This window comes from Hyperolius riggenbachi, chromosome 2 (genome assembly GCF_040937935.1).
Source record: "Hyperolius riggenbachi isolate aHypRig1 chromosome 2, aHypRig1.pri, whole genome shotgun sequence".
Taxonomy (NCBI): domain Eukaryota; kingdom Metazoa; phylum Chordata; class Amphibia; order Anura; family Hyperoliidae; genus Hyperolius; species Hyperolius riggenbachi.
Genome location: NC_090647.1, coordinates 370,624,938 through 370,769,116, shown reverse-complemented (window position 1 = coordinate 370,769,116; position 144,179 = coordinate 370,624,938).

The window sequence follows — 144,179 nt, the reverse complement described above, 5'->3', positions numbered from 1 at the left end:
AGATATATATGGAGGAGAATTGGTGATCTGCATGCCTGAGAAAATTACTGTCAGTAAAATGCTTATTTGACATCACACTTAACTTTACTCTGCATAACAGAGGAATGGAAAAATGAGTTGTCAATGGCTCAGTGGAGATAAGGTTTTCATTCAGATTGCGGGTGTGTGTAGTGTATGTATATTCACTCATGCATCTCATATTTATTTCTAAATAATGCCATTTCTCTCAAACATCTCTAAAGCCTTCATTATTCATACTTCCATAGATATAGTGTGTGCTTTTGTTCTGTGCATTGACATGACCTAGGCTTACCTGTAGTATGCAATTTAAGGAGCCCCGTAGTACCAGGGCACTCTGCAAATAGTGATAGACTAGTAACCATAGTAGTTGTCAGATTTTTAGCTGCCGAGGACTCCAACCCCTGGTTCTGCCCTACTGACAACTGGGTGGACCAGATGACTCTGCAGTAGGACATACACTAGCTGAGGCATGAAGAACAGACTAGAATAAATAGAAGAAGAGTCAGCCAATGGGTGAATTTTTAATGTCGGCAGTCGGCAGATTTGAAGGGTAGACAGGTGAGAAGTGAAAGGCAACAAGCAGTCTTAATCAGTGAGACTAGCAGACGTTCATGAAGGGCTAAAGGCATATGTGTAAAATTATCAGTAATTTACATTACCAATATTTTGCTACTGACTAACCTAGCCTTCATTCTCACATAAACCCTCTGTTCCTAGTGCCTAACACTAAAAGTCCGTACCCACAACTAGTGTAAGTCCTCAGAATGGCATCTCAGAGTTGAGCTCCATATTCCAGCATCTTCATGATGCCTGTATGGAGGGGAGAGATGGACATGTGGATGGAGCACTATTTTGTCCAACTCTTCCCTTCATACAGGCATGTCACATGGACAAAGGATAGAAGATCTCTTTAGAAACATAGCTGCTGAGGGGACCATACATAATCCCCCAAAATATAAATAAATAGAATGCATGACCCCTAAGCATAATTAGGCAGTGTGTCCTTAAAATATAATTAGGCCATTTGCATCCCAAACATAATTAGACTGTGTACGAGTTCAGTGCTGTGGTGCCTATAAAAAAAATAAAATAAAAAACACTATACTCACATTGGGTAGACTCCACATCTTTTTGCCACGTGAATCTCCTGCATGCCACTCTGGACTATAATGAAGTATCAGATGAGACTCGCATATGCTGCCTCCTCCCTGGCCCACATATGAGATCCTAAAGCAGGTCTATTTAGTCCCATGGGAGGATTGGGGCACTTTTGCTAAGAATTCAGGGTGCGGGCACAGAATACCTATCCCTATCAACACCACAGCTTCTTAGCTGACTAAAGGCACATATTTTGCAAGTACATGCTACAAAAAACAGCAGGTACTGAAGATAAGCTTATTATTTTACTCTGCTTCCATAAAATGTTTGCTGTATTGGAATACTAAAGGCTATCTGTCAGAAAAAAAAGATATCAAGACTGCCATTAGTAATTTGGTGTAGGCTCCAGAGATCTAACTCGCTTTCTTTCTATACAGCTTGTACATGCAGAGTGTATTACCATAGATACTAAATGCACACCGTATTTTTCACCTTATAAGACACACTTTTTTTGCCCCCAAAAGTGGGGGAAAAAGTCCTTGCGATGTATTGATTGATTGCAAAAAAATTTGCATAAGCGCCCGCATTGTCGCGTACGCGATTGTGTACACGTTACGCAATTGCCACATGAAAATGCATAGAAAAGGGGCGTTTTTTGGTGCGTCTTATAAGGCGAAAAATACGGTAATTGTCCCAGAGATTTCACCACCTTGTACAGCCTACACAACAAATGTAAATATAATAGTTATTTCACAGTGTGCTATCTGATCATAGGGGGTGTGGATGTATTGCAACCTATTTGTTCTTAACGGCATCATGACAAAAAAAACAACAACAAAAAAACCCTCAGTTCAACCAAATATGACACTAGTTATTGGAGAGGGAGCAAACCACAGGACTAGACTACCTTATAACTTTGGTTTCAAAACTTTATTATAAGTGCCTATTGATATAATTGTAAATAAATTGTATTGTAAGTATTGTATTGAAAGTAAATTAACCACTTCAACCTCATGGTTATTTGTACCTTAAAGCGGACCTGAACACAGAATATCTTTAAACAAAAAAACATTCCTTTGTTGCAGCTAATACAAATCCTAAAATAAAACTGCACTGTTTCTACTTCCTGATAGAGATGGCCAGAATCTCCGATTTTCGGTTCGCGAACCGGGACTGGTGCGCACCATGGCGAGAGTGCAGGCCATGTCGGTTTTCAAACCCATATGGTCGCCGGGCTGAGGTAGCTAAATGACAGAACAGTGACTGTCCAGCTGATCAAATTCGGTCTGTCCACAATGAAGCAGTGACCTTATTATCAAGGGAGTGCCCCCCCCACGATGCACTCATATAGCCGTCGGTTATTGCTTCATTGTGATACGTGAGCCCCTTCACCGCGGCAAGGTAATGATCACGAAGGGGAATGGGCACATGTACATGCCTTTTGTTTTGTTGTTGCAGCCGCAGTGCAGCCAGAAAAATTAGGCAGGCATGTACACGCACCAGAAAACTTATTATAGCGGCCGCTGCTAGCTGCTAATTAAAAATTCAGGAATCCACCTGGAGTCCTGGACACTGTTGGTGGTGCCGGAGAAGGCAGTCAATCGGCCTGCGGGCAGAGATGCTGTGTGGGGACTGACTTAGTCTTGGGGCAGGCAGTCACACGGCGTGCAGGCAGAGATGCTGTGTGTGGGGACTGACTTAGTCTTCGGGCAGGCCTGAGCGTGCTTTGCAGACCAGGCATCCGTTGTCAGATGGACCCTTGACCCAACACTGTGTGCCAGAGATGTCACCACTTGCCTTTCAACATCACGGTACAGTTTAGGTATCGCCTTTTTTGAGAAAAAATTGCGGCCTGCCGCCTGTTATCTTCCACTGCGGTGTGTGACTTTGCTTTTGTGTGCTGCTTTTCCTCAGGTGGTCATCCCATTGCAGTTTGTGCTTTGTAATCATGTGCCTTCGTAAGGTAGTTGTCCCTACGCGGGTCTTGGTCTTTCCATGGCTCAATTTTCGGTGGCAGAGAGTACAGATGGCATTGCTCTCATCTGAAGCAGACACAAAAAAAAAACTTTCCACACAGCTGAGCCCTGGGGTGATGGCACTTTGGTGGTGGTGGCCGAATGAGTGTTAAGTGGGGTTCCAGAATCAGAGCAGGAGGAGGAAGATATGAGGTGTTCTGTGTTAAATAGTCAACTATGTCCTGACAATATTGGGGGTTGATGGCACGTGCCTTCTTCTGAACACTGTACTATGGTCGAGGGCCGCACGAAATTCCGACAGTGCGACCTCGAACAGACCTGCCAGGTGGCCTGCCTCTGCCTTTTGTTTTGTCCATATTGGGGGGGATGAAGTGAAAGGTATGCACTGACTTGACTAATACAGTGTGCAGTCAGTCACACAGGTGCAGTTAACAGGTATGCACGGTAGATCACACTGCGTGCACTCATGTAGGTAGGTGGGTGCACTGAATACAACAGGTAGGTATATGCAGTGATGGGTATTACAAATGTGCACCTGTCACACACTGACAAGTAGCGGACAGGCACAGTGACACTGCGTGTACTCAGCTCACGTAGTTAGGTGGGTGCACTGTGAACAACAGGTAGGTAGGTATATGCAGTAATGGGTATTACAATGTGCACCGGTCACACACAGAAAGGTAGCGGACAAGCACAATGACACTGCGTGTGCTCACGTGGGTGGGTGCACAGTGAAAAACAGGTAGGTATATGCAGTGATGGGTAATGTGCACCTGTCACACACACAGGTAGTCACTGAATGTGCTGGGCCTGGCAGTGGCACACACAGTATGAATTATCAAGGCTGTCTATAAAACACAAGTGGGACACACAGAAAAAGAAAAATAGATCACAAGAACAAGATTAGCTCTCAAAAGAGCTGTTGTGGGGTGCTATTTTGGCACTAAGAATCAGCAAGGAGCGAGCTAAGAGCCTAAGAAGCCTACAAGAGCCTAACTAATCTTTCCCTATGAGAGAGTCTGCAGCAGCTGTCCCTACTCTATTTACTGCAGGCACACAAGTGAGTAAAATGGCCGGCGATGCCTTCCTTTTATAAGGGGGGGGGGGAGTGGCTCCAGGAGGGAGTGTAGCCTGATTGGCTACAATGTGCCTGCTGACTGTGATGTAAAGGGTCAAAGTTCACCCTAATGGTGCACTATGGGGTGAACCAAACTTCCGGAAAAGTTTGTGGTTCTCCGTGATCGCGAACCCCTGGAAGTTCGCCAGGAATCGTTCGCCGGCAAACCGTTCGGGCCATCTCTACTTCCTGATTCATGGAAGCAGACATATTGTTAACAGACTGTGCGTTCAAATGAGCTTATCTTCCATCTCTGCCATGGCAGTCATGTGATACAGGGGAGAGATCAAATTACAACTTTTTGGCCACTGGGAAGTAACCAGGAAGTGCTCAATCTTTTTTTTTTTTTTTTTGTACCTAATTTGTACTTTCAGTTTTAGAACTCAACATGTCTCTGGATTGTAGGCATTATCACATGCCCCCCAGTGGCCGGACCAATCAATGCCTTCCAATGTATTTCAACCCACAGACCGTCCAACCTGGTGGACCCAATCGATGAGCTGAAACCGCTGGGATTGGGCAGCAGACAGGCTAAAAGAGAACTTGTGGGCTACAGAAACACAATACTACACACTATTTAAAGGTACACTGTACTACTTTCACTGATTCTAAAACCTGTGGACAAAACGGTTAGAACACACTATTCTGGCTATATAGCAATACAGTTCGTATTGTATCTTCAGAAGCTAGTATTCGTTCTGGTTGGTTGAATAGCAGGGTGCAGCTGAGACAAAATGATTTAGAAGTCTTTTTATTATAGATGCAATATAAATGATTAATATATACAGAAAATCATTAAAAGTAACAATTATGGAGAAGAGTAACCCAGTGTAAAATAAAAGGGAATAAAAATAAACGGATACTTAAGTTTGGAAGAAATATGTCTCTTTGTGTGAAGGCCCAAGCACATGGATAGTTCTTTGTTTCCGGATCAGAGTTCAGACAAAATGGCAGGTAGCTCTGTCCTTATGCTAGCTGTATGCAATCCTTTTGATGGTAAAAGGGAGGACTGCCCCTCCCTGTATGCATCCTGGTTTTATTGAAGCTAGTTTTGAGGTGGGACAAAGCCTGCCCCTCTCCGGTTTACAAACCAATCACAGTCTCATCTCATTTTAGGTTTAAACTGCAGAACACTGTAATTCAAGAACGACAAATGCCATATTTGCGCTGATAACAGATTGATACACAGTGGTTTTAGGTAATTTTATCGAGACCAAGGACCAATTGTATAGCCCAATTAGTTGCTTCAAAATTAATATCTCGATGTCTGGGGATGTCAATGGCATACGATTCATATTGAAATACTCAAGAGATTCTGACAAACACAATTATATACTTTTCATATCTATCATATGTACAGTATCTTTTAAACAGGTAAAAATCATACAACACATCCATTTTCAATCTGCTTCCAGCGGTGCCTGCCTGTCTCCAGTCAGCCGACTCCCTGCTGGGTTTGCTGCTGCTGGCTTCCTTTACTGACAGGTAACCATTTGGTACTGGTTACAACTAGCTGTTATCTGTCAATGAAGGGAAACTCCTTTTGTTCTAGTTAATTGTATACAAACTGTAACAAACCTACCTGTTAATGTTGATGTTTCTGCCAAGACCCAGGTGGAATTCCGCTGCTTCCAGATCTTGGCTTTTGTTCCCCCTGATGATGTGCAGGTCTTCCTGATAGGCGGAGGGCGCATTCTCAGTATGCCCTCCGCAAAGGTAAACAATAGTCAGCTGACTGTGGTCAGCTGACAGCTCTAGCATCAGCTGACCATGTGGCTGACACTTGGCAGGTGTGTCTGCTGTGATTGGATGTGCAGAGTGTGGCCGGCCACTGATTGGATGAAAGTTGTATTTAACCACTTAAGGACCTAGGGCTTTCTACCCCTTAAGGATCGGCCACTTTTTTTCCATTCAGACCACTGCAGCTTTCATGGTTTATTGCTCGCTCATACAACCTACCACCTAAATGAATTTTGGCTCCTTTTCTTGTCACTAATAAAGCTTTCTTTTGGTGCTATTTGATTGCTCCTGCGATTTTTACTTTTTATTATATTCAGCAAAAAAGACATGAATTTTGGCAAAAAAATGATTTTTTTAACTTTCTGTGCTGACAGTTTTCAAATAAAGTAAAATTTCTGTATACATGCAGCGCGAAAAATGTGGACAAACATGTTTTTGATAAAAAAAAAACCATTCAGCGTATATTTATTGGTTTGGGTAAAAGTTATAGCGTTTACAAACTATGGTGCAAAAAGTGAATTTTCCCATTTTCAAGCATCTATGACTTTTCTGACCCCCTGTCATGTTTCATGAGGGGCTAGAATTCCAGGATAGTATAAATACCCCCCAAATGACCCCATTTTGGAAAGAAGACATCCCGAAGTATTCACTGAGAGGCATGGTGAGTTCATAGAAGATATTATTTTTTGTCACAAGTAAGCGGAAAATGACACTTTGTGACAAAAAAAAAAAAAAAAAAAAGTTTCCATTTCTTCTAACTTGCGACAAAAAAAAAATGAAATCTGCCACGGACTCACCATGCCCCTCTCTGAATACCTTGAAGGGTCTACTTTCCAAAATGGGGTCATTTGTGGGGTGTGTTTACTGTCCTGACATTTTGGGGGGTGCTAAATTGTAAGCACCCCTGTAAAGCCTAAAGGTGCTCATTGGACTTTGGACCCCTTTAGCGCAGTTAGGCTGCAAAAAAGTGCCACACATGTGGTATTGCCGTACTCAGGAGAAGTAGTATAATGTGTTTTGGGGTGTGTTTTTACACATACCCATGCTGGGTGGGAGAAATATCTCTGTAAATGACAATTTTTTAATTTTTTTTACACACAATTGTCCATTTACAGAGTTATTTCTCCCACCCAGCATGGGTATGTGTAAAAATACACCTCAAAACACATTATACTACTTCTCCCGAGTACGGCGATACCACATGTGTGGCACTTTTTTGCACCCTAACTGTGCTAAAGGGCCCAAAGTCCAATGAGTACCTTTAGGATGTCACAGGTCATTTTGCGGAATTTGATTTCCAGACTACTCCTCACGGTTTAGGGCCCCTAAAATGCCAGGGCAGTATAGGAACCCCACAAATGACCCCATTTTAGAAAGAAGACACCCCAAGGTATTCCGTTAGGAGTATGGTGAGTTCATAGAAGATTTTATTTTTTGTCAAAAGTTAGCGGAAAATTGATTTTTATTGTTTTTTTCACAAAGTGTCATTTTCCACTAACTTGTGACAAAAAATAAAATCTTCTGTGAACTCACCATACTCCTAACGGAATACCTTGGGGTGTCTTCTTTCTAAAATGGGGTCATTTGTGGGCTTCCTATACTGCCCTGGCATTTTAGGGGCCCTAAACCGTGAGGAGTAGTCTGGAAATCAAATTCCGCAAAATGACCTGTGAAATCCTAAAGGTACTCATTGGACTTTGGGCCCTTTAGCGCAGTTAGGGTGCAAAAAAGTGCCACACATGTGGTATCGCCGTACTCGGGAGAAGTAGTACAATGTGTTTTGGGGTGTATTTTTACACATACCCATGCTGGGTGGGAGAAATAACTCTGTAAATGGACAATTGTGTGTAAAAAAATCAAAAGATTGTCATTTACAGAGGCATTTCTCCCACCCAGCATGGGTATGTGTAAAAATACACCTCAAAACACATTGTACTACTTCTCCTGAGTACGGCAATACCACATGTGTGGCACTTTTTTGCACCCTAACTGCGCTAAGGGGCCCAAAGTCCAATGAGTACCTTTAGGATTTCACAGGTCATTTTTGTTTCAAGACTACTCCTCACGGTTTAGGGCCCCTAAAATGCCAGGGCAGTATAGGAACCCCACTAATGACCCCATTTTAGAAAGAAGACACCCCAAGGTATTCCGTTAGGAGTATGGTGAGTTCATAGAAGATTTTATTTTTTGTCACAAGTTAGCGGAAAGTTTTTTTTCACAAAGTGTCATTTTCCGCTAACTTGTGACAAAAAATAAAATCTTCTATGAACTCACCATACTCCTAACGGAATACCTTTGGGTGTCTTCTTTCTAGAATGGGGTCATTTGTGGGGTTCCTATACTGCCCTGGCATTTTAGGGGCCCTAAACCGTGAGGAGTAGTCTTGAAACCAAATGTCGCAAAATGACCTGTGAAATCCTAAAGGTACTCATTGGACTTTGGGCCCCTTAGCGTACTTAGGGTGTAAAAAAGTGCCACACATGTGGTACCGCCGTACTCAGGAGAAGTAGTATAATGTGTTTTGGGGTGTATTTTTACACATACCCATGCTAAGTGGGAGAAATATCTCTGTAAATGACAATTGTTTGATTTTTTTTACACACAATTGTCCATTTACATAGAAATTTCTCCCACCCAGCATAGGTATGTGTAAAAATACACCCCAAAACACATTATACTACTTTTCCTGAGTACGGCGGTACCACATGTGTGACACTTTTTTGCAGCCTAGGTGCGCTAAGGGGCCCAACTTCCTATTCACAGGTCATTTTGAGGCATTTGTTTTCTAGACTACTCCTTGCGGTTTAGGACCCCTAAAATGCCAGGGCAGTATAGGAACCCCACAAGTGACCCCATTTTAGAAAGAAGACACCCCAAGGTATTCCGTTAGGTGTATGGCGAGTTCATAGAAGATTTTATTTTTTGTCACAAGTTAGTGGTAAAATGACACTTTGTGAAAAAAAACCCAATAAAAATCAATTTCCGCTAACTTTTGACAAAAAATAAAATCTTCTATGAACTCGTCATACACCTAACAGAATACCTTGGGGTGTCTTTTTTTCTAAAATGGGGTCACTTGTGGGGTTCCTATACCGCCCTGGCATTTTACGGGCCCAAAACCGTGAGTAGTCTGGAAACCAAATGTCTCAAAATGACTGGTCAGGGGTATAAGCATCTGCAAATTTTGATGACAGGTGGTCTATGAGGGGGCGAATTTTGTGGAACCGGTCATAAGCAGGGTGGCCTTTTAGATGACAGGTTGTATTGGGCCTGATCTGATGGATAGGAGTGCTAGGGGGGTGACAGGAGGTGATTGATGGGTGTCTCAGGGGGTGGTTAGAGGGGAAAATAGATGCAATCAATGCACTGGGGAGGTGAACGGAAGGGGGTCTGAGGGGGATCTGAGGGTTTGGCCGAGTGATCAGGAGCCCACACGGGGCAAATTAGGGCCTGATCTGATGGGTAGGTGTGCTAGGGGGTGACAGGTGGTGATTGATGGGTGTCTCAAGGTGTGATTAGAGGGGGGAATAGATGCAAGCAATGCACTGGCGAGGTGATCAGGGCTGGGGTCTGAGGGCATTCTGAGGGTGTGGGCGGGTGATTGAGTGCCCTAGGGGCAGATAGGGGTCTAATCTGATAGGTAGCAGTGACAGGGGGTGATTGATGGGTAATTAGTGGGTGTTTAGGGTAGAGAACAGATGTGAACACTGCACTTGGGAGGTGATCGGACGTCGGATCTGCGGGCGATCTATTGGTGTGGGTGGGTGATCAGATTGCCCGCAAGGGGCAGGTTAGGGGCTGATTGATGGGTGGCAGTGACAGGGGGTGATTGATGGGTGGCAGTGACAGGGGGTGATTGATGGGTGGCAGTGACAGGGGGTGATTAATGGGTGATTGATAGGTGATTGACAGGTAATCAGTGGGTTATTACAGGGGAGAACAGATGTAAATATTGCACTGGCGAATTGATAAGGGGGGGTCTGAGGGCAATCTGAGCGTGTAGGCGGGTGATTGGGTGCCCGCAAGGGGCAGATTAGGGTCTGATCTGATGGGTAACAGTGACAGGTGGTGATAGGGGGTGATTGATGGGTGATTGATGGGTAATTAGTGGGTGTTTAGAGGAGAGAATAGATGTAAACGCTGCGCTTGGGTGGTGATCTGATGTCGGATCTGCGGGCGATCTATTGGTGTGGGTGGGTGATCAGATTGCCCGCAAGGGGCAGGTTAGGGGCTGATTGTTGGGTGGCAGTGACAGGGGGTGACAGGGGGTGATTGATGGGTGATAGGTGATTGGCAGGTGATTGACAGGTGATCAGTGGGTTATTACAGGGAAGGACAGATGTAATTAATGCACTGGCGAATTGATAAGGGGGGGGGGGGTCTGAGGGCAATCTGAGCGTGTGGGCGGGTGATTGGGTGCCCGCAAGGGGCAGATTAGGGTCTGATCTGATAGGTAACAGTGACAGGTGGTGATAGGGGGTGATTGATGGGTGATTGATGGGTAATTAGTGGGTGTTTAGAGAAGATAACATGTAAACAATACATTTGGGAGGTAATCTGACGGCGGGTTTGCGGGCGATCTATTGGTGTGGGTGGGTGATCAGATTGCCCGCAAGGGGCAGGTTAGGGGCTGATTGATGGGTGGCAGTGACAGGGGGTGATTGATGGGTGATAGGTGATTGGCAGGTGATTGACAGGTGATCAGTGGGTTATTACAGGGAAGAACAGATGTAATTAATGCACTGGCGAATTGATAAGGGGGGGGGGGGTCTGAGGGCAATCTGAGCGTGTGGGCGGGTGATTGGGTGCCCGCAAGGGGCAGATTAGGGTCTGATCTGATAGGTAACAGTGACAGGTGGTGATAGGGGGTGATTGATGGGTGATTGATGGGTGATTAGTGGATGTTTACACCAGATAACATGCAAACAATACATTTGGGAGGTAATCTGACGGCGGGTTTGCGGGCGATCTAATGGTGTGGGTGGGTGATCAGATTGCCCGCAAGAGGCAGGTTAGGGGCTGATTGATGGGTGGCAGTGACAGGGGGTGACAGGGGGTGATTGGTGATTGGCAGGTGATTGACAGGTGATCAGTGGGTTATTACAGGGAAGAACAGATGTAATTAATGCACTGGCGAATTGATAAGAGGGGGTCAGAGAGCAATCTGAGCGTGTGGGCGGGTGATTGGGTGCCCGCAAGGGGCAGATTAGGGTCTGATCTGATAGGTAAAAGTGACAGGTGGTGATAGGGGGTGATTGATGGGTGATTGATGGGTAATTAGTGGGTGTTTAGAGGAGAGAATAGATGTAAACAATGGATTTGGGAGGTGATCTGATGTCGGATCTGCGGGCGATCTATTGGTGTGGGGGGGTGATCAGATTGCCCGCAAGGGGCAGGTTAGGGGCTGATTGATGGGTGGCAGTGACAGGGGGTGATTGACGGGTGATTGACGGGTGATTGACAAGTGATTGACAGGTGATTGACAGGTGATCAGGGGGGATAGATACATACAGTACATGGGGGGGGGGGGGTCTGGGGGGGGGGGGTCTGGGAAGAATCTGAGGGGTGGGGGGGTGATCAGGAGGGAGCAGGGGGCAGGGGGGGATAAAAAAAAATTGCGTTGACAGTTAGTGACAGGGAGTGATTGATGGGTGATTAGGGGGGTGATTGGGTGCAAACATGGGTCTGGGGAGTGGGCAGGGGGGGGTCTGATGGGTGCTGTGGGCGATCTGGGGCGGGGGGGAAATCAGTGTGCTTGGTGCGACATAGGGTGGCTGCAGCCTGCCCTGGTGGTCCCTCGGACACTGGGACCACCAGGGCAGGAGGCAGCCTGTATAATACACTTTGTAAACATTACAAAGTGTATTATACACTTTGTATGCGGCGATCGTCGGGTTAACATCCCGCCGGCGCTTCCGTATGGCCGGCGGGATGTTGCGGCGGGTGAGCGGCGCCAGGCGGAGGCGGAGGATCGCGTCACGGATGACGCGATCGCTCCGCCCATGCCCCTACAAGGACCGCCGCCATTTGTCTATACGGCGGTCCTTGCGGGGTGCACTTCCCGGCCGCCAATTGTACATACGGCGGTCGGGAAGTGGTTAAACGCGCAGAGTGCTCCCAGTCATCGCCTGTGATAAGCATAGCTGTGGGTAGTTACTGGGTTTGCCCTCACATCGTCAGAACTATTGGAATTTGACCTTGGCTTGTATTTGACCATTCTTGTCTGCTTTTACTAACCTTTGCTTGATACCTGGATACCCTTGCCTGCTGCCTGGACTGACCTCTGCTTGTTACCTGGATACTCTTGCCTGCTGCCTGGACCGACCTCTGCTTGTTACCTGGATACTCTTGCCTGCTGCCTGGACTGACCCTTGCTTGTTTACTGGATACTCTTGCATATACCTGGATTTACCCTTGCCTGTTGCTTGGATAATCTTGCATGCTGACCTTGCATGAACTCTCTCACTTGCTGCTTGGATCATCCACTGCCTGTTTCCTGAACCATCTGTCATTTCTGGCAATCAATGCTGAGGGCCTCATCCTCATAATCAAGGTACAAGTCCTGTGTGATACTTATGAACTGTTGGTGAACTGTTGAACTGTGCTATACTTGCCTCAGTGGGGTTCTGGCAGGTTACTGTCCTCTCTACTGCAGTTTGTATGCTTGCACGTTAAGACCTGGGGGTAACCATAGTCAGGAGACAAATAAAGTGTCCTGTTCATGCGGGGGCTTGTCTATAAGTGAAGACCGCAGGCCGGGCTCAGAGCCATGGCACTAGATTGGGGCATAGAGACTGATTGGGGACATAATCTGTCAAGCCTTACACAAACATTGGCCTGATCAGAGAACAAAAGTAATCACATGAAAAGAGTTCTGCTATCTGCTACCACAGACAGACCCCAAGTTATCTACATTCTGCTGTAACTATAAATACAATTGGAATTGTACCATTAATCACAATCAGTGCAGAAAACCGATTGCGTCTTTTCACAGCTCATCCGTGACAGGCATGTTGATTCATTTACAGGGGCTTTGGTTGGCTCAGGTAACACATGTTCCCCTCCACCAATCGATCCTCAGTAAGTTCCACCAGGAAGGATCGGCAGGAGCGTGCGCATGCATGCGCACCCACTGCAATATCTCTGGAGGTAGATGCATCCAGGTAGATTAGCATGGCTCCTATAGTCATCCAGATAGGATTAACCACTTGAGAACCACAGTCTTTTCGCCCCTTAAAGGAGTTTTCCGGGCTTTCAAAAGAAAATAAAGGCTACTTACCGGGAGCTTCCTCCAACCCCAAGCTCCCAGGACCTCCCTCGCCGCACCTCTGCATGCAGCCGTTCGCCGGAGCTCCGTCCCGGTCCCCGGCGATGACGTCAGAGCGACCTGGAGGTCGCTCTGTACTGCACCTGCGTGAGCGGCGCTGTCAATCACCGCCACGTGGGCCGGAGCGGACTGCGCAGGCGCAGTAGTTCTGCTATTGGTGTGGGTGGGTAATCAGATTGCCCGCAAGGGGCAGGTTAGGGGCTGATTGATGGGTGGCAGTGACAGGGGGTGATTGATGGGTGATTGATGGGTGATTGACAGGTGATCAGTGGGTTATTACAGGGAATAACAGATGTAAATAATGCACTGGCGAATTGATAAGGGGGGGTCTGAGGGCAATCAGAGCCTGTGGGTGTGTGATTGGGTGCCCGCAAGGGGCAGATTAGGGTCTAATCTGATGGGTAACAGTGAAAGGTGGTGATAGGGGGTGATTGATGGGTGATTAGTGGGTGTTTAGAGTAGAGAACAGATGTAAACACTGCACTTGGGAGGTGGTCTGATGTCGGATCTGCGGGCGATCTATTGGTGTGGGTGGGTGATCAGATTGCCCGCAAGGGGCAGGTTAGGGGCTGATTGATGGGTGGCAGTGACTGGGGGTGATTGATGGGTGGCAGTGACAGTGGGTGATTGATAGGTGATTGACAGGTGATCAGTGGGTTATTACAGGGAAGAACAGATGTAAATATTGCACTGGCGAATTGATAAGGGGGGGGTCTGAGGGCAATCTGAGCGTGTGGGCGGGTGATTGGGTGCCCGCAAGGGGCAGATTAGGGTCTAATCTGATGGGTAACAGTGACAGGTGGTGATAGGGGGTGATTGATGGGTAATTAGTGGGTGTTTAGAGTAGAGAACAGATGTAAACACTGCACTTGGGAGGTGATCTGATGTCGGATCTGCGGGCGATCTATTGGTGTGGGTGGGTGATCAGATTGCCCGCAAGGGGCAGGTTAGGGGCTGATTGATGGGTGGCAGTGATAGGGGGTGATTGATGGGTGATTGACAGGTGATTGACACGTGATTGACAGGTGACCAGTGGGTTATTACAGGGGGGATAGGCATACAGTACACAGGGGGGGGGTCTGGGGAGAACCCGAGGGGGGGGGGTGATCAGGAGGGAGCAGGGGGCAGTTGAGGGTAAAAAAAAAATAGCGTTGACAGATAGTGACAGGGAGTGATTGATGGGTGATTAGGGGGGTGACTAGATGCAAACAGTGGTCTGGGGGGGTGGGCAGGGGGGGGGGTCTGAGGGGTGCTGTGGGCGATCAGGGGGTAGGGGGGGAGATCAGTGTGCTTGGGTGCAGACTAGGGTGGCTGCAGCCTGCCCTGGTGGACACTGGGACCACCAGGGCAGGAGGCAGCCTGTATAATAGGCTTTGTATACATTACAAAGCCTATTATACAATGTACATGCGGCGATCCGGGTGCTAGTAACCCGCCGGCGCTTCCGAATGGCCGGCGGGTTACAGCGCGAGGGGGGCGGAGCCAGTCGCCGGCGGCTGATCGCGTCACAAATGACGCGATCGCCGCATAACCACGCCCGCAGCCGCCCCCGCCGATGGGCGTATTGCGGTCGTTTGGGCCCGGTCTTTGCCGCCGCTTATCGACTGGGGGAGGTCCTTAAGTGGTTAAGAGGTTAAATATCAGAATTTATTTCATAAGTAAGTAGCGTTTAAAGAAAGAAAACATTATTGGACATATAAAACTCTTCAGAACAGACCAATGAATATTTAAATTCATGTTCTAAGCTAGCTCCAGGAAATTACCAATTACACATTACATATTTATACAATTTCTTCATTTTGCTGCTACAGAAGGAACTCTCCAAAAATTGGTAAAAATTATGAAGATAAATCATCTCTATCTCTCTTTGCAGCCAATAATTAGTAAAATAAATAGGGCCATATTTTGCAAAGATTGCATCCGTTTCCAGTTTTGGAAGCAGCTTTTTTTCATTTAATAAAACCTGTTTTATAGCTTGATCCAGTCAGTATTTTCTTTCAGGATCTGCCAAATAGGTATGTATCAAGAGTTAAAGTGTTGATGAAAAAAAAGTACCAAAGTGCAGATAACTAAATGGAGATCGCTCGGCATGTGGTTGCAACTTCCAGTAGAGCAAAATTTCAGGAACAAAGTAAAATCAATTATTTTTAATAGTGTTCATTCCCATTAACCTGCTGTGTTGCAGTATACAGTATTTAAAAATGTCCCACATGCTCCATTTTTGTGTGTCGTGCTGCCTTTTTCACTGGAGTCAGTTCTTTGAAAAATGCAACAAATCATTGTCCAAGCTCTCCAACACAGGACACTTAGGTTCCAATTAAATTACAAAAGAAAGAGGGCACCTTGTGTGAGTAAAATTATCAGCACACATTGCACACTCTCTAGCAGTGATTCTTATACCAGCAAAGCACTTTCTATGACAAACAAATATACAAAATTTCCTGGGTGGTTAGTACAATACCCTTAAACAATAACACATGTCATCCATTGCATTAGGATGCAGTTTTTAAGTATACTGAAGGGTACCTGTGGCATGTATCCTGGGCCGGCCCTAGACTTTTTGCCGCCTGAGGCAAAATTAGAAAAAATGCCCCCCCTCCCCCAGCCGTGGGGGGGGGGGGCAAGCTGGAGGGGTAGCTAGCAGAAAGGGGGAATTGGGCCTAGCGGCGGGGAGGGGGGGTCGGACCCCCCCTCCCTCGCCTGGGTCCCCCGATCTGCGCTCCTCCTTCAGCGTAAAGTACCAGCCAGCGCACATATGTTGAAGAGGCAACGGGCGGAGGAATCACTCACCTTTTCCGCGTTCCATCGTGCGCTCCACTGACGTCACTTCCTGCAAGGCCGTCCACTTACAATACAGTGGGCGGCATTGCCGGAAGTGACGTCAGTGGAGCACGCGATGGAACGCGGAAACGGTGAGTGATTCCCCCGCCCGTTGCCTCTTCGTCATATGCACGCTGGCTGGTACTTTACGCTGGAGGAGGAGCACAGATCGGGGGACCCAGGCGAGGGAGGGGGGGTCCGACCCCCCCTCCCCGCCGCTAGGCCCAATTCCCCCTTTCTGCTAGCTACCCCTCCAGCTTGCCCCCCCCCCCACGGCTGGGGGGGGGGGGCATTTTTTCTAATTTTGCCTCAGGCGGCAAAAAGTCTAGGGCCGGCCCAGGATACATGCCGACCCCCCTCTCCGCCGCTAGGCCCAATACCCCCTTTCTGCCCGCTACCCCTCCAGCTCAGCGGGCGGCCCCAGCGTCCATGGAGAGGCGGGTGCCGCCCCCCCCAGATTTGCCGCCTGAGGCAAATGTTTCACCCCGCCTCATGAGCGGGCCGGCCCTGCATGTATCCTAATATATAACAGCAGCTTCCCATGAAATACACATACTCTGCCAGCCAGCAGCTTCCCACAAAATGCAGTTAGATTGGCAGCAGTTTCCCACAAAATGCAATTAGATTGCCACCTCTTGTGCCCCTCTGTTCCCCCTGTGCCACCTATTGTGCCCCTCTGTTCCCTCTGTGCCTCCTCTTGTGTCCCTCTGTTCCCTCTTGTGTTCCTCTGCTCTCCTGTGCCCCTCTGTTCCCCCTGTGCAACCATTTGTCCTCCTGTGTCCCCTAGGTTTCCCCTGTGCCACCTCTTGTGCCCCTATAGAGGGACACAAGATGGAGAAGGGGGGCATAACAAGGCAGAAGGGGGGGCACGAGGTATAAGGGGGACACAGGTGGGGCATAAGGCACAAACAGGGCACAAGAGGTTCAAGGGGGGCATAATGAGGCACAAGGGGAGCACAAGAGAGACATAACAAAGTACACAAAGGGAGGTTGGCACCGCATTCCTAAAGAGCATGATGAGGGGGAAGCAGTGGAAATAATCACTTCATAAAGCAATTACAGCATGCTCTGCCATCAAGGTGCCTGTATGGTAAAGTAGAAATGAGAACTTCGGCACTGCTGAATTATGCTTTATTCCATCAGTGACAAACAATGCTTAGCATACATGCTTGATAAATATGTGTAAAGATAAACACATACCATTGTGTAGAGAGTAGAGGTAAAATTATTGGTGGTGGGTAGGGATGCTCATTACGACCTCGTAATTACAAATATGCTGTAATTATTATTTTTTTTAAATTCTTTTTATTAATTTTCAAAACAGACAAACACGTTACAAACATTAACATAATATCCCTGAGTTCCAACACACGCAGGTGAGGAGACAGGGGGGTAAAAACCACAAGAAAAGATAATCAAACATTATACATATTAGCCACAATTTCCATAAATATCATGTTTTTGAAAGGCAGGAGAGATATGTGAGGAGCCGATATCCAGCCTGATACGCCATTTAAATAATGTCAGGAGCCAAACAATCTATATATATATAATAGGCTAAGTGCCTCAACCTTCAAGTAAGAAGAAGAAATAGCGCCCTGCCCCCAGGGCCGGTCCAAGCAAGAAGAAGGGGCCGGTCCAAGCAAGAAGAAGAAGTAGCGCCCTGCCCCCAGGGGCGGCCCTACATTTGCCACCGAGCTGGAGGGGGTAGCGGGCAGGAAGGGGGTATTGGGCACAGTGGCGGGGAGGGGGGTCAGACCCCCCTACCCTCACCTAGGTCCCCCATATGCGCTCCCCCTCTAGCTTAAGTTCAGCTGCAGCCGCTATTAGTAAGAGGCAGTGGGCGGGGATGACTCATCACTTCCGCGTTCCAGCGTGCGTTCCACTGCCGTCAGTTCCTGCAATGCCGTCCACTTACAATACAGTGGGCGGCATTGCAGGAAGTGACGACAGTGGAACGCACGCTGGAACGCGTAAGAGATGAGTCATCCCCACCCGCTGCCTCTTACTAACAGCGGCGGCGGCTGCTGCTGAGCTTAAGCTGGAGGGGGAGCGCAGATGGGGGACCCAGGTGAGGGAGGGGTGTCCGACCCCCCCTCCCCGCCGCTGTGCCCAATACCCCCTTCCTGCCCGCTACCCTCTTATGCGGCGTATGCTATGCCGTGGGTCCGCTAGTACTTCATATTACAGAGAAAAGCGTATTAGCAAATAACTGGTGTTTGTGTGATCTTGAGGAGGAGAACAACATTAAAGTGAACCTCCGAACTAAAAATGTACTCAGCAGAACTAAAAAGGCTTGGTGTTTCTTTAACAGTTTCACAGCATCAGAACTTTGTTTTTCTTACCAAAGCATCATTTTTAGCTGCATTTTTAGCTAAGCTCCACCCATCAAAGAAAACTGCCCGGGCTTTTTTTCCCTGATGCTGTGCAAAGCATGATGGGATTTCCTATGTTGTTGTTCACGTTGCCTAGCAGCTGGGAGGGGTGATCAGCACACAGGACAGTTGGAACTGTGTCTCATGCTCCCTGTCACCTCCTTTCAACCAAAAAAATGGCTGCCCTCATGAAATCAAACATTTGCCTGTTCTTTTAAAACAGGGTGGGTAAGAGATTATATTACCTATCTATTTTAATTAACATAACTAATGTAACTTAATGACAGTATGTTTGTTTAGGCTGAAGTTCCTCTTTAAGATCAAAATGCTGATGCAAAAGAGGGAGTTCCTTCAAATCAATCAAAGGTCCACAATATGTAACTCAATACAATTATGTAGTTTCCTTATTAGATGTCCACAACCCCGACACCTTTTGACATTTAGATGGACATCCCCTTGCTATATATGCAGCTTTATAGAGATGGAGGGAGTTATTGATTAACTTTTTTCCAATAGAGGCAAGTCGGAGGAGCAGATTGTTTCCAGTGTAACACAATCGCTTTTCTAAAATAAAATAGTAGTAAACCTATTAGGTATCTCTGAGATCTAGTTGAAGCAAGGGTGTGTACATTGCCCAACAGCATGTCAATGGTTCAGGTGTAACATGGATCTTTGTGATAGATTTAATAACGTCACAGAATTCTTTCCAAGCATCGGCAATCAAGTGACATTCCCAAAGAATATGCTTAAAGTCAGCTTTGGCAGCACCACAGCGCCAGCATGAGCCAGAGCCCTCTTTATCAAATTTGCTTAGCTTGTATGGAGACAAGTTAGCTTGATGAATAATTTTGAATTGTATTAGTTTATCTCTAGTTGAGATTAAAGGGACTCTGAGCTCTAAATAAAAATGAAATTGGGACTCACCTGGGGCTTTCTGCAGCCCAGTGTAGGTCAGGAGGTCCCACGGCATCCATCTGGCTCTTCTCCCAGGGCCTGGCCAGAAATGGCTCCCCGGCAGCTCCCGGCGACACTGGGCCCGAGTGTCGGGCTCCTTCTTCCTGAAACGTCACATCTGTCATCACCACGCCGGCTGCCTCGCGTCATCACGGCAGCCGGCGTAACAGTACTGCGCATGTGCGATTTAATCACGCGTGCGCAGTACTGTCACGCCGGCCGCCATGATGATGACGCGAGGCGGCCGGCGTGGTGACGACAGATGTGGCGTTTCTGGAATTTCCGCATGTTTCAAACCTTTAAATCGTTATTCGTAATTGTCCTTGATCATGAATGACAATTTTGAATGCACGCATAATTAAATTCGCTTGTAATTTCAAATATATATTAATTACCAGTTAATAGCAAATAGCAAAGCCCCGATTTGTGCTAGAAACACCAGAAATTAACAAATATCACAATTTTTTTTTCAATAAGAGAAAATCGATGTTAACCACTTGCCGACCTCCCCCAGCCGATGGGCGGCGGCAAGGGCTGGGCCCAAACGACCGCAATACGCCCATCGGCGGTGGCAGCGGCGGGCGTGGTTATGCAGCGATCGCGTCATTTGTGACGCGATCAGCCGCTGGTGACAGGCTCCGCCCCCTCGGCCGTTCGGAAGCGCCGGCGGGTTACTAGCTGCCCGGTCGCCGCTGACAAAGCTTATAATAGGCTTTGTAATGTATACAAAGCCTATTATACAGGCTGGCAACTTCCATAGGTCTCACACCTTGGGTTCCTTTTAAAGCCTGTATGATGTTAAGTGTTATTATGAAGGTATGCTATTATCAAATAAACAGATTACAATTTTATTTTTCATGTTTATAGTAAAAAGATAAAATAAATGTTATTATGTCATTTAGTGTCATAAGTGACATACAGTATAGTACAATTCAGTAAATGATTCAGGGTATTCACTTTTACATTAATTATCCTGGTGTCAGCATCCAAAACACTTCCTTTATCTACATACTGCCCTCCTAGTGGTGTCACTGCCTAGGCAGTTTAGTTATGACGATAATTCTCCTCTCAGAGCATTCGGGGAGACCAAGCATTTTTTCTACTGCCTTTGGGACACTGAGTACACAAACATTTCTCATAGCTGCACAAGACAGCATTAAATATATCACCGCCCATGATACATTTCATAATATAAAATGGGGGGGCGGGGGGGGGATGTTTGAGGAAGGATTTTACAGAGGACAAACACTGAATAAACACTTTATAAAGTAATATTGTTAAAAATAAGCATGGGAACAGCAAATGATTTCTCCCCTGCGAAATACTGTGCCAATTGCTGTGACACCTTGCAATGTGTATACATAGCCAGAACTCAAAGAAAGAAGAAGAACACGTGCCTCATAAATTAAGCTGGATGAAGCCTGTAACAAAGTTAAGATTACTACACTAGAGGGTGACACTCTACTTTCAAGATGACAGTAGACTTTATTCAAGCTGCTTGACCAAATTGGGAATACTTTAAAAAGAACTCACTTTCACTATGGCCAATGACTTTAGGAGTCTAAGTCCCCTCACCCATTGGCCTTCAAAGTATAGTACAGGAGTACATCAATTGTCACTTGTTGGAATGTCCAGCTAGCACCTCCAAAGGGCAAGGGTCCTAATAGCTCTATCAGAAATCGGTTTGTTGGTTTGTGGTGGGGAACTTTTGAGAGTGATTTCTACATGACTATACTGACATGGAAAAACTAATCATGTTCCTCTGAACATGACTGTCACAGCTCGGGGTGACCCAAAACCACTAGGAAAGTATACGGGACCAAAAGAGACTGAAAAGCCCTCCTACTGAAAAAGCAAAGCTTAGTGTCAGGGTTGCCAACCGTCTGTCAAAGAACGAGCAGTCCGTACTTAAGACATGAAATTTCACCGGTCCGTAGTTGCCCGTACTTTTTATTAGGCGCCCATCTAAAAAGTAAACAATACAGTCGTGATCTTGTGTGCGCACATGGCTACAGGCAGCCTGGTGGTCCCTGAGTGAGCGGGCACGCCGGGCAGCTCTGTAAGAATCCACAGGCTTCTCTTTCCTTCTTCCTTCCAGCCCTCCAGTTAGCAGTGCTCTTTCTGCTGCTTCTGCCTCTCTCTAGACAATGAGAGAGATCGAGAGAAGCAGCCAAGAGAGCACTCCCCCCACAACTCCTGTCGAGGAACTGGAAGCTGCAGCAGCTGTGTAGGGAGCCGACCGAGGAAGCCCCTGAGGGGACGAGAGGAGAGCAGACAAAGTTCATCAGCACAATAGGAAGATCCTGGGATGTGTGGGCTTGTTTATCCAAGTCATGTTATTGCAAAACTCCTCTACGCAGAAATGTGCCTGATAAGGGGGGTAGCTAGGTACCACAGTGTACTGCCAGCTGACAGCCTGCTCTCAGAGACTTACGAAAGCCTTCACCTCTTCCTGTTGATATAAACATTGTGGTGAAGAGGGGAAGAATGAAAAATGGTTGTATTGTCTTACAACCTTTCTATTTGGCTCCTTGGAAATAACTGGCTGCTTGGATTACATGGCTCTTGGACATGTGGTCATGATCTCGGAATCAACAGATCTGTGTAGATATTTCCTTATGCCTTGTACACACAAGATTTTTGCATGTAGGAGAGTTGCCTGCTTACATGCTAGACAGAGTCAGTGTGCTGGCATCAGGTCAGTGCCTAAAAAGCCTGCTACTGACTCCATCTCCTGTCCGTCCAAACCTTGGGGTGTCCAGATGTTTTGACCATTTTGTCCAGGAAAAATAAGAAATTGGGTTGCCAACCCGGCTTAGTGTGGTTTTCCTTCTTACAACAGAAGGTATTTGCAAAATATGTTTTAGGAAGGCAAACCAGGGCTTGTTCACACTACAAGAGCTTTTATAAGCGCTTTGTGATTTTAAAAGCTCTTGCTAATGTTGTCCTATGTGTGTGCTCACACTGGAGTGATGTGATTTTGTAAAAGTCCTCCATAGCATTGCATTAGCAAGAGCTTTTAAAATCTCTAACATTTAAAAAGCTCTTGTAGTGTGAATCAGCCCTTAAAAACACAAGTTTGCCAAACTACAGCTAATCTTTGAAATGCTATAGTACAGTTTACTAGGCAGGCAACTTGGAGAACATCCACAAGTACTAAAATGTTTAAAAGATGGTTTTCAATATATTAGAGATTTTTCACCATTTTTGGTATTTCATCAAGCAATATTTTATGGCGTTGTTTTTTCTCTTTCATATTATTGGTTTTCAACAGATCAGTTGTTGGTCTAGATTGGTCTGTTTAGCCCCGGGCCACTCAAGAGGCGGGGTGAGGCAGTTTCCTGAGGTGGCAGAAGTGGGGGAGGGCGGCACCCACTGGGGCCCCAAGCTGGAGGGGGAAGCAGGCAGGAAGGGGGCAACGGGCAAAGCAGTGGGGAGGTGAGTCGGACCCCCCCTCCCTCACCTAGGTTCCCCTGTCTGCTCTGCCCCTCCAGCTATTACCGCAGTGTATGAAGTAGTACCCTACTGTACAGTGGACAACATTGTAGAAAGTGACGTAAGGGGGAACGCACGCTGGAATGCGGAAAGAGGTGAGTCATCGGTTCCCCGCCGGCTACCTACTTAAAGAACCACTATTGTGAAAAAAGTAGGCAGTTCAAATCTGACAGAACCGACAGGATTTGGGCTAGCCCCTCTCCTCATGGGGTATTCTCAGGGTTTTCTTTGCTTTCAACAGCATTTTTCTGAACAGCAGTTTAACCTCGTTGGCAGTATGGACGAGCTCAGCTGGGCCGATTTTCACAATTTTTTTTAAAAACACGCAGCAAGCACTTTGCTTGCTGCGTGTTGGTCCCGATCGCCGCCGCTCACCGCCAATGCGCCGCTACCCGCCGCGTAACGACCCGCCCCCCACCGAGACGCCTACGCAGCCTGGCCAATCAGTGCCAGGCAGCGCTGAGAAGTGGATAAGGACTCCATCGATGACGTCATCGTGATCGTCGTCATGGCAACGGGGGAAGCCCTTAAGGAAAACTCGTTCAGAACAGGATTTCCTAACGTGGGTACGAGCCGGCGGTGATCGAGCGTTACGGGCGGATGCCGCAGGGAGGGGGGTATCATGTAGCTAGTGCTAGGCTAGCTACATGATTTTAAAAAGAAAATTTTTTTAAAAAACTGCTGCGCCGCCACCCTGGCACAGGTAATAGAACGCCAGGGTGGTTAACTGTCAAAATAGTAAGATTCCAACCAGCCTTTTCACTTGTACAATATTTTGTCATTTAGACTTTGCAACTGCTGTTAAAGTGAACCTCCGGACTAAAAATCTACTCAGCAGAACTGAAAAGGCTTGGGGCCTGTTTCCACTACACGCAGATTTGATGCAGATTGAATGCAGAATGGATGCAGAAAAACTGACTCCAATGAATGCCTATGGGCCTGTTTCCACTAAACGCGATTTTTCTGATGCAGATTTTCCCATAGGTATTCATTGGAGTCTGTAAGGGCCTGTTTCCACTACACGCTGATTTGATGCAGATTGGATGCAAAATGGATGCAGAAAAACTGACTCCAATGAAAGCCTATGGGAAAATCTGCATCAGAATAATCGCGTTTAGTGGAAACAGGCCCATAGGAATTCATTGGAGTCAATTTTTCTGCATCCATTCTGCATCCAATCTGCATCAGATCTGCGTGTAGTGGAAACAGGACCTTAGTGGTTCTTTAACAGTTTCACAGCATCAGAACTTTGTTTTTCTTACCAAAGCATCATTTTTAGCTGCATTTTTACCTAAGCTCCACCCATCAAAGAAAAAAAGCCCGGGCTTTTTTTCCCTGATGCTGTGCAGAGCATGATGGGATTTCCTATGTTGTTATTCACATTGCCTAGCAACTGGGAGAGGTGATCAGCACACAGGGCAGTTGGAACTGTGTCTCATGCTCCCTGTCACCTCCTTTCAACCAAAAAGATGGCTGCCATCATGAAATCAAACATTTGCCTGTTTTTTTAAAACAGGATGGGTAAGAGATTATATTACCTATCCATTTTAATTAACATAACTAATGTAACTTAATGACAGTATGTTTGTTTAGGCTGAAGTTCCCCTTTAAGGAAATGCTGTTGAAAACAAAGAAAATCCTGAGAATAGTGGTCCTTTAATACCCTGCAGGGAGAGTAGACCCCCGGTCCGACCCCCCCTCCCCACCACTATGCCCCCTGCCCTCTTTCCTGCCTGCTACCCACTCCAGGCTACCTATACTGGGGCAATTATACTACCTATGGGGGGGGGGGGGGGGTTGGTATCTTCACAAGTTTGCCTCAGGCGGCAAAAAGTCTAGGACCGGCCCCTAGGTCTTTTGTCAGCCTGGAAGACAAGTCGGATTATCTCTCTGTACAGTTGCTATTCTGTAATAATAATCTACTGAAACACATTTCACTGCATAGGAAAGGAAACATATAACAAACTGACATACAATGAGTTCTGACAGAGAAAGCGGCCTTAGGGCTCTGTGCATTGTGACTTTTCGTCTTGAAGAATTGTTGATGGACACAAAATGAGCTTGCAATAATTCTAAAGATCGGTGTGTTCTAATTTAATTCATAAATGATACAATGACAGTTATCATGGAACTGATACATTTAGCTGTCATTTTTTTTAAAGCTGAAAGGCTGCTAGGAGTGTCAGTATTCCGTATTCTGCTGAAAAATGTCATTTAAAAAAACCATACAAAATACAGAATCCAATAATAATTGCTCACAAACCTCTTCCACAATTCTTGCAGTAAAGGTGGAATTTGAGCTCCATATGCTACTAAATGTTACTATTATATGTACAACAGCATTCATTTTAGCACATCTTTACTTTACGTGTCAATCCATATTGATGGAGATAGAAGAACACCACCTACACTACCCTGATCACCCAGACACTGAAATAAACATTGTTTTTATAATAACACTTTATATATAGCCAGTTGCATAGCTTAGGAGCTATGGGCCCCGGTGCAAGTTTTACATGGGGCCCCCCAAGCACTCTATACATAACAATTAATACGGCACACCGAAACCTGTCAAAGATTTCCGCAGTGTCAGAGGTGCAAGAAGGGGATGGGGAACAGCTTGTTAATGATCACTACTATACAAAGCATCTATAGAAGTGATTATTATCAGCACAGCACCAATAGAGAGCTAATATAGTGTTTGAGGGAGGGCCCCTCGGGACCCTCCGACCCAAGGGCCCCGATGCGGTTGCTATCTCTGCAACCCCTATTGCTACGCCACTGTATATAGCCTTACAGGAAATGTTTAGGGTAAAACTTTCCACCAGAATGCAATTAATGTAACAACTAGAAAAGACTACATGTCCAGATAGATATTCAATTAATACTTACCATTATTATTAATAATAAGTATTTATATAGCGCCGACATCGTCCACAGCGCTGCACAGAGTATATTGTCTTGTGACTAACTATCCCTCAGAGGAGCTCACATTCTAATCCCTAACATAGTCATAATGTATGTAGTGTATCGTCTAGTGTAAGTAACGTAGTCTAGGGCCAATTTTAGGGGAAAGCTAACTTGCTGCAAATAGAATGACATGGATTAAGGTAGCCACACTTTTAATAGATATACAGCTGGGGCCACCATTAATTGTGGAAAGGTATTGTGTGGAATATAGGAAGGGGACCCCATGCTGTTTATGCATGATTTGTAGTTATGGCCTAGGGATTGAGGTATCAGTTTACTGTAATTATCACTATCAAATAATGTATTGGTTTTATACACATTACAAATGGTTCTCTGTCCCTTAGATGAGGAACAGGTATGAGTATTGCATAACCATCCAATCAAATTAACACACAAAACATAGCAGAACCTTAGAAAAATAGATATTTTTAATTATACGTTAGAGAAAAATGTTAGAGAAAAACAAACAAGTAGTTTGATGGAAACAGTATTGAAATATGTGAGGAATGTAATTATAATTACACACATAAGATTCTTCATTGCTGAAGAGCCAATCCATGCCATAAAAAAATCCTATTTGTGGACCATGTGTCAGTGTTTACCCACAAATACAATTCCAGATGAAACCCCACCCTTTGGATCTCTACATGGGTGGTGCACATTGTGGATTGGGGTTTAACTCCATGGAGGAATAGGGGCAGACTCACAGATCTCCATGCATACAGTTCCTTACTTATTCCCTATGAAGTCATCAACAAAACGATTGGGTGTGTGACACCATATAAGAGAATCCAGGATTTTACTTGAAGCTAATATGAAAGCTTAAACAAGACTATACCAGGACATGTATATTTTGACATTGTGACTCACATGTGGAGATGGTCAGGAATATTGATTCTCCATGCAAGTTTAATGCAAATTGTATAAAGGCAAAGGGAATTTTATTGGCTCATTTTCAGGTTGCATTCAGAACAACTGTCTGGAAAAAAATTAAAAATGTAAAATACGTACATATAATAATAATTTCAACATTTGTATAATGCTTTTCTCCTCTTGGACTCAAAGTGCTTGAAAACTGCAGCCACTAAGGGCGCGCTTATTAGCCACCCTACAGTGTTACGCCTGGAATCCGCTAGGATCGCTTTTCTGGGCGCTTTGTGATTTGAAAAGCTCTTACTAATGTAATGCTATCAGTGTGATCCTACTGGAGCAATATGATTTTATAAAAATCCCCCATAGCAGCCTACGTGCATTCAGACGCGGAGCTAGGGGGGTCGGGGTAGAACAGGTGCCCCCGGGCGCTAGGTACCCGAGGGCGCCCAGCAGAGCTGCAGGTTTTGGTTTTTTTTGGGAGGGGAGCAGCGCAGAGAAGAGGGAGAGCTGTGAGCAGCGGTGGAGAAGGGGGGCCATCTCCCCCCCCTTCCCTCACCTTAGGGGGCTCTCCCTCCCTCGCTGTCCCCTCCACAACTAATGTCCGGGTGGCTGGTGCAGCGGGCGGGACTTACCTCCGTCTCGCTCCAGCGCCGGAAGTTCGGGTCCTGCAGCTGCTGCTCTGGTCTGGACTAGACCAGAGTAGCGGCAAATCCATCCGGCGCTGCGACGAGACGCAGGTAAGTCCCGCCCGCCGCTGCCAGCCACCCGGACATTAGTTGTGGAGGGGAGAGTGAGGGAGGGAGAGCCCCCTAAGGTGAGGGAAGGGGCCGGGAGATGTCCGCCCCTCCCCACTGTGCCCATAGCTCTCCCTCCACTGCGCTGCTCCCCTCCTGATGGGGGACACACCTGCCTACATATACTGGGCACATATACCCCCTGACTACATATACTGGGCACATATACCCCCTGACTACATATACTGGGCGCATATATACCCCCTGCCTACATATACTGGGCACATATACCCCCTGACTACATATACTGGGCGCATATATACCCCCTGACTACATATACTGGGCGCATATACCCCCTGACTACATATCAGTGTTCTCCCCAGGACTGATTAGGTGGGCGGGCCGCCCGGGTGTTTTAAAACCCCGCCCGCCTGGCAAAAGTCCGTTCTATAAACATTAAACTGCAGGCAGTAGCACTCCATAGTCTGCTAGCAATTAGCGGCGTTCAGCTCTCCCATAAAGCTGACACTGTACACAATAGTTGCAGGAACGCTCCCTCTGCCTGTGTGACCTCACGCTTCCTGGTGATACTGTGATTGGCTGTGCGTGTTGGAGGGGGCGGGAACATCACGCAACAGAAGTCGGGATGAACACGCAGACACTAGTGCTGGAGAAAGAGCCTGAAGCTTAGGCAGACTCTTCTCCCCCAGTGAATCCGGACAGTGTGCCTTCTCTGTCCTCCTGTGCTGGCTGCATGAATGTCAGCAGCCAGTCCCATCCTTTCCAAGCAGCTCCGAGGCCGACTGACATGTAATCACGCAGTGAGTGCACGAGTTCTGCCGCCCCGCCCCCTCTTTCCCGGCTGCTTGTTTCTTTTGATGCCGGGAGAACTCTGCACATGACCTGTGATCCTCTGGTAGGAGATCTCTACTAATGTCTTGTAACCAGCAGGAGCACTTTTAATCTGATAAAGTGCAGAGTATACCATGCAGAGTCTCCAAAGGACTTGTAATGCAGGCTAGGTGACCTGAACAAACAAACAATGATTGCAGTCAGCTGCAATTTAGATAAGATGACTTGCTGGGGATGGAGACTGCTGCTGAATGCTGTCTGTCTTAACCCCCATAATATTATTTGGTATAGCGCTGCAGCTCTGTACAGAGTATATTGTCTTGTCATACAACTGCCCCTCAGAGGTGCTCACACTCTAATTCCCACCATAGTCATGTCTATGTATGTATGATGTAGTGTATATATGTCTAGGGCCAATTTAGGGGAAGTCAATCATCTGTATGTTTTGGGATGTGAGGAAACCCACACAGACACAGGGAGAACATGCAAACTCCTGCAGCTCGTGCCCTAGCTGGGATTTGAACCAATGACTCAGCTCTGCAAGGCAAGAGTGCTATTCACTACAGCACTGTGCTGCCCATATGCAACCATGCTGCCCAAACACTTCCTCAGTTTAAAGGACAACTGAAGCCAGAGTGATATAGAGGTTGTCATATGTATTTCCTTTTAATACCAGTTGCCTGGCTATCCTGTTGAGCCCTTGTCTCTAATACTTTTAGGCCCCCTGAACAAGCATGCAGTAGATCAGGTGTTTTTGACATTGCCAGATCTGACAAGATTAGCTGCATGCTTGTCTTTGGTGTGATTCAGAAACTACTGCAGCCAATAGATCAGCAGGACTGACAGGACACTAGTATTGGTTAAAAGGAAATAAATATGGCAGCCTCTATATTCTTCTTACTTCAGTTGTCCTTTAACCACTCTCAATGCAATAATCACCCCAGTGTGAAATTAAACTATAACACCCATATTCAGTGTTCTTCCCAGGCTCTTTTAGACGGGTGCTTCACCCAGCTAATTTTGGTGAGCACCCGACTGTCATCGGCTTGCCTCCTTATCCTATGTTGTAAGCAGAGTCCTGGTCCTGCATCCCCCCCTCGCACTCCACCCGGCTTCTTTTTCGTGCCACCCGGCTGGAAAAAAATCCTGGGGAGAACACTGCATATACTGGGCGCATATACCCACTGACTACATATACTGGGCGCATATATACCCCCTGACTACATATACTGGGCACATATACCCCCTGACTACATATACTGGGCACATATACCCCCTGACTACATATACTGGGCGCATATACCCCCTGATTACATATACTGGGCGCATATATACCCCCTGCCTACATATACTGGGCACATATACCCCCTGACTACATATACTGGGCGCATATATACCCCCTGACTACATATACTGGGCGCATATACCCCCTGACTACATATACTGGGCGCATATATACCCCCTGACTACATATACTGGGCGCATATATACCCCCTGCCTACATATACTGGGCACATATACCCCCTGCCTACATATACTGGGCACATATACCCCCTGACCACATATACTGGGCGCATATATACCCCCTGACTACATATACTGGCCGCATATATACCCCCTGACTACATATACTGGGCGCATATACCCCCTGCCTACATATACTGGGCGCATATACCCCCTGACTACATATACTGGGCACATATACCCCCTGACTACATATACTGGGCACATATACCCCCTGACTACATATACTGGGGACATATACCCCTGGCTACATATACTGGGGACATATACCCCCTGCCTACATATACTGGGCACATATACCCCCTGACTACATATACTGGGCACATATATCACCTGGCTACATATACTGGGCACATATACTCCCTGACTACATATACTGGGCACATATACCCCCTGACTGCATATACTGGGCACATATACCCCCTGACTACATATACTGGGGACATATATCCCTGACTACATATACTGGGCACATATACCCCTGGCTACATATACTGGGGACATATACCCCTGATTACATATACTGGGCACATATATCCCTGACTACATATACTGGGCACATATACCCCTGGCTACATATACTGGGCCCATATACCCCTGGCTACATATACTGGGCACATATACCTCTGGCTACATATACTGGGCACATATAACCCTGGCTACATATACTGGGCACATATACCCCTGGCTACCTGTTCCGTGGACATCTCTACCCCTGGCTACCTGTTCCGTGGACATCTCTACCCCTGGCTACCTGTTCTGTGGACATCTCTACCCCTGGCTACCTGTTCTGTGGACATCTATACCGCTGGCCACCTATTCTGGGGACATCTATACTGCTGGCCACCTATTCTGGGGACACCTATAGACCTGGGGCTACCTATTTTTGGGGAACCACTGCTGTTGGATTGAGTGTATTTTGGGGAACTGCTGCCAGGTGAGAGGTGTCTACCATATTAAGGGGGCATTCTGCCTATTTATGTGAAATGCTGTCTATTTATGTGCCTCATGACTGCTGAATTTGTCTTGTTGGGGGCCTCATGATTTGTTGGGGGCCTCAAGATTGCTGAATTTGTCTTGTTGGGGGCCTCAAGATCGCTGAATTTGTCTTGTTGGGGGCCTCATGATTGCTGAATTTGTCTTGTTGGGGGCCTCATGATTGCTAAATTTGTCTTGTTGGGGGCCTCATGATTGCTGAATTGGTCTTGATGGGGGGGGGGGGCTCATGATTGCTGAATTGGTCTTGATGGGGGGTGCTCATGATTGCTGAATTTGTCTTGGAACATGCTGGAAGGTACATACTGAGGAAGGGTGGGTGAGCGTGAGCCTGCTAACTTCCTGTACATTTGGCTCCACCCATAACCACGCCCACATTTATTATATGGTCACGTCCCTTTTTTGGCACGGCGCGCGCCTTCACCTTAGGGGGCACATTAATAGTCTTTGTCCCAGGGCGCTGAAAGCCCTAGCTACGCCTCTGCGTGCATTGCTCGGGTCACAGCTCCGATATTTTCGCAATCAAAAGGGGCACAAGACAGGGCTGTTTCTTGTCCCCTTTACTCTTTATAATGGCACTGGAACCCTTTGCTTGCCTACTCAGAGAGAATTCAAGCATAAAGGAATAGAGCGAGCGGGGATCCATCCTAAGCTCTTAATGTTCGCAGATGACACTCTGCTGTTCCTTACTCAGCCCCACATCTCGATACCAAATGCCCTTCAAGCATTTAACCAGTTTTCTAAAATATCCGGTCTCTGTATCAACGTCGCTAGGTCCAAGGCTATGAGTATATCTCTAGATCAACAACGTCTGGACACTCTCAAAGACACAAGCCCTTTTCAATGGGTCCAGGCTCTTCCTTACCTAGGCATCACCCTCACCCTCTCCTACGCTTCCCTCTTCTCAGCCAATTACACTCCTCTTTTAAAATCACTATAATCACTGACTGATAAATGGTCCACGCTCCCTTTATCATGGTTGGGCAAAATTAACTCAATCAAAATGACGTACTTGCCTAAACTTCTTCCGCACCTTACCGATCAAGGTTCCAGATCACTACCTGCGCATTTTTCAAAACAGGATAATGACCTTCATCTGGGGTCGTAAAGGTCCCAGAGTACAGAAATCAACTATGTTCGCCCACAAATTAGATGGAGGTCTGAGTGTGCCGCGTATTCTCTCTTATTATCAAGCAGCTTCCATTTGCCAACTGACACGCCTCTTTCAACTCCAAAATACCCCCCTCTGGGTTTTCCTTGAAATTCCTGATAGCGCTCCCATGCTCCCTTGTACTCTGCTACAGTCGCCTCATCTTCCCTTACTGCCCTTAATTGGCAACCCGCTTTTTAAGCCGGGCTTGGAAGCTCCTGGGTCCTTCTCTTGCCGAGCCGCCCACAATTTAACCTATTTGACCCACCTCCTCCCCCCCAGAAGCTTCTATGCTTAGTCAGAGCTTCAAGATAAACACAACATCCCCAAGTCAGAATTTTTATCGCTTTCTTCAACTTAGACATTGGATTAGCACTCTTCTTAAGGACTGACCCACCCCTGGGACCTTACCCCGTTTGAAAACATCTGTCTCCGCCGCCCTGGCTCCCGAAGGCCTTATCTCCTCAATTTACTCCTTTCTTACACGTCCACTACAACCAATCCAACATGCTTATTTCGCCAGATGGAAATCTGACCTTGGGGGAACCAAACACAGCAAAGACTGGTTAAATATTTGGAGTAGAGTAACCTACTGCTCTAATAACTTACATACCGTTGAAGCGGCCTACAAACTCATGACCAGATGGTACTTAGTCCCGGCCTGGATAGTTTTTCCTTCTGCCAACCTCTTTTGTTTTAGGGGATGCAGAGTCAAAGGCGACATGCTCCTCCTTAGATTCTGGAGCCAGGTCTACAGACTACTGGCAGCCCTATTCCATAAATTAATCCCCAAGAATCCCTGGCAGTTCCTCATGCATGAGAAAATTGACTCTCTCAATACTCACTAAAACAAGTTGGCCTCCCTAGTCTTCTCTGGAGCTACTATGCCTATAGCTAAAAATTAAAAAAAAACCCTCAGTAAACTTTGAAGAAGTTAAAACACGATTGAACAGGTATATGATAAACGAAAAGCTAACCAGCATCCTGCGTGACTCCCATAAAACATTTGAATGGATCTGGGACCCCTGGATTCAGTTAGAACATCCCACCATGGAGGATACCTTAATTAGCTTAATTAGCAGGCTATGAGATGCATCCCGTTCCTCTTCCTTTTCCCTTCCTTTTTCTCCTTTCCCTCTCTCTTTTACTATCTCCTCTCATCTCTCTGACTCCCTATCCATCTTCTACTACTTTTCCTTTTTCTACTCCCTCCTCGCTACAATAGCAGGGGTTCCGCACACTTTATAGTGCGGGCCCTCAAGACATTAATTTTGGCCAAACACCCACATCCTGGCCAAATCCCCCTTCCCATCCCATTTCAAAGCATGTTCCAGATAGCTGGTGTTACACCTCTGGATCACACCTGAGACTCTCATTATACACTGTGATGCGGCGCGACCAGAGGGCGGAGAGTTCCGTCCTTGGGGAATCAGTCTCCTGTCAGGTCCGCTCGCTAGACGGGCGGAGCCTGACATGATGTCACTCTTGACTGTTCCCTCATTGGTCGGCGCCTGCACGTGGCGGCAGATTGAGTCCGTCCTCGCTCTATGCGTCATAGCCGCTCCCCCTGCTCCTCTATTGGTAGGCACAGCGCGAATATGTAAAATAGAAGTTCCCCATCAGGTCCGCTAGGCGGACGTAAGGGGATTGGTCGCCATAGAGCGACATATTGCACTGATTGGTCAGTTTTTGAACAAGGAGGTATATAAGAAATGTTTGTGATACTATTTATCAGATACTGGCTGTTACTTGACAAAGGAGGTCTGCCCTCCGAAACGTTGTTGGAGATGTCGGTGATCTGACAATAAAGATAAAAGAGCATTAAGAGGATGGTGCCGGACTCATCTTTATCTACCATGGAGGATACCTTAATTAGCTTAATTAGCAGGCTATGAGATGCATCCCGTTCCTCTTCCTTTTCCCTTCCTTTGGCTCCTTTTCCTCTCTCTTTTACTATCTCCTCTCATCTCTCTGACTCCCTATCCATCTTCTACTACTTTTCCTTTTTCTACTCCCTCCTCGCTACAATAGCAGGGGTTCCGCACACTTTATAGTGCGGGCCCTCAAGACATTAATTTTGGCCAAACACCCACATCCTGGCCAAATCCCTCTTCCCATCCCATTTCAAAGCATGTTCCAGATAGCTGGTGTTACACCTCTGGATCACACCTGAGACTCTCATTATAGTATCCCCTCCCTTTATTTCCCATCCGATAAACACAATTAGGCTTAATACCCCCTACACGAACTTGGTACACTTGTGCCATGCACGAGATTGAAATATTCGGTTGTTTAATATTCTCTTTTTCTCTTCTCTCTCGTTTATGAACCGTTTGCCTAGTCTTGGCTCCCTTGCTTGCTAGGTATCGTATATTAACGCAATATTACCTTGTTGTAATGTTTATTCTTGGATGTGTTATTGGAACCCCATGTTTGTTACCCATTTTATAAAAAAGAAAACTTCAATAAAAACTTTGAAAACAAAAATCCCCCATAGCTTTGCATTAGCAAGAGCTTTGTCAAATCACTAGCGCTTAGAAAAGGCTTCTAGTGGGTTTGAGCCCTTAGGGCTTAGCCACACTATAAGCGCTTTTCTGAGTGCTTGTGATTGATTAGCGCTTGTTATTTTCACGTATGCGATTGCACGATCGCTGCGATTTTTACTGCAAATTTTATGAAAGTGAATGGGAGTGATTTTTAAAAATTGCTCAGAAAGAGCTAATCAATCACAAAGCACTCAGAAAAGCGCTTATAGTGTGGCTGAGCCCTTAGTGAGTCTTGCCTAAAGGACTGAATAGGTGCTAGCTTACTGAATAGGAAGAGATGAGATTTGAACCCTGGTCTCCTATGTCAGAGGTGGTGCCCTTAAAGGGACTCCGAGCAGTGCAGAAACTATGGAAAGATGCATATCATTTTAAAGCTCTCTTTCTCCACTTTCCAATGATATATAAAACGCTGCCCTACGCCTTTTAGTTTTCGCTATTTTCGCGATTGAAATTGCCGCGGCCGTAATTTCAATCGCGAAAATAGAGAAAACTAAAAGGCGTAGGGCGACGATTTAGGTGTCGCCAGAAAGAGGAGAAAGAGAGCTTTAAAATGATATCCATCTTTCCATAGTTACTTGTATTACACAGGACGACACTTTCCCCAGTGTCAGCAGCTCCATTCAGCAGAATGAAGCTGCTGACTTTAGGAAAAAGTCGCCCTGTGTAATACAATGTACCTATGAAAAGATGGATATCATTGTAAAGCTCTCTTTCTCCTCTTTCTGGCGACACCTAAATCGTCGCCCTATGCCTTTTAGTTTTCTCTATTTTCGCAATTGAAATCGCAGCCGCGGCAATTTCAATTGCGAAAATAGCAAAAACTAAAAGGCGTACGGCGGTGGTTTATATATCATTGGAAAGAGGAGAAAGAGAGCTTTAAAATGATATACATCTTTCCATAGTTTCTGAACTGCTCGGAGTCCCTTTAACCATTACATTTCTCCCTCAGTAAAATGCTCTATAAATTACTGTTGTTCTAAGTCACGCTAATAGTAGCAAAAATATTACAGATCTGTCAGGTTTTGGACTAGTCCATTTCCTCATTGTGGATTCTCAGTATTTTCTTTATTTACAAAAGTACGTACTGAATGGCAGCTGCTCAGTCCAACTGGCAAAATAGTGTGCATATGAGTAGGGAAGCTGGCTGGTGTCTTTGTATAGATCATTTCCAGAGAGACCTCCGTGTGCTGTGTTTCGGAAGAGACTCCGCAACCCTCCGAACTCGGAGTCATGTTGTTCAAAGAAGAAGTTCTGTCAGCACCACGTAAATGTAAAAATGCTCTGTTTTTTTAAGCAAACATGAGAGGAAAATCCGTCAGTGACAGACGCTGTTTCAGAGTTACACCTCCTCTATCAAGCTGTGTTGGCTCTTTCTCATAACAAACATCACAAGAATTGCTGGTTCTAGCCTTTTTTCTGCCAGAGGCAAATTTGTGAGGTTGCTCCCCTCCATTTGGAATGATCACACAGCACCTGACAATTTGCACCGAGTGTTATAGATGCAGTGCGACCAAAAAAAAAACACCCTCAGTATAGGTAGGTAGCCAGGTATAGGTGCCCCCAGTATAGATAGCCTAGTGTAGGTGTCCCTAGTATTGGTAGCCTAGTCTAGGTACTCCCAGCATAGGCAGCCAGGTATAGGTGCCGCCAGTATAGGTAGCCAAGCATAGATGCCCCTAGTATAAGGGAGCCAGGCATAGGTGCCCCCAGTATAGGTAGCCAGGTATAGGTGCCCACAGAATATATATTTGACAGTTTGGCTGGAAGAAATAAACAGTAATGCATTAAACCATGTGCTGCTTTGACATTGTTACAGTTGGGCAAATATAAAATATACTACCTATACTGGGGGCAACTATACTGACTACCTATACAGGGGGCAGCAATATTGGTTACCTATACTGGGGGCAACTATACTAGCTACATATACTGGGGCAACTATACTGGCTATCTATACTGGGGGAACCTATACTTGGCTACCTACCTATACTGAGGGTGAAAATTTTCGGGCGCTGTGCGATAATTCCAAATAAGGCGCATCTTCACAAATTTGCCTCAGGCAGTAAAAAGTCTAGAACCAGCCCTGCTTCGCACTGAATTGGCCCTAGTCTATGGTAGGGACTAGATTGTGAGCTCCTCTGAGAGACAGTTAAGTGATAAGACTATACACTCTGTACAGCGCTGCAAATGGCACTATATAATTGCTGAATAATACTGAATAATAATAATAATAAGTTCAATCAAAATACAAAGTATGTGTTCCACACAAAGATACTATAAATTTCCACAGTGATACCAAAGGGCTACTGAAAAATTATCTTACATGATGCTAAATTGCATGCAAATAGTTTGAATGCTACTGCATGTGCAAAATCATTACAAAAAGTTAATCGCACAAATAATGAGGTAGATAAAAAAGGGGGAATAATGCCAATTGATAGCAAACAAAGTGCATGTGGATCATTATGAAAAAAAATCATATATACAAAGATTAGGTACAAGGTATGTGGAGGCTCTCCATAAAAATGTGTAAAGGGGTCCATACACTGGTCGATTTCAGCGATCGATATATAAATTCTATGGAATCAATTGATTGATCGGAAATCTATTCTATCAAATAGATCGATTTGTAGCCAATTTCGATCCATTTGATCTATCTGACAGGATGGAAAATCTAGGTCGATCTGCTGGCAGCAGATCGATGGCCAATAGAGTTGCATTGGATCTGATGGTCCAATAATGCATTTAGATTGATTTCCAATAGATTTAATTCTGAAATCTATTGGAAATCTGTTCCTAGTGTGTGGCACACACCAGATTCCTATCAGATTCGACTTGACAGGCATCTGACAGGTATCTATCTGATGGTCGAATCTGCTGCAAATCTATAAGTGTATTGCCACCTTAACAGTTCACTGACTTATACTGCTATAACTGACAGACTTATTCTCCGGCGACCATACAACTAGGCGGGAAGGGGGCACCCCTAGAATGGTAAAACCATTTAAAAACAATAGGAAGGTAGCATAACCAAGCTTACCTCAAAGTAACACTAAAGGTAATATTTATTAATATACAAATAACAATGCATTTCACAGGTTAGATGCACTTCATCAGGTCAATGCTGTGCTGAAAGTAGAGCTAAATCTGGCTCAGGAGTAGCTCAAAGATAGAGGCTCTCCTGAGTCACATTTAGCACAACTGTGGATACAGTACTTACCTGATGAAGCTGGTATAATCTGTGAAACACATTGGCTTCAATTCACTAAGCATTATTGCATTTGGTAATGCAGAAAACAGCTGATTTTACTGAACACCCTACCAAATGTCAATTCACTAAGGTGGTTACTACACTGAAAAGTAAAATGACCTACTAGTGAGGTAAATGATTGACTTGTGCCCAGTGGCATAGCTAAGGAGCTGCGGACCCCAATGCAAGTTTTACAATGGGGCCCCCCAAGCACATAACTGATATGGCGCACCAAAACCTGCCAATGGCAACTACAGTTAGAGGTGTCAGAAGGGGATTGGGAACAGTTTGTTAATGATTACCACTATCAAAGTATCTATAGAAGTGATTATTATGAACACAGGACCAATAGAGAGCTAATACTGTAGTTGAGGGAGGGCCCCTTTGGCCAAAGGGCCCCAATGCGGTCGCAACTTCTGCAAACCCTATTGCTATGCCCCTGCTTGTGCCGTAGATACCTGAATTAATGTAAATTCACAAAGATTAGAGCATGATAAAAATGTTTGGCATATAAGACCAGCCTGGACCTGCCAGTAACTAGCACTGTACATTTGTTAAACTGGACAAATAGGAAACAGCCAATAGGAAGAACCACCTCATCCCATTTGATCCAATGGGCAGGACATCACATGAAAGATGCACAAGAGCAGGAGCAGGAGAAATTCAAAGAAACTTTTCTGTATCACTTTAGACGTGCAGATCTATGTACTGATACACAGAAGAGGGCCCTCTAGCGGCATGTATGCACATCTGAAGGGATGCAGGAAGCCTTTTACTCACAAGACTGAAGCAGGAAGGGCTCATTCAGACCACCTTTCAGAGAAGAATCACAGCTTGTTGCAGAGACCTACTCCACAACTGGTGAAACATTACCAAGCAGGTCTTAGTGAATTAAAGCAACATTTTGGTATATTACTGAACTAGTGCAGCATGTGTGTAAATCTTGGTGAATTCGAAAAAAGTCTAAAATACCGAATGCAGTATTTTATCAACCTCATTTTTCTTTACTAAACAGCCTTAGTGAACTGAAGCCATTGTCGTTTGTGTCTTTTTAGTGCTACTAAATACCGGTAATATATATAACTAGCTGAAGACCTGGCATTTGGGTATGTATTTGTTGGTTGTTAGCTCTGCCCACTTTTTCTAACCTTAACACACAGTCACTCAATGACCAAGTTTGTGAGCTTTGGGGTGAGCCGGGACAAGGTCCTCCAGCACCCAAGGCTGAGACACCAAAGTGCGCGCCTCCATCCCTCCACCCCAGCCGTTACACACTGATTGCTATTAGACTAAGAGGCACCTCAAGGCCCCCAACACCTTAATCTCTAGTTATCTGGCTTGTAGTCACGCCCATGTATCTCCTTTTCTTATTTCTTTCTGCTTCAAACACAATTAGGAATGACAGCTGAATGAATTATGTGCCCCCTCCTACACTGCGCCCTGAAGCTGGAGCCTCTCCAGCCTATGCCTCGGCCCGGCCCTGCTTTGGGGTCCTTGACATAAAAAATGTGAGAATGGAAGCAGTTAAAATTTTCCCATTGAGATAAACAAACAAATCTGATTTACTGTTTGTGGGTCCGCCCTCTTTTCTAAATTTGAACTCCAGTCACCCAATGTACCAGGTTTGAAGGCTTTGTCATTAACAGAGAAAGAATGGCAGCGATTCAAATTTTCACAAGTAAAAATGTTGTTTAAATATTCCCTTTGAAAATCAACAGGTGAATTATAATTCGCTGTTGTAGGCTCCACCCACTTTATTGAATATTAATCCAAGTGACCAACTGTGCCAAGTTTGAGAACTCTGCCATTAACAGTGAAGCATTGAGGATGTATGGTAGTCAGCACAATATTGGGTAAGGATACAAAAATTGCTTTATTCAATCAGGCATTAGACAAGCTAAAACACCAAAGACACAAATCTGATTGGCGGCTTGTGACTCTGCCTCTTTTCTGAATTTAAACCCCAGTCACCCAATGACTGACTGTACCAGGTTTAACCTCTTGATGACAACAGGTTTATACCCCACTAGTGACCAGGCCATTTTTCACAATTCAGCACTTCACAGCTTTAATGGTATATTGCTCAGTCATACAACTTAGCACCCAAATTAATTTTACTACCTTTTCTTCCCACTAATATTTGATTTTTTCTTTTAATTTCAGCTTAGCAAAAATTACTAAGGGAAACATCTACAATCAGATATCAAAAAAATGTTTATTAGCAGGAACCACATGAACAACCACATAGAAAACCCTTATCCCCCTTTAATATACACGGCCGTGTATGTAAGCCTTTTCAGCTGACTCCACACACCAATTCACACACTCTGGCAATCTGACTGATATATTCAGGATCCACTAGACAATGGGTGAACAAGGTAAATGGTGGGTACACCACACAAAAACAGCCATAAAGTTCCAGGGTTCACTGATCAAAAAGACTTCAGTAAATAGGCCAGAAGGGCAAAAGTATCTTCAGAGTGAGTTCATATTGCCACTTGATGTATCAAACTCACATAAACGTCATCCACTATTGAACTGATGCACAGTCTTTGGGAGCAATGCGCAAACAATCTGCTGTTTCACCATGCGATTATGCACAAAACACAGTGCTGCTATCGTGGGACAAACAGCCCAAACATTATACACAGTCCCAGGTGTTTGCCACAATTCTTTAGCAGAGTATGTGTAGCTTAGCTTGCATAGCTTAAGAAATAGCACATGCTGCCCAGACAGGCTCTCACCACCACTGGGCTTCGCTCGGCAAGAAGATGTCCCCAGTTCTTGTGTGATTGATGGCATGAAGGTGCACGCTTAATGCTCCCCCGGGATAGCCAGTACATTGAGAAGACCTCACAACCGGCGGCACGCAGGAGCAGGCAACTCCGGATCAGCGTGTGAGTAGCAGCATGGACGTGTCAGCTGACCGTCAGGCCGTGTCACATGACATTTTTCGCCCAGCCCCCTCCAGGCTTTCTCAAATGTTAAGGGGGGAAAATGGTTTTCTATGTGGTTGTTCATGTGGTTCCTGCTAATAACATTTTTTTGATATCTGATTGTAGCCGTTTCCCTTAGTAATTTTTTGCTAAGTTCTCCGTGTAATGGGAAATGGCTCCCCTTTGAGTAGGGTTACAGATACATATCTTCTTCTAGCGCTTCCCAATACCTATATTTTTGTTTAATTTCAGCTTGCCAGCTCCAGTCGCGTCTGGCAGGCTGATCGCGGCAGCCCTGCTTTGTTTACTGCAGGAAACGCGTGCTTGGGCGAGCGCTTGCTCCCTGAAAATCTTGGCTCTTGTGAGGTCATGCCACATGACGTGACTGAGGGACGAGAGATCCTGCATTATGCAGTCACAGAGTGGTTAAGACCTCTGCCATTAACAATGGAAGGATGACAGCAATGTATATATTCCCCTTGAAAATCAATAGGTAAATTTTGATTGGCTGCTCTAAGCTCCACCCACTTTCCTGAATATTAATCCCAGTCACCCAGTGGGCAAGTGTGCCAAGTTTGAGAACGCTACCATTAACCATGTTAGAATAGGTGCAGTTTACAGTTTTCCATCTAAAATGATTGGCTCAAATTTGATTGGCTGTTTTATGCTCCACCCACTTTTCCTGAATTTTTAACCTTGGTCAGCAAGTGACCAACCGTGCCAAGTTTGGGGACTCTGGCTTTATTAGTGTGAGAATTGCAGCCTTTCAAATTTTTCCCATTGATGTGAATGGGTGAAATCTGATTGGCTGTCTGTGGTTCTGCCCAGGTGTGCAGAGGGGCATGAGACCGGAGTAGTCCTTTTCAGCGCAGGAAGATTTGGGCGCAGCCGGTGCCACAATAGAATATAAAGGGGATTACCTCTATAGCGCGCTCAGTAAGTAACGTCGGTTCTGTCAGAAGAGCCGAAGTTGCTTAAAAAACACAAAAATTCGGTCTCCAGCAATTGCTGGAAGCCGAATTATATCATTCCCCCACTATATATGGCGGCCTAGAGAGGGAATAGTAATTAACACGGCCCGGACTTGTGCAGAAGCAGGATCAGCCATATACAGGCTGTATCCTGCGCCCAAGTCTACCGGCGCCGATTTCATATGTATGCCATGAGACCTCCAGAACATATCTTCCCAGGTAGTAAGGGATCTGTATATAAAATTTTGTTGAAATTGGTTGAGGCGTTTTCAAGTGATGGTGATACATACACACACATGTCCTAATAGATAGATACTGTAGATAGATAGATAGATAGATAGATAGATAGATAGATAGATAGATAGATAGATAGATAGATAGATAATTTACACACAGCCTTGATAATACTTATGCACATATGTATAAGTAAAAATAAAATTGCTGGTAAACAAAATAAGCTTGATTTGAAGTGTTATTGTTAGAAGCATATCAATGTGCGACTTGAAATCCATTGTTTTGCTGTTTTGTGAGTCACAATGCACAATAAGTGCCTTTTCGAATAATCAAAATTAACCATGTAAAGAAAATAGACAGGAACATGACAGGGTTTGCAAACTGCTGTCAGGATGAACATACCCAAATATGACGTTTATTGCTGCCAAAAGCCCCTCTCCATTAAAATAACTTCTGTGGAAGATTGGATCTATTCCCAAACGAGACCTTCTTTTTCTCCTGAATAAATTGAAATATTTCTGGAACATTTCCCCTGTAGAGTCTGATAAAATGGATTGGGTCTCAAACTTGTTGTTTATTTGGTTTTTCATTACGACAAATCTCAGAGCATTTCACATGTTAGCTTAAAGTGCCATTACTGATTTAACCCGTTGTAGTCTTGAAGCTAGAGTTATATGATTTTGTTTCTGTATGTTATCATGCTTACAGGTGCTTTGCGTGCCAGAGGCGGCTCCACTCCCTCTCCAGATATCTGGCTCGCAATTGCAGTGTTGATGCGGCGGAGCGCTATGTCACTCACAGCCGCTGTGCAATGACGACCAGTGTCCTGGGCGGCCATATTCATTCACTCCAGTTGCGTAGTGTGTGTATCCATCGTGAGTGGCGCGCGCAGACTTCTATTTATTTTTTCCTGCTGGACCAGGGAAGAGGGAGTTTTACCATAAGGGGCTGTGAAAAGGGCGAGGCAGGGCTTCTTAGCGCACGTAGCATCTGAATTTGGCACAACTCTAGCTGCAATGCTATAGTCCGAGCCTGCGCGTGGGTAATCCCAGGGATCTGGCGATTGGCAGACTCCAAATGAATTGCTACAAGTTGGAGGGAGAATGGTAATTAATGCTGCCTGTAATTTCAGCAACATCAGCTCACCCTGTGCCAAAGTGACGGGGCAGTGAAAGCAAATGTACAAGAACAGCGGCGGGGAGCAGGGCCAGGCTTACAATGCAAAAAAACTTGTATGATGTAGGTCAGTCTAGCGCCGATTCAGCCAAAGAGGGCAGTAACAGGCGGGGGTGCAGTGCAAAACACTGTAATAAGTTGCCTATGGGATATTTGTAGGCTACAGCACTGCCACCCACCATGTGTTTGTTGGTGCAGCCAGAGCCCAGCTCTCTGCCAGACACATTGGTGCCATTTCTACTCCTGCCAGGTCTGCTGTCAGACATTGTAGGTAAGCCTCCAGCCCTCTCTACCCCAGAGTTCAATGACAGCCATTTAGTCAGCCTAACTCACTTTCCCCCTCCCCACAAAATCCCTCTATTAAGTCTCTACTATTTTAAAATATTAATTTGCATTTGAATTGCTTTAAGGGTAAGGGAAGCGTGTGTCCATGCAGTGTGTGGTTGTGTATGTAGTGTGTGTATATAGCATGTGGATTTAGTGTGTGTATGTAGCGTGTGTGTTGTGTGTGATGAGTGTATGTAGTATGTGTAGCGATGCTGGCTAAGAGGATGGGACAAAAGGATTGCTATGAAAGCAGGCAGCAGCCTAATTTGCAGCTGTACAAATCAGCTGATCATTGGGTATGCAGCTCAGCTTCAGTGCTCCCCGATTCCTCATGTTCAGCAAAGCGGGGGACCAAAAGCTGTAGTGATTATTGAATGAAGGGTGGCGTGTGCCATGTGCACACTGACAGCTCCCCCAACCAGTGACTTAGCAATAGGATATGCAGAGGTTTGTGACCGCACCGGGCCCTTGGACCTGAGGTGCCCACTAGGGGCCTTTCCTTAACTGCAATCAATGGTACTATGCTGGTAATGACTTCTAATAATGATCACTAATAATAATCACTTCTATATATGCTATGAATAGTGGTAATCATTAACAAACTGTTCCCCTCTCATGCTTACACCCAGGGGCAAACCAAGGATTTTAAACAGGGGGATTCTTGGAAGGTCTCCCTCAGCCACGCACAATACAGTATAATAATATGGTAGGACATCATGCCGGGTACACACAATGCAATGACAGGATCTGACAATTTTTTCCTAAATCAGGAGCAGTTAATCAGTTGATCAGGAGCAGTTGAGCAGTTGATCAGGAGCAGTTTGGATACAGATAATAATGTGGACAGCCGACATTGCTAATGAAGAAGAAAGTGAAGCAATCACCAAACAGGGCACCCGGCTGTGCTCATACCAGACTCTAAGTTCCCCAGAGCTGCTGCTCTATGCTCTATACACACGCTGCTGCCCCATGCTTTGTAGGCACGCCGCTGCCCCATGCTCTGCATGCAAGCCATTGCCCCATGCTCTGCATGCAAGCCACTGCCCCATGCTCTGTACGCACGCTGCTGCCCCATGCTCTGTATGCAAGCCACTGCCCCATGTTCTGTACGCACGCCGCTGCCCCATGCTCTGTACGCAAGCCGCTGCCCCATGCTCTGTACGCACGCCGCTGCCCCATGCTGTGTACACACGCCGCTGCCCCATGCTGTGTACGCACGCCGCTGCCCCATGCTGTGTACGCACGCCGCTGCCCCATGCTGTGTACGCACGCCGCTGTCCCATGCTCTGTACGCACGCCGCTGATCCATGCTCTGCACGCACGCCGCTGCCCCATGCTCTGTACACACGCCGCTGCCCCATGCTCTGTACACACGCCGATGCCCCATGCTGTGTATGCACGCCGCTGCCCCATGCTCTGTACACACGCCGCTGCCCGATGCTGTGTACGCACGCCGCTGCCCCATGCTGTGTACGCACGCCGCTGCCCCATGCTGTGTACGCACGCCGCTGCCCCATGCTGTGTACGCACACTGCTGATCCATGCTGTGTACGCACGCCGTTGATCCATGCTGTGTACGCACGCCGTTGAACCATGCTCTGCACGCACACCGCTGATCCATGCTCTGCACGCACGCTGCTGCTCCATCCAAAGTCAACTGTAGCAGGGAAAAAAAGGGGGCAGTGCTGTGAACGGCCAGATGGCTGCAGATATTCTGGTGTCACAACTTGTGCGTGTCCCCAGACACTGCATTAGCCCTGGTCTGAGGGGGGATTCTGGGCAGCTGTAATAGTTCACATTTTAACCAAAGGCATTTTCGCTTTTAAGATTTTTCCACAAAAATGCACCAACATTTTACCGTTTTTGGCCAAATATCAATTTCTGAAAATGGCGATATTTGAAATGTGCTTTTAGCGAAAATGAATAGGAAGTAATTTCTTCTCTCCCCATATTAGGCCTCCCATGATTCCATGCAGCACTATTGACCCAGGAACCAGCTAACCAATCAACCAACCAACCAACCAACCAACCAACCAACCAACCAGACAACTGACATCCCCCTGAGTATAAGACTAGGTCTCTGACACATCGGCCTCTGTTAGGAAGAGTTAAGGTAGCCATACAGCTAGCGATGAGGGGCATAGTCGACCAAGAGACAAATCTCTCTCTAATCGAATCTGATTAGAAATCTATCGGCTGTCCATACACCGCAGGCTGATTCCTGATCGATTTCAACATGAAATCTCTCGGGAATCACCCGAGCCCCCCACATTTGCCGCCTAGCTGCTGTTCCCTTAATGTATAATTGTGCTGTAAGTGAGCATTTATACATTACCGGTCTTGTGTCGCGGTGCCCATCTGTCTTCTGCCACTCTTATATATAGGACATTTATACATTAGGGGTACAGCAGCGAGGCTCTAGAAATGTCTAGACACTTCTGAAAGCTTCTAGAACCTTGTGGAAACCTTCAGGAACGTTCCAGAATGTTGTAGAGCAGAGCCTTCTGGAACCTTCTAGAAGGTTCTACAAGCTTCCGAAAGTGTCCAGAAGGTCCTGGAAGTGTCTGGAAGGTTCCAAAAGGCTCTAGTAGTTACTGGAAGGTTCTACAGGGGTTGGACAAAATAACAGAAACACCTTGAAAATCAACAAAATTTATTTTAATATGTGTAAGACCACCTTTTGCGGCAAAAACAGCCTCAATTCTCCGAGGTATTGATTCATACAAATTGTGAATTGTTTCCAAAGGAATTTTAGCCCATTCTTCAGTTAAAACACCCCCCAGTTCTTTTAGAGACGATAGCAGCGGAAATCGACTTCTTACTTGAATCTCTAATAATGACCATAAATGCGCAATAATGTTGAGGTCTGGGGATTGTGGTGGCCAGATGAGATGCTCAACTTCATTACAATGTACCTTGTGCCATTCTTTAACAATTCTAACTGTATCGATAGGGGCATTATCATCTTGAAAAGATGGCATTCCTCTCCAGAAACAGTTCTTGAACCATAGGATGAACTTGGTTGCCCAACATTCCTAAATAGTTTTGGCTGTTAATTCTTCCATGAAGGCAAATCATTGGCCCGGCGGATTTTCAAGAAATGGCACCCCAGATCATCACAGAACCTCCGCCATGTTTTATGGGTGGGAGAAGGCAGTCTGGATGAAATGCTTCTTTCGGTTGTCTCCAAACGTACACTCGGCCGGAGGATTCGTCAGAGAAAATCGCATTTTTCCGCTGCTCGAGGAACCAATTCTGGTTGTTTCTACACCACTCTAAACACTTTGAAACATTTGTCTTTGAGAGCAGATGATTTCTAATTGCAGTTCTTCCGTGGAATCCAGATTTGTGCAGCTCCCGACTAACAGGTTTTGTGGAAACTGGGTTCTGTAGGTGTTCATTCAGCTCTGCAGTGATTTTAGGAGCCGTGGTCTAGCGAGCTTTTCTAACAATTTGATTTAGAGTCCGACGGTCTCTCTCAGACTACTTCGACTTTTGGCCATAACTGTGCTTTGCTGGGGACATTTTTCCTTCTCTTTCAAAGGCAGTCATTATTTTTGTGACAGTACCTCTTGAAATGCCAAGCATTCGGGCAGTTTCTGTTACAGTAGCGCCTGCCATACGGGCACCAACAATTTGGCCTCTTTGAAAGTCTAAGCGATCTGCAATTTTTATAAATTATAACCAACTTTTGTTTAAATACAGTATCTGTAAAAACAATTATTTTAATTAAACATATCAAATAACAAAAATAATAAACACATTTTTTTTTAGCATATGTCAAGTTCTGAATGCATAAAACATGTTCAAAGATTATGATGCCAAAATGTTAGGTGTTTCTATTATTTTGTCCAACCCCTGTAGTAGCTTCTGGAAGGTTCCAGAAGGTTCTAGGAGCTTCTGGAATGTTCCAGAAGCTTCTGGAACATCCAAAAGTTTCCACAACCTCCCAAAACTTTCTAGAACCTTTGAGAACCTTACAGAACCTTCTTGAACATTCCAGAACCTTCTAGAACATAACAGAACCGTCCAAGAACCTTTTAGAACAGAACTTTCTATAACCACGTGTGGAAAGGTAGCTTCTGGCCAGAGGTGGACATAGGCCTGTGCAGCCGTGTCCTCTAGGGCCCATGAAATTGCACCAGTTAAGGCCTGATTATCCTCTAGGCTTTTCTCCATGTATTTCTCTCTGAAACTCAAGAGAAACAGTGATAATAACTTGTACCCCAGTTATGTACAAGTTTAAAATGTGTGCTACATTAATAGTTTCCACACTATTGATCTTCCCTTTCATTTGCCAATAACTTTTTCAATACTTATCACAACAAAATTATCTATACCTTGTTTTTTGCAACAAATTAGACTTTTTGGGGTGATATTTGTTTTCATTAATTCTTTACTTTCTAAGCATTTTAAAGGGAAAAACAAGGAGAAAATGAAAAAAATACACTATTTCTCCAATTCCACACCCTACAGTTTTAAAATAAACAATTCTACCGTACATAAAACCCACACATTTTATCGGTCTATTTGTTCTGGTTATCACAAGATTTAAATTATGTCCCTAGTACAAAGTATGGTGACAATATAGTATTTGGAAATAAAGGAGTATTTTTTCTATGTTGTGGTTTTCGTTTGCTCATTGCACACTACCAAAGATTACAAGCCTTTCTTAGAAAAAATAAAAGTAATGCACCCTCATGGCACCCATATTTGAAAAGTGCTTAAGGTAACGATTTATATATTCTCTTTTTCATTCTGTCACTTTTGGTGTTTTTTTTTTTTTTATTTTTTTTTTTTAACAAGTGTTTTATTTTGGTACAGAGTGTCTGATAATAACATTTTTATTGCTTATCATTCAGTTTGCCGCCAAAAAAATTTAAATTACATAGGCCTTAGATCTCAAAAAAACCCAAATTCTATTTTCTTACTTGTCATGATTAAAATGATACCCTATATACATAATCAGATAGCTTTTTGGCCACGCAATACACTGTTAACCATAAACGGCACCAACTGATTTTTCAAGGCCATTTTTTGCAAAAGTAATAGTCATTCTTTCTTGGCAAAACCCATGGAGCAGCTAAACAGTCAATAAAAGCCATAAATGTCACCATTCTGAAAACTAGAGACCCAGGCCTACTCAAATATACACATTTTGTAATATTTGTACTTTTTGCTGAAATTGTACCATAACTTAGACAGCTTTTTTTCACTTTGGCACAAAAATAAAATCAACTTACATAAGTCTCACCTCTTAAACACCCTAAATTCTTTTCTTTCGCTTATCACGGCTAAAAACAAAACCTATAAACATAATACAGTTAGCTAGTTGGACACACAGGAGAATTATAACTGCCGGTAGCACTAAAGGAATTTCTCCTACTGCGCGGGAGCATGATCAAGGACATGCGCGGACAGGGCCATGCAGGCACAGTGGCTGGCGACTGGCTCTGTCACCGGAATCGAAGCTAAGCCACAGCGGGGGATCAGAGGACCGTTCCTGGACGTCGCAGGTACAGGTTGACTGCAGGCAACAGGATGTGTGGATCGGGGGGCTGGCCCTGGAGCTGCGCAGCCGCACTAGCGGCAATGCGGAGTGTGCAGCCGCGGCCAGGGCCGGCGGCCATCTTGATACAGGCAGAGAGCCCGACCCTGGCCGTGGGGTCGGGAGCCATCCGGGGGGGCTGTGAGCGGCGGGGACCCGGCGGAACGGCACGGAGGGCGCGGACGGCGTCCTCCGTGTCCTACAAAGTTACACAGGTATATAACTTTTTTATGTTTTTTTTAAACATTTGGCCTCGGAAGTCCTTTAAAGAGGAACTCCAGTGAAAAAAATGTAATAAAAAAAGTGCTTCATTTTTACCATAATTATGTATAAATGATTTAGTCAGTGTTTGCTCATTGTAAAATCTTTCCTCTCCCAGATTTACATTCTGACTTTTATCACATGGTGACATTTTTACTGTGGGCAGGTTATGTAGCTGCTCCTACCTGTTTTGTCTGTTACAGACAGCTGTAAACAGCCATTTCCTGTCTGTGAACATTGTTACATTGTGGCAGTTTGCCCAGAGTACTGCGGTTTCAGAGCTTCTTGTGGGAGGGGTTTCATCACAAAATCAGTCATACAGCGCCACCTGATGGTCTGTTTGTGAAATGCAATAGATTTGTCATGTAAAAGGGGGTATCAGCTACTGATTGGGATAAAGTTCAATTCTTGGTCGGAGTTTCTCTTTAAGGTTCCCTTTAGGCAGGGAACACGATAGACGCATTTGTGCGAGTTTTGCCATGGATGGAAAGTGCAAACTATTCTACAGTGCAGGCGAATGCGCACCTGCGATTCCCAGGTCTCCGGTGCTGTGTGATTTTAAAAACACACGGAAGTTAAGGTTCCCTTTAGGCAGGGAACACATTAGATGCGTTTGTGCGCATTTTGCCATGGACGTCAAAACGTGCATGATTCTTCAGGCTTTTGAAGTCAATAGCCTTGTGTGGGAAATGCACCTCAAAACTGTTCACGTTTTGCATTTGCGGTTTTCCGGTAGTTTTTCTGTTTTTATTTTTCCACATGATGTGCACATTTGAATACTGTACATCCCACTGCAAATGCAAATGGGATCAGCACACCAATGGTAAGTATAAGGCCCAGTATAGAGTAACAAGCTAAAGGTGCCCCAGTATAGGTAAGCCAGCTACAGTTTCCACGGTATAGGTAAGGCAGCTATAGGTTCCACAGCCAGCTATAGGTTCCATAGTATAGGTAAGCCGGCTATAGGTTTCACAGTATAGGTAATCCAGGTGTAAGTGTCCCCAGTATAGGTAAGGCAGCTATAAGTGCCAAAGTGTATAGGTAAGACAGCTATAGGTTCCACAGTATAGGTAAGCCACTTATAGGTTCCACAGCCAGCTATAGGTTTCACAGTATAGGTAAGCCAGGTATGAGTGTCCCCAGTATAGGTAAGGCAGCTATAGGTGCCACCACTATAGTTAGCCAGCCACAGGTGCAACCCACACTACAGATCCCCAGGCGGGGCTGTGAGATGAGCGGGGGAGGGGGGGACATGTTGCTGCACTGCTCTGCCCGGCCTGCTCCATGTGGGCTTCCCTGGGACTGATGGATGCAGGTTGGCACACTGTGTGTCGCACAGATCGCTATCCACAGTGTGCTGACTGGCTCAATCATTCCTAGGGAAGCAAAAAAGTGGTGCCAGTGGTGCAGAGCAGCTATAAGTCTCCCTGGCAACATGGACGAGCCTGACTTGTCCTTAGCGATAACAGCAACTTTTAGCAGGGTGAGTCAGGCTTGTCCTTAACACTAAGGAGGTAATACTACTGGCAGTCCAGTAGTGGTTAAGGGCATATAGTGTGAGCATAATTGAAATCAGATCCTATATTGTAACCACAAACATTTCTATGGTAAAGCTGATATAAACATGATATAGCTTATGTGAAATAACGGGAGCCATTTTCACTGCTTATAGCCAGTCATTATTGGAAAAATAACATTGAAGTGTATGGTGGAGCCTTATTTATACTGACTGCTCTGGAACCCTTTTCAACTGATACTGTATAGGCACTTTAAAGGATTCCAGAGCTCAAACATAGATGACAAACGGGGGAACAGGCATGAATGGTGAGGTGTCCTGATGCTCACCACTCCCCCAGTTCTCCTTTCTGCTGCCTCCTGTAGCTGCAATTGCCTCGTGGCCCCATCTTCTGGACGGCTGGGTGGGGAGCATTGCGGCTTTCTAGCCGCAGCTGAACGTGTGCTATAGCACGCAACCTCTGCCGGCATGTTTACATCAGTATGTGAACCCCTGGCTGGGAGTGCTCTGCGCTTGCTTGTGATGTTGGATGGAATTACAGTATGCTATGTATTTTTATGTTTTTACTCTGAGCTGGATTAAAATCTTTTTTTATGAAGAAAATGTTTGCTGCTTCTACTGTGGTGCCATTTGACCAAAGGATAGATCCACCTGGTCTGTGAAGTGGCTGCAATCTGGTGGTGAGTGTTATAATTTAAGTAGGCCTCAGTTACTTGGCCTGAGTTTTATGTAAAAGGCTTGTCCGCAGTGTATGCCTTTAAAATAAATAGAGGTTTTGTGATGCAGGCAGAGGCATCTCAGGGTATGCGTGTAGCAAAGGATACACGCAGATACTGAGAACATGTTCCTAAAAGAAGGCCATCGGCCTACTCTGACCTCCACGTACACCACAGGAACAGTAAACATTGGCCATATTTACTAAACATCCACATTCCTGCATTTAGGTCAAATGCCTCATTGATTATTAATCAAGTAGGTGTGTATGATGACACCACGAGTGGGTCCACCAATAATCTGATCTAGGGGGTGGCGAAGATGATGTCATATTTAACTCTTTCCTAGTCGGTATTAAACCCGGAGTGAGCGATGGAGAGAGCATTCTGCTTCTTCCTTCCGCACTAGCTCGCAAGGCCGACTGGGACCTCTAAGCATGTTCTTCCTTTCTGTAATAATAATAATAATAATAATGGCAGTATTTGTATAGCGCTTTTCTCCTGTCGGACTCAAAGCGCTTGCGAGGCAGCCACTAGAGCACACTCAGTAGGCAGTAGCAGTGTTAGGGAGTCTTGCCCAATGAACTCCTTACTGAATTACTGGCTTACTGAACAGGCAGAGCCAAGATTCGAACCCTGGTCTCCCGTGTCAGAGGCAGAGCCCTTAACCAGTACACCATCCAGCCACCACTGATCTGATATAATGTATGCTGTACATAGGTAGTTTAGTGTAACGTAGTTAGGAAGAAGGTACCTGATTGACTTCAGCAGGGAGTCTAATCACGAGCTTGTAACGCAACATGAAGATTGGCATGGCTAGGATATGATGAATGTATCTATCTGTATTCCTGTTTCCTGAATAAATAACGTAAACATTGAAGAAGCCTGAGAAAGTCTATCTCCTGTTTGCTGTGTGGAGAGTCAAGTGATCTCACAGTCTGTGAGACGGTGGTGTCGAAGCAAGGTGATATAAGAACAGTTTATAACAGTGGTGCCGAAACTACTTCGGCCCCGGCCCCGTCTGCCTAGCAAAACAGGCAGACGGGGCCGGGGCCGAAGTAGTTTTCAAGATATTCCACAGCAAAACAAGCGGAATAGACGCGGACTGTTAAGCTTATCAAGCTGAGACTGATAAGCTGGTGTGAGTGTGTGGGAGCCGAGCACACGGGCTGCAATTCGAGGAAACCAGCGGCGAAACTCGTGGATGTTAAACTTTGACTGTAAGTGCACGCAGTCATAGCCTAAACCGGATCGCAGGTGACTGGAAGGCTCTGAGGCCGGCTGGCAGCTGCCGCTGGAGATCGATCCGCTGAGCCAGTGTGGGTACACAGAGATGACGCTCAGTAGTTCCAGGGATCCACTCAGTTTCGTGGAGTTGCCACAAGCTGGTCGAATTGGCAGGCGTACGAAGTCCTCTGCTCAGGCAAGTATGATTTACGTTGTTATATGGCGTTATCTGTGTTGTATTTGGTGTTATAACAAGGAGAGGATAATGTGTTAATGTGTACATTCTGTGTTATTTGCAGTCTGGAGTCTGCGTATTTCGGTAGTGCTGGAGGCTGCGGGCTTCTCATCTCTCCCGTGCGTGGTGGGAGGGGTGAGGATAGCAGCAGCTCCGTTGTAAATACGTAGTGCGGTGTTCAGAGTTTAGGTGCTTTGATTTTTTCTTAGGATTTAACGTTCCTGTGTGGCAGATGTTTTTTTTCTCTGTCTCTCTCTTCCGTCTGAGTATGTCACGGTCTGCCTAGTGTACTGATTATGATTCTGGGAGTGATGCCAGCTGAGAGGGGATAGAGGGAGAGAAGAGGAAAGCGAGTGTCGTTCTGTTTGTGAGATGTTCTGCAAGTTTCTCGCATTTCCAGTCGGTGCTGCTGCTAACATGTTTTTCAATGTCTGTATTGTGTTGTTGGGTGTGTGGAGAGCTCCGGCTGATAACGGTCTCAGAAGAAGTTCTAGCTGGGATGTTAACAGTTAAAACAGTTAAAGTGGTTTGGAGTCGTATAGCTCGCTCGGGCGGTTCTTAGTTATGTCTGTGATAGAGTGAGAAAGATTCCTACGTCTCTGGGGATCCGTATGTCTGATTGCAGTTCGGATTACAGCTGAGACGTGAAGGAATGCTGAGGCTGATCTTTGTGCACTGTGGATAGATGCTGTGTAACTATGCATAAAAAATGTTTGTTCTATTTGAATTTGTTTTCTCTCCTAAGGTATAGGAATGAGAGGCTGCTATGGGAGCAGCCATCTTAGCTGGCAGTCCAGGGCTCAAAATGGCGGCAGTGGAGAGAGCCCGCCCCCGAGAGTCATGGCCCCCACACGTCATGGCAGGGGGGAGGAGGGGCTGGGGGATCCACGTCACGTCAGGCTGTGCTCGCGGCTCCAGGCAGAGCAGCTGAAAGGGAGGGGGGTAGAAATACAGAGACATGCTACTGTGTGTCTCGGTTCTCGAAGTATTTCCCCAGAGTTTTCCCCTGAGTCCATGGAAAGGAATGCCAGGATACGTGCACCAAGCTATTACTGTCAGATTAGCAGGAGCACGGATAGGAAGTGTGTCCCAGCTAGGTGCAGGGACACACGTAGCAGTGCAGGTCAGGAAAGTGTCTGTACTGAGTTGCTTACGGGATTATTCCTGTAAGTGGGGCACCTTAATGGGTGGTGCAGCATGAGTTCCCAATAGAGTATAAGGGGGGGACAGTGCATCAGGGGGGTGCCGGAGTTGGAAAAAAGGGAGTTAACCAATCCGGGTTTCCGTCGCCGCTGCTGCAGAGCGGTCACGTTTTTTTCCGGTTTTTGTCGTGGACAGGGCCAGAGCTTGACTAAGAGGTCTATGCTGGGCTGGGGCTGTTTTTTGTGCGTTTTTTTTTCGTCCACTGATTGGTCAAATATGTTTTTTTCCAGCTCCTATCAATTGTAGCACAAAGAACAAGAACTGACAGCAGTTTATGGGGCAATTATACAAATGAAAGAATTGCCATGTGCAGAGTGACAGTGTATCAGTACGGTGTTTGCCATGTGACTACCTACCACGTGGGCAGTCAGGGATCTGCATACAGGCATGCGACGCTGGTATGCTTAGCCCTGCACTCGGTGTAGTTTAAGTGTTAAATGCTCCTTCCTACAGGGAGGCAGCCATTTTTTTTTTTTTTTGCAGTTTAGATAGTGGCACGGCAAACATTGATCAGAGGGTACAACACACAGAATTTCTAGCAGAGCTGGTATCGCGATGAAGTTCTAGATAAGTTAATGCGAAAATGAGTAAGAGCATTGCAGGCTCACCTGCAAAGCAGCAACAGGTGTGGCATCCGTAATCTGTGCATGCGACGGCCGCGCATGGACAGATAGGGGGGGATGTGGAGTGAGCTGCAATGAGGTGAGAGCTTCCAGAGGTGAAGTCCGCGGGAGCATATTTTAAACAGGTAAGTACTGAGGATAGTACTGAGGTAGGGGGGTGAAGTTTAACTCCAATCTACCAATAAGAGTAAACAGAGTTCATGAGAACCATAAAGCAACGAGATCAATTATGGTATATATTGATCAATTTAAAGTGTAAAGAGTACAAGCCGCAGGGCGAATCCCAAATCATTAATAAGAATTGATTTGTTTGTATTTTGATTTCAGGAGTTGGGCAATATGGACTCGAGACAGCTGCAGTGCTGGCAGCAAAGATGGAGATGTCAGTCGGATAAGCGAAAGGTTCCAGATGCCAATCTAAGTTTGGAGAAACACGAGATTCCTGAAATTGGAAAGAGACTAAAACACGAGATTTCTGAAATTGGGAAGAGACTAAAAACCGAGGTTCCTGAGATCGGAAAACGTCTAAAAAAACTGACTGAGCAAAGCATAGTGCAAATTAGTAATGTTTTTCTTTCCCAAGGTGGTGCTTTTATAATGAAGAGTACCGTGCTGATGGTGATCCTAGGTTGCCATTCCGTCCTAGGAGAACGAAGAGAGGACATTCTCATGTATAATAAGGGGTTAATGAGAATGCAAGGCCCAAGCATGTTAATGTTGGGTGACAAAGGTACTAATCCTTTCACACCTCCCTCCGCTTGGCACAGATGGACCATGCAGGGACGGAGGAAAAGAGCACTTGTGCCAGGAGAAAACAAATTTCAGGGCACAAGGGGGGTGAAAGGTCTGAAGGGTCAGGTGTGCGGGCAGTGGGAATTGAATGGCAGTATAAATCTGCTATTGAGTACCACACTCCCAGAATCGACGCACCGATCCAAAGGTTTGTTAAAAGGTACATTGCAGTACAATGGGTACGTGCAAAAGGTGGAGTGTGTGATTCAGGGGTACCTTGTCTTGGTTATGCAGAGTGAGATGGTTCCAGATTGGAGAGGAACGAGTAGGAGGCGTCAATTCTCCTGCCGGAGAGACGCGGGGGACAACATCACACTCTGGAGCTACCAACAGAGATTGCCTCTGAAACAACTATACACACGTAAAGGCTGGAAAGCCGAGGGTGGGTGGTTCTCGAAACAAGAAGTAAAAATCGAGATCAAGCCACATTTCCAGGTGACAAAGAGGGTGGGGAGAGCGGTCCCGGGGGAGGGAACGCCAACACAGGGAACCCCATTCACACCACACGGGTCACAACAGGGGACGATATTACACAGTCCATATGCAGCAGCTTATCCTCATGATAGTTGGGTAAGTGAAGAGGTACTCTTAATTGAAAAATTGCAGAGAGTACAGTCTTCCCGACCTCAGGTACATATTGTGCCTTGGGACATAAGGGGGGAAGAGGTCCAATCAGGACAGTTGGGGACATATGTTGTCAGGGAGATGCTAAAAGATCCTGTCCAACTGAGATTGGACAAGGGGAGGTATAGCGATTTTTCTGGAGAAGGATCTTTTGCATGGCAGCTTCGAGATGTTTGGGTGAACAAAGGGAAACGGTGCAACATTCCTTTAGGCACCGCCACTTCCTTAGTTCCCACCTCAACCCGTGTCTCACACCAGGACCTGAGAGGTCAACCTTTTTTGGTGCTAGACGGGGAGGTGAAGCAAGTAGAGTTGTCCTCATGCGGGCAATTCTTGCAGAAGTACCTGCGTTGGCCGGGGCAAGTAAAAATTTAGTGAAGAAGCCTGCAGGCTCAAGAACGCAGAATGCGAGGATACCATTCAAAAGATCCACCCTGAAGCCCAACCGATAGTTCCGGTGGCTGAAGGAAAGGTTTGGTTTTTTAACATAAGGTCTAATGATACATTCAAGGTATATTCTCATAATTGTTCCGATAAGGGAGATTTTCCAAGGGGAACATATTGTGGGAGCGGAGATCCCATATGGATCCAGTCATCCAGGTTGGATGACGTTGTTTCTCAAATTGTTAAGAGAACTCTAAAGTGCAAAGTTTCACGGGTAGTTCCCTTCCTGAAAGAGAACACGACATGGGACAAAGGGGAACAGGGTTTGATCCAAGACGACCACATTTTGTTACAAAGGTTAAACAAACAGTACACTAAGTTAGAGGTAAGATTTCACCATGATACAGGTGATCTTAACGAGGTAGAACACAAAAATGAGCAGGTGAGTGCCAGTCTGACCTGGTGGACAAAGGTTCCGGTGATGTTCCAGGGACACTCGGACTGGGCCTCTGCAGTTCCGAAGTTTTTTCTACACCCACTGGTCGTCTGGATGGGGATGACAACGTTAGGCATCATTATCCAGGTGAGGTTGCGTGTTAAAATTACGTAAAACAAATTAACCTGGTCCAGAGATTGGTGCCTCATAAACAATCTCATGAACCAATATTTTCAAATTAAGAGATATACAGGGTTACGGGTATAGGTTTAGTAGTACCTGTGATGGAGCTGATTGTATAAAGGCGTTCTTTTAGAAGGCACCTTGCACTGCTCCCTTGAGTAACAACCAAACGAGTTTCACTTTTCTGTGGTCATGCAAGTTTGTGAGTGATACGCAAGTGACGCAAATGCTGAGCATGTGGTATAGAGGGATTTAGAAGTAGGGCCTCCCCAGAGAGCCTGGTTACAGGAAGACCAAGAGGTCGTGCTCTCTCTCTTCGAGGGGTAACCACCGAGAGCAGAGAAGTTGTGTGAGCACGAACATCGAAAAGTGAAACATAAAAGAAAGAAACCAGGTACTGGGAGGTTCAGACACTGGGATCTGTGGGTCAAGCCGTTTTAGGGGGGATTGTTATAATTTAAGTAGGCCTCAGTTACTTGGCCTTAGTTTTATGTAAAAGGCTTGTCCGCAGTGTATGCCTTTAAAATAAATAGAGGTTTTGTGATGCAGGCAGAGGCATCTCAGGGTCTGCGTGTAGCAAAGGATACACGCAGATACTGAGAACATGTTCCTAAAAGAAGGCCATCGGCCTACTCTGACCTCCACGTACACCACAGGAACAGTAAACATCGGCCATATTTACTAAACATCCACATTCCTGCATTTAGGTCAAATGCCTCATTGATTAATAATCAAGTAGGTGTGTATGATGACACCACGAGTGGGTCCACCAATAATCTGATCTAGGGGGTGGCGAAGATGATGTCATATTTAACTCTTTCCTAGTCGGTATTAAACCCGGAGTGAGCGATGGAGAGAGCATTCTGCTTCTTCCTTCCGCACTAGCTCGCAAGGCCGACTGGGACCTCTAAGCATGTTCTTCCTTTCTGTAATCTGATATAATGTATGCTGTACATAGGTAGTTTAGTGTAACGTAGTTAGGAAGAAGGTACCTGATTGACTTCAGCAGGGAGTCTAATCACGAGCTTGTAACGCAACATGAAGATTGGCATGGCTAGGATATGATGAATGTATCTATCTGTATTCCTGTTCCCTGAATAAATAACGTAAACATTGAAGAAGCCTGAGAAAGTCTATCTCCTGTTTGCTGTGTGGAGAGTCAAGTGATCTCACAGTCTGTGAGACGGTGGTATCGAAGCAAGGTGATATAAGAACAGTTTATAACAGTGAGCGCCTCAAGGTCATTCATTCATTCATCTACAATAACTGAGCTCCTGATGTTCCTTACCCTTCGTTGGTTCTCTTCTTCTTTCTGGGAGCCACGTTGTATGCTGCCATCCTCTGTCTGCTGATCACATCACATGACATGATTGGGAGCTGAGGCAGGGGCGTAACAACAGCCATAGCAGCTGCTATGGGGTCCTTGAGCAGGGGGCGGGGGGCCCAGTTGGAACTTGATGTATTCACTATTAACTTTCTTGTGTACCTCCACCCTCTGACTTTGTCTCAGTGCCCATGGACTATATGCAGTGTAAATTGCAGAATTTAATTTGCTTGATAGGGTTGGGGTAAATGACATTGCTCAAGATTGCCTACATCTGATGGCCCCATGAAAGTTTTGCTATGGGGCCCCATACTATCTAGCTATGCCACGGAGCTGGAGGATGTTATCATACTGCACTGCTCCCGGAAGGAATTTGAGACCCGATGAAGCTTACTCAGACAACACATTTTTGTCTCGCATTTGATTTTAATGGTTCAAACATGTTCATTAATGTAAGATTCATATAAGTACAATTAAGTACAAATTTGTATAATGTTTTGTATGTGCACTATGCTTTGTAAACTAGTGTAGAAAATTACCAACCCTAGATAAATCTTTAATATGTAAAAATGTATAAATCTAGAACTCTCTGAGCATGTCTTTCCAAATGGACTGCAAACCAATTGATTTTATGTTTTCTGTATTCAAGTGTCTTAACTCATAAAGGAAAGATTAAAGAAACAACTTAAATATCAGTTACCATGGAAACAATGTCCATTCAAAGTAATGTAAAATACTACTATAAAGGTCTAAGCAGCATTCTTTTAACACATTAGTTTATGCTTCTGCTTAATGGCATACAAAACAGGATTAAAAGCATGCAATGTAATAGCAAGTACTAAGTGACAGATTGCCCCCTTTTTTTTACTATTTCATCACTAAAAGTAGCCATATATTGTGCACTTTTCTCTTTATTTTTGATAAATCAATATTAGAGATGGTCTGAACTGTTTGCCAGGGGACAGTTCCCAGCAAACAATGCGTGTTCACGTCGGCAAGGAAACACATGGCGTGTTCGACCCGTCCCCCATACATCATCATGGAGCCAAAATATGATTCCTCACCCCAGAGTCAGCAGGCACATGGCAGCCAATCAGCTATCCCTCCCTCCTGGATCACACCAGCACAGCAGCCTTTTTACAGCCTGCATTTGTCTGCATTTACATTCTGCTAGGCAGAATAGAGAGAGAGCTGTGCTGCAGGGACAGCGTTAGCGAGGTCTGTGTTCTGTTTGCAGCGTAGTTTCTTGCTGCCTGCAAACCACATCCTGATCAACTACCAGTAGCCCTTAATGGCTGGTTTATTGTTTTTCTTACTATTGTTATATTGCAGTTCTGTGTGTCCACTGTCCAGTGCACATTAGCTGTTGGACACAGGTGTGCACAGTGCTGTTAGTGCTAAAGTACCTTGTATAATAGCCCTCATAAGGGCTGGTTTATTGTTTTTCTTGCTATTGTTATATTGCAGTTCTGTGTGCCCAGTGCACACGTTAGCCGTTGGAGACTGGTCTGCTGGTCATAGTAGTGCACCGACTAGCTATCCCAATAATCCTTCTCCACCACTGCTGGCATCATCGAGTATCCACTACTTCCCCCTTTATAAGGCCTCACAGGCAGGGTCTATATTTTGAAGTGATTGTTGCAGATAGTATTAACCCATCTGTCACCTGATCTGCGTGAAGTGACATTCAGTTTCCAAAAAAAGCAACACCTGAGTGTCTAGAAACAGTACTGGCATCTAGTATCCACTACTGCCCTGCATAAGGCCTCACTGTGGCAGGGCCTACAGTTTGAAATGATTGTTGCACATAGATAAACCTGTCTGTCCCCTGAGTTAAGTGACAATCAGCTCCCAGTTCCTCACTGGCAGGGTATTTATTTTTGCTATTTTTAATATTGTGCAATAAAAAATGACAGGCAGAGGCTGGGGTCATAGGGATTGTGCTGCTTTGATTTCCTGTGGCCCTAGAATAATGCCCAGTGTTCAGAGAGCCCGTACCCAGAACTCACAAAATGCTGATTACGTAGTTGATTGGCTTACACAGCACACCCCATCTTCTACCGCTTTTGCTCGGAAATTTGCCACACCATCCTCCTCCTGCTCCATATACACTTCACTTGATGTCAGAGGAGTTATTTACACATCAGTTTGTGGAGATTAGTGATGCACAAGGATTATTGGCAGAAGATGGAGGCACCTGATATGTCTGTCAGGTGACATTAAATAGATGGACATAAGGTTTAATGATGTCACCACTGCTGCTGCCCTTTGTGAGTTGTCAGATACAAGTGAAACAGCTGATGCTGATGATGTGTTGATGCATATGACGTGGGTGCCCACAAGGAGAGATCAAGAGGACAGTTCAGATGTGGAGACAGAGTGAGCAGAGGAGTCCAAAGCAGGGAGAGCTTGCACGGATCTGGGGGCAAACAGCATGTATTGGCACCTGGGGTCAACCAGCCAACACGCCTGCCAACTTCTGCTGTTACCACCACCAGAATGCCATCATCGCATCACATTGTTTTTGTGTCTGTCTTCGCGAAGGCAATTGATCTTCCATTACAAACGACAATGGGATCAACACGTGAACATAAGCAGCAAACAAAGTTAAAGCCACCCTCCATTCCTTTTACTGCACCTGTGTGACAGCACATTGTTCTACCAGCAGTCACTGCATATCTTTGACTGCACCTGTCTGTGTGACTGCACATTGTTCTACCAGCAGTAACTGCATATCTTTGACTGCACCTGTCTGTGTGACTGCACATTGTTATACCATTGTTATACACATTCTTATACCAGTCCGTGCATACCTGTTAACTGCACCTGTGACCGCACATTGTATTATATACCAGCAGTCAGTGCATCCATTTTCACTGCACCTGCGTGACTGCACATTGTTCTACCAGCAGTCACTGCATACCTTTTACTGCACCTGTCTGTGCGACTGCACATTGTTCTACCAGCAGTCACTGCATACCTTTTACTGCACCTGTGTGACTGCACATTGTTCTACCAGCAGTCACTGCATACCTTTTACTGCACCTGTCTGTGTGACTGCACATTGTTCTACCAGCAGTCACTGCAACCTTTTCACTGCACCTGTGTGACTGCACATTGTATTAGTCAAGTCAGTGCATACCTTTCACTTGATTCCCCCAATATGGAGAAAACAGGCAAAGGCAGAGGCAGAGCCAGAGGCAGGCCACCCGGCAGGTCTGCTAGTGGTCATACTGACGTGATTTTGTGCGGCCCTGAGCCAAAGTACAGTGCTCAGAAGGCACGTGCCATCAACTCCCAAGATTGTCAGGATGTACTTGACTATTTAACACAGAAAACCTCATCTTCCGCAGCCACCAGCACTACTACAAGCACCACATCCACTGCATTTGACACTTCGCAGGAGTTATTTGGTGGGGAATTAACTGATTCACAGCCATTATTGTTACAACAAGATGAAGGCTCTAAGCAAGTTACACCACCTCATATGTCTGAGTTAGTCAAACACAAAGTTCCAGGTCAGCACACCTTTTCAAAATGCAAAGTTTTCAATTTATTGCTTCATAAGCACATGGAAATGACAATTGTTTCAGGGCCACTGCGGGTCCCCTTCCTCAGACAGTGCAAACAAACAACTCACCCTTCTGTGCACATTCTATATATCCTCTATGAAGTGAATACCCACCCATGTCAATCAATGAATAACCCCTCCCATTGCATCTTGCATCATATGTAAACAAAAATGCAGCACTATATAACATTGCATAATCAATATACCATGCAATACATCTCAGATATCGGGTGCAATCATATACATCCTGCGCATGGCAATCGCCACCTGATCGCCAGTGTTATTGCCAGTAAAGGTGCCAATGATGTAAGCTCCAACTCACCCACGGATGTCAGTCAGTCCCTATGGAAGTGGGGATCTGTCCCATTCAAACTTGATAGATTAGAAATTCGTGCCACGGCTGCCCGAGCCGTTACCATGCGCTAGATCCATCATCGTCATGGCTGCAGACGTCACATCTGCCCCAGGTAGTGCTTCACTTCTGTGTTGCACCGGAAGCATCGCACCCATCGTAGTCATGGTGACCGCTAGGTCAACCCAAGACTGATGCGCCGTAACCGTCGCATGAAGCGTCGCTATGGTAACCAACCCACCCATCCCACTCAGCAGACAGCGTCACACGGTGGGGAGGGAGGGGAATGGCCATTCCTGACTCTCATATTGATTCCAGGTCAGTGCAACGGGCGCATCGTGTGGCTGCCATAGCAATACCCCACGCACTTGTGCCTATAAAGCCATACCCAGCATCATGCGGCATGTGTTGGAGTATACATCATGACACCCAACTGACACATTAACAACTGTCTGGATGACACCAGACAATACAGCTACTTGCACCCCAATATATCACTGGACAGCGCCAGACCACCTTATGCATATTGATCCCAAAAGATGCAGGTGCATGAGAGGGGAAAACAAGGAAAACAGTAGAAAGAACAAGATAGAGAGAGTGGAGGGAAAAAGAGGGTGGTGGGGGGGGGGGGGGGGGGGGGAAAGAAGAGGGACAGAGGAAGAAAAAGAAAAAAAGGAAAAGAAGAAGAAAAGCATAAAAAATGATTGACAGTAGTGGTAATAAATATTCCAAACAGACAGTGTAGCAAAATTGTACATGCGAGGGGGACCTCCTCTAATCACTCAAACGGGTTCAATGTCCACAAGCAATGATCCCACTTCAAATCCTGACATCATATAATTTATACAGCTAATGACCCATGAACAAACCAAAATTAAAGGTGCATCATCCCAGCCTGAATTATGCCTGAATTGTCATCAACTATCTCTCACTCAGAAAACAATTCAATGAGTTGTATTTGTTTAGCCCTCTCAGGGAAACCGAGTCAAGAGTGTGTGTCCAATACGCTTCTCTCAGAAGCAATAGTCTGTCCCGGTCCCTGCCCCTCTGAGGCTTCTTAACACAGTCAATCACCAACCCTTTCAGGTCACTAATACAGTGGCCCATGTTGGCGAAGTGAGCTGCCACGGGTTTAGAGACATCTAGGGTTTTACCTTTCTTGAGTGCCTCAATTGCTAATCGAATGTCACTCCTGTGGTGCTGAAACCGTACCTTGAACGCATTAGTGGTCTTCCCCACATATGCTAATCCACAAGGGCACCGCAACATGTATGTGCAATATTCAGTATTGCAGTTATAGTAGTCCTTGAGGTAGTATCTCTTCCCTCTCCTAGGATCAGCGAAATGTTTACCGGTAATTAAAGAGTTGCATACATTAGATTTATAGCATTTGTAACAGCCTTTCCTGTTTGAAAATGAAAACAATGGTTTTTCATATTTGTCAACCGGGTCCGCTTGTACCAGGATGTCCCACAGACTCCTACTTGATCTGTATGTAAATAATGGAGGCTCATGTAAGATTGGGTTCAGGGTAATATCTGATTGTAAGATGGTGAGATTTTTGCTCACTGACTTTTTCTATTTCAAACAGTTTTATTGAAGTTTTAAAAAAAAATATACAGCATACAATGCAGGACAAAGTTCTCATTGGGACAGAACATCATGACTGACAATTAGTTAACAGTTGCACATGCAAGACAAGTCCGCAATGAAGTTGTGATGGAGTGTCCTATAAAAAGGGACTATGTAGCCCCAATTTCTGCGTAAATGTGGGAATCAGTGGCGTAGCTAGGGTGTTTGACACCCGGTGCGGATAATTTACCAACACCCCCCCCCCCAAAAAGAAAAAAGCGAAGCGCGCAGGGGCAAGAAAATGGGTGGGGGTAACTGTAATGTAACTGTAACAGTTGCCACCAGTATAGGCTAGCTAGGTAGGTAGGTAGGTGCCCCCAATACAGGTTAGATAGGTAGGTGCCCCAGTATAGATTACATAGGTAGCTGCCCCCAGTATAGGTTAGATTGGTAGGTGCCTCCAGTGTAGGGTGCATTTAGACATGACCTTTTATGTGTCTCGGTGCCCGTCCGTCTTCTGAATCCGGCGCTCTTCCATTAGCCCTATAGCACACCGACGTGTGTGTGCCATGTGCCATGCTGGTGGCGTGTATAAGACTAATGGAAAAGCAGCGGATTCGGGAGACAGACGGGCACCGTGACACAGGACAGGTAATGGGTAAATGCACACATACATGCACATTTATACACTGGGGGAACAGCGCTGGTGGTTGTGACACATTTGCCCCGATATCGCTCACCATTATCACTGCGCACCTGAATGAGAAAGTCAGCCCTACATCTTACAGCATGTCCGTACAATACATGCGGCCAATTTTAGCCCGAAATTGGTTGCCTGATCGATCGGACATGCAATTGGTTGCACCAATTTTCATCTAATTCAAATATTATAATTGAATCTGATGGTCGATCGGCCAAGTCACCTGATGTGTGGCCACCTAAATACCTTTTTAAAAGAAAATGATAAGCAACAACTATAGATTGTGAAAGTAGGATACACAAAGCTGAAGAAGCCAGGACCAGCAGTGTAAGGGTTACTAAAAGAAGATGAAGCTGGAGTGAGCAGAGGGCAGGTCACTGAGGCTGTATAGTGGAAGGAAGGGGGCGAGCAGCTTACAGAGTGTGCCTGGCTGACCTCCGTGCACTGTCCCTCCTTCCTGGGCTAGTTTTGCCAAAGCTACATCATATGGAACTGGGTCTGTAAGGTCAGTAGGGAGATCAGGTGATTTATACACTATGCATAAACATTCCCCGCAGTCCCTAGCCGTAAGCCGCAGCATCAGCACACAGGCACAGTCCGACACAGGCTGTGTCCTGACTCCTGTGTGTGCAGAGAGCAGAGCTGGATGGCTGGGACTGGAGACGTCACTTGCCTCTTATAGCTTCCACATGTGTCTTCACAGCGCCCATCAGTTTCCTTCTCTGTAGTCCCAGTCCTCCCTGCCCAGCATCTCTCAACCCTGCTCCTGCTGATAAATCATAGTGCGCGGGCGGGGAGAAGATGCACACAGATGCTGGAGCCTGGCCGGGATCACATGGGGGTGGACAGCCAGTGAGAGTTGAGTTAGGCTCAATCCTCTCTCTCACTGGCTGCCCGCCCCCACGTTATCCCCATGCAGGCTACGAGTGTCTCTATCTCTGCTGACACGCTCCGTTGGCATGAAAACGTTCGGGGCACTGCCGGTGTGGGCACTCCCGTCCCCCATATCACAGGCACCTCTGCTCAGATCAGGAGCACTGGCCCCACTTACTTATAAGCCCCTAGCGACGCCACTTGCTGCGGCTCTGCTCTCCAACACCCCCTCTAGGGTGGCTGGGGTCACCCCACCTGGTGCGGGTCGCACCCCCCGCACCCCCATCACGACGCTACTGGTGGGAATCCAGTGTTCCAGAACGAACACCGATCCCCAATCTGAGGACTTTGCCTGGAAAGCCTCAGGCCCCACCCGAAACAGAATGGGAGGGCAGAGATACCTTCAACAAGGAGAGAACGGGGAAAAAGAAAGAAGAAAAACGAAGAAGACAGAAAAAGAAGAAAGGAAAGAGAGGAGAAGTCTGGTCCTTACCATGGCCTGCATTCCCTGAACTAAGATCCCACCGCTAATAGTTAAGTGGCCCATCCGGCTACCCAATAACTGTGATTGTCAAATATAATTTCCAGGGCTCCCAGATTTTGTTGACCTTGGGGCGCCTATCCAAAAGGGTTCCCGCCAGCTGCTCCTGGATCATGTACCCGCAAACCCTATTTTTGACTTCTTCAAATGGTAGAAGCTGTTTCTTCCAGGCTCTAGCTATTGTTTGTTTAGCAGCCACAAAAATAAATTGAAGAAGAATTTCCTGATTTTTAGTAAGAGAGTCTGTCTTAAAATGAAGCAAGGCAGACCATGGGTCTTTGCGCAGCTGGGTATGGAAGACAGCCTGTATCAAACGATAGATTTTGGACCAGAAGCGAGAAAGCAAGGAGCATGACCAAAAGGTATGTAGCAGGTCTCCTCTGGATTGGCAACCCCGAAAACATTTATCATCCCCTCCGAAATGCGTTAATCTGGTGGGAACCAAATACCATCTCATCATCACCTTCAGGGAGGCTTCCACAAGGCCTAGATTGATAGAAAGATGAAAAAGACTATGCCAAGCATGTGACCATTCCTCTATAGTGCGGGTACCTTTCAGGTCGGTCTCCCATCTTTTTACATACCCATGTGAGAAGGAGGGGGTAGGGGTAATTAAAGACAAGTACAGCTTGCTTATAAGCCCAGTGCCCCTAGTATCCGAAAGACATGAGTTTTCAAATAGTGATAAAGATATGTTAGAAGTTAAGCTATTCTTCAGCAAGAAATGATTCCATTGTCGCAACTGCAAATATCTAAAGTACTCTGAGCCGGGGATTTGGTGCTTATCTCTCAAATAATTTCAACTGACCACTTTTGAATCGCTGATCACATGATGTACAATTAATAAATTATTAGAGACCCACCAATGAAAAGCTACTGAGTCTTCGTAAGCCGGGAGAAAAAGAGGATTATCAGTGATTGGCAAAAGTGGCAAATGTGGAGACAGCAGTTTTCGGGAATATTTGAGAGAGTCCCAAACCCGTAGGCAGTGCTTCATTATGCTGCTTAGTAGGGGTGGCCGAAGCTTGGGTGGAAGCCAATTAGGACATTTCACTGACAAGGGGGCTGCAGGAGCGATATCAAATAATGCCCATTGTGGCATATCTGACCCTCTATACAGGCCAACCATTGGCGCAATCTGGGCTGCTTGATAATACGCGCTTAAGTTGGGGAATCCCAATCCTCCAGTAGATTTGGATATGTATATTGAGGTTCTAGCGACTCTAGGTCTGGAATTGCCCCAGATAAATTTATTTATTTTATACTGAAACAGCCTCAAATAATGCGAGGGAATCCAGACAGGAAGCAATCTAAAGTGATAGAGAATTTTAGGCAGCAGAACCATTTTAATAGAGTGCACCCGGCCCAGCCAGGATAATTGCATGGCAGACCATTTTGAAGTATATTGTCTGATAAGCCCAGATAGCGCATGATAGTTGGCCTGAAAGAGGGAGTTATAGTTGGCAGTGAGATTAATGCCCATGTAAGAAATCTGTTTCACCGCGATTTGAAAGGGAACTGTTGCAATCAGTTCCTGCCAATCAGTCTGCTCCAATGTGATATTCATAAGCTGTGACATTTTGGGGTTAATATTCAGACCAGAAACCAGTGCAAATTCCTTCATAATTTCCATTAAGGCAGGGATGGAGGATTTAGGGTTAGACAGGAATAGTAACTAGTCATCAGCAAAAAGATTCAATTTGTGCTGTGTACCTGCTATCTGGAAACCAAGGACCTCTGCAGATTTTCGAATTATTTGTGCTAACGGCTCCATCACTATGATAAATAGGATTGGGGAGAGGGGACACCCTTGACTGGTCCCTCTCTCAATTGCAAAACTAGAGGAGAGATAGCCCGCGTAATGTACTTTGGCTGACGGGGAGGAATAAAGGGCTTGAATCCAAGCTATGAAAGAAGGCCCAAATCCCCAGTGCTGCAAAACAGAGAATAAATAATCCCACGATAATGTATCGAATGCCTTATATATATCTAGGCTTAGGCAGACACCGCGGATCTTCCTATAGTGGAGATTGTCAAACACCTGGATAGCCCTGTACATAGCATCTGAGGCCTGGCGCCCTGGAACAAAGCCCACCTGATCCTTGTGGATTATTGAGGGAAGAAACCTATTAATGTGGCCAATATTTTACTCAAGAGTTTTATGTCCACATTGAGGAGAGAGATGGGACGAAAACTACCAACATCTAATGGTTCTATATCAGATTTAGGGAGCATGGCAATATTAGCTTGAAGTGTTTCTTGGTTCAATAGCTTATTCTTGTTATACTCCTTATATACTTGAGATAAAAGGGGAACAAGTATTTGGGCAAATGTTTTATAAAAAATGGGTAATAACCGTCAGGCCCTGGAGATTTTGCGCTTTTGAGTGACTTGATAGCCATTAAGACCTCTTCCGAGGTAATGTCTGCATTGAGCACCTCCACATCTGCCGCATTAAGGGGGGGGGAAGTTGAAGTGAGCCCAGATAGGCTTCTAAATGGGCCTTATTAATCCGACCCCTGCCCCATACAACTCCTGAAGAAAGCCCTGAAAATACTGGACAATCTTGCAAGGATTTGTAGTGGGGGGGGGCCCTTTACCCGTAAGGTGGGGGGGCTATATTTGTGATTTTTTAGTTTACGGGCTAAAAGAGTGCGAGGTTTATTAGCCCAGCGATAGTAGACATTTTTACGCCACCGAAGCTTGCTCACTGACTTTTTGATGGACATTGACATAGGACTGTAATCATGGACCAGTGCCAAATTGCTTTTAGCCTGTCTATCTTCCTCCCCTTCCATGATGTTTTTGGCCCTCTGTAAGGCCCCAGTCAATGTACCCTCTGGATATCACCTCTCAAGAAATCGTTCCTTCATGATTTTAAGCTCCCGAGAGGCCTCCTCCTCTTCATTGCATATCCTGAAGACCCTCAAAAATTGCGATATCGGCAGGCTGTAGATAAGATGCTTAGGATGGGCACTATCGTAATGCAACAAAGTGTTACGATCTGTGGGTTTTCTGTATATACTGGTGCTCAACCCACCCTCCTTCTTCATAATCATCACATCCAGGAAGGGGACACATGTCTCTGAAAATTCTGGGCTAAACACTATCCCCTCGAACAAAGAATTCAAAAACTTAATGAAAGTCTCAAGTTTGTCAGATGTGCCCCTCCACAGCAGGAACACATCGTCGATGTACCTCGCCCACAAGACCACGTGGGCGAGGTACATCGGCGAGCTCATCACCCTGGTCTCCTCCAAGTACCCAACAAACAGGTCAGCAAACGCAGGGGCTGCCGAGCTGCCCATAGCAGTGCCCCTGCATTGTCTGAACCACTCCCTTTCACATCGGAAACAGTTCTCAGTGAGGATCAGTTCCAATCCCACTAATACAAATTCAACGGGTAACATTTTATCATCATGTCTTGACAGGAAATGTTTTACTGCCCTTAAACCCTCTTGATTGGGGATAGAGGTATATAAGGAGCTGATGTCCATTGTGCATAACAACAAGTTGTCACTCACCTCTCCGATGGTCGTCAACCTCTGCAGGAAGTGTCCGGTGTCCTTAAGATATGCTGGTAGTGCCTGTGTAGCTCGTTTCGTTGGCCAACATCATTTTAAGTCCCGTGCTGTAATCCCGATCAGTGGTGCTCAGCAAGATTTTAGATATCCGAACTACTCAGATAATCCCGAATTTTTCCACTATCCGAACTTTGAATAGCAATTCGAATATTTTTTAAAATCCGAATAGACTATCCGGGCAAACTCGGATTTCCCATCTAAAATTCGAAATCCGGGCGGATAGTTAGTTCAGATATCCGAGCAGAAGCCAAAATCACCTTCAATGGCAAACATCCCTTTCAAAGGCATGAGAGAGAGAGAGAGAGAGAGAGAGAGAGAGAGAGAGAGAGAGAGAGAGAGAGAGAGAATGAATGAATGAGCATTTTAAGCCATTTTCAGGTCACTTCCGGTTTTCTATCCGGATATCCGAATCCGGCCGGATACTGAGGTCGAATATCTGATTTAGATCCGGATTGGAACATTTTAAACTCGGATATCCGACCCGGATCGGATATCTGGGTATCTGGATCCGAACTGGATCCAGATAGTGAAAAGTGGTATCCGAGCAGCACTGATCCCGATTGTTCATGATGACAACTGCTCCGCCTTTGTCGGCTGGCTTTACAATGATGTTGTTGTTCTCCTTCAATCATTTGAGACACGATCTCTCTCTCCTTGTAAGGTTGTTTCTGGTTGGTGTAATCTCTCGATTGTGCATGATGTAGTATTTAACAGACTTGATGTAAGTACAATACTCGGGAAAGATCCTGGAGGAGTAAACATACTCTTGAGTTTGAACCTTGTACATTGTTCCACTGACTGACAAGGTATTGGTTTGCTGTAAAATAATTGTTTAAGCTTCATAAGCCTTTCATATCGGAATAAGTCCACCTCTAGCTGGAAGGCATTGAATTTAGTCGTAGGACAGAATGAAAGTCCCTTCTTCAAAACTGCCATCTCACCGTCACTCAGGCTGTAGTCACTGAGGTTGATTATGGGATACAAGGTGTGCGCCTCGTGTATGGGCGCTGTGGTTGTGGGGGTGCATAAGGTGGTCTGGCGCTGTCCAGTGATATATTGGGGTGCAAGTAGCTGTATTGTCTGGTGTCGTCCAGATAGTTGTTAATGTGTCAGTTGGGTGTCATGATGTATACTCCAACACATGCCGCATGATGCTGGTATGGCTTTACAGGCACGAGTGCGTGGGGTATTGGAAGTGGTTGCTAAAATGAAAATGCAGCTACACAAGAACAGTTCTTTACATTCCAGAGGTCCTGGTATATTACACCAGATACAGTAAATTGCATAGAATTTTCCCCACAATCCATGATGCCTACTGGAGGTGTAAGGTGTGGTTTACTTTTGCATATAGCTTGGCACTGCCTTGGCACAATCCTTGGTGAAGAGCCTTCACACCAAGTCTGTTGCATTGTGATGAGATCACAACGTAGCTGAAAAGTCACATTGCATGTTAAAGTTGCGGTGCGACCATACAGTGAGGCATACTTAACTGCTTGCCGACCGCGCCACAATGATGGGCGTGGCCTCGGCGGCAGCCCCAGGACCACCTAGCACCGATCGGCGTAAAGTCCTGGGGCAGCAGTTTGCAGGAGATTGCGCGCAGGCTGCATGCGCATCTACTGCTTGGGGGAGGAGCTCCGCCTTGCCTTCAGTCTCCGAGCGGCGATGGCCGCTCAGGAGACTTAGACTGTTAAACCGCCGTCTTTACTGTTAGTGTAAACAAACTCAAGATTGCCATCTTGTGGCCAAAAAGTAAAACTACAAGTAAAAGTAAAAAAACATTACAATACACAAATATTTCCCCCAATAAAACACTATTTATATCCCACCCTCCCAAAAATGCCTACATAAAATGTTTAATAAAAAAAAACAAAAACATTACTATAAAAAAAAAACATAAATATTTACCTAAGGGTCTAAACTTTTTAAATATCTATGTAAAGATGAAATATTTCTCTCTATTTTTTTTTTTTATAAGCTTGCAAACAGTGATGGATGCAAAACGGAAAAAATGCTATTTTATTTCCAAATAAAATATTGTCGCGATACATTGTGATAGGGACATAATTTAAATGGTGAAATAACCGTGACATATGGACAAATACAATACGTGGGTTTTAATTATGGAGGCATGTTTTATTTTAAAACTATAATGGCCGAAAACTGACAAATAATGAATTTTTTCATTTTTTTTCTTATTCTTCCTGTTAAAATGCATTTACAGTAAAGTGGCTCTTAGCAAAATGTACCCCCCAAAGAAAGCCTAATTGGTGGCGGAAAAAACAAGATATAGATCAGTTCATTGTGATAAGTAGTGATAAAGTTATATGCTAATGAATGCGAGGTGAACATTGCTCGGATGCATAAAGTGAAAACGACTGAAGGCTGAACTGGTTAATAAACTCTTACTGAAACTTTCAGCTATAACTTATAGATTTGCTGCTGATTACAAAAATAACATTAAAGTAGCAGGCACAGTCAGCTATACTATCCCTGGAAAAAACACATATCTAGATGAGTACTTGTTCTACTTACATAACATAGGTATTGTACTGTCCACGTTCTGATTTCAGTAAATTTTATATAGTAAAAAGAAAACTGTTCCAGGAATTTTCCATCTTTACTGCCTCTGACTGAAACCAAACTTGATGTAATTTCCTGCCTTGGTCATTTTTTTTTCAGCTCTGTCTGAAATGGTCTACGCATTGCCTGCCCTCCTCCCCACTGAGCTCTGTACTAGAATCTGCACTGTTATATCTAGCTTGATTTTTAAAGCGCAACTGAAGTTAGAGGTAAATGGAGGCTGCCATATTTATTTCCTTTCAAACAATACCAGTTGCCTTGCTCCTGGTCTATTTGGCTGTAGTAGTGACACCTGAAACAAACATGCAGATAATCTTGTCAGATATGACAAAGTCAGAAACAGCTGATCTGCTGCATGCTTGTTCAGGGTAGAGATGGCTTGAACCTCCGATTTTAGGTTCGCGAACCTCGAACACGAACTTCCGCAAAAGTTCGGGTTCGCACGAACTTTGCGAACCGCAATAGACTTAAATGGGCAAGCAAACTTTGAAAAATACAAACATTGTTTTTGGCTAGAAAAGTGATGGAAAATATGTTTCAAGGGGTCAAACACCTGGAGGGGGTCAGTGACTACAAGAGGAAAACAAATTTCAAAAAGATGTTATAGTTTTTGAGAAAATCGATTTTAAAATTCTCCTTCTGACCATGGGAAAACACCCGCCGATTTTAGCGGTTAATAGCAAAGTCCCCTTACATAGTAGAAACACCAAATTTGCAGGGTATGTAGGGGCACAGTGACTACAAGAGGAAATTTTTTTTTCAAAAAGACCTTATAGTTTTTGAGAAAATCGATTTAAAATTCTCCTTCTGACCGTGGAGAATTAAAAACCCGCCGACTTTAGTGGTTAATAGCAAAGCCCCCTTAAAGGGAACCAGAGAGGATGCAATATACATACCTGGGGCTTCCTCCAGCCCCATACGCACGGATCGCTCCCACGCCGCAGTCCTCCTCTGCCTGGAACCGCCGCCACCAGGTCCAGTCATTGCCGCGAGTCGGCAAGTCGGCCGGCGGACGCGGCCAATTCTCCGCATCACCGGGTTCTCTCCCCATACTGATACGCATGTGGCCGCTAACTGCGCAGCCGCATGCGTACATGTATGGAGGGAGCCCCTGTGATGCGGACAATTGGCCGCGTCCGCCGGAAGTGACGGGCCCGGTACCGGCGGATCCAGGAAGCTGAGGACGGCGGCGTGGGAGCGATTCAGGCTTATGGGGCTGGAAGAAGCCCCAGGTATGTATAAAATCTTTTTCTTTTTCCACCCCCCGTTCCTCTCTGGTTCCCTTTAAAAGCTAGAAACACCAAATTTGCTGTGAATGTTAAGAACAGTGGGAACACGAGGAAACATTTTTTTTCAAAAAGACCTTATACTTTTTGAGAAAATTGATTTTAAAGTTTCAAAGGAAAAAAAGCCGATTCATTAGATTCAATTCATTAAAAAGAACCGGATCATTCATGAACATGTTAGTATAGCTTAGAATGTGTCCTGTGCAGGACGCATAGCTGCCGACTCCCGCTGTCCTCCCCACCTCCTCACCTCTCACCCTCACCTAGCCTGGCACCTGGTGCACCAGGTGCTAGACTACATGAGGGTGACAGGTGAAGGCAGGTGGCGAGAGACAGGACGCATTCTAGGCTATACTAACCGGTTCATGATCCGGTTCTTTCCCCAGTTAGGCCGGGTGATTGCCGGGTGATTGACAGGTGATTGATGGGTGATTGACAGGTGATTACAGGGGAGAATAGATGTATACAGTACACGGGGGGAGGTCTGAGGGGGTCTGAGGTCGTTCTGAGGGCGTGGGAGGGTGATTGGGTGCCCTAGGGGCAGATAGGGGTCTGATCTGATGGGTAGCAGTGACAGGTGGTGACAAGGGGTGATTGATGGGTGATCAGTGGGTGATAAGATGGCAGAACAGATGCAAACAATGCACTTTGGAGGTGATCTGAGGGTGGGTCTGCGGGTCTGGTGTAGGTGGGTGATCAGATGCCCGTAAGAGGCAGGTTAGGGTCTGATCTGATGGGAGGCAGTGACAGGTGGTGACGGGGTGATTGACGGGTGATTGACGGGTGATTGGCAGGTGATTGACAGGTGATTGACAGGTGATTACAGGGGAGAATAGATGTATACAGTACACAGGGGGGGATGTCTGGGGGGGGGGGGGGCTGAGGTCATTCTGAGGGTGTGGGTGGGTGATTGGGTGCCCTAGGGGCAGATAGGGGTCTGATCTGATCTGATGGGTAGCAGTGACAGGTGGTGACAGGGGCTGATTGATGGGTGATTGATGGCTGATCAGTGGGTGATCAGATGGCAGAGCAGGTGTAAACAATGCACTTTGGAGGTTATCTGAGGGTGGGTGTGCGGGCGATCTGATGGTGTGGGTGGGTGATCAAACGCCCGTAAGAGGCAGGTTAGGGTCTGATCTGACAGGTGGCAGTGACAGGTGGTGATTGACGGGTGATTGACGGGTGATTGACGGGTGATTGACAGGTGATTACAGGGGAGGATAGATGTATACAGTACACAGGGGAGGGCGAATCTGGGGAGGATCTGAGAGTGTGTGTGTGTGTGGGGGGGGGGTGATCAGGAGCCCCCAGGGGGCAGTTTAGGACCTAATCCTAAAAAAAGTGTTGACAGATAGTGACAGGGAGTGATTGATGGGTGATTAGGGGGGTGATTAGGTCTGAGGGGTGGGCAGGGGGGTCTGAGGGGTGCTGTGGGCGATCAGAGGGAAGGGGGGGGCAGATCAGTGTGCTTGGGTGCTTACCTGCGTGGCTGCAGCCTGCCCTGGTGGTCCCTCGATCACTGGGACCACCAGGGCAGGAGGCAGCCTGTATAATACGCTTTGTATACATTACAAAGCGTATTATACACTTCCATGGCGGCGATCGGGCAGCTAGTAACCCGCCGGCGCTTCCGAACGGCCGGCGGGTTACTGCACAAGGGGGGCGGAGCCTGTCGCCGCCGGCTGATCGCATTGTGAATGACGCGATCACCGCATAACCACGCCCACCGCCACCACCGATGGGCGTATTGGGCGTATGGGCGTTAGCTCTACATACCCTGCAAATTTGGTGTTTCTACTATGTAAGTTCTACTATGTAAGGGGACTTTGTTATTAATCCAGGTGTCCTTTAAAGGCATGAGAGCACAGCATAGATCGTATTTCAGCAGCTTCTGCTGAGAGATTAGGGGTGTATTTCCCTTCTCAGCCTCCGGTTTAATGGAAAAATACGTTTTACACATCTGTACAATAGCAGGCTTATTATTTATTTTATTTTATTTAATTATTGTATTTATAAAGCGCCAACATATTACGCAGGCTAAAGATTATTGTTCTTAATGTAAGCATATTGTTCATATTAAACAATAATTCATGTAGTTTGGGTATGTCCAGGGATGTATTATATATGATATTGATATATAAATACATCATACGAGAGGCAGTCAGTTATAGATTATATTCTTTCAGTTTGAAGGGGTCCTTCATAATCGCCTATTTCTTTTAAGAAAGCAAACCTTTTTTTTTTTTTTTTTTTTAATTTATGGTTGGCCAGTTTATTCATACATGGACCTCTTGAGGGAGCTAAATGATAGCAAACCTGAGGATTATCAGAACATTTTGCAAATGATTGAGGTTAGGTTCACAGTAGGACATTGTAGTGCTGTGTTAAGTCTTATAACGTTACCGCTCTGCAATAAGAAGTGTATACGACGTCCACAGTGCGATGTAAGCACTCTATATACACACACACACACATATATATATATATATATATATATATATATATATATATATATATATATATATATATATATATATATGCAATATACTGCTACTAGATGATTATGCCTTATTACCAGAGCTGTCCAACCAAAGCTGCGTCATTTATCCCCCATTTGCCCCTAGGCGGGGCGCACACTTGCTTCGACTGTGCAATTTGTGTTTTGTGTTCATTTTTTTTTTTGCATGTTTTCAGATCACACAGCTTTCCGCTTTTTCCAACACAACGTACGTATTCTCAATTGCAGTGTATCTCACTGCAGACATAAAATCAGAACAAAATATGAGACAAAACTTTGGCTGAAATGCAGGGACGGATCTAGGGGGAGGGGGGGGGAGCGGGTATCTTGCCCCAGGCGCAGTTTGTTGAATTCTTAAAAAGGCGGCAAAATTTGGATGGGTAATGGCAGTTTAAGCGCCAAATCCTGACCTTGCCCCAGGAGCAACTTGGTCTTGATCCGTTCCTGCTGAAATGTGATCGTAAAAGCGAACACACTGTGGTGGACACCTGAGAATCGTAGAGAAAATTGCCCCTGTAAGTGAGTTCCCTATCTTAGCATGACCTGCCTCTTCTTTCCAGTGTCTCTTTATCAATAGACAGAGCCAACAAAAGGCATGAAATGTAGGGTTGCAAACTGTAATCACTGATGGTAATGTGAGACTGAGGAGAAAGTATGATAATGTTGATAAAGTGCAGTAGAATCTCTTTATAGTAAACTCTGATATAGTAAACCTCGGTTGTAATATACTAGTTTCCTAGGTCCCAACCATGTACCTGTATAAATATACAATGTATGACAACTGCAGTACACGGATATACGGTATTTTTCAGACTATAAGATGCACTTTTTCTACCCCAAAAGTGCAGCTGATCACGCAAAACCCACAAACAGTTAAAAGTAATATAAAGACTATTTTTTAAATATTTTATTATTTTTAATTAACAATAAATGCTTAAATAATGTTCCCTTATGATTTGCTCTAGAATGTGGATAAGGAATCCCTGGTGTACATCTGCTCTTTCCTCTTACCCACTGCACAATGCTGACAAAGTTGCAGAGATGGAGTTTATCAGCTGTAGCAGAAACTTAAGTTGACCATACATCAGGCAACTTAGTGGCCGATTGACCATCCCATTCGATAATTGTAATCGAATTGGATGAAAATCGTTCCCGCCAAGTGCATGCCCGGTTGAATATGCGACCAATACCGGTACAAAATTGGTCACATGAATCGGTTGGACATGCTGCAAGATGTCGGGCCATCGTGGTTGATCGGGTGCACGGTGTGACAAGCAACAAAACCCCTTAACCTGTCCCCCCCTAATGGTCAATGTGTCCCTCTGGTGCCCAGTGCACTATACATTACCTGTCCGCATCTGCTGCTGGCTCCGGGTGCAATCCTCTGTCCATACCCTTGCCCCACATGGGTGCCGGAGCACACTTGGGCATGTTGTCAGAATTCTAGCGGTTTTATTTATGCAGGAAAAACTGTCATATGTGTATGTATATATAAATATTAATGATCAATACAGTCCTTCTAAAGAAAGTAATAGTTATTGTTAAACCTTATATAATAGAATCTATTACTTTGAAACATGTAAGCTGTATTCTACCCGTGAAAGATGAGACAGTAAGACATTCTCGTGAGATTGTTTTGGTTCTGGAAGAATTGTTGACGTGCTCTAGTCTCAGAAAGCTGATAACACATGATGTTTTGGGAACAAGTTATATAAATATTAAACAAAGAAGGTGTTTTCCCAATTAGTTAAAGATGACAATGATGCCACCTAGTGGTCTCATATTCTTATGAAATCAACATTATTAATAGATTGTTATTTGTTATGAAATGCTGACCTCTGCCGGTGGACATTATATTTATTTTATAAGAAAGACAAAAATATAGACATTGATTTTATATTATTAAGATTTAATGTGTAATTATTCCTTATATGATTCATTGTTTTAAGAAGAATTATATAATAAGCTTTATATTTAAATAAGTATATTAGAAGCCCTGTATGTTTTAATAAGCCTTAAATTGCTGAAGGCTCTTCCAGGTCTGTGTTAGTGTCAATCTGACCTGGGAAAGTACCAAGACATTCCAACATAATTAACAGGGAACACTTTATCAGAAATGCGTCATGAATGACATTGTTTAGTCTCCATGTCTGGGTCAGCCAACAGACAAGATGGCTGTTGACGTCCATTTTTAATTACGTGCGTCAGAAATGACCTAAGCAAAATGTCAAGCACTTCAAATGACGTTAATTAAAGATAAGGTAGTTAAGAATTTATAAACAATAATATTGTGACTTAGGTAATCAAAACATGATAAAGCATTGACGCACAAAAGCTTTAGCCAATCAGAACCTGGGATCCAGGGAAAGTCCAGATTAGGCAGCCATATTGCCTCCAACCCCTATAAAAGTAGAAGCTGAAAGCTCATAGTTTGCAGAAGCCCAACAATCTCCTGAGAAGACACATGAGGCAGAAGCTACCTTCCCACAAGTGGTTCTAGATGCTGAAGAGATGACAGAGAAGGGGTAATATGCTTAATATTCTGGTGATTTACTTTATTAAATTTTTCAGCATTAAGTTTTATTAAGATGTTAGCAAGAAGTTTTTTTAGAAGCTATTTTTTATGCTATTTCTTTAAGAAGATTACTACAAGTTTTACACAGCTACTAGATACATAGCTATTGATACAGATGAGACTACTTTTGATCTTATTCTACATAACACAACCGTTATATTACTTTTTGAATGTACTTAGAAGATTGATAATTGCTTGGCTCTAAAGCCTTGATAAGATGGAATACTGTTATAAGGAAACACTACTTGGAACTGTTCATATTTTGTATATATGCTGTATGATAAGCAAATACAATTTTTTATATAAAATCATATACTGAGTGCTCTGATTCATTTCAAGGTATACCGTCAATCTATAATTACTGTTATAGAGGGTTCAGACCCCGCTATGCCGGATTTATATGATAGCAACGCTTTAAGGGCTGGTCCTTTACTGAGTTAGCAATCATGAAAAAGGCAAAAACCGCTCAGGTTTTTGACAATGTGAAGTCACACATATGCTCGGGTTACTCCGGCAACCATGTGGGGGCGTGTATAGACAGTGGACGGTGCCCGGAGCCAAACCAGAGGCAGCTGCGGATGTGGACAGGTAATGTATAATGCACGGGGTGGGAGGGGGGGGGCACATTGACCATTAGGGTACCCCCCAATCTTATAGACCACATGGTTTGGTACATTGCTGGATTACAAGTTTCCTGCAGAATAAAAGCCAGCATGGTGGACAATGGGATAGCAGTGCTTTGGATGGGGACACTCCATGCTGTTTTTGTTTTTTCAAACATTGTATGTAAATGTTTATTTTAAATTTTAAAAGTTTTTATTAATTAACTTGGGATAAAATCTTTTACAAATTCAACCATGGGGAAACTAAGGAGCAAAAAAACCTGTTACAATCTGAGACTTTAAAATTGATTTCCTCAAAATTTAATTTTTTTTGAGCATGTTCTTTTAAATTGCCCTGATTTTCAGAGTGCATTTGGTAATGATGGCATAAATAAGATAAATTGGTACGGGATATCAACTTCAATATCTCTCTCTTCGTCTCACCTTACAATTATTACAACATATTACAAAAAAGGTTTAAGGGAGCCAGATCCTATTTCTAATATTTGTCAATTTATTGCATATATCCAGTATCAAAAAACACACAACAGTGAACAAGACGCACATATAACCCCCCCATAAAAACAACTACGTTTCATCAACAGCATATGGCCAAGCTTTGCAAAAAACTGTGAGTCTCTGGAGTGCACTCCTATCAAAAAAGATCCACAGATAATATGATTGCAATCCTAATAATCTTCAGGCCCAGGCTTCAATGATGTTGACAAATTTGTGGCATCCAGAACGATGGTCAACATAGGTCTACCCCGTGTGCTATTACACGCCTCTATGTAGTGTATACATGTACATGCTCATTACTGACACTGACATCCTATGTCAAACCTCTCAAGCCAAACAACGCAGGGCACTTAAATGTCAAGATACATCAACGCTAACATGGACAGTTTGCGATTGCATTGCAGTATTCATAGATTAAAGCATTGGCTCATAACTCACGACCGGATACATCCAAACCGGTGAGCGCTTCTGTCCAGCTGGATTTAGTTTAAGCGTGATAGCCCTGTAGTCCACTATCTCTCCGAATGGTTGCGGGAGACAGCGATGTGTAAGGTGAGAGGAAGAGCATGGAGGCACGGGGGACCGACTCCGCCCACGTACGGACGTCACAAGCACGTGACGCGTTTCGTCCAATAGACTTCCTCAGATGTGACGTACTGTCCGCATGTTTGGTGGAATTACAACTAACTACAACTAAAGAAAGCCAGAAGCTGGAATTTCCGCTACATTTTCCAACACTTTGGGTTCTGAACCTGGAATGTCAAAATCTGCTCATTTCTGTGTGTGGTGTGTTTTGAGGTTACTTTCATGTAAATTAACTTCATTTTGTATTCACAGAAAAAATTGCAAATAAAAAAATCGGCTTATGAACACAAACAAAAAATGGCAAAACTGCACACAAAAATAACAGATAGCAAAATGCAGATTTGTGCGTACCGGAAATCTCATGCAGAAATTATAACCTGTTTGAAGAGCCCCTAAATATATTTACAGCAAATGTTGTTATTATAGCAGAAAATACATTTCTGGATCTATTTCATGTTTAACATTAAAGAGCATCATAAGAGTTTGTCACTCATGGGGGAATCTCTGTATGCTGACCTACAATGCAGTACAAGTATGAAAAAAAAATCTTATAAAAAGCTTCATTTTTAATTTAAATGCAAAACCAGAGAGAGCAAGATGAAGTTCCAGCTGGCATTTTGAAAGACTTGAAGTAAAATACAACAATTATTAGGCTTAAGTCAGCAGATAAGATGCAATTACATGCCTGGGAAAATTTCTGCTGCAGGAGGAGATAAAGAAGCAAATGAAAGAAATAAGCAAACATTGACTTAGCGAAGATTGCAAACAAAAATTAGATCTGATGACAGAGTGATCACTAATTGGATTCATTTGGAATTATAGAGACACAGCTGATTGCCTGTTGTTAACAAATGGTGAAAAGCGCATTAAAATGTTGCGGAAAGAAAGCTTTCGCTATGGTGAAAAGCTCATTGATTCTCTCGTCTTCATTTCATATGTGAGACTGACCCAGAATTGTATTACTTATTTCAGGACAAAAGTTTTGAAAATGGAAAAACAAAAGAACTTCTTCAACTTTAAAAAAAAAACATAAAAAAATAGATCTGTATTTTAATGTCTATAATATAGCATAACAAGTTTCTAGGTCAAGGTGACAAGAAAGCTTTCCTATCCTTTAGAAGCTTTTGTTATTTAGATTTTACTCAAATATTTAAGAGGCCTCAGTGAGAACTGTGGTATAGTGGCATTGTAAAATGAAAAAGAAAATGCTATAAATCTAAAAAGGGAAATAAACAGAAGGGTAAAGGAGACAGAAGAAGGGAGGGAGAGAGTGTACCTAAAAGGCAATGCACATTTGTTGAGAAAACTCATGGCTTTCAGCTTGACTATGCATTACAAGGATTTTACGGCAAACATTATTTTAGTTTCCTTATTTTTTTTATATGTGCATATAAAATGCCTTCATTCCACAGTATTTCTTACAAAACCTTGGTAGATGGGATTGTCAGACTTTGCTTATGCCTAGTGAATGGATACTGTCCATTCTCATTCTCATAGGCTTTAATTGCATCCATGCACCTGGCATTTTGCGTTCTGTTCTAGAAAAATGGAGCAGGTCAGTAATCTGTAATCCACTTAGCAATTAGCAACGTGGTCGACATCTAGGTAATCAGTGGTATAAGCACCTGTAAAATTGCCATGCGTTCCTTGTATATTACTACTCTGACTGTGTTCTGTTATATCGTCCTCCATTTTAGTGCACCTCTGTTATAATCCTATAGTATCCTCCAGTATTCTGTCACCCTTATATAGGGGCATATTCACTAACCAGCAGTGAAAGTGCTATATGCAGCCAGCACCCGACAACTTTACTGATACTGGCACTACTGACAGTGCGTGGTGTGCAATTAGAGGGAGCTACGTTACATACAGTAGGTAATGGTCGCATTGCTAATGTAATGATGTTGCACTATTTGCATAGCACGAGTTATGCTAGTAATGCATGTCAAGTTAATTGTGCACTGGTTGCTACGTCAAACGCATAAGCTTAATTTTATCATTAGTTAGTGAGCATTCCCCATTGAGTCCTCCATTGTGATTCTCCCCATTAATGGTCTCCCCCTTAATTACAGTGGTGCTTGTTATAGTGCTTTCTACTTCCTCACTTTACTCTTCCAAAGTTTTTTTCTGTTATCTCTAAGAACTTATTTCAGGCACAGCGATAAGAGGTAGAAGTTATTTAGACTAGTGAGATAGCCCTCAGAAATGGAGCTAGCAGTGCATCTCTCTGATCCTGTCTTTTTCAAACGGAGGTAGATGATATTAGGCAGCGATTTGAAAATGAAAACTTCCGGATATACTGTAGTAACTATTTCTAATAACATTAGCTCGCTGGAGTTCAGTCAACCCACATGGAAAACATTAATAACCAATGTCTGACTAGAAATATAGATTAAAATATTCCAATTGATCAAGTTATAAGTAAAAGAAAAATATATAATCACTAGTAAAATATATATTCAGAAATTTAAGTCATACATTAAATATCTCGTTTATGCAGTAATAAATCATATATATATTTTTTAAATTCCCATATTTTAGTTTTCATGCATACATCTGTGAAATATAAATACAGGGACTGATCTCTGTCGAGCAAGCTAAACACAGAACATCACAGTCCTCACAAGTGAGTGATTATACATCTTCCAATGACTTGCAGGTCATCTGACACACAGCAGATTTTTTGACCTTTGTGCCCAGACTGATCATTGCTTACTCCCCTGAAACTGGTGACATATTGATTTTTGTCTGACAGTATATTAACACTAGAACCATTTCATTTCAGCTATGAAAGCATTCTTTTCTGCGCGCTGAGCCTTGGCACTTGTATATGCCACAGTTAAATGAGATTCCGACATGAAAAACACATTAACAATACCATCATGTATTACTCAACTATTAAGCAAGTGAAAGTATATTTAGTGATGTAAGCTGAGATACTTGGTTACTCAAATGTAAAAGCTATTAATTATTAAAGGATAATTTAGTTTAATTTGCAATGTAGGTGGTGACAATGTGCTTAGTTCTTTTAGGGGTGTCTTTGTTCACCATATTGAAACTGTGATAAATCAGAAACACTGCTTTTCGGTATAAGATATACCGTAATTCATTTTGATGACGCTAGAAGATTTGGTTGTGAAATTGTAGATACGACATAATGACCATGACAATTAAGGTACCACCAGTTGTTGGATGAACTCTTTAATAGTAGTAGAAGGTAAATCTAAATAGAGCACTGTTTACAAGTGCTTAAAGAATAGCTATTATCAACACAAAGACAACAATATGCTAAGAAAACCACAGTGAAATATGGTTCAAGAAAGCTACTCCTAACCATTTGCCCAATAAACATGTCTTGATTAAAGGGCCAATGCAACACTCCACAGGAACCTCAATAACATTTAGTACAGATTTATCAAAACCAGTGTAAGGAAAATTGGAGCAAAACAGGTTCAAAACTGTTGCATACACTTAGATCAGAGTTGGTTGCTTTTAGAAACTGCTCTACATTATTTATTACCAGTTTTGCCCCACTTTTTATTGCACTGGTTTTGATTTACCACAGTTTTAAATGCTTCCCAAGTGCCACACAAGTATGGGAGAGGGGTAACTCAACCCATTTTAGTGTTTCCTGTATCATATATCCAGCATGAACTAGGCACAGGATATTAGAGTAGTAAAAAAAATAGGTAGTTAACAGGAGCTCAGTGACTGTGGGGCTCCCACCCACCTCTAAACTGCAATGTTCAGAGCGTGTACTTGAGTTTCCGTTTACTACCTTCTGCTTGCCTGGATTATGTCTGCAGTTTAATTATGGATTTCTTGACATTTCATGGGTGTCATTTATCTTATAGATTTTCCTAATACCTTCATCCATCAGCCCTGCTTTCTACAATATTCTTATGGCTGCTAAGGCTTTCTTGATAAATATGCATTCTCTTGATTTGTGGATTGACAGTGCCTGTACAGTGCCTGTAATGCACTCCTCACAAGTATTCTGAGAATTCAAGTGAATTATTCTTCTCCTTCTAGAGTCTGTACTGGCATATTATTTGGTATCACGTGTACTTTTGGGAGTATGATCCATTCTAAGGTACTTTCTGCTGTTGGACATGTTTGAGGTTCATCAATGCAGAGCCTTGCTATATCTTAAGCTGTATATATGGGGCATTAATTACCTGCAATGTGGAATCCATTTCAGTCATCATGCTATTGATAGTTCACTACAAGTCCTAGTTCACTACAAGACCTCACTGCTACCTTCAATGCTTTTATGTTAAGATACATAACTATGTTTATTTCTAAGTTAGAATACAGTAAACATTTTACTGGGCCCACAAGACATTTACTTATTCCGATTATCTTCATACTCCTATAAAGTGTTAATGTTTTTCTACAATTTATATTTGTATTATTTTAAAGAGAACCCGAGGTGGGTATTTTAAATCTTAAAAGAGAATCTGTACTCTAAAATTCTTACAATAAAAAGCATACCATTCTATTCATTATGTTCTCCTGGGCCCCTCTGTGCTGTTTCTGCCACTCCCTGCTGCAATCCTGGCTTGTAATTGCCAGTTTAGGCAGTGTTTACAAACAAAAGACATGACTGGTAACCAGCATGTGAAAGGCTGAGAGAAGCTCAGTCTGTGACTCATTGTAACGGTAGGGTGTCGCAGCTCAGATGTCTGATTATTTGGTGATCTGCAGAATTACCAATAATGCAGACGCTATACCTGATTATGTGTGATCTGCAGAATCACCAATAATACCAGTATAGCAGCACAAGGAGCTAAGTGTGTAGTGCTTGGTGCAACCGTAACTTAATAGTTTGACGAGACCTCACCAGAGGGGCTGGTGAGGTACTATCAGTACACTGACTGTATACTAGAGTCATGGACGTATCTATTAAGAGGCACCCGTGGGCCGGTGCCATGGGCGGGTCCTCGGGGGGGGGCGGCCACCTAAAGTTCATTTATAATTTTTACATTTTTTTTTTTACTTTTAATTTTTTTTATTAAAAAAATATATATATATATATTTTTTTGGTGGAAGGGGGGGGGGGGGGTGAGTGTCGGAGAGCACACACACACACGCACATGCATGTGAACTTGCTCCCCCTCTGCCCTCCAGCAGAGTGGTAGTGGCCGGCCGGGACTTGATCCTAAACTCTGCATGCCGCTGGTGTGGTCTAGTTAGTGACGTCACTAGACCAGGCGGCATGCAGAGTTTCCCTCGCGCAGCACTCCGAGTGTTGAGAGAGAGGTCAGATTCCTCACAGCACCCCTGCAGCCTTCCCTCAGCTTCTTCCTGCTGCCACTGTGCCAGGTCTGGTCTGGATGGAGCACCGGCGGCCTCGGAGATCCTCCCCCTGCTGCTGGAGACAGGGAAATCATCTTCCTTCCACCCTGTGCAGCCATTAGTGAAGTTTGATTCCATCCTCCCCTGTCTGTCACTGTCACAGCTCTGGCGCGAGAATTCAAGTGGGGGCATTCAGAGGACAGTGTCAGTGAGCACTGGAGCGTGACACTCAGCCCAGCACAGAGACACGCTGACAGGGGCAAGACAAGAGACAGCGAGAGACAGCCACAGCCAGCATGTATTGCAGCCAGGGTCAGAGATGAAAGAGCCAGCCCAGCAAAGTGTCAACATCAGAGCAGAGAGCAGCCAGGCCAGGACAATGGACTGGAGGTAATACACACCCTGCCTCATGCTCTTTTAGCCATAGGCATGCTCTCTTTCTTTCACCACTCTGTCAGTCTCTCTTCCTAAACTTCTTAAGCTCTGCCAGTCCTGTCACAGTCACCTCCTGCGTTCCAGCGCCTGGCTCCTCCATCTTGTCTGCCAGACTGCCTTGTTTGTCACTCAGCCCAGCCCGTTAGACTGTTCTGATCAAATCTGCTGACATTATTGCTCGTATTTCTGGTCAAATCTGCTGACATGATTGCTCGTATTTCTGGTCAAATCTGCTGACATGATTGCTCGTAGTTCTGGTCAAATCTGCTGACATGATTGCTTGTAGTTCTGGTCAAATCTGCTGACATGATTGCTCGTAGTTCTGGTCAAATCTGCTGACATGATTGCTCGTAGTGCTGGTCAAATCTGCTGACATGATTGCTCGTAGTTCTGGTCAAATCTGCTGACATGATTGCTCGTAGTGCTGGTCAAATCTGCTGACATGATTGCTCGTAGTGCTGGTCAAATCTGCTGACATGATTGCTCGTAGTTCTGATCAAATCTGCTGACATGATTGCTCGTAGTTCTGGTCAAATCTGCTGACATGATTGCTCGTAGTTCTGGTCAAATCTGCTGACATTATTGCTCGTATTTCTGATCAAATCTGCTGCCATTATTGCTCGTATTTCTGATCAAATCTGCTGACATTATTGCACGTATTTCTGATCAAATCTACTGACATTATAGCACGTTTTTCTGATCAAATCTGTTGACATTATTGCTCGTATTTCTGATCAAATCTGCTGACATTATTGCTCGTAGTTCTGGTCAAATCTGCTGACATGATTGCTCGTGGTTCTGATCAAATCTGCTGACATTTTTGCTCGTATTTCTGATCAAATCTGCTGACATTATAGCACGTATTTCTGATCAAATCTGCTGACATTATTGCACGTATTTCTGATCAAATCTGCTGACATTATTGCTCGTATTTCTGATGAAATCTGCTGACATTATTGCTCGTATTTCTGATGAAATCTGCTGACATTATTGCTCGTATTTCTGATGAAATCTGCTGACATAATTGCTCGTAGTTCTGGTCAAATCTGCTGACATGATTGCTCGTAGTTCTGGTCAAATCTGCTGACATGATTGCTCGTAGTCCTGGTCAAATCTGCCGACATGATTGCTCGTAGTTCTGGTCAAATCTGCTGACATGATTGCTCGTAGTTCTGGTCAAATCTGCTGACATGATTGCTCGTAGTTCTGGTCAAATCTGCCGACATGATTACATGTATTTTCTGGTCAAATCTGCCGACATGATTACATGTATTTTCTGGTCAAATCTGCCACGATTGAATATATGTTCTGGGCAATCTGCTCACATTACGTGTATTTTCTTGAGAAAACCTGCACAATTATGTGAATTTTCTGGGGAAAGGGTGACCTAAACTTGGGCCCACTGTCTTTGCGTTGCACTTTTAAAGCGAACCCGAGGTAAGAATAATATTGAGGCTGCCATATTTATCTCCTTTTAAGCAATACCCGTTGCCTGGCTGCCGTGCTGGTCCTCTGCCTCTAATTCTTTCAACCATAGACCCCAAACAAGCATGCAGCAGGTCGGGGGTTTCTTACAATATTGTCAGAACTGATAAGATTAGCTGCATGCTTGTTTCTGGTGTAATTCAGTTCACTACTGCAGTCAAATAGATCAGCAGGGCTGCCAGGCAACTAGTATTGTTTAAAAGGAAATAAACATGGCAGCCTCCTTATCACACTCACCTCAGGTTCACGTTAAATTACAGTTAACTCCACCCTCATCCGGTCATGGCCACACCCATTTTTTTATAGCCACAAAAATTAATCCAGCACCTGCATAGCACCCCTCCCAAAAAACCTGGAGCCGCCACTGACTGTACTTATACTAATTATTTATATAGCGCCAACATATTACGCAGCGCTGTACAGAGTATGTATTGTCTTGTCACTAACTGTCCCACAGTGGGGCTCACAATCTAATCCCTACCATAGTCATGTGTGTATGTTCGTAGTCTAGGGCCAATTTTTAGGGGAAGCCAATTAACTTATCTGTATCGTATGTTGTTGGGATGTAGGAGGAAATCAGAGTGTCTTAAGGAAACCCACACAGACACAGGGAGAACATACAAACTCCTTGCAGATAGTGCCCTGGCTGGGATTCGAACCGGGAACCCAGCGGTGCAAGGCGAGAGCGCTAACCACTACGCCACCGTGCTACCATACTACTGTACTATATTGTACTGCCATCTTCATCAGTACTTCACAGAGTATGTAGTCATGTCACTGACTATCCTCCGAGGAGCTTACAATCTAATCCTACCATAGTCTAATGCCCTACCATATTATTATGTAGTTATATAGCACTGACATCTTCTGCAGCACTTTGCAGAGAACAGTCATGTTACTGACTTTTCTCAGGGGAGCTCACAATCTAATACCTACCACTACTTTGTGCGAGAGAACACTGGCTAATGTGTGTGTGTGTGTGTGTGTGTGTGCTTTTTTAGGGTCACTTTACTCATACCCAGGGAGAAAACATGGCCCCACCGACTTTGGCTTACCAGAAAATTTTAATTGGCCACACCCACTGGGTTATGGACATGCCCACTGTATTATGTGACCACGCCCATTTTTGCCGCGGCCAACGTCCTGGGGGGGGGGGGGGGGGGTGCCGTAGGTTTGGGGTGCCTAGGGGAGCCCAAACCCTAAATACAGCCCTGACTAGAGTACAGTAACTTTAATAGTTTGGCGAGACCTCACCAGAGGGGCTGGTGAGGAACTATCGGTACACTGACCGTATAATAAAGTACCAACCCCAGCAAGCTGGAGATACTAACACTGAAGAGATAGAACCTCCCGAGGAGTGGGTGATTCAGACAGTACTGCAGCCTAGTGATCACCTGAGGGGCAGGATAACAAGACTATACTGCAGCCTAGTGATCATCTGAGGGGCAGGTGATTGAGACTGTACTGCAGCCTGAGGAGCAGGAGGTACAGACAGTACTGTGACTAATGATCACCTGAGGAGCAGGCGATTCAGACTGTACTGCAGCCTAGGAGCAGGGGGTACAAACAGTACTGCAACTAGTGATCACCTGAGGAGCAGGCGATTCAGACTGTATTGCAGCCTAGGAGCAGGAGCAACCGGTCACTAGCAAATAACTTCACCAGAGGAGCTGGAGAAGCTAACACCTCACCAGTGGTGAGGGCCCACTGGTGAGTAGAATGGTCAGACAGGCAAGGGTTGGCAACAGAGAGGACAGAATCAGAATATAATTGTAAGGCAGAAGAGTAATCTGTAATCAGGCAGAGGTTCAGCAACTAATCAGATGGGCAGAGGTACTGAATCAGTAAGCTTAGAGTGAAGTCAGAGGATAGCCAGAATCATACACAGAATAATCAATAACAATGTAATAATATCCTAGTCTAGGTGTGAAGTCCTTGGTTTCAACACCTGGGATCTAGTCTAAGGTCTGAGCGCTAACACGAGATGTATTCATGACAGCAGACAGTGTCTGAATGAAGCCCAGAGGCTTAAGAAGCAGAGGAGACCTCACTGGCACACCCCCTGCAGCCAGCCAGCAGGTCAGCTTACGAGCCTCCTCTTAGCATAAAGGTCCCGTCTGTGTGCGCGCCCGCGAGACGGTGACCCCTTGAGAGAGCAAACGTTCCGTCCTCGGCGTCCTAGATGCCTGGAGGACGGGCAGCGGCCAGAGGCAGCTGCGGCAGCAGTGCTGATCGCCGCAGCTGCCCCGTTCATTACACTCATACAGAGTCTGGAGGGGGCGTGGAGAGGGTGTGTATAGCTTCTTCCTATCACAAGCAGAGCAGCACATTCCAGCCTGAGCCGACAAAGCTGACAAAGGAAAGAAGATTAGATTATATAACAGAGATAATACAGCCACTGTGCAACTAGGAAAGGCTGCAGTAAGACAGACCACATTAGAACAGGTATAAGAACTTATAGAATAGAAGAAATAAGGCTGAAAATTTTGTTACAGAGTCTCTTTAAGAGGACACAGAGGCATGTTTTGTACATAATCATATGCCTCTGGGTCTCTCTATTGCCGCCTCTAGTTCCCCCCCCCCCCTCCTGGGGTCTGCTGGGCCTCCCTGAAAAAAGCACCAGGTTAGCGACAATCTCCTTGTCGCTAGCCTTCTATTTACCTGTGGCGTGTCGTTCAATCCGCACTCCCCCGCCTCTGTCCCCACCACTGCCCACCTCCGTGAGCTTCCTTCAATCGGAAGCTAAGCCACGAACTGGGACATGCCACAGGTAAATAGAAGGCTAGCGACAAGGAGATTGTCGCTGGCTGGCACTTTTTACAGGGGGGGGGGAGGGCACAGCAGACCCCATGGGGGACTAGAGGCGGCAATATAGAGACACAGAGGCATGTGATTATGGACAGGTCTTCTCTTTAAGGGAGTGGAGGATTTTGCTAGCCCAGCAACCTATTAAGGCAGTGGATTGCAGGTTAACTTACTCTCCCCAAAATTGTCCTTACACTATGGTAGGGACACCTGACTATGACTATGGTAGGGATTAAATTGTGCACTCATATAAGGGATAGAGTGGGGCCGAACCTCCGATTTTCGGTTCGCGAACTGGGTTCGCGAACTTCCGCGGAAGGTTCGGTTCGCGTAAACGTTCGCCAACCGCAATAGACTTCAATGGGGATGCGAACTTTGAAAAAAAAAATTATGCTGGCCACAAAAGTGATGGAAAAGATGTTTCAAGGGGTCTAACACCTGGACCCCCAGGTGGAGGAGTGGGATACATGCCAAAAGTCCCCGGGAAAAATCTGGATTTGATGCAAAGCAGCGTTTTAAGGGCAGAAATCACATTGAATGCTAAATGACAGGCCTAAAGTGCTTTAAAACATCTTGCATGTGTATACATCAATCAGGTAGTGTAATTAAGGTACTGCTTCACACTGACACACCAAACTTACCGTGTAACGCACCGCAAACAGCTGTTTGTGTAGTGACGGCCGTGCTGGACTGGTGCGCACCATGGCGAGAGTGCAGGTTTTGGTGGCTTTACAGCCCATATGGTCGCCTGGCTGATGTAGCTGAATGACAGAACAGTGACTGTCCAGCTGATCAAATTTGGTCTGACCACAATGAGGCAACGACCTTATTATCGTGGGTGTGCCCCCCGAGACACTCATCTAGGCGCCGGTCATTGCTTCATTGTGATACGCAAGCCCCTTCACCACGGCAAGGTAATGATCACGAAGGGGAATGGGTGCATGTACATGCCTTTTCTTTTGTTGTTGCAGCTGCCCGCAGTGCAGCCAGAAAAATTAGGCAGTCATGTACACGCACCAGAAAAATTATTACAGCGGCCGCTGCTAGCAGCGGCCTAAAAAATTCAGCAATCCGCCTGGAGTCCCGGACCCTGTTGGTGGTGGCGGAGAAGGTAGTCAAGCGGCCTGGAGGCAGACATGCTGTGTGGAGGGACTGGGAGTGACTTAGTCTTCTTGGGGCAGGCCAGGCAGCCAGTCACATGGCGTGCAGGCAGAGATGCTGTGTGTGCGAGGACTGACTTAGTCTTGGGGCGGGCAGCAGCCCTCCGGGATCCATGCCTCATTCATTTTGATAAAGGTGAGGTACTTAACAGTTTTGTGACTTAGGCGACTTCTCTTCTCAGTGACAATGCCTCCAGCTGTGCTGAAGGTCCTTTCTGACAGGACGCTTGCGGCAGGGCAGGAGAGAAGTTGGATGGCAAATTGGGACAGCTCTGGCCACAGGTCAAGCCTGCGCACCCAGTAGTTCAAGGGTTCCTCATCGCTGTTCACAGCAGTGTCTACATCCACACTTAAGGCCAGGTAGTCGGCTACCTGCCGTTCCAGGCGTTGGTGGAGGGTGGATCCGGAAGGGCTACGCCGAGGCGTTGGACTAAAGAACATCCGCATGTCCGACATCAACATGAGATCGCTGGAGCGTCCTGTCTTTGACTGCGTGGACACGGGAGGAGGATTAGTGGCAGTGGTACCTTGCTGGCATTGTGCTGTCACATCACCCTTAAAGGCATTGTAAAGCATAGTTGACAGCTTGTTCTGCATGTGCTGCATCCTTTCCACCTTCAGGTGAGTTGGTAACAGGTCCGCCACTTTGTGCCTGTACCGAGGGTCTAGTAGTGTGGCCACCCAGTACAGCTCATTCCCCTTGAGGTTTTTTATACGGGGGTCCCTCAACAGGCAGGACAGCATAAAAGATGACATCTGCACAAAGTCGGATCCAGATGTACCATCCATCTCCTCTTGCTCTTCCTCAGTGACGTCACGTAAGTCAACCTCCTCCCCCCAGCCGCGAACAATACCACGGGAAGGTTGAGCAGCACAAGCCCCCTGCGACGCCTGCTGCGGTTGTTCTCCTGCCGCCGTCCCCTCCTCCTCCTCCTCCTCCCCCAAAGAAACACCTTGCTCCTCATCCTCTGAGTCTGACTCGTCTTCTGCACACGACTTCTCTTCTTCCTCCTCCTCCCCCCTCTGTGCTGCCGCAGGTGTTGAGGAAACAGCTGGGTCTGATGAAAATTGGTCCCATGCCTGTTCCTGCCGTAACTGTTCCTGGTCACGCTCATTCGCAGCTTCATCCGCCACTCTACACACAGCACGCTCCAAGAAGTAAGCGTAGGGAATCAAGTCTGATGCTGATGGTGCCTTCACTGCGGCTCACCAGGTTGGTCACCTCCTCAAACGGCCGCATGAGCCTGCATGCATTTCTCATCAGTGTCCATCTTCCCAGACTGTTTCATTCTACTGTAGTTGTAGAGGTACTGGGTGACGGCTTTCTTCTGTTCTAGCAGGCGGGAGAACATGAGCAGGGTCGAATTCCAGCGAGTCGGGCTATCGCAAATCAGGCGTCTCACCGGCAAGTTGTTTTTCCGCTGAATTTCCGCAAGGCGTGCCATGGCTGTGTAAGACCGCCTCAAATGCCCACAGAACTTCCTGGCCTGCTTCAGGACATCCGCTAAGCCAGGGTACTTTGACACAAATCTTTGAACAACTAGATTCATGACATGTGCCATGCAGGGTATGTGTGTCAGCTTCCCCATATGCAAAGCGGCAAGCAGATTGCTGCCGTTGTCGCACACCACGTTGCCTATCTCCAGGTGGTGCGGGGTCAGCCACTCATCCACCTGTTTCTTAAGAGCAGCCAGGAGAGCTGCTCCAGTGTGACTCTCCGCTTTGAGGCAAGACATGTTTAAGATGGCGTGACACCGTCGTACCTGGCATGCAGCATAGGCCCTGCAGAGCTGGGGCTGTGTAGCTGGAGAGGAGAACTGCCACTCAGCCAAGGAGGAGGAGGACAGCAAAGAGCATGTAGCAGGAGGAGAGGAGGTGGCAGGAGGCCTGCCTGCAAGCCGTGGAGGTGTCACAATTTGGTCCACTTCGCCCTGCTTGCCATCGTTCACCAGGTTGACCCAATGGGCTGTGTACGTAATGTAGTGGCCCTGCCCGTGCTTGGCAGACCAGGCATCCGTGGTCAGGTGTACCCTTGACCCAACGCTCTTCGCAAGAGATGACACCACTTGCCTCTCAACTTCACGGTGCAGTTGGGGTATGGCCTTTCTAGAAAAATAAGTGCGGCCTGGCATCTTCCACTGCAGTGTCCCGATGGCCACAAATTTACGGAAGGCCTCAGAGTCCACCAGCCGGTATGGTAACAGCTGGCGAGCTAACAGTTCCGCCACGCCACGGGGGTGACTGGCCGAAATTGGCTTCTTCCGCTCAAACATTTCCTTCACGGACACCTGACTGCTGCTGTGGGCAGAGGAGCAGGAAGCGCTCAAGGGCAGAGGCGGAGTGGAGGAGGGTGCCTGTGAAGGTGCAAGGGAGAAAGCGGCAGAAGCAGATGATGCACCTGAAGGAGGAAGAGGAGAAGGAGGGTGACTTTTCTTTTGTGTGCTGCTGCTGCTTTTGCTCAGGTGGCCATCCCATTGCTGTTTGTGCCTTTTCTCCAGGCGCCTTCGTAAGGCACTTGTCCCTACGTGAGTGTTGGTCTTTCCACGGCTCAATTTTTGTTGGCAGAGCGAACAGATGGCTTTGCTCCGATCTGAGGCACACACATTAAAAAATTTCCACACCGCTGAGCCACCCTGGGATGTGGGCACTATGGGGACCTCAGCAGCTGATGCTGAAGGGCAAGTTGGCTGGCTGTACATAGGTGACGATACATGGTGCCGGACACTGCCACCAGCTGTTTCTGACGAAGAGCTGCCCCAGCTTCTTTCAGCAACTTCTCTCCTCCTCCTACTCTCTGACTCCCCCTCTGAACTGTCCCCCTCTTCATCTCCTCTATTGGGAACATACAGAGGATCCGTATCATCGTCATCATCGTAATCATCCTGCCCAGCTTCGCTTGCTTCAGAAAAATCCAAACATGCACCATCAGTAGGTCCTTCATCCTCCTTACACGTTACATCCATAGTGTTGCTGCGTAACTCAGACATATGAGCTGGTGAAAATTCATCTGGCTGTAACAACAATGGCTGTGCATCAGTGATTTCACCACTAAATAATTCTTGCGAAGTGTCAAATGCAGCGGAAGTGGTGCTAGTAGTAGCGCTGGTGGCTGAGCAAGATGAGGTGTTCTGTGTCGCTAAATACTCAACCACGTCCTGACAATCTTGGGAGGTGATGGGACGTGCCTTCTTTCGAGCACTGTACTGTGGGCCAGGTCCACACGAAATTACATTTACACGACCTCGCACAGACCTGCCGGCTGGCCTTCCTCTGGCTCTGGCACTACCTCTTCCTCTACCTGTTTTGTCCATATCGGGTATGCACGGAGTGGTATATCACACTGCGTGCACTCACGTAGGTAGGTGGGTTCACTTAACTGCACAGGTATGCGCACTGATGCGGTGAGTTCACTGAACAGAACAGGTATGCAGTGGCGGGTTCACTGAACAGAACAGGTATGCAGTGGCGGGTTCACTGAACAGGTATGCAGTGGCGGGTTCACTGAACACAACATGTATGCAGTGGCGGGTTCACAGAACAGGTATGCAGTGGCAGGTTCACTGAACAGGTATACAGTGGTGGGTTCACTGAACACAACAGGTATGCAATGGCGGGTTCACAGAACAGGTATGCAGTGGCGGGTTCACTGAACAGTACAGGTATGCAGTGGCGGGTTCACTGAACAGAACAGGTATACAGTGGCAGGTTCACTGAACAGAACAGGTATGCAGTGGCGGGTTCACTGAACAGGTATGCAGTGGCGGGTTCACTGAACACAACAGGTATGCAGTGGCGGGTTCACAGAACAGGTATGCAGTGGCAGGTTCACAGAACAGGTATACAGTGGCGGGTTCACTGAACACAACAGGTATGCAGTGGCGGGTTCACAGAACAGGTATGCAGTGGCGGGTTCACTGAACAGTACAGGTATGCAGTGGCAGGTTCACTGAACAGAACAGGTATACAGTGGCGGGTTCACTGAACACAACAGGTATGCAGTGGCGGGTTAACTGAACAGGTATACAGTGGTGGGTTGACTGAACAGAACAGGCATGCAGTGGCGGGTTCACTGAACAGAACAGGTATGCAGTGGCGGGTTCACTGAACAGAACAGGTATGCAGTGGCGGGTTCACTGAACAGGTATGCAGTGGCGGGTTAACTGAACACAACAGGTATGCAGTGGCGGGTTCACAGAACAGGTATGCAGTGGCAGGTTCACAGAACAGGTATACAGTAGCGGGTTCACTGAACACAACAGGTATGCAGTGGCGGGTTCACAGAACAGGTATGCAGTGGTGGGTTCACTGAACAGTACAGGTATGCAGTGGCGGGTTCACTGAACAGAACAGGTATGCAGTGGTGGGTTCACAGAACAGGTATGCAGTGGCAGGTTCACAGAACAGGTATACAGTGGTGGGTTCACTGAACAGAACAGGTATACAGTGGCAGGTTCACTGAACAGAACAGGTATACAGTGGCAGGTTCACTGAACAGAACAGGTATACAGTGGCGGGTTCACTGAACAGAACAGGTATGCAGTGGCGGGTTCACTGAACAGTGCAGGTATGCAGTGGCAGGTTCACTGAACAGGTATGCAGTGATGGGTTCACTGAACAGGTATGCAGTGGTGGGTTCACTGAACAGGTATGCAGTGGTGGGTTCACTGAACAGGTATGCAGTGGTGGGTTCACAGAACAGGTATGCAGTGGCAGGTTCACTGAACAGGTATGCAGTGGTGGGTTCACTGAACAGGTATGCAGTGGTGGGTTCACTGAACAGGTATGCAGTGGTGGGTTCACAGTACAGGTATGCAGTGGTGGGTTCACAGAACAGGTATGCAGTGGCAGGTTCACTGAACAGGTATGCAGGTATCCAGTGGGCTCACTGAACAGAACAGGTATGGTGGGCTCACTGAACAGAACAGGTATGCAGCCAGGAACAAGCTAAGCCTAACTAATCTTTCCCTATGAGAGACAGTCTGCAGCAGCTCGCCCTACTCTCACTAACGCAGGCACACGAGTGAGCTTAATGGCCGCCGCTGCCTGCCTTATATTAGGGGGGGAGTGGCTCCAGGGGCTAGTGTAGCCTAATTGGCTACACTGGGCCTGCTGACTGTGATGTAGAGGGTCAAATTTGACCCTCATGGTGCATTATGGGGCGAACCGAATTTCCGCAAAACTTCGCCTGCGGGACGCGAACGCGAACCGCTGAAGTTCGCATGGAACCGTTCGCAGGCGAACCGTTCGGCCCAACTCTACTAAGGGATAGTTAGTGACATTATGACAGACTCTGTAAAACACTGCAAGAGATGTCTGCACTGCACTATATAAATACACAGTAATAAAGACAGTAGTAATAATAATAATGGCTTTTGCCTACTGGAGATAAGGGAAGTCCTGAAAGCAAGGCCTGATATAGTTTATATAAACATTGCATTACACAAATTTTTATTTTGAAGTTTTAGGATCTATAAAGGAATGCACTTGAAGCCTGTGTCAATCCTCATGTCATCTATCTGACAAACAGCGGAGGAGATTCTAATTTTCTAATTTCTAATTTTCATGTGTTCTTTACCTTGTTGTGAGAAAACGCGGAAAAGCCGCCGCAGGTGCTCAGAGCAAGGCGGCTGATTCCACGTCCAACACGGCAGATTGTGCGCATGGACCTGCATCTGAACGCGGAGAAACCGCCGCATGTCCTGAGAACAAGGCGGCGGATTCCGCGTCCGACACGGCAAGTTACACGCATAGGCCTACATCTGGCAGTGTGGCTGAACGCGGAGGAACCGCCGCATGCTCTGATAGCGGTGCGGCTGGTTCCACGTTCAGCATAGTGGATGGTTTGCAGCACAGGTCTGGTGTGGCTGGGACTGATAGTCCACACTGGTTCAGAAGGATGCGCGCGCACGCTGAGAGGCAGAACTTTTATGACAGCCAGAAGGGAGTCAGATGACCAAGCCGGTCAGCTGACAATTCCACCATTTCCCATTGGTCCAGCACTTAGGGGAGGCTCTGGAGAGCGCCTCCGATCTTATGTTAAGTCAGCCTGAACCTAAGCCCATCGATGAGGCCATTTCATCGGCCATCAGGATAGATCGCCGGCTGCGCTATCAGAGGCAGACCCGGGGTAGTAGTCAGGTGAGAATGGTATCCCACACTGCGCCCCCTGTGACTCCACCTCCTCCCTTCTTGCCTCCTCCTGAGCCAATGCAGATTGGTCGGTCAAAATTGTCTCAGGTGGAGCGGAAACGCAGGATATCAGAGCAGCTTTGTCTTTATTGTGCAGAGGGGGGTCATGGAATACAGAATTGCCCTAAGAAATCGGGAAACGCTGCTGCCTTAGGTGTAGTTGGGGGTAGTACCTTAGGCATGCAATTTTTACCCCTAGATGATAAACGTTTGCTTCTTCCTTGTACTATTTCGTGGGAGGATAAGTCTGAGGTCACTGAAGCCTTCATTGACTCAGCGGCTAATTTTATGGATTACGAATTTGCAAAAAAATTGGGTATTCCGCTCACCCCGGTAAAAACACCGGTTCAAGTTACGGCAGTGGATGATTCCCCTCTGCAGGGTAACAGACCTCTGTCACAGACCCCTGAGGTGGGAGTCACTATCAGGGTGCTGCATAAAGAAAATTTGTTTTTTATTGTGCTACACATGACAACCTCCACGATCATTCTTGGCATGCCTTGGTTACAACTTCACTCCCCTCAGATAAATTGGGCCACTGGTCGTCCCATTGCTTTCATCATTGTTTAGCGAAGGTAACCTTGGGCCAGACCAAGATTCACATGGAGGGAGTGCCAGATCAGTATTCTGAATTCTCAGACGTGTTTTGTCCTAGATCAGCCGATAAACTTCCTCCACATCGCCCTTTCGATTGTCCCATCGATCTCCGGTCTGGTTGTATGCCCCCTAGAGGTCACCTTTACAATTTATCTGGGCCAGAGAAATTGGCCATGCAGGAATATATCCGCGAAAACTTAGCTAAAGGGTTCATTCGCCCTTCCCGGTCACCTGCTGGAGCAGGTTTCTTTTTTGTAAAGAAAAAAGATGGAGGTCTTTGACCATGCATTGATTATCGGGGTCTGAATAAAATCACAATAAAAAAACGCTATCCATTACCTTTGATAGACGATTTATTTACTCAGGTCACTAAGATTTTTTCAAAATTGGATTTACGGGGTGCATACAACCTGGTACGGATCAGAGAGGGCGATGAGTGGAAGACCGCCTTTAACACACCCGATGGGCATTACGAGTACCTGGTGATGCCCTTCGGGTTGTGTAACGCTCCGGCCGTCTTTCAGGAACTCATCAATGAGGTGTTCAGGGAGGTTTTGGGGAAATTTGTTTTGCTATATCTAGATGATATACTAATCTTCTCAGCTAACCTCACAGAGCACAGGGCTCATGTCAGATTTGTGTTGCACAAGCTAAGACAAAACATGCTTTATGCTAAGTTGGAGAAATGCATTTTCGAGGTCACATCTGTCGCCTTTCTGGGGTATATAATCTCTACCTCGGGCCTTTCTATGGACCCCGCCAAAGTCTCTGGTGTCCTGGAGTGGCCTCAGCCAGTGGGACTGAAGGCTCTCCAAAGGTTCTTAGGGTTCGCAAATTACTATATAAGATTCATTAAGGGGTACTCCACAGTCATTGCACCCCTCACCAGTCTCACAAAGAAAGGGGCAGATACCAACCACTGGTCCCCTGAAGCTCTGGCTGCTTTCTCCACTCTGAAAGAATTGTTTTGTTCTGCACCCATTTTGAGACACGTCGACACCTCCTATCCCTTTATTGTAGAGGTAGATGCCTCAGAGGTTGGGGTGGGGGCTGTGCTGTCTCAGCGTTCTGGGTTGCAGGGAAGATTACACCCGTGTACCTATTTTTCACGTAGGTTTTCACCAGCAGAGAAAAACTATGATATTGGCAACAGGGAGCTTCTGGCCATTAAATTGGCCTTTGAGGAATGGCGTCATTGGCTAGAAGGAGCAGAACATACGATTACAGTTTTCACTGATCACAAAAATTTGGAATACATTGAGGGGGCTAAGAGATTGAGTCCCCGTCAGGCTCGGTGGTCACTGTTTTTCTCGAGATTCAGATTTGTAATTACGTATACTCAGGGGTGCCTCTAGCCATTTTGTAACTCCAGGCGAGAGAACCTGTGGTGCCCCCCCCCCCCGCCTGATAAAACTCAGATAATGTGGCACCAATAAGTCAATAGCAGATAACATGTCCCCCGCACATCAAACGCAGTTACCATGTCCCCCGCACATCAAACGCAGACACCATGTCCCCCGCACATCAAACGCAGACACCATGTCCCCCGCACATCAAATGCAGACACCATGTCCCCCGCACATCAAACGCAAACACCATGTCCCCCGCACATCAAACGCAGACACCATGTCCCCCGCACATCAAACGCAGATACCATGTCCCCCGCAGGTCATACGCAGATACCATGTCCCCCGCAGGTCATACGCAGACACCATGTCAACCGCAGGTCATACGCAGATACCATGTCCCCCGCAGATCAAACGCAGTTACCATGTCCCCCGCACATCAAACACAGACACCATGTTCCCCGCACATCAAACGCAGATACCATGTCCCCCGCACATCAAACGCAGATACCATGTCCCCCGCAGGTCATACACAGATACCATGTCCCCCACAGGTCATACGCAGATACCATGTCCCCCGCAGGTCATACGCAGATACCATGTCCCCCGCAGGTCATACGCAGATACCATGTCCCCCACAGGTCATACGCAGATACCATGTCCCCCGCAGGTCATACGCAGATACCATGTCCCCCGCAGGTCATATGCAGATACCATGTCCCCCGCAGGTCATACGCAGATACCATGTCCCCGGGAGGTCATACGCAGATACCATGTCCCCCGCAGGTCATACGCAGATACCATGTCCCCCCCAGGTCATACGCAGAATACATTGAGGGGGCTAAGAGATTAAGTCCCCGTCAGGCTCGGTGGTCACTGTTTTTCTCGAGATTCAGATTTGTAATTACGTATACTCAGGGGCGCCTCTAACCATTTTGTAACTCCAGGCGAGAGAACCTGTGGTGCCCCCCCCCCCGCCTGATAAAACTCAGATAATGTGGCACCAATAAGTCAATAGCAGATAACATGTCCCCCACACATCAAACGCAGTTACCATGTCCCCCGCACATCAAACGCAGACACCATGTCCCCCGCACATGAAACGCAGACACCATGTCCCCCGCACATCAAATGCAGACACCATGTCCCCCGCACATCAAACGCAGACACCATGTCCCCCGCACATCAAACGCAGATACCATGTCCCCCGCAGGTCATACGCAGATACCATGTCCCCCGCAGGTCATACGCAGACACCATGTCAACCGCAGGTCATACGCAGATACCATGTCCCCCGCAGATCAAACGCAGTTACCATGTCCCCCGCACATCAAACACAGACACCATGTTCCCCGCAGGTCATACGCAGATACCATGTCCCCCGCAGGTCATATGCAGATACCATGTCCCCCGCAGGTCATACGCAGATACCATGTCCCCGGCAGGTCATACGCAGATACCATGTCCCCCGCAGGTCATACGCAGATACCATGTCCCTCCCAGGTCATACGCAGATACCATGTCCCCGGCAGGTCATACGCAGATACCATGTCCCCCACAGGTCATACGCAGATACCATGTCCCCCGCAGGTCATACGCAGATACCATGTCCCCCACAGGTCATACGCAGATACCATGTCCCCCGCAGGTCATACGCAGATACCATGTCCCCCGCAGGTCATATGCAGATACCATGTCCGCCGCAGGTCATACGCAGATACCATGTCCCCGGCAGGTCATACGCAGATACCATGTCCCCCGCAGGTCATACGCAGATACCATGTCCCCCCCAGGTCATGCGCAGATACCATGTCCCCGGCAGGTCATACGCAGATACCATGTCCCCCACAGGTCATACGCAGATACCATGTCCCCCGCAGGTCATACGCAGATACCATGTCCCCCGCAGGTCATACGCAGATACCATGTCCCCCGCAGGTCATACGCAGATACCATGTCCCCCACACATCAAACGCATATACCATGTCCCCCGCACATCAAACACATATACCATGTCCCCCGCACATCAATGTTTAACAATTAATTGAGATGGAACTTGCTTTAATTCATTGATCCATGTGAAGTCTATACCAGGGAGGGCAGGGGAACACAGAGGTGGGAAGGGGAACACACAGGAGTACAGAGGAACACAGAGGAGGGAAGGGGAACACACAGGAGGCAGGGAGACAAGAGGGCAGGAGAACACACAGGAGGGCAATGGAACGCACAGGCGGTAGGGAGACAAAGAGACAGGGGAACACACAGGAGTACATTGGAACACAGAGGAGGGCAGGAGAACACATAGGAGGGCAGGCAAACACACAGGAGGGCAGGCGAACACACAGAAGGCAGGGAGACGGGGAACACACAGGAGGGCAGTGAGAAAAGAGACAGGAGGGCAGGAGAACACACAGGAGGGCAGGGGAACACAGGAGGCAGGGAGACAAGAGGGCAGGGGAATGTGCAGGTGGCAGGGAGACAAGAGGGCAGGGGAATGCACAGCTGGCCAACGGAATGCACAGGTGGCCAGGGGAACACAGATGGGCAGGGGAACACAGGAGACAAGCAGACAAGAGACAGGAGGACAGGGGAACGCACAGGTGGCCAGGGGAACGCACAGGAGGCCAGGGGACCACAGATGGGCAGGGGAACACAGGAGACAAGCAGACAAGAGACAGGAGGGCAGGGGAACACACAGGAGGGCAGGGGAACGCACAGGTGGCTAGGGAAACGCAAAAGAGGGCAGTGGAATGCGCAGGTGGGCAGAGGAACGCACAGGAGGCCAGAGGAACACAGGAGGAAAGAAGAGAAGAGACAGGAGGGCAGGGGAACACACAGGAGGTCAGGGGAACGCACAGGTGACCAGGGGAATGCACAAGAGGGCAGTGGAACGCGCAGGTGGGCAGAGGAACGCACAGGAGGCCAGGGGAACACAGATGGGCAGGGGAACACAGGAGACAAGCAGACAAGAGACAGGACGGCAGGGGAACACATAGGTGGCCAGGGGAACGCACAGGTGGCCAGGGGCACGCACAGGAGGCCAGGGGAATGCACAGGAGGCCAGGGGAACACAGGAGACAAGCAGACAAGAGACAGGTGGCCAGGGGAACACACAGGTGGCCAGGGGAACGCACAGGTGGCCAGGGGAACGCACAGGTGGCCAGGGGAACGCGCAGGAGGCCAGGGGAATGCACAGGAGGCCAGAGGAACACAGATGGGCAGGGGAACACAGGAGACAAGCAGACAAGAGACAGGAGGGCAGGGGAACACACAGATGGCCAGGGGAACGCGCAGGTGGGCAGAGGAATGCACAGGAGGGCAGGGGAACACACAGGAGGCCAGGGGAACACAGATGGGCAGGGGAACACAGGAGGAAAGAAGACAAGAGACAGGAGGTCAGGGGAACGCACAGGTGACCAGGGGAACGCGCAGGTGGGCAGAGGAATGCACAGGAGGGCAGGGGAACACACAGGTGGCCAGGGGAATGCACAGGAGGCCATGGGAACACAGATGGGCAGGGGAACACAGGAGACAAGCAGACAAGTGACAGGAGGGGAACACACAGATGGCCAGGGGAATGCGCAGGTGGGCAGAGGAACGCACAGGAGGCCAGGGGAACACAGGAGGAAAGAAGACAAGAGACAGGTCAGGGGAACGCACAGGTGACCAGGGGAACGCGCAGGTGGGCAGAGGAATGCACAGGAGGGCAGGGGAACACACAGGTGGCCAGGGGAACACACAGGTGGCCAGGGGAACACACAAGAGGGCAGGGGAACACACAGGTGGCCAGGGGAACACACAAGAGGGCAGGGGAACACACAGGTGCCCAGGGGAACACACAAGAGGGCAGGGGAACACACAAGAGGGCAGGGGAACACACAGGACATCGCAGCACTAACCCTCCAAAATCGTTGTTGTTGCAAGCAGCTGCAGCATCCCATCTTCCTTTCTGCTGGGGCTCCAGTGAACTGCACCATAGAAGGCAGACCATGCCAGGCAGTTGTCTCCAGAGCCCCAGTTCCTTCCTGGCCTTCTTCCTGCTTCCTCTCTTCACAAAAGGGGCGGAGCTACACGTAGATGAGCCAGCCAGAGTCCCGCAGCACAGGCAGTGATGATGATAGAGGCATCATGAGACGGGGCTCCTGCGTGTATGTGCACAGGACAGGGGGCTCAGCAGGAGGGCACAGTTATGTCACACCGGCAATTAGAATCCGGATTTCGGCGGCGATTAGTCACGCTTGCGGGAGCGGAGTTAGAGGCGGCACCACGCACGAGGTAAACAGAGTACCCGTACGGCTGCTGCTATAGAGACGGGGCTAGCCGGGCTACTAGAGGAGGAGGGAAGGGTGGGACTGGGAGGTGGCTAGCATGCTAGCATCATGCCTATTGGCTGGGGGCATGCATAGAGGCGGCAGCAGCGGCGGAGCACGTGGTTTAACATGTAAACAAACCACGGAGGGCTCCAAGTTGTCACAGACGGTGACTGTAATAGCGGCGAATTCCCCTCCCCCCCCTGCGCGGCGGCGCTTCCCCTCCCCTTGCCGCTCCAAGCCCTTGCCTATATTGCCTGCAGCTAGGAGCGCCCCTGCGTATACTCCGGGTAGTAAAAACATTAAAGCCGATGCTTTATCCAGATGCTTTGAGCCAGAGACAGCACAGTCCTCAGACCCAGAGACTATTATCCCACAGAAAGTGGTATTGGCTGCCACAGAGACTTGGAAGAATTGGATGGAGACTTTAAGTCCCTTCCAGCAGGATGTTCCTGAGGGTAAACCTGAATGGGTCATGTTTGTGCCATTGCCATTTCGTCTCCAGATATTGCAGATGTTCCACTCCCACAGAAATGCTGGACATCCTGGTGCCACCAGAACACAGGACCTTGTTGCTAGGTGTGCTTGGTGGCCTTCTTTGGCAACTGACTGTAAGGAGTATGTGAGAGAATGTGCAGTATGTGCAAAAAGTAAACCCTCCCGTCTGGCACCTGTGGGTACATTGCAGTCTTTGCCCACCCCGAGTGAGTCATGGACCCACTTGTCCATGGATTTTGTGGGTGAGCTCCCGAGGTCTGAAGGCATGTCGGTCATTTGGGTGGTAGTCGACAGATTCAGCAAAATGGCCCATTTCGTGCCTCTGAAAGGACTCCCCTCGGCCCAGGAGTTGGCCGATCTTTTCATCATGCACATTTTCCGGTTACATGGCATTCCGGAAAATATAGTGTCAGATCGGGGAGTCCAATTTGTTTCTAAATTTTGGAGGTCATTCTGTCATCAATTGGGCATGGAACTGTCATTTTCGTCGGGCTACCACCCACAAACCAATGGTCAGACCGAGAGAATAAATCAGTCACTGGAACAGTTTCTCAGTTTCTAAGGTGCTATGTTGCGGATGCGCAAAATGATTGGGTCAAGTTCTTGCCATTTGCAGAATTTGCACACAATAATTTGAAAAGTGCTTCCTCTGGATTCTCTCCATTTCAGGTGGTAACTGGTAGGTTGCCTAAGTTCTCCCCACTGCCAGTAGCTTCTACTCCATTTCCAGCTTTGGAGGCTTGGCAAAAGTCATTTAGGAACATGTGGGGAATCGTGAAGGAGAAACTAGAGAAGGCTTTTCAGAGTCAGAAAAGTCAAGCTGACAAGAAACGTTCCATTGAGTGGAGGTTCCGGCCAGGAGACTTGGTCTGGGTATCCACTCGTCATTTGACTTTGAAACAGCCTTCGCCCAAGTTAGGACCCAGATTTGTGGGTCCTTTCCCAGTAACTAAGAAAATCAACAATGTTACTTATGCCATTGACCTTCCTGCCAGTATGCGTGGGGTGAGATCGTTCCATGTGTCCCTGCTTAAGCCAGCAGTGCATGTAGATTCCACTCCTCCTCCCCCTGTGATGGTGGATGACCAACCTGAGTATGAAGTGGAAAAGATTTTAGACTCACGTATTGTACAGAACTCAGTACAGTATTTAGTTCACTGGAAGGGTTATGGCATTGAGGAGAGAACATGGGTACCTGATTGTCGCATGCATGCGGACAAATTAAAGAAGGAATTTCACGCCCTACATCCTAGGAAGCCGGGTAGGAGCTGTCCGGAGTCCACTCTTCAGGGGGGTACTGTGAGAAAATGCGGAAAAGCCGCCGCAGGTGCTCAGAGCAAGGCGGCTGATTCCGTGTCCAACACGGCAGATTGTGCGCATGGACCTGCATCTGAACGCGAAGAAACCGCCGCATGTCCTGTGGATAAGGTGGCGGATTCCGCGTCCGACACGGCAGGTTACACGCATAGGCCTACATCTGGCAGTGTGGCTGAACGAGGAGGAACCGCCGCATGCTCTGATAGCGGTGCGGCTGGTTCCGCGTTCAGCATAGTGGATGGTTTGCAGCACAGGTCTGGTGTGGCTGGGACTGATAGTCCACACTGGTTCAGAAGGACGCGCGCGCGCGCGCGCTGAGAGGCAGAACTTTTATGACAGCCAGAAGGGAGTCAGCTGACCAAGCCGATCAGCTGACAATTCCACCATTTCCCATTGGTCCAGCACTTAGGGGAGGCTCTGGAGAGCGCCTTGCTATATATACTAGGTGCTGGTCATTCTCTGGTTGTCTGCCGTTGTGATCACTACGTGGAAGCACTCAGACCTTTTTGCCAGTTTCTGTGTTACTCTTTAGACCAGTTTCCAGGGTGTTGATGATCACGGACCTCACACCCCAGATTAGGAATACTGTGTATTATCTGTGTTATTCTTCAGACTAGTTCCAGGGTGTTGATGACTACGGATCTCACACCCAAGACTAGGAATTAGCTTTACAATCCTGTTATATCTTCAGACTAGTTCCAGGGTGTTGATGATCAAGGAGCTCACACCTTTAGACTAGATATTGTATATTATTTGTTATGACCTTCTGCTTTTCCTGACCTCTCTTCTGACCTCTGAATTGGTACTTCGCTATATCTGTCTCTCCGTTGCCAAACCTTGCTTGCCTTAGGATTCCGTATCAGTCTCTTTCCTCTGTATCTGATCTGTCTGTCTGTTGCCGACCTGGCTTGTCCGACCTTGAGAGCTATCTCCTCTGTTTATAGATAGTTCACAGATCTGTCAGTGGCACTCCACCTTTGGTGTCACTCACACTCTGGTCCTTCCCACACTCTGCCTGCCTCCTCCCCTTGGGGAGCCTCAGGCCTCAGGAAGGAGCCTGCTCCTTGGGCAGTATCTCTTACTGCCTTGCACCCTCCATACGGTGGGCTCTCCTCAAAGTATTACTGTTGCACCAAACACTCATATTACTCAGGTGTCCAGAGGTTAGAGATATATCTGGTTATCGGTGATACTGCAGATCATCAATAATCGGGTATATATCTGTATTCTCGGTGATACTGCAGATCACCGGTAATCAGACCCTCTCTGTGTTACACCGATCGTTACACTTGTAAGAACATCTGTGTAGTTTTTCTCTTTTAACCACTTGCCGACCGCGCACTCATAACGCGCGTCGGCAAAGTGGTAGCTGCAGGACCAGCGACGCACATCTGCGTCGCCGGCTGCAGGCTAATTAATCAGGAAACAGCCGCTCGTGCGAGCGGCTGCTTCCTGTCAATTCACGGCGGGGGGCTCCGTGAATAGCCTGCGGGCGGCCGATCGCAGCTCGCAGGCTAAATGTAAACACAAGCGGAAATAATCTGCTTTGTTTACAATTTTACAACGCTGCTAACAGTAGCAGCATTGTACTAGATCAGCGATCCCCGGCCAATCAGCGGCCGGGGATCGCTGTCACATGACAGGCAGGAGCCTGTTAGAGGCTGCACAGGACAGATCCGTTCCTGTGCAGTCTCTGATCTCCGGGACAGGGAGGAAGAAGAGGGAGAGGGGGAATCCTGCGGTGGAGGGGGCTTTGAGGTGCCCCCCTCCCGCCACTCACACGCATGCAGGAGCGATCAGACCCCCCTAGCACATCATCCCACTAGTGGGGAAAAAAGGGGGCGATCTGGTCGCTCTGCCTGTTATTTGATCTGTGCTGGGGGCTGTAGAGCCCACCCAGCATAGATCTTAGAATTCAGTGCTGGTCTTTAAAGAGAACCTGTACTGAGTAAAAATATTTAATATAAACACATGAGGTAACTTCAAATGAACATTGCATAGTTACCTTGCCATCAGTTCCTCTCAGAAGCTCACCATTTTCTTCTGACAATAATCCCTTCCAGTTCTGACAATATTTTGTCAGATCTGAAATATATCAGTTGCTGTCAGTAAAATATTAGTTGCTGTCAGTTATAGCTGAGAAGAAAACTGATGTACCAGGTAATGTCCATGTATCCCTATGGCTCAAGTGGGCGATGTTACAGTTTAACTGTGTGCTGACCAGAAAGCTGTCATGGGTAATGGCCATTTTCAAACTGGAGGACAGAAAATTCCCTTGATCACAGTGAACAAACAGGATGCGGGACAGGAGAAAGACACTGAGGAGTAGACTACATGGAAGGTAAGTATGACTTGTGTATGCTTATTTTGACTTTTAATTTTCAGTTCAGGTTTTTTTTTAGGGGGGGGGGGGGGTAAAGGCTGAGTCCTGAAGTGGTTAAGTGCTGCCCTATTTTATTGAAATACAATAATAATTCTAAAGTCTTATAAAAGGAGAAAAATCTATATCCTGTTTTGATCTGTATGTATAAAATGTGACCCAGCACCGTATGAAGCAGGCACAAACATGGATGATTATGATGAGCATCCCTGCTGGTTTTTCTAACAGTCAGCATATGGCTGATTGGCTTTACTAAGTGACAAGGGTCAAGCCTTGAACATTTTCAACAATGAGAAAACTAAACAAGGTCTGTACCACTTAACCCTATTCCTAATCTATGATTGCCATCAGGTTAGAGAATCCCAGCAGCATTTGTCATATTGTGTGAAAAGAACATCTGATTATTCTTGTGCCACAGGTGAAAAAAAGCTGTGCATTTTCCAGATTTATTTCAAGCTCATCAATGCATTTGTCTAACGTGAATGAACCCCTATGTGTCTATCTCATTATAAAGATTCAGTAAGGGATACACAGTTAAAAGAAGTAGTGGAATAAAAGTCAAGACATTATAAATAAGTCAGCAGGTGGAAAGAATCTCCAAATGGTGCAAGGAGAACAAGCTAGTGCTGAACACTACAAAAACTGTCGAGCTAATAGTTGACTTCAGGAAGTCCGCGCCCACCCCACCACCAATTCACATTGATGGTACGGAAGTGGCCAGAGTGCCTTGTGCCCGTCTCCTGGGCACTACCATCTCCAGTGACCTCAGCTGGAGGCCTAACATCACCGCCATCCAAAGGAAAGCCCAGCAGAGACTCTACTTCCTTCGTCAGCTGAGGAAGTTCGGCATGGCCCCAGAGATTCTGATCAGCTTCTACTCCGCAACCATTGAATCGATTCTCTGCTCCTCCATCCTAGTCTGGTACACTGGCGCCACCGTCAGTGACAGGCTCACACTTCAGAGAGTTATCAGGGCAGTTGAGAGGGTCATTGGGAGACCTCTTCCCTCACTTGACATCCTACACAAGAGAAGGCTGAGATCGAGGGCGCTGAGGATCGCTAACGATTCAACTCACCAGGGCCACCGCTACTTCTGTCAGCTCCCACTGGGACGGAGGCTCCGGGCCATTTCTACAAGGACTTCCAGACACAGTAACTCTTTCTTTCCCGCGGCCGTCAGCCTCCTCAATTCCCTCCACATACTCCCATCTGCACACAATAACTAATGATAGGCCATCCTTTGTCTTTTGTCAGTGCAATGAATGTGAATGTAAATGCTTGTCCTCTGTGTTAAGTGTAATGCAACTTCTGTTCTGCTGTTATATGCTACCTATTGCTGTCTCTCTGAGCTATATGGACTGTGCCACACCCAATTCCGGGCATGACCCAGTCATGCTTGGCGAAATGAAGAATTCCTGATTCCTGATTCCTGAAATATGTATGTGCAAAACTCCAAGTCTAAATACCGTTGCGGGGCTGTGATCAGGAGGTGTGCCAAGTCAGCCTAGGCTCACCAATAGTGCATGGAAGTCCAGAAGATGTCTGCACACTGAAAATTGCTTCAACAAACTTTATTTTAAAAGCATGCAGCTAGATATTTTCTATCTGTTGGCACTCATGAATTAACGCTTTGCCCAGCTTGTTTCCATGAAATAGCACAGATCACTTTCTTTGCACAGATGTGTGAATGAAGACATGTGCCACCCAAATGACAGGCCTTTCAACCCTTGGGACACTTGTGATTATATTATTTTTTTCTTGCAGTTGTTTTATTCTTTCTTCCCTAATTTTCTTGCTCTTTTTTTGGTTTTGCTCCTTTTTTTTTGTTGTTTATTTTTTTATGCTGCCATGAGGTAATGTATCTTAAAGCAGTAGGATCAGCCATACTATGCCAGGGAAAAAAAACACATATATAAGTAGATAAATACTTGATCTACTTACATAACACATGTATTATACTGTCCACATTTTGATTTCAGTGAATGTTATATACTAAATTACGAGAATTCTGTTCCTGGTGGGGGCCATGTCTTTTGCCCACAGTTAAGGCTAAATCCTGATGTCATTTCTGCCCTTTACTTTTTTTCTTGTCTCCTCCAATCGCTGAGTCGCCTCAGCCTTGCTTGTAAACACAAGTGAGTAGGGGATTAGGTTTCAGGTAAGAAGCTGGCAGGGAAATAAAGGGAAGAGGAGGAATAGATTATAGATAAAAAGAACCCCCAGCATGCAATTCTTTGGCACGACTACTAAAGGGCCTGTGTTCCTTAAGTAGGTGATAACTCCAAATCATAACAGCAGAAAAAGTTTTGAATGCAGGATTAGCATCTTTATCACTTAATACACTCAGACCAGTTGCTGTTGAAATTTGATTTTTATGGTGACGATCCCGCTTTAATGAACGAGATGCTTGATATTAATATATCGAACAGTTTAGATTGTCTATTTCTCCACAGCGTGGGATGGTGGCCAAATGGATTTGGAGAGGCTGCAGCATCTTTGATTAGCTCCTGGTCTGAAGGGTATGTCTGTAGGTTAATTTCCAGCCTGGATGATTTGAAATTGTATAAATTGAAAAAGACATTTTGTATGACCCAATTCCAAGATGATTACAATTTACATGGGATTTGCATGTAAGCAGAATTATTTGCATCTCATTGACCATCTCTAGCCCTGTACTCTTGTCCTTTTTGTACAGACCTAGAGATAAAAAGCTCATTTGCCAAGTCTTGGTATTGCCCTGGTATTTATGCATGTTAATTAGGCTGCCAAATGTTTCAGCTTATCACTAGTAAAGTAAAGGACAATGTTTAGCAACATTTCTCTTCTCCTGCTGTTGTAGCAAATCATCCAGTAGCCAGTATGGTTACTGGCCCATCATTCCTTTCTGGGTTCTTCATTGTAGACTATGATCTACTTTGATTCCATATAATGTACGAAGGTTGGGGGTCAATTTGGCTGCTAACCATTTGAGACTAGATGTGGAGGGTATGCTTACACAGCCTCCAATCCATTAAAGACTGCTGGTTTCATATGTCAGAAAAACTAGAGCCTAAACTATAGTGAAAAATTACAGCACCTAAAGAATATAAATCTGTAAGGAGTAAATAATACCTTTTGCTATGATTACTGTATATGGAAAAAATGAGCTTGACAAAATTAATTTGGATATTGCTGGTTTACAGGATAGGATACGTTTATAAAAATCACCTCAAATTTAATAGGTCACACACAATAAACCTGGAGCAAATGCCCTACCTGACTCCAGTAACTTACTATCAATGCAGAGACATAGTCCAATCACAGCAAACAAACAATGCAGGAACAAAATACACATAGCCAAAAATATAGTTATAACATATACCATGCATCACAATAAGCACACCTATCTGGCTTGGTTAACACAGCAGGGTAGACTCTGGAAACATATGCAAAACAAACAAATGTGCCTCTGCCAAATTTAAAGGACACCTCCTGAAGTGAGAGGGGTATGGAGGCTGCCATATTGATTTCCTTTTAAACAATACCAATTTGGCTGCAGTCTGAATACACCAGAAGCAAGCATGCAGCTAATCTTGTCAGATCTGACAATGTCAGAAACGCCTGATCTGCTGCATGCTTGTTCAGGGGCTCTGGTTAAAAGTATTAGAGGCAAAAGATCAGCAGGATAGCCAGGCAGCTGATAATGCTTAAAAGGAAATAAATATGGCGGTCATAACACTCTCACTTCAGTCATACATCGACCATCCGATTATTATAATCACATCTGATGAAAATCAGTGCATGCCAAGAGCATGCCTGATTTCTACTTTCGATTTTGGGCCAAAGTAAGTCACAAGTATCGAGTGGACATGCTACAAGATGTTGGACTGAGGTGCTCGATCTGGTGCGGGAAAGTAACGCTGTCTGATTAAGTGACGAATGCAACAGAACTCCTGACACTATCCCACCTAGTGTAATATGTGCACCCCCCCTCCCCCCTGTGGTGGAGGGGCATCTGGTGGATTATGCCCCATTTGTATCTCATGCCCCCTTGTACATTTTGTGTCTCCCTGTGGCCTCCTCTGTCCCCCCTTGTGTCATCTTTGTCCCCATGTATCCACCTCTGTCCTTGTGTCCTCCTCTATATACCCCTTTGTGTCCCTGTATCCTCCTCTATGCCCCTTTGTGTTCCCGTGTCCTCAGTTTATCCCTGTGTCGTCCTCTGCATGGGCACAGTACAGGGGTCCCGACATTGCGGCAGGTTGGAGGTTCGTATTGGCAGGCGTTCACAAGTCAGGAACTTGCATTTGAACTTTTAGATGCAGTGACTTTTTTTCCCCCACTTTTGGGGGAGAAAAAGTAAGTCTTATAGTCCAAAAAATAAAGTATTTTGCAGAACTTTTTCCCTTTACACATAATTGAAGGCTGTAGAACTCTGGTTTTAACATATGCTGGCAGGTGTTTGTTGAAGTTTTTTATTGGGAAGTTTGAGAAAATGCTTTTGTGTTCTTCTCTCATTAATTAGACCCACGGAAAAATGTACAGAGAAACTAAAACTAGTTAGTACAATTGTAGCAGGTAGAAAGAGGGAGGATCGATTTATTAAATTTTTTTTTATATTATTACCTGGTCAGCAGCTTTAAATAGAGGCACTGCTGACACAGGTTTCTTAAGTAAGGGCATTTTGCCCTTAGTTGTAATGTGTAATGTGTGGGTAGGCAGAGCTGATGGCCGAGGGAAGGTTGCTAAGCAACCAGACACACAAGCAGGGGAGCCGTTAGGAAAGATATAACGGCTCTCTGAGGGGTTGAGTTGGCAGTTGGAGCAGACAGGAGAAGGGGAAGGATGCAGCAGGCCAGACACTGCATCAGACGACATTTTGGGAAGAAAATAATGCGCTTAGATGATTCTTCCATCCTCCACAGACAGCCATCAGTCCTGTAAAGCTTACAAGGAGTGGGAAAGCCAGGAGAGAGATTTCAGACAGAGGAAAGAGAGCCAGACAGATGATAGCCAGTGATTCTTGACACTGAAGTGCTGGAAAAGAAATCGTTCAAGATGACACGTATGAAATGTGATCAATGTGTTGATAAATCAGCATGCCACAAGAAAGATTTTTAAACATTTTTAATTACAGTAAATTTGGCTCTGGTAATATCCCCCACTTCTGAAGTGTAGTGTTAGGAGGCGGAGAATTAAGAATTATCCTCCCTACTGTGATGAATATAATCTCACTTGTATTTTATTTTGATTTTATAAGTAGCCTGAATGGTTGCTGTAATGGGAAAACAGTTGTGTTATGGAAGACAGAAACTGCATATTACCCATATACTAGGCCTGAGACTAAGAGATAGTGAGATTGAGAGAAAAGTGAATCTGCTTAAGGAAATGAACTACTGTCCTGTCTGCTAGAGGCCTATCTTAACCTCTTATAGCTTACTGACTTTACTAAAGTAATAAATGCAAGAAACCATTTTGTTTTGGTTATTTTATGTGTGGTGCACAAGATAGTGCGAAGTTATATTGGAAGAAATACTTACCTATGGGAAGAGTGGTCCGACTGGATTCCTGTGAAAGAAAGGAGAAATGATTAATATGTCCATTTACCAGTAGTGTTAAAAGATTTAGAAGAAGTACCTGTTAATAGACTGCTTTTCTGGCAATAGACTGGTCCTGCAAAAGAACAGAAGAGATTACATACAGGAGCGGCAGAAGCTGAGATTTATAAAGAAACTGTTGTGCTTTTATTTTTCTGCTGGTTTTTTTTGGGCAAGCATATTGAGTAGTTTTGCTCAAAGGAACAAGTGACGGAGTTATTTTCTTCTTATTATTTAATTCTAGTAACCTTATTAATTTACTAAGAATTTAGTAATTCACTAACCAATTTTATTTCTTTTATTATTTATTATTAACTTATTAACCAACCAATTTATTAACTCCTAACCATCTAACTTATACATTTATTATTCTGGCTTTTCCTAAGAAACGGCTGAACTATTGAACAAGAAAAATAGCCAGAATAATTGATCAGACTGAGAACAAAAAAAACAAGAGTACTCTATTTACTATTGAGTTATGAAAGATTTTGCTGATCAGCAAACTTAGAGGTTAAAGTACTATATAATGGTTTTGTCAGGGAAGCATTAAACTGAAATTACTTTAGTACTCAGGGTTTAGGAAATCCAAATAAGGTCCATTTTTCATTAAAGTGGGTGGGAACGCTGAGAAAATACTTACCGGGTGGGAAGGTCATGTGTTATTGTTAACCAGTTGTTTTCCTCCTAGCTTCCGGAAGTGTTCTATAGAAAGAAGACCAGAAGATAATAAGAAGACTGTGATATTAGATTGTGTTGTTTGTAATTCTCATTGGTTACATGGAGTAGAAAGTGTATTTTTTTTATCTTTTATTTTGAATAAAACTTTTTGGAATTTTACAACCTGCATTGGTGTTTGTGGAGTTCTCCTTCAGTTGTCGATTTGAAACCGTTTACACTAGGTCTAACAAAACAAGTATAATTTATGCAACTCAATCAATATGAAACCATGCAAAGACTTTTCCATTATTGCGAAATACAGAAAATGTGATTTTTATTTTCTGTCATAGTCTTGCATGCCTTTTTCACATATAAAAGGATTGTTGTGACCATACAGAGATTTGATATGCTTTGCAATGTGCAGAGTGTATGGGGTGCAACTAATGGAAACATGGGAAGCAATGATATTTCCTTAGGCAAAGTGTTGGATGGTTATTATAAGTACGGTAAGTCAAGAAGGGCATAATGGAAGCATTCCTGCACTGATACGATATGGAATGAAAGGCTGTTATCTCTTTATCCACTCGATATCTCGGCCAGACAGAGAGCAGAGATTAACTCTATGAAGGAATAACCTAGCTGTGGATAATTGCAATTTTTTGCTTTCACTATGCATTCTGTTGGAACCATAAGACACAGTCTGCTGGAGATCAGTAGCATGGTATTCAGAGTTTGTTTATTGATCTTAGTTTTCAAAGGAAAAATAAAGAATGGGACAAAAATGGTACTATAAAATATCCCCAGCAAATTCAAATCATTTTGCACTATAAATAAAGAGGCATTGATTTGGCATTGATACAAAGTCAGATGGTTTGATTCAAGATCAAGAAGACTTGATCATTGCTTAAAGTCAGTGGCGTTCCTACCTAAGGGCGCAGGGGGGCGGGGCGCACCGGGTACCAGTCAGCCAGGGGGGTGTCGCCACGACCCCCCTACACCTGACTAAGGAGGGGAAGAGCAGCGCTAGGAGGAGGGGTGACAGCAGGGATAGCGGCGGGGAGGGGGAAATATCCCCCCCTCCCTCACCTGGGTCCCCTCCTTCTGCCTCAATGATTGGAGGCGCAGAAGAGGCACGTGACGGTGACGCAGCGTTCCAGGCTGATACGCGGAAGTAACGTGAGTATACTCCGCGCTCGCCTGCTCGCTGCCCACTGCCACCGGCCCGCTGCCCGCATTTTTGGGGGGAGAAGAGAGGCAGAAGGAGGGGACCCAGGTGAGGGAGGGGGGGATATTTCCCCCTCCCCGCCGCTATCCCTGCTGTCACCCCTCCTTCTAGCTACACGGGGGCAGGGAACTATACTACCTAAACTGGGGGCCACTATACCAGCTGGCAGCTGGGGGCCACTATACTGGAGGCAGCTAAATGGGGGGGGGGGGGGGCACAGGGCACTATACTAGCTACACTGGGGGCATCTATGGGGGCCACTATATTACCTATACTGGGGGGGGGGCACCATACCAGCTACAAGGGAGGCAACTATACTATCTAAACTGTGGGCCACTATACTAGCTATACTGGGGCAACTATGGGGGCCACTATACTAGCTATACTGGAGGGCAGCTCTACGGGGGCCACTATACAAACTACACTGGGGGCAGCAACACTACCTACATTGGGGGCAGCAGCTATGCTGCCTATCCTGGGGGCAACTATACTAGCTATATTGGGGCAACTATACTACCTTCACTGGGGGCAACTAGCTACCTATACTGGGGGCAACTGCTAGCTACCTATACTGGGGGCAGTGGCGGCACGGGGGGGGGGGTGTGCTTTGGGTGCTGAAGCACCCCTTAAAATTCTCCAAGCACCCCCCAGCGTGAACTGACTTTCGGCATCTAATAGACACCGTATCAGTTCACCGCAACGGCAGAGCAGGGCTATAGTAAAATGTCCGAAGCCCTGCTCTGGAGACTTTGGGAGTTGCTGGCTGCAGAGGATCGTGGGAGCTGCGCACTGGACGGAGGCCGGAACAGGAGCTCTGCTGCAGGTGAGTAAATGTTTTTTTTTAATTTATATTAGCAGCCAGGGGTAGCATTTATGTTCTGGCCAGGTCTGCTACACGATTGAAGTGTTTTCTGGACAGGTCTGCCACACGATTGCATGTATTTTCTGGGCAAATCTGCCGACATGATTGAACGTATTCTATGGGCAAATCTGCCGACATGATTGCATGTATTTTCTGGGCAAATCTGCCGACATGATTGAACGTATTCTCTGGGCAAATCTGCCGACATGATTGCATGTATTTTCTGGGCAAATCTGCCGACATGATTGAACCGACATGATTGCATGTATTTTCTGGGCAAATCTGCCGACATGATTGAACGTATTCTCTGGGCAAATCTGCAGACATGATTGAACGTATTCTCTGGGCAAATCTGCCGACATGATTGAACGTATTCTCTGGGCAAATCTGCCGACATGATTGAACGTATTCTCTGGGCAAATCTGCAGACATGATTGAACGTATTCTCTGGGCAAATCTGCCGACATGATTGAACGTATTCTCTGGGCAAATCTGCCGACATGATTGAACGTATTCTCTGGGCAAATCTGCCGACATGATTGAACGTATTCTCTGGGCAAATCTGCCGACATGATTGCATGCATTTTCTGGGCAAATCTGCCGACATGATTGCATGTATTTTCTGGGCAAATCTGCCGACATGATTGCATGTATTTTCTGGGCAAATCTGCAGACATGATTGAACGTATTCTCTGGGCAAATCTGCAGACATGATTGAACGTATTCTCTGGGCAAATCTGCAGATATGATTGAACGTATTCTCTGGGCAAATCTGCACACATTACGTGTATTTTCACCCGGGTTCACGGCAAATTACAGTTAGCCCCGCCCTCATCCGGTCATGGCCACGCCCATTTTTTATGTTATAGCGCCACCCATTTTTTGCCCCTTTACCTTTTTTGGGGGGGGGGGGTGTCTTATAATACCCAGCACCGGGTGTCAAATGCCCTAGGTACGCCACTGCTTAAAGTGTATCTCAGCTCACACATGTAAATGTTGCTTTCCATGTGATCAGGCTAAAATCAATTAGCCTGTTGTCATATGGATTTTTAAAAAAATGTTGTATGAAATTCTGATGCTCAGATTATGTGTTCTCTGTTTTGCTGCCTGACCTGCATTCTTCTTCTTTCTAGCTTCACTAGCTTCAAGTTGGATTGAGTCATAGTGAATATTTATCTGGATGCAGCTCTGAGTGTCATGTCTTGTCTAACCATTTATTTTCTTCTGATCACCTGACTCATTGAACCACTTGTTGCAAATGAGGCAGTATATCTATGCCCCGCAGGTGGCTATTAATGGTTCCAGGGGCATAGATATAAATATCTTGCAGTGTCGCCTTTTTGAGTGCTTCCACACACGTTCTTGTCGCCGTTTGCTAGTAGACAGATCAGTGAGTGGGAACACAGTTCCCATTCATTGATCTAAGTGCCTGTGATCAGTGAGATTCCTTGTGGTCATTGACAAAATGACCTGTAATGTGTGTATGTAGTAAACGTTACCAATTAGGAATAAACTGAGGGGGGCACATCTAGTGGTCAAATACTAATTTACACCCTAATGTATAACTACATTCAGACACATGCCTCTCCCATTAAAATTAGCCCCTTACCTCCCCCACTCTCCCATGGTTACCAAAATAAAATACTGGTATTTATGTTAAAGAAAAAAAATTGCATTTTAAAAAAATACATAGTTACCTTAGGGACTCAACTTTTTAATATGTATGTCATGAGGGTATATTACTGTTATTTTTGCAAGTAAGGGCTTGTAATTAGTGATGGACGCAAAACTGAAAAAATACACCTTTATTTCCAAATAAAATATTGTTGTTATACATTGTACCAGGGAGATAACTGGGACAAATGGGCAAATTGTGTGGCTTTTATACACAGTAGCATGTTTTATTTTAAAACTATAATGGCTATAATGGCCAAAAACTGAGAAATAATGAATTTTTTCCCATTGTATTTATTTCTATTAAAGTAAATATAGATTAAACTAATTCCTAGCAAAACATACCACCCAAAGAAAGCCTAATCGGTGGTTAAAAACAACAACAAAAAAACAAGATTTAGATCATTTTGTTGTGATAAGTAGTGATAAAGTTATTGACAAATGAAGGGGAGGAGAGCTGAAATGTTAAAATTGCTCTGGTCTATAAGGGGAAAAACCCCTCAGAGGTGAAGTAGTTAAGCCTTTCAGTCTCCATACACCTGATTAGGTCAGTATACAGTGCTGTGCTGTGAAGACTGTAAAGAAACAGGATAGGATTAATGGAAAGAGTTTAATTCACACCCATTTTAACCCTTTAGAATCCACATATGGAAAACATATGTGCGCTGCAGGGCCACATTTTATCCGCTCCTCCCCGTGTCTCCCCAAGCCTGATAGCCGATGCAGAGTAGACATGGAGCAGTTTCATATTTACCTTTTCCAGACACTGGATTGGCTCTCCTCTTCCTCCACCACCTCTCAGCTTCCTCCACTGAGCGACCCCTGTGGTGAAAGAGGGGTAGTGGAAGAGTCTCTTCCATCACCCCTCTTCCACCACTGGGTAGTGCTGCAATGCCAACACCATCCTCTGGGTTTCAATCACATATCTTATCAGAGGATGTCATATTATTAGAGGATGTTAACCTTTTAGCAGCCATGATCACTTCATATTGTGTGAGATAACTTAGGGAAGGGTATCCTCAGCCGGCTGATCTTGGGCTTCCTAAGGCAGCCCGATGCAGAGTGGGCACAGGGAGCAGTTTCATATTTACCTGTTTGCATGCCAGATTGCTCTCCTCTTCCTTTCTTCTTTCTCCATCTGTGGTGCTGCAATCAGAATCAGAATTAGAATCATATTTATTTCGCCAAGTGCCATAAATTCCGGGTGCGGCAACCACCGCACTTGGTGAAATAAATATGATTCTGATTCTGATTGCAGCGTCACAGATCGAGAAAGAAGAGAGGAAGAGGAGAGCAATCTGGCATCCAAATAGGTAAATATGAAACTGCTCCCTGTGCCCACTCTGCATCGGGCTGCCTTAGGCAGCCCAAGATCAGCCGGCTGAGGATACCCTGCCCTGAGTTATCTCACACAATATGAAATGATCAGGGCTGCTAAAAGGTTAAGTTCAAGGCTGGGAGCACACGTGTCAATGCAGAAAAGCAGCCCCGTTTCTTGGAGCGTGCAGCCACCCTGAGCGCTGAGGGAGGGGGGTGCCGTGATAGAGGGGGGGGAGCCGTGGCTGATGGGAGGGTGGCCCGACTTCTCCCTCCCTTTCTCTCCCGGGCTGTCCTCTGTGCTCCCCCCTCCACTGCAGAGTTAGTGCAGGGAAGCGATGTATACAGCATCTCACCTCCCTGCGTTCCATTCGCCGATTACTTGCCTCTGGTCTCCTCCTCTGCATAGTCGCTTGTACACACTCTACTTGCCGCTAAACAGGAAGTAGAGTGTGTATAAGCAGCTATGCAGAAAAGGAGACCAGCGGCAAGTCGTTTCCCAGTATAGGTTATATACCTATACTGGGTGCCCCCAGTATAGGTAGGTGCCTGCAATAAAGGTTAGGGAGGTGCCCCCATAATAGAGGGGGGAGTCAGCCATGGGGAGGGCAGCCCAACTTCTCCATCCCTTTCTCTACCCGGGCTGCCCTCCATGCTCCCCCCTCCGCTACAGAGTTAGCACAGGGAAGCGATGTATGCATTAACCTACCCATCTAGCCTATACTGGGGGAACCTACTTATCTAACCTATACTGGGGATGCCTACCTAGCTAGCTTATACTGGTGGCAACTATACTGGCTACCTATACTGGAGGCATCTACCTGGCTAACCTATACTGGGGCAATTATACTGGGGCACCTATGCCTGGCTACCTATACTGGGGGGACCTATAGCTGGCTACCTATACTGAGTGGAACTAGACCTGTCTAACCTACACTGCGGGCACCTATACATGGCTCCATGGGGGGGCAATTTTTACACCTTCACCCTGTGTGCATTTTAGCCTAGAAACTGCCCTGCAGAAAAGCATTTTTGCTTTTACTAATATGCCTTTTCAACAAGAGGAAACCGGGAAAATGATACTACATCACTAGATCCGTTTTACATAAACACAAGAATATCTATGCTCCCTCTGCTTACAGTCTAAGATCTCCAAAGAGCAATACCCTGCACTACTTACACCATCAAATAAATGGGCTGTGCTGGCATAGGGGCAAAAGAGGTACAGCCTGCAGCCAGACCAAAGTGGCTGCTAATTCATACACACAAGGTAGGATAGCTATGCTCACCCTGCTTAACCAGAGGTGTACCTGAAATGGCCAACCTGGAGGCTTGAAACCCCCCTCCCCCCACACACACTAAAAACCAGCAGAGGGAAATTTGATTATATAAACGTAGTACCCAAATGCCAGGAGTGCCCCATCTAACAGCCCACACAGAAAGGTTTGGTCATAAAAGCCTTACGGGGTGCAGAGTTCCTAAACTCCATCTTCTCCATGTCTTCCAATATACCTCATTTCTGTTCTGCAGAGTATGGTAAGGTCCTCGTTTTTTTTGTTTTGTTTTTTTTTTTATCTTATTTCTTCAAACCATACCTTTACAGTCAGTGGCTGTGGATCTTTCCATTTACTATTAAAGATTTGCAGGCAGTTAACAAGGTTTTTTTCTTTATAGCTGCTTAACTGCCAGGAGCTATTATAGAGTAGAAAAAAGAGTAATCATCTGGTTAGCTAGTCATGGAGCATGAATGAGAAAAGAGCAGTGGTGGGCCGAAATTTTGCATAGAAATTCGCGATTACGCATCGTAAATTGAAATTTCTGAGAAAATCATAATTTCATATGTGTAACGAATGTGGAATTATCTCCGTGGTCAGCGCACAACATGTGCGCTGACACTGCGGAAACCCTCCACAAGCGTTTGAATAAGGGAACCCAGCTTTGGTGCAAATGCACCTGTAAAAAGGAATTCCAAAAGGCAGATGGAGCTGTGGAGTGCAGAGGAATAAACTCTCTGCACAGCCACAGATGCCAGATAGAAATTGTACAAAGTGAAGCGATACAGGGCAAGATAGCCTCTCGAGAGAGAGTGAGCACAGAGACAGAATGTATGTATGTCCACCAATCTAGTCGCCACCCAGCGACGGTTGATATACAACAGTGAAGACCAAAGTGAGAAAGCAATCGAAGAATGGCGATTGCTAGCAGAGACACAAGACGGAGAAAAGACAGAATATAGAATGAATAAAGACAGAACCAATTAGCAAACAGCAATCCAACACGAAGAAACTGACAGGACTAGCTAAATGCGGTCACCACATGTTAAATTGAACCTAAAGTCACCCCAAAAAGATGAGATGAACTCACCTGGGGCCAGGGTTGGACTGGGACACCAAGGGCCCACCAAGGAAGTTTCAGCCTGGGGCCCACCCCCCTCTCCTCCTCCTCCCTACCCCCCCCCATTTTGGGCTCACATACACATGTACTCTAGAAATTTTGCATGACTTTATGGTAGGGAATAGATTGTGAGCAATTCTGAGGACAGTCTCCAATAGGGACATGCCTAAATGCGGCGCGCGCAGCGCGCTGCAGCGAAACTAAATGGGTGTCACTACGCACTGGAACATCGGCGTGGTCATGATGAGTCATGGGCAGACTTAAAAAAAAAATACAAAACACAAAATAAGTAGCGGCGTTATTCACAGAGATTAGGTCTGACCAGATACATTTTAGATAAAATATTCAAGTAGTTACATGCCTCATGATAATTCATCAAGTAGTCAAATGGCAGCAGACACCCCCACAAAATGCAATCAGGTTGACGGCAGATACCCCCACACAATGCAATCAGGTTGGTGGCAGATACCCCCACAAAATGCAATCAGGTTGACGGCAGATACCCCCACACAATGCAATCAGGTTGACGGCAGATACCCCCACAAAATGCAATCAGGTTGACGGCAGATACCCCCACAAAATGCAATCAGTTTGGCTGCAGACCCCCCACAAAATGCAATCAGGTTGGTGGCAGATACCCCCACACAATGCAATCAGGTTGGCTGCAGATACCCCCACACAATGCAATCAGGTTGGCTGCAGATATCCCCACAAAATGCAATTAGGTTGGCTGCAGATACCCCCACAAAATGCAATCAGGTTGGCTGCAGATACCCCCACACAATGCAATCAGGTTGGCTGCAGATACCCCCACACAATGCAATCAGGTTGGCTGCAGATACCCCCACACAATGCAATCAGGTTGGCTGCAGATACCCCCATACATTGCAATCAGGTTGGCTGCAGATACCCCCACACAATGCAATCAGGTTGGCTGCAGATACCCCCACACAATGCAATCAGGTTAGCTGCAGATACCCCCACACAATGCACTCAGGTTGGCTGCAGATACCCCCACACAATGCAATCAGGTTGGCTGCAGATACCCCCACACAATGCAATCAGGTTGGCTGCAGATACCCCCACACAATGCAATCAGGTTGGCTGCAGATACCCCCACACAATGCAATCAGGTTGGCTGCAGATACCCCCACACAATGCAATCAGGTTGGCTGCAGATACCCTCACACAATGCAATCAGGTTGGCTGCAGATACCCCCACACAATGCAATCAGGTTGGCTGCAGATACCCCCACACAATGCAATCAGGTTGGCTGCAGATACCCCCACACAATGCAATCAGGTTGGCTGCAGATACCCCCACACAATGCAATCAGGTTGGTGGCAGAGATACCCCCACACAATGCAATAAGGTTGGCTGCAGATACCCCCACACGATGCAATCAGATTGGTGGCAGAGATACCCCCACACAATGCAATCAGGTTGGTGGCAGAGATACCCCCACACAATACAAGTCCCCCCCAGCTTGGAAGGGGGGGCAGAGGGCACAGATTAGCGGGCACAGATCAGCGGGGAAGCCTCCCCCCCTCCCTCACCTAGGGTACCCCCTTCCGCGCACCCCCCTCCTCCAGAAGTGCAACCAGCAGCGAGCGGAGAATAGCTTACCGAGCTTCAGATGATGCTATCTCCGCTCCGCTCCGCATGCCGCTGCTGCCCTGCTGGTCTCTGTCTCCTTTAGTGATGCTGTCCAATCACGCTCTCGCAGGAAGTACTGCGAGAGCGTGATTGGACAGCGTCACTACAGCAGACAGAGACCAGCAGGGCAGCGGTATGCAGACTTGGAGTGGAGCGGAGCTAGCATCATCTCTGTAGCTATTCTCCGCTCGCTGCTGGCTGCACTTTTGGAGGAGGGGGGTGCGCGGAAGGGGGGGCCCCTAGGTGAGGGAGGGGGGACCCTCCCCCCCCTCCCCGCCGCTCTGTGCCCAATTCCCCCTTCCAAGCTGTGCCCCCCTCCCTCTTAGCTCTGGGGCCCCCAGAAGGAGGGGCAGTCGAGGCCCACCGATGGGACCATCGGTGGTTCGGTGGCTCAGTCCGAGCCTGCCTGGGGCTTCCCTCAGCCCCCTGCAGATGATTGGTGCCCTTGCAGCCCCGCTCCGATGGCCCAGGACCCGCCGGCGAACACTTCCAGTTTGGCCGTCACCGGCCGACAGGCATGGGAATGCGAGTGATTGTTCGCGTTCCCAGCCTGTATATCGCCCCCTATGCTGCTATTGCTAACTATTGAACACAGAACAAAAAGACAAACAGATGGCGAAAACGCTTTGCTAATCGGTTGCCTAACACCAGACAACAGCAAGCGTTCACACCAGACAAAAGCTCGGGCCCACACTCCAGGAACATAGGTCAGAAGGATCCACCCCCTCTACCGCTAAGGCAAATGCGATCCAAACAGACAGATGGAGCAACCAGTAGCAACCGCTGCTCTGGCTTACACTCCAAGGCAGAGTACAGAAAGATCCACCTCCTCTACCGCTAGGGCGAATGCGATCCAAACAGACAGACAGATGGAGCAACCAGTAGCAACCGCTGCTCTGGCTTACACTCCAAGACAAAGTACAGAAGGATCCACCGCCTCTACCGCTAGGGCGAATGCGATCCAAACAGACAGAGCGATTCACTATCAGCCGCCGTTGGAGAAAGTGCAATCGCAACAGATAAGACAAGACAGAACTAGGCCATACAGATAATAAACAATCTGACTGCACTAAAAGGAATGGTAGTGCGCTCCCAAGGATAACTACTCTAAAAGTTAGCAGAGGGGCTGAAACTCAAGGTAAGTCCAGCAGAACCAAACCTTTATGACCAGCAGGAAATTCTGAGAGGAAATGGCATTTATACTGCAAGCCTTCAAAAGAGGCAGAGCTATCAATAACCAGATAAGTAAATGCAAATCCCTCACCAGAACAGCAAGTCTGAAACCTGCAGAGTGAAAACAGGTCTCCTTTCCAGGGACCTGCAGCATACAGACTTGGAAAATGGTCAGAAAGCTGCCTGCCTGTGCAGACAGCAGAGCATATCGTTACAATATGTAATAGTAATTAGTAATATATAATTTTGTGTAATTTTTTGCATAATTTTTGCGAAATATAGTGTAATTTTGTGCCTACTTTAGTGGTTAATAGCAAAGCCCCCATACATGCTTTTGCTACAAAAATTGCTACATATGTTATGGAGAATAGTTGGTGCAAGTTAAAAAAAAAAATTCAAAAAGACCTTGTAATTTTTGAGAAAATCGATTTTAAAAATGGAAAGAAAAATGGTTTTTAAACAGTGATTCTTTCTGAGTTTAAAATCCACTTTTTCTTTGCATTTTTTAAAATCGATTTTCTCAAAAACTAAAAATTCTTTTTTTGTCTTGTACCCACTATTTCCCTTAACATATGTAGCAATTTTGGTGTCAATAGCAAAATTGTTATTCACTGCTAAAGTCGGCATGAAATGACTCAAAAATTACACTAAATTTTATGCGAAATTACAAATGACTGTGCAAAATCAATTGAATTTACAAATTGCAATTATGTATAGGCGTAATTGCGACAATTTATGCGAAAATGTGCATAACCGTAATTGGCTAATTATGATCATCACTAGAAAAGAGGTAGTGGCACACTGTCCATGGTGACCCATCTTTTAGTTTCAAAACTTTTTTATTAGGTATCAGTACAGATTCCAAACATACTTACAATACAAAATGTATATCAGAGAAGATCTTTGTTAGCACGCTTCAATATGGGTATTGTAACGATTTGTGTCAGCAAGGAACAGAATTCTGATTATTAGGTGATCTGCAGTATCACCTATAATGCAGGTATATCAGAAAGCTGATGTGACAACAAATAGCAATATAGTGATTGGTGCAACAGTAGTACTGATAGGTTTAGCTACACCTCACCAGAGGAGCTGGTGGGTACTAACAGTACAGCGCCCCTCACCAGAGTCAAGGGCCCTCTGGTGAAAGTAGAGTGGTCAGATAGATCGGGTTGGCAACAGACAGACAGATGCAGTACAAAATCGGAAGGCAGAGACAGGAAGGTATAAACAGGCAGAGTCGGCAGCAAGATCAGGTGGGCAGAGGTACAGAATCACCGAGCAGAAGAGTAGTCAGAGCGAGCCAGAGTCATGCACAGATAATAACACAGTAATGAATAATCTTTAAGGCTATCAAACAATTCCTATCTTGTGTGAAATCCCCGGTTTCCTCCTGGATCAAAGCACACCGGAACTATCTAAGGTCTGAGCGCTAACACCAAGTATTCGCAACAGCAGACAAGTTGCGAGTGATTCAGCTAGGCTTATGAAGCAGAGGAGACCCCTCCAGCACGCCCCCTCCTATCAGCCAATGAAGAGCGGCGAGCGTCTCCTCTGACGTCAGCCGACCAGCCAGTCAGCTGACGCGCCTCCTCCCCGCATGAAGGTGCTGTCTGTGCGTGCGCGCACGCGACAATGCAACCCTATGTGCGGCTGACAGACCCATCCTCGGCATGCTAGACGCCTGAGGCACGGATAGATTGCTAGGCAGGGAGCTGGAGGCAGCTGCGGTGGTAGCGCTGTTCACCGCAGCTGCTTCTCCAATGTTTGTTACAGTACCCCCCCCCCCTTGAGGCGTGGACTCCGGACACGTCCTCCATGGCTTCTTAGGATGCATCTCATGAAACTTTTTCCTAAGTTCCTCAGCATGCATGCGATGACCCAGCACCCAAGATCTCTCCTCAGGCCCATACTCCTTCCAAAGAACAAGGTATTGTACCGAGTTACGCACCTGCCGAGAATCCAAAATCCGCTCAATCTCATACTCAGGTTCCCCATCAATCATCTCGAGGGGGGGAGGGGGGAGGGGAGAGGAATCCACTTGCACAGCCGGCTTCAACAGCGACACATGGAATGACTTAACACCTCTCATACTGGGTGGTTGTGAAATGACGTAATTGACATTATTAATCTTTTTGGAAATAAGGTATGGGCCTATAAATCTGGGGCCCAATTTTGCTGATGGCTGTTTCAGCGCCAGATGTTGGGTAGAAACCCACACCATGTCTCCGGGTACAAAGTCCCACTCTACTGATCGCTTTTTATCAGCCTGCTTCTTCTGGGTCTGAAAGGCCTTTTCCAGGTTCCTTTTGACCATGGCCCAAATCTCCTTAAAAGATCCCTGCCACTCTTCCAAAGCAGGGAAAGGAGAAGATACCACTGGTAATGGAGAAAATTTGGGAGATCTCCCTGTCACCACCTGAAAGAGAGAAAAGCCTGAAGAGGAACTTTTCAGGTTGTTATGCGCAAATTCTGCGAATGGCAAGAACTTTGCCTATTCTAACTGCGCGTCATCCACATAGCATCTAAGGAACTGCTCTAAAGACTGATTAACCCTCTCAGTTTGCCCATTGGTTTGTGGGTGGTAACTGGAGGAAAATGACAGGTTCATTCCAAGATGATGACAAAAGGCTCTCCAGAATTTGGACACAAACTGGACTCCCCTATCTGATACCACATTTTCTGGTATGCCATGTAAGCGGAAAATGTGTTGAATGAAGAGATCTGCCAGTTCCTGGGCAGAGGGGAGTCCGTCCAGTGGAATAAAGTGAGCCATTTTGCTGAACCTGTCGACTACCACCCATATAACTGTTTTCGACTCGGACCTGGGGAGTTCGCCCACAAAGTCCATGGATAAATGGGTCTATGGTTCCTCAGGTACTGGCAATGACTGAAGGGTGCCCACAGGAGCCTGTCTGGATGGCTTATTCCTGGCACAAACTGCACAGTTTCTGACAAACTCCCTACAATCTAGGACCAGTGATGGCCACCACACACACCTAGACAGTAGATCCTGCAATCTGGCCACCCCAGGATGCCCTGCATTTTTATGTGCATGAAACAATTGTAAAATTTGCAGACGAAAATTAAGTGGCACAAATAGAACTCCATCAGGTTTCCCCTCGGGAACATCCTGTTGATAGGGCCCAAAGTAAGCGACCAATCCTCCCAGGTCTCGGTGGCTGCCACGACAACTTTTTCAGGCAGTATGTTCTCGGGAGTTGGTGGCTGTACGTACTGTCTCGGGCTCAAAACATCTAGACAGGGCATCTGCCTTGACATTTTTACTCCCTGGCTTATACGTAATGATAAATCTGAATCTTGAAAAGAATAATGACCAGCGGGCCTGTCAAGGACTACGCCTCTTGGCCACTTCAATATATTCCAAATTTTTGTGGTCAGTATAGACTGTTATCATATGTTCTGCCCCCTTGAGCCAATGACGCCATTTCTCAAACGCTAGTTTAATGGCTAACAGACCTATCGGTTACCAATATCGTAATTTCTCTCCGCGGGAGAGAATTTACATGAGAAGAAGGCACATGGATGCAACCTGCCCTGGAAACCCGAGTGTTGAGACAGTACAGCCCCGACCCCAATCTCTGATGCATCCACCTCAACTATAAAGGGACAAGTGACATCAACATGTCGCAAAATAGGGGCGGAGCAAAACCAGTTCTTCAGAGATGAGAAAGCAGAATGTGCTTCGGGTGACCAATTATAAGTGTCAGCTCCTTTTTTGGTGAGGTTAGTGAGAGGTGACACTACGGAAGAAAATCCCGTTCTCAAACTTGACACAGTTGGCCACTGGGTGACTAGGATTAGGAAAGTGGGTGGAGCGTACAGCAGCCAATCAAAATTCATCTTTTGATTTTCAAGGGGAATATTTACATTGCTGCCATTCTTGCACTGTTAATGGCACAGATTATTATACAGATAAGTGGGTGGGGTCTAAAAAAAGCCAATCAAAATTCACCTGTTGATTGTCAAGGGGAATATAAAAATTGCTGCCATTCTTGCACTGTTAATGGCACAAGCCTCAAACCTGATACAGTTGGTCATTGGGTCACTGGGGTTTAAATTCAGAAAAAGGGATAAAGCAGGCATGGGCAACCTTGGCCCTCCAGCTGTTGAGGAACTACAAGTCCTACAATGCATTGCAGGAGTCTGACAGCCACAGTCATGACTCATAAAGGCAAATGCATTGTGGAATTTGTAGTTCATTAACAGCTGGAGGGCCAAGTTTGCCCATGCCTGGGATAGAGCCACAAACAGCCAATCAGATGTGTTTCATTTCACTGGGAAAATACAAATTATTGATGCCAAGGACCCAAAGCTCACAAACATGGTCATTGAGTGACTGTGTATCCAGGTTAAAAAAAGTGGGCGGGGCCAAAAACAAATTTCACTGGGAAAATGTAAACTGCAGCCCTTCTTCACTGTTAATGGCAGGGATATCAAACTTTGCCAAGATGGTCACTGGGTGACTGAGATTAATATTCAGGGAAGTGGGTGGAGCCTATAATAGCCAATTAAATTCACCTGTTGATTTTCAAGGGGAATATTTAAATTGCTGCCATTTTTACACTGGTAATAGTAGATGCCTCAAACCTGCTATAGTTGGTCATTGGGTGACTGGGGTTCAAATGTTGGAGAGGGGTGCAGTCACAAACAGCCAATCTGATTTGTTTAATGACACTATTCACTGCATAAAAAACAGGGACTAAATATATGGTATACTATACAGTAAGCCTTAGAGCTAAAATCTGTGCTAAGACAGGAACTCTGCATAGAAACGGCTATTTTAGTTGCGAATAATGCTTAAGCTCACAAAGACAAAAAGCTTGTGCTCACACTATTCAGCATTATTTTCACTGGCTTCAGAATGTAAATTAGGGTGAGGAAAGATTTTATAATGGGCAAACAATGAATAAATATTTTATGAATGCATATTGTAAAACATAAGCAATTGTATTCATTACATTATTTTCACTACTGTTCCTTTTTAAAATTTAGTTGCTAACGTATCTTTAGCGTTGAGATGAATATATAACATTACTAAGGAAAAAAAAATAATATATATATATAAATATATATATAAAAAAGTCAAATATAATCAGTAGTAAAACATAAAATGGGTGCTATGTGGATTGTTTGATGGGAATGTAATAGAATCTGGATCACTATGGAAAAGGTTCATGACTGACAGTAGACCTGAGAAGAATTTATCTAATATCATTCCTTCCATATCTCAGACATTACATACAGCATCATGCAGGGTTTCACAGACTATCTCAACTTGTCCTGAAATGGAAAATGTTGAATGTTCAAGGCTATTTTGTGATATTTTTTTTTTGTGATTTTTTTTTTTATCCCCAGCAATTTTCTTTTGCATAGAAGAAATGTACGGCCACTGCCACAAATAAACACGTTGTGCTACCAGCACTCCATTAATCTGAGGAAAATTGTTTTATTATGCAGACATAATTTTAGACACAGGGGGCCTCTCGAGCTTTAGTTCATTTGTGTACAGCTAATTGCTGCATGCTGCAGAGGTGCACTGTAGTGGAAATTATGTTTTGTAAAAGGAAAGGCCATACCTAGTGTGAACCCTTTCTAAATCACCATGGCATGTACTGAGTAAGTCCACAGGTATTTCAAGCTTGTTATTCCCTTCAATTGAAATAGAAAAATAGGAATCCTAGTAGTCTAAGATATTTCCAAGACTGCAGGTTGTAATGACAGACAGTGCAGAACTGGCAATGTTTATTCTTTCAGACAATGGAAAGAATACCCTCTGTGTCCTTGCAAGCTTTCTTCAATAAAATTGAAGATAATATGAAAATACATTTTAGGTCTCAATTTCTCTTGCTAAAGTATTGAACAGCAACCAACATTAGGGTGTAGTCGGCCATGTGAAGTACAATCCATCTTCAGTCCTTCTCTCTGTCCAACAACAGCTGTGCAGACAAGCAAACATACAATCTTATCCAAATCGGAGAAAGAAGCTGATGACTGACTATGCTGGGTAATGCATTCACATTTAACAAAGATTCATGCAAAGTGAAGAAAAAAACACTGGCACCATAATGTAGCAGGGAGGATATAACCACAAATGGTCTTACCTGCAGTGTGCTCCACAAACATTCAAATTGCAGTCCAAAGAAACAAAGGATAATGGGCATTTACTGCATAAAAACCCTTAATTGTGGTGGGTAGACACAGTGGTTACAGCAGTGGGGGGAATCTGTCTTCCCCCCACTGCTGTAACCACTGTGTCTACCCACCACAATTAAGGGTTTTTATGCAGTAGATGCCCATCATCCTTTGTTTCTTTGGAGCACATTTAACAAAGACTGCCATTCTTCCAAGCTGGGTCAGCTGTAGAGGACAAGGCATTTTTTTTTTTGTGAAAACTGCTTTGAACTCTGCAGTTAAGTTGTGGAGAGATTACGCCAGATGGTGTTTACACAGAGCCAGTATCCTAGCCATACATCTAGTGATGATGGGCGGATTCCACCAAGAGACAAATCTTTCTCTAATCGGATCTAAATAGAGCAAGATCTGCCAGATGCCCATACACCGCATCCTGATCTATTTCATGCTGAAATCTGGAATTGGACTTGTGACGCTGTCCCCCTTAATGTCCAATGTACCCAGTGCAGTATACAGGGGTGGAAACACCTTGAAAATCAACTAAATATATTTTAATATGGTGTAGGTCCACCTTTTGCGGCAATTACAGCCTCAAATCTCCGAGGTATTGATTCAATGCAAATTGTTTCCAAAGGAATTTTAGCCCATTCTTCAGTTAAAATACCCTCCAGTTCTTTTAGAGACAATGGCGGCGGAAATCGACTTCTTACTTGAATCTCTAATAACGACCATAAATGTTCAATAATGTTGAGGTCTGGGGATTGTGGTGGCCAGATGAGATGCTCAACTTCATTAGAATGTTCCTCGTGCCATTCTTTAACAATTCTAGCTGTATGGATTGGGGCATTATCATCTTGAAAGATGGCATTCCCCTCCGGAAACAGTTCTTGAACCATAGGATGAACTTGGGCACCCACAATTCCTAAATAGTCTCGGGAAATCATTGGCCTGGCAGATTTTCAAGAAATAGCACCCCAGATCATCACAGAACGGTCATGCAACCACGACGGCCTGACATCTTGCAGCAAGTCAGATCGATATGCTCAGCCCGTAATTGGTCACATCGACGATTAGGCATGCACTTGCCAGCACCAATTTTCATCCGATTCAATACATGTATGGGCACCTTAAAGTATTTATAGGATTCCCCTTAGTGTTATTGCAGTAGGTCCAGCAAAGTGTTAAAAATGAAAAAATGTAATAGGATTTTCTTTCTGCTCTGTGCAGAGTTATGAACCAATGAGACAAACCCAGAGAGGAGACTTTAAGGTATTATTCACAGCAAGCCATACACTGTTGCCATGGTTTCCAGCAATAGCAATCAGTTACAAAATGACTTCTATAGTGATTGCAGGGGCGTAACTAGGGGGGAGCAGCTCCTGCGACTGTGGGGACGGAGAGTTGGGGGCAGAGGCATGTGTGTGTCTGTGGGGGCAACTACTAACCTTCCCTTTCTGATACTCCATATCAGGTGTTTTTGTGGCTACACATGTTATGAGTGCGAAGATTCTGATGCCCACTCTTGCTTTGTTGTAAGATGGGCTCCCAGGCTGAGAGAGTCACCAAGAAGAGGCAAAGAAAACTTGTGACCATTAAGGGGCCCCATCAAAGTTATGTTTTGGGGGGGGGGGGTCATAATTTGTAATTACACACCTGAGTGATGGTAATCATTAAATAGCTTTATGAGCTTTAAAGTAGACCCAAATAAAAAAATGATTATTCCCTAACAAATAATCAAAATTACATTTTTTTTCAATGTATTAATAGAGATGGCCCGAACAGTTCGCCCGCGAACGGTTCAATGCAAACTTTAGGTGGTTCGCGTTCGCCGGCGAAGTTTGATTCGCCCCCATAATGCTCCATTGAGCACAACTTTGACCCTCTACATCACAGTCAGCAGGCACATTGTCGCCAATCAGACTGCACTTACTCCTGGAGCCCCACCCCCCCTTATAAAAGGCAAGGTTCTCTTGCCGTTTTACTCACTCATCTGCCTACAATAATTACTTAAGGAACAGCTGCTGACAGACTCTGTTAGGGAAAGCTTAGTTAGGCTTCTTAGCTTGCTCCTAGGCTGATTGTTATTCCTTAAATTCCTCCCTCCTCCTGGAGGGAGGAGGGTCTTGTCTTCCAGGGAATTTTAGGATTTCAAAAGCCAGCTTACATACCTTGGCCGGGAATTGAACCCAGGTCTGAGTGCTTGGTAGGTAGCTCTCTTCACCACTATACCACCACCAACACTACATGCTGAAGCCAGCCTAGCATGTACCATTATGATATATCCAAGAGAAAAATGAGATGCTTAAGGTTATGTAGGATGTCAAATGCCAGCTCACATTGGCCAGAAATTGAACCCAGGCCTACCGTTCTGTAGGCTGCTATCCTAACCATTATACCACCAACACAACACAGTACAATGCTACATGCTGAAGCCAGCCTAGCATGTACCATTATGATATATCCAAGAGAAAAATGAGCTTGCTTAGGGAATTGTAGGATTTCAAAAGCCAACTCACATACATTGGCCAGGCCCAGGAATTGAACCCAGGCCTACCACTCTGTAGGCTGCTATCCTAACCATTATACCACCAACACAACACACTACAATGCTACATGCTGAAGCCAGCCTAGCATGTACCATTGTGATATATCCAAGAGAAAAATGAGCTTGCTTAGGGAATTGTAGAATTTCAAAAGCCATCCTACATACATTGGCCAGGCATTGAACCCAGGCCTACCGCTCTGTAGGCTGCAATCCTAACCATTATACCACCAACACAACACACTACAATGCTACATGCTGAAGCCAGCCTAGCATGTACCATTGTGATATATCCAAGAGAAAAAATGAGCTTGCTTAGGGAATTGTAGGATTTCAAAAGCCAACTCACATACATTGGTCAGGCCCAGGAATTGAACCCAGGTCTACCGCTCTGTAGGTTGCTATCCTAACTATTATACCACCAACACAACACACTACAATGCTTCATGCTGAAGCCAGCCTAGCATGTACCATTGTGATATACCCAAGAGAAAAATGAGCTCTCTCTCTCCCTCTCTCTCTCTCTAGGACTTGATGCCATTGAACTGAATTTTCAGCTTAAAACCATCAACGGATACCGGCAGAATTTCACAGTCAATTTTCGGAATTCCGCCGGATTGAAAAGTCATGAAAATCGTGAAGTACACACTGGTGCGATGGTATTTTTCTATTTTCATGAAGGCTTTGCGATATAAATGTTGCATGCGATTTTAAAAATGCAGCACCAGCACAGCAGTTTGTATAGGCCTTTACCTGGGGCTTCCTCCAGCCCCTTGAAGCCTGTGTCCCTTGCCGCAGTTCCGCTCCCAGCTGGTAGCCCGGGGTCCCCTCTATTGCAGATACCTACCTCGCCAGGTTGGCATCTTCTGCACCTTTGCGAGTGCATAGCCGCACTACTTGTGATCGCGCTCATGTGGTCTGGAGCATTCTGCGCAGGTGCAGTACTTCTTCGCCTGAGCAGAAAGCTCCAAACCACATGAGCCCGATCGCGAAGGGCTCGGCCATGCGCTTGGCATCTACAACAGAGGGGCCACGGGCCACGGGCTTGGAGCAGAGATGTGGCGAGGGACACATGGGCTGCCAGGGGCTGTAGGAAACCCCAGGTAAGTAGATTTTTATTTTTTTATTTTTTTTAAACCTTGCATCTTCTCTTTAAAGATGGTGGTAGGCTCCATCTGATGCAACAACCCACTTAACAACACTTTTAAATAATGGAGAAGTAGCTAGGCAGTATTGTTGTATTTTCTATTTATACTGCTTTGGCTGCAATATATGCAATAGTGTTGCTCATCACGACCTCATGATCACGGGTACCCGTGATCTCAAGCTGTTTTTCTTGATCACGAGGTCGGATTTCGCATCTCGATCACGGATTCAGTTCCGAATGCACCCGTGATCGTGGTCCAAATCCGGCTCATGTTCACGGCCGTGATTATTACCTGAAAACCTGCCAACTTTAGCGGTTAATAGCAAAGCCCCCTTACATGCTAGAAACACCAACGTTGCTAGATATGTTAAGAAAAACAGTGGGGGCTGGTACAGGTAAGTATTTCTGGTTAATTAAACAGACAAACACAGAACATTTATATTGTGCTATTTTCCTGGCGGGCTCAAAGCACCAGAGCTGCAGCCACTAGGACGGACACTATAGGCAGTAATAGTGTTAGGGAGACTTGCCCAAGGTCTCCTATTGAATAGGTGCTGGCAAACTGAACAGGCAGAGCTGAGAATTGAACCCAAGTCTCCTGTGTCAGAGGCAGAGACAGAGCCCTTAACCATTACACTTTCCAGCCACCATTACGATTATCAAAGGATTTTTCTCATGGTCGCGTTTTTATTTCATTTAACCCTTTGTGGAAATGGGTAAGGGTGGGAAAGAGCCCCTTGTCCATGGCTTGGACAAGGGCTCCGGGGGAAGGGGAAGGCATGGGTGAGGGTGATAGACATGGAAGGCAGGGATGGAAGCGGGAGCCGGCGGTATAGCTTCCACATAGGACGTGCTCTCAGCTATACGAAGTATAGCTGAGAGTTGCGGTGGGCCGGCGTGTGTGGCTTTTTTTAAAGGTCCTCCTGATCCCTAGTAGTCTGTTAAGGAACCAATGGGTAGCCTTGGAGGGAAATTTAAAGATGCTTTGGCTCTCAGCCATACTTAGTAAAGTTGAGAGCAGTTTGGCGGGGGTGGCTTATGTCGCGGCGATCGGCGGAGATCTTCAATCAACTTAATGAAGATCGTAAGATTAGAGGTTATTGGCGTGGGAACAATTTTTTTTACGGTACAGGTAAGTATTTCTGATTAATTAAAATTATTAAAGGACTTTTCTCGTGGTTCTGTTTTTATTTCATTTAACCTTTTGTGAAAATGGGTAAGGAGTACCCCTATACTCATTTCTCCTGGAAGGGGGGTGGCCATCTGGGGTCCACTTCTTAAAAGGGTCTTCCAGATGCCACCATGAACCCATCCAGGGAGTTGTTGCCCCCCCTCCTCCTCCTGGAGCACCGGAGGCGGGGAAGAGCCCGTTGTCCATGGATTGGACAAGGGCTCCGGGGGGTGGGGGGGAAGGGGAAGGCTTGGAAGTCCCTCTCCCCCAGAAACCCCCCATACCATGGACCATGTGGGCTGGTATAGTCAGGGTGCGAAGTCCCACTTGGCCGGGGCTCCACATTCTGGGTATCCCAGCCTGCAGGGGGGACAGGAAATTAAAGATCTTTGGGAGGGTGGGTCCCATTTTTTTTTTAATTTACCACACTCTGAACATAAAAAAAAGTTTTAAACAATAGGAAAAGTTGCCAGGGATCTTTATACAGCCATATTGCGGCTGTATAGTGATCCCTGGACAAAAGGTTGCGGCTCCAGAGGAGATGTTTCCAGGGGGTCCGTACGCACTGTGTATGGACTCCCTGGAAACCCTGTTACGAAATTCATTGTTTTTTTGTGATATGTAAAATTTTCCTAAACTATAAGGTCTTTTTAAAAAAAAAAATGTCCTCTTGTTATCACTGCTGTTCTTAACATATCTGGCAAATTTGATGTTTCTGGTATGTAAGGGGGCTTTGCTATTAACCTCTAAAGTTGGCAGGTTTTTAACTAATACTTTTCGTTTGAAACTTTAAAAACTATTTTCTCAAAAACTAAAAGTTCTTTTTGAATTTTTTTTAAGTTGTAGCCACATCTCACCTGTATAATCCATGCAATTTTGGTGACTGTAGCATGTGTGGGGACTTTGCTATTAATGTTAGTCTAATCCTTGATCACGGATTGTACATGCAATCACGGCTAAAATCCGAATCAAATTCGGAATCACGTTTCAAATCCGGATCATGATCACGGCCTATCCAGATCTTGATACTGCTGTGGCCGGATTTACTCGAATTCGTGATTGGGGGATCCGAGCATCACTGATATGCAAAGGTTTTTTAGTTTTTTTTAACCTTCAGATCTCAGTGGCCATCTAGCTTCAACAAGCAGAGAAGTACCTTATTTTTCAGACTATAAGATGCACTTTTTATCCCCCAAAAGTAGGGGAAAAAAGTAGGTGCGTCTTATAGTCCGAAGGTGCGGCCATGTGTGTCCCCCACAAGTAAGTGCAAGTGCAAGACCAGAGTGCCGTGACTTACACAGTCCAGCTCAGAGTCCTGCATCTTCAATATTCCATTTTTCTTCAGGCAGCATGCTACAACGAGTGGATGGGCATCCATTTTCCACTTTCATGCCCGCGTTGGTGGTGGGAGACATCGGTACACACACTCTAGTGCAGGCTGTTGCTTCAACCCCTGTATTTGGCAGCTTCTCTCCCGTCCGGTCCGCCCTGCTTCACAGCGTCTGGCACACTTCATGGAGGAAATGCTTCCTTTCATCCCTGCGCTGCTGGTAGCAGACTTCGGTGCACACACTGTAATGTACCGGCTCTCCGAATACAGCCCCATCCTTGGAAGCTTCTCTTCCGTCCTCCGCCCCCATTTCCTTTCCGATCTATCTACCAATCAGGTGGGGGGCGCTGCCCCGGACCCACCAATCAAGGCCGCCCCCGTCCTCCTCTCGTTTCCTGATTGGACGCGATGGTCTCCCCGGCGGGACCAAGGCTTCTTCATTTGTCCAATCACTGTATTCCCCGATTGACCTCGCCTGATTGGTAGATGTCTTGGAAAGGAAACAATGAATGGCAGAGTACATGCTGTGGAGGGGTCGGACCGGATGGAAGAGAAGCTTCTAAAGACAGGACTGGAGCCGGTGCATTATAGTGTGTGTACCGAAGTGTGCCCCCATCAGCATGGGGATGAATGGAAGCATTTCCTCCAACTCGCGGTGTACCAGACTCTGTGGAGGTGGGCGGACCGGACAGAAGAGAAGCTGTGCAACAATGTCTGCCACCAGCGCAGGGATGAAAGGATGCATGCTTCCTCCAGCCAAACATGCGGTAAATGGCTTGCGATGCTGGCTGTATGCAGTGCAGGAGCGTTGATCATGGGGTTGGCGAACAGAAGACATGGGATGGACAGGTAACAAAGGGGGTGTGGACAGGTGATACAAGGGGACAGACAGGTAACATGGGGATGGACAGTGGACAGGGTAGGAACAGAGGACACAGGGGGTATGGACAGGTGACACAAGGGTACAGACAGGTGACATGGGGATGGACAGAGGACAGGGTAGGAACAGAGGACACAGGGGGTATAGACAGGTGACATGGGGATGGACAGAGGACAGGGCAGGAACCGAGGACACAGGGGGTTTGGACAGGTAACACAAGGGTACAGACAGGTGACATGGGGATGGACAGAGGACACAGGGGACATAATAATTGGGGGGGGGGGGAAGTCTATAGGACACACCTGCACAATAGATGCACCAGGTTTAGCATATTTTTTTTTTTCCCCTGGATTTTGTCCTCTAAACCTAGGCGCATCTTATAGTCCGGTGCATCTTATAGTCTGAAAAATATGGTAAGTTTGCAGTGACGTGATCCACCAACACCACCATCACTCCATTTTCTTTTAGGAGTGGTAGGAAATTGCTGCTGCTCTCGCTCCATTGTTGGGGCCAAAAAAGTTTATTGGGGAAGGGGTATGAGCAACAGAACCAAAGTAAAATAAATTCACCTAACTTGAACTAAAAAACAGATAAGAAAATAAGGGTGTGAAATAAAGAAAATAAATCAAAAACAAAATAAAGAAAAAAAAATGAACTTAGAAAACAGAACAAAAAAAACCTTGCCCTACACTCAACTAATCAATCACCTAACTCTCTCACTCTGTCAAACACTAAGCCTGCGGCCTGGCTGGCACTCTCTAACCTTCTCCACACAGCAACTACTAGTACACTACACTACAATCTATCACTCAAACTAACAATCTACTGTCACTCTCTCACAAATACACCTAGCTAGCTACTACTAACATAGCTCACACTCAATCTAATTCTCTCTCACAGTCTTTAAAGAGAACCCGAGGTGTGTTTAAAGAATGTTAATTGCATACAGAGGCTGGATCTGCCTATACAGCCCAGCCTCTGTTGCTATCCCAAACCCCACTAAGGTCCCCCTGCACTCTGCAATCCCTCATAAATCACAGCCAAGCTGTGAGGCTGTGTTTACATCTGTAGTGTCAGTCTCAGCTGCTCCCCCGCCTCCTGCATAGCTCCAGGCCCTGCCCCGGTCCCTTCCCTCCAATCAGGAGGGAAGGAAGGGATGCAGGCGGGGACTGGAGTTCTGCAGGAGGCGGGGAGAGCAGCAGACTGACACTATAGAGATAAACACAGCCAGCTCTGACAAGCTGTTTGTCAGCAGCGTGTCTGTGATTTATGAGGGATTGCAGAGTGCAGGGGGACCTTAGTGGGGTTTGGGATAGCAACAGAGGCTGGGCTGTATAGGCAGATCCAGCCTCTGTATGCAGATAATATTCTTCAAACCCACCTCGGGTTCTCTTTAAAAACTTTTGTTTTATATATAGTCTTTAAAAAGACTATTGTTTTATGTTGAAACAACTAATATGGGTCTGTCTCTCCTCTCTCCAAAACACCAGACTGAAACCCACAAGCTTCGTGACTGTCACACCTCTCTTATATACAAAATGGGTGGGATAGCTGATGATAGATAGCTAGGAGCTGGTTGCTAACGTAGGATTGGTTGGTTTTTGTTAACACTCTAATTGGTGCAGAAATTCCGATTTTAATGCAGAAATCAGCATGTTTTAAGCTTCTGTGATGGGTCTATCCCTTCCGATTCTTCTGATTGGCTTAGAAATTCTGCCTAACAGTAAATGCAGCTTTTACATGCTTCTGATTAAATTCTGATGGAATTCCGCATAGAAATTCTGCTATTTACCGATTACCGCTATAGATGTTCCGTTCCGGCTCACTGGAACGGAACCACCAATTTCCGACCGGAATCGCGGAAATCTCAATTCCGCAGTCTCCGACGAGCAACCCTAATGGCCCGGACAGTTCACCAGAGAAACCTTTGCTGTTCGCATTTCATGCAAGCTTTTTTTTGTCAAAAGTTCATGTTCACATTTAACTTTAGTCAATGGGTGCCAGGGCTTGGCCAGACGCTATTAGCATAAGGACCTGTGGCAGAGGATCTCCCATCCAGTGGCACCCTTTTGCTCATCCTGACCGAGACCAACTGCCTTAAAATACCTCCTGTGCTTACGACACCCCTTCCTTTCCTAACGACCTCCAGAATGTCATTCTTCCAGTCCTCTGCTGCAGCTGCAACTTTACAAAAGTTCTGCCAAGAGGATCAAGATGGCACCAAGCTGATATACCAGCACACTTCGGATGAGGATTCATCGGTTCCTCCAAAACGTAAGCCCACTCTCTGCAAAGGGATGAAGTCTATCGCTGCCTGCCAATCGAGCCCGCGGTAATCACTTCCACACTAGAAGCAGTGCGCACAGATGTTACTTTTCTGCGGCAGGACCTGCATGCTCTGAAGGTGCTTGTGGAGGAAACCGAGGCCTGGATCAGCTCATTGGAGGATGCAGTGCACTCACTCCTCGTAGAGATGGGCCAAGCTCAAAAAGGTATTAAAGCAATAAATGACCGTCAGGAGGATCAGGAGAACCATCTGAGGCGTTCCAGAATTCACATGACAACTGAAAAATTTACTGAGGGCCTGGTTAAGTCAATCTGACTCACTCTTTGGCGAAGGTTCTTTTTCATCAGTCTTTATTGTGGTAAGGACCCATAGAATATCTAGGCCACCAGCCCCAGGCCAACGGCCACGCACTATGCTGTACTCTGCCTGCCTTAAAGTGATATCAGATGGCAAGTACCTCTCTTTCACCGACCCTGAATAAGATATGCTGAGATCCCGAGGCCTGGGCAGGGCTTCACTGCAAACATAAGGCATAGCTCCCAACTGTCCCTCTTTTGGAGGGACAGTCCCTCTTTGGGAGCCCTGTCCCTCTGTCCCTCTTTCCTCCTCATTTGTCCCTCTTTCAGGACTGATGCACAGATCCATGTAAATATATGTAGTTTTCTACTGAAAAATGTGTTCAATGGTCTCTATACTTTATTTTCATCCTACAAATTAATATAGTTCTTATTTTTAAATGTTAATATGAAGGAAAATGAACCAGGATAGAAAGGACCAGTGTGGTTTGAATTATAAAACACCATATTTTTCTTATGAAATCTTTATAGTATGCATGACTGGGGGGTGTGCTTAGACGTGTGGCATAGGTGTGACTCAAGTGTCCCTCTTTCCGATCTCCAAAAGTTGGGAGGTATGCATAAAGTACTGCGATCTGCACAACTTTTTTTTTGCTGCCATTATGCAGCAGTGATGTGAGCTATGGTAGCTATACAAGTTCATTGCTGCCTTGGGCCTCATTACAAGTACTATACAGTTGCTTAGCTTTATTAATTCATACTATAATCCACATGCTGTGGGTTTATGGGTGGGATTTTGAGCTCGCTTCTGCTACAGAAACTATGTTTCTGCTACATGGCGCATCTCTCAGCTATCATGAAGGTACACCATGTCTGACTGACAATATGTTGATGAGCCTCTCCTGGACTGCACACTTCCTGAGTTACATTGCTCTGAAGCATAATTGTAGTGCACGTTGTTATATGTGAGTTATAACTACACTCAACCATATAACTCTTACTTTGCACACTCAACGTGCACTGCATCATCTGGTTTCACTGCAGGGGCGTTTCTAGCCTTTTTGTTCAGGCAAGAAGCCCCCCCCCCCCAAAAAAAAAATCCACCACACACAAGAGAATATAAACCATGTGCTCATGTAGGATGGATGCATAATACAGGGAGTCCCGCAGATACAAACAACCCAATGATTCTGTGGCATTTTGTTGCATACCCCCTTCCTGCTTAGTGTGTAAATGCAGAGTATAGCACAGTAGAAGCTGTGCTCTCACCTGTCTGCTGGAGTCCAGTGCTGAGCTTCCACCTGCCCTAGTGCCCAGCATCTCCTACCCCATGTAGCATGATTACACGCTACTTGAGGAGACAGCACTAGCGGGAGCAGAAAACAGACAGGATGGTCGCACAGACACAGCACTAGACTCCAGAGGGGAGGTTAGAGCGCAGTTTTTGCTGCACTATACTCTGCCTTTACACACTGGACTAGGGAAGCGCAGCAGGGGGATGGGAACAGATAGTGGGACAAGAGAACCTAGGAAGGCACAGTGGGACAGAGGGAGGCAAAGGGCCAGATCATCCACAAGGCAACTTAAGCAGGTGCCTAGGACCTGGAGAGAATCTAGAGGCCAGTTTATGCTAACCGCCACCAAATCTTGCCAAAAAAAGCTAGGTGGCCATCAAGCGTGGGCCCAAAGTCATTGCTTGCCTAGGGCACCAATTGACTTTAATCCATTTCTTGATGAGCAGGGGGACTGAAGGTGGCAGAAGGAGACAGAAGGGATCCCAAAGGGAGACAGGAGGAGGCACAAGGGGAAAGAAGGAGATACAAATGCCAATGGGAGTGTGGCATTGTCTGAGAGGCAGAGCTTCATCTGGAAGGCGGGCTTTATTCCGGGGTATGGTGCCCCCCAGGAACGATGGCACTCCAGGCAGTGGCCTATAATGCATATGCCTAAAAATTCCCCTGCTTTTTCCTTTCTCTCTTCTCTCTCTGTCTTCTCTATATGTGGTTAGTCATCCTGCTATTATGTTGTTTTATGAGGATGGTATATTCCTGCACGTCCCTCTTTGAAGATAGTGATATGGGGACCCATCAAGTACACCGAGGTGAAAATAAACGAATGAAATAAACCATTGTATATATCTTCCTTCTCCGAAAAATGACTTTTTAAGATATTCCACAGTTTTATTTTATGTTTAAATCTACTTTTTAAGTTTTAACCGTTTTATTGTTTTTGCTCAATGACACATTTGTTGAAGTATGCCAGAGCTAAAAATTATGAACTATTGACCCTTTTTATCTGTTTCCTGATCTCAAAAGCCATTTTCTGTTAGGGAAGTGTTTTATAGTTGGAATTTCTTATTAGTGAGGGTCCCACTGTAGTCACTTCCTGGGAGTCAGGACTGAGTCAGCCACTTACATACCTGATATTTAACTCTTTCAGGCAGAAAAATAAAAATAGAACACAGCATGGTTATTTGTGTGCTAGGCACTGTACATACCCATGTCTATCTCATCATGTCACATGTCACCTCGGGTATCCTTTAATGTGAGTTCCCTTTTGGGCCCTAGAGTTCTTTAAGTGCTTGGCTTACCCACCCTTCGGGGTGGACCATGGGACAGTGATAAATACACATGGGGTCAGCCTTGTGTAAGCTCCACTATTTAATAATTAGATTTATTTTGCCTACTTGAGTGTTTTATATTTCAGAATGTTTATGTGGTTTGGATATGATTTTGTATCATGTCTGTTTGTATTTGCCCGTAGTGCTGGTATGCTGCTGATCTCTTGTTACCAAACATACTTTCTTGACGTGTTTTTTGTATGTCTGTATATTTTGTTTATTTCATAAATAATCATAAAAAAACTCCATAAAGGGATATATGCACACGGTAGGTTTCTCAATCCTCCATATCATAGAAAAATGATGGTTGCAGGTGGCACAAAGCTCTTTACCTATTTTTATGCACACATACTCGTTTTTTTGTGTATGGTTGATTTTGAGATATCCATTGGTTGCTTTGCATGTTAATACATTGACTTGGTTTGGTGCTGCCTAGCCAATGGGCGAAGTTGCTGGTTGATACGGCCAATGTGCATAGAAAGGTGTGGGTAATTTACATTTTAGGTCTTTGGCCAGTATGAGTGTGAAATAGCAGGAGATGGTCAGTCAAGTCCAGAAGAAGCTTTTCCTGTAGCGGCGGTGAGCACAAATTCAAATATGTATAATAATAATAATAAAGCAATGAACAAACTACGATAGTACTGAGGTGGTATGGTGTGTGTGTGTATATATATATAATGGGGAGAGAGTGTACTAGGACACCTGCAGGGTGGCAATTGCACTCCGGAGGAGTGGCTGGATGATAATGGAGGAGAAAGAGGTCCCGTCAGAGGTCGGAGGTGGGGAAACCTTGGCTGACATGGGGGGAGGAGACTTCTGTTCTGGCCAGGAAGAGGCTAAAGTGTCAACAGCTGTGGAGGCCCAGTCACCAGAGATCCCATCCTCCACTCCCGGCTGACGTAATCCCCCCACCTTCTCCAATACTGCAGCTAAGATGTGGTATCTTCTGTTCCTCCTCACCCTAACATTGTTCACCTGCCGCCCAGCTGCCTGCACCTTCCCC